The sequence below is a fragment of the Eucalyptus grandis genome, chromosome 7, assembly GCF_016545825.1.
Source record: "Eucalyptus grandis isolate ANBG69807.140 chromosome 7, ASM1654582v1, whole genome shotgun sequence".
NCBI classification, from domain to species: domain Eukaryota; kingdom Viridiplantae; phylum Streptophyta; class Magnoliopsida; order Myrtales; family Myrtaceae; genus Eucalyptus; species Eucalyptus grandis.
This window is the reverse complement of record NC_052618.1, coordinates 56,032,830-56,176,165: the sequence shown is the minus strand read 5'-3', so window position 1 is coordinate 56,176,165 and position 143,336 is coordinate 56,032,830. Positions and strand designations below refer to the sequence as shown.

At 38.7% G+C, this 143,336-nt stretch overlaps 8 protein-coding genes across 17 annotated transcripts; 4 read left to right on the top strand and 4 right to left on the bottom strand.

Annotated features, from left to right (window-relative positions):
* Positions 1-37,533: 37,533 nt before the first annotated feature.
* On the top strand, positions 37,534-42,640 carry LOC104454342 (mitochondrial substrate carrier family protein B). Of its 5 annotated transcripts, none has more exons than XR_727245.3 (9): positions 37,534-38,159; positions 39,263-39,439; positions 39,540-39,689; positions 40,418-40,519; positions 40,599-40,669; positions 40,794-40,861; positions 41,161-41,289; positions 41,399-41,462; positions 42,132-42,269. XR_727245.3 is itself a non-coding variant. In XM_010069160.3 (7 exons), exons 1-7 carry the CDS (start codon positions 37,926-37,928, stop codon positions 42,371-42,373), a joined length of 1,044 nt encoding a protein of 347 aa, XP_010067462.2. In that variant the 5' UTR covers positions 37,540-37,925; the 3' UTR covers positions 42,374-42,640. The 5 variants fall into 5 exon arrangements, 1 of the variants encoding a protein (XP_010067462.2); XR_005553083.1 differs by having other exon boundaries at positions 37,536-38,159; positions 41,185-41,289; XR_727244.3 differs by having other exon boundaries at positions 41,161-41,462.
* Positions 42,641-43,066: 426 nt separating this feature from the next.
* LOC104454341 (protein DA1-related 2) lies at positions 43,067-47,678 on the bottom strand. Of its 2 annotated transcripts, none has more exons than XM_010069159.3 (12): positions 47,430-47,678; positions 46,963-47,093; positions 46,701-46,791; positions 46,476-46,590; positions 45,873-45,993; positions 45,597-45,680; positions 44,999-45,118; positions 44,645-44,857; positions 44,510-44,572; positions 44,286-44,401; positions 43,650-43,708; positions 43,067-43,561 (listed from the first exon to the last, which is right to left on the bottom strand). In XM_010069159.3, exons 1-12 carry the CDS (start codon positions 47,644-47,646, stop codon positions 43,245-43,247), a joined length of 1,647 nt encoding a protein of 548 aa, XP_010067461.2. In that variant the 5' UTR covers positions 47,647-47,678; the 3' UTR covers positions 43,067-43,244. The 2 variants fall into 2 exon arrangements, with proteins under 2 accessions (XP_010067461.2, XP_010067460.2); XM_010069158.3 differs by having other exon boundaries at positions 46,963-47,117; positions 47,430-47,677.
* A 10,533-nt stretch (positions 47,679-58,211) lies between these two features.
* On the bottom strand, positions 58,212-59,841 carry LOC104455890. Its single transcript, XM_039317961.1, has 2 exons — positions 59,679-59,841; positions 58,212-59,587 (listed from the first exon to the last, which is right to left on the bottom strand). The coding sequence occupies exons 1-2, from the start codon at positions 59,839-59,841 to the stop codon at positions 58,212-58,214; spliced, it is 1,539 nt and encodes a 512-aa protein (XP_039173895.1).
* A 1,155-nt stretch (positions 59,842-60,996) lies between these two features.
* LOC104454340 (protein YIPF1 homolog) lies at positions 60,997-66,974 on the top strand. Of its 2 annotated transcripts, none has more exons than XM_039317289.1 (6): positions 60,997-61,050; positions 63,830-63,869; positions 63,979-64,062; positions 64,981-65,146; positions 65,357-65,630; positions 66,392-66,974. In XM_039317289.1, exons 1-6 carry the CDS (start codon positions 60,997-60,999, stop codon positions 66,581-66,583), a joined length of 810 nt encoding a protein of 269 aa, XP_039173223.1. In that variant the 3' UTR covers positions 66,584-66,974. The 2 variants fall into 2 exon arrangements, with proteins under 2 accessions (XP_039173223.1, XP_010067458.2); XM_010069156.2 differs by lacking the exon at positions 60,997-61,050 and adding an exon at positions 62,716-62,928.
* Positions 66,975-68,343: 1,369 nt separating this feature from the next.
* Positions 68,344-75,869, top strand: LOC104454339 (delta-1-pyrroline-5-carboxylate synthase). The gene is made up of 20 exons (XM_010069154.3): positions 68,344-68,514; positions 69,099-69,170; positions 69,268-69,371; positions 69,590-69,692; positions 69,826-69,987; positions 70,170-70,444; positions 70,787-70,937; positions 71,542-71,706; positions 71,814-71,891; positions 72,151-72,240; positions 72,868-72,954; positions 73,055-73,141; positions 73,241-73,337; positions 73,436-73,539; positions 73,841-73,916; positions 74,421-74,571; positions 74,680-74,748; positions 74,875-74,941; positions 75,033-75,103; positions 75,362-75,869. The coding sequence occupies exons 1-20, from the start codon at positions 68,407-68,409 to the stop codon at positions 75,441-75,443; spliced, it is 2,199 nt and encodes a 732-aa protein (XP_010067456.2). The 5' UTR covers positions 68,344-68,406; the 3' UTR covers positions 75,444-75,869.
* A 357-nt stretch (positions 75,870-76,226) lies between these two features.
* Positions 76,227-78,333, bottom strand: LOC104454337 (uncharacterized protein At2g39795, mitochondrial). Its single transcript, XM_010069153.3, has 3 exons — positions 77,967-78,333; positions 76,818-77,158; positions 76,227-76,686 (listed from the first exon to the last, which is right to left on the bottom strand). Exons 1-3 carry the CDS (start codon positions 78,225-78,227, stop codon positions 76,527-76,529), a joined length of 762 nt encoding a protein of 253 aa, XP_010067455.2. The 5' UTR covers positions 78,228-78,333; the 3' UTR covers positions 76,227-76,526.
* A 3,958-nt stretch (positions 78,334-82,291) lies between these two features.
* On the bottom strand, positions 82,292-86,098 carry LOC104454336 (mannose-1-phosphate guanylyltransferase 1). 4 transcript variants are annotated; one of them, XM_010069149.3, is made up of 5 exons: positions 85,812-86,098; positions 84,343-84,486; positions 83,777-83,839; positions 83,444-83,683; positions 82,292-83,322 (listed from the first exon to the last, which is right to left on the bottom strand). In XM_010069149.3, the coding sequence occupies exons 2-5, from the start codon at positions 84,451-84,453 to the stop codon at positions 82,651-82,653; spliced, it is 1,086 nt and encodes a 361-aa protein (XP_010067451.2). In that variant the 5' UTR covers positions 84,454-84,486; positions 85,812-86,098; the 3' UTR covers positions 82,292-82,650. The 4 variants fall into 4 exon arrangements, with proteins under 4 accessions (XP_010067451.2, XP_010067453.2, XP_039173105.1 ...); XM_010069151.3 differs by lacking the exon at positions 85,812-86,098 and adding an exon at positions 85,739-85,758 and having other exon boundaries at positions 82,651-83,322; XM_039317171.1 differs by lacking the exon at positions 85,812-86,098 and adding an exon at positions 85,391-85,544 and having other exon boundaries at positions 82,651-83,322.
* A 5,494-nt stretch (positions 86,099-91,592) lies between these two features.
* LOC104454335 (eukaryotic translation initiation factor 3 subunit G) lies at positions 91,593-93,372 on the top strand. The gene is made up of 2 exons (XM_010069148.3): positions 91,593-92,061; positions 92,595-93,372. The coding sequence occupies exons 1-2, from the start codon at positions 91,704-91,706 to the stop codon at positions 93,113-93,115; spliced, it is 879 nt and encodes a 292-aa protein (XP_010067450.2). The 5' UTR covers positions 91,593-91,703; the 3' UTR covers positions 93,116-93,372.
* The last annotated feature ends 49,964 nt before the right edge of the window (positions 93,373-143,336 follow it).

The window sequence follows — 143,336 nt, the reverse complement described above, 5'->3', positions numbered from 1 at the left end:
CGGAAATAGAGAGATTAAAGAATGGTTTGAAAAGGGAAGAGAGGAAAATAAACGATGGCCTGTTTCCGTGTTTCCGTGCAATGACAAGCTTTTAAGCATCAAGAAATTTCGAGTCGAGTGTCCAGAAAATGGGAAGAAGACGGCCAATACGTGGAAAAGAAACGCTAGTGACTAACTTTTCGTCGCTCTTCATGTCTTCTCCTCGGTGTTTTTTTTTTTTTTTTAATATAATTTTAAAAAAAATTTGTACGTGGTTTGTAAAATATGGGTTGAATAAAGAACTAGTTTTTCTTGAGGAGAGACCCTAAAATTAGATTATACAAACAATCCCTCAGAGAGCTCATCCTTAAAAGTTAATCATTTACTTAATAAACTTAAAAGATTTATAAATGCATGCTTATAAATGCATGTGCACCATTACATTTTTTCGATGTAGGACAAGATATACACGATTAATATTTAAAAAGGAAATTCATTTAGCTTTCTTAGAGAGAGAGAGAGAGAGCCTAAGGATTCTCTATTATATAAGATCCACGTACATTTAACCCTTAGTATTTATTATAAATTAAATTAGACACCAAAAAAAAATCCCTTTGAGAGCTCATCCTTAAAAACTAGTTATTTAGTTGGAAGGCTTCAAAGAGGTACACATCCCAATACATATCACTGACGTGATACAACTTATACGTGATATTTTGACATCATGTTTTAGAAGCACGAGACCCATCAAGATCTTCTCAAGTTTGCATTGGTAAACGCAATGACATGAGTTAAGTAAATACAATCTTTTGGAAACTCTAAAATGTTTTGCCTTTTCAATAATTAAAATCTCCTACTCCACCAAGAAACACTAATGGAGAAATCTTGTTCGCTCTTGATTTCTCCTCATTCACTAAATGAGAAAAGGCAAAAGAAAATTGTTGTTTGCGTGTTGTATATATTGATTTGTTTTGAAATGTAGAGTTTAATCAGAAACTAACGATACACTAATGGAGAAATTTTGTTCGCTCTTAATTTCTCTTCTTTCACTAAATGAGAAAAGGCAAAAGAAAATTGTCGTTTGTATAATGTATATATTGATCTGTTTTGAACTCTAGAGTTTAATGAGAAATTAACGATGCTGCATATTGTTCGTTAAAGACGTTGAAAATGTGTCTTCATACGGAGTTGATGACGGTAAAAATTTGGAGCGGTTCCCACTTCTCCTGGGCTCGTACGCATTACAACGATCATCATCACAAGGAGGCCAAATGCTTGAGATCACCCATTGCCGAGTGAATGAAAAAGGACAGATCTCTTTCGAAATGATCATATTACTAAGAAGGGAATGAAAGTCTTGAAATTATATTGATTTGTTTTGAACTCTAGAGTTTAATAAAAATAAAAATAAAAAGAGTTCTAGATCTTCTAGATAGGAGCCAGGCGTCCTCATCAAAAGGGAGGACAAAGCTACTAATTCATTTGGAAGTTCTAAGAATTCTCATGCCATGGAGGAGGCTATAGGGGAGAAATTCTACGAATTCAGTATATATTATCGACTAAATTTAGACCTTTAAAATGATAGGTTTCACATCAATTTCATCGGATGACGGTGCAAATTAAAGTTGATAAATATGTAATTAATTCATGAAAGCGTTACCCTACACGACATGGCAAGTGGCAACAGTTATGCATTGTCATGCATGATTATCTTCTTAGTTTCATGTTGTTTGCTTGATTTTGACACACATGTTTTTCTAGTTCATTGAGGTAACAGCTCTTGATCTGTGGTGCAGCATAAGTCCGATTTTGACCACAAATATTTTCACCTCTCATGGTAGAAAGTCATTCTCCATAATTTGTTTTTTCACGCGTTATCACCCATGATTCAAATGTCACTAAGCTTCCAGGTCGTTTTTCTTTTCGAAATGATGAAACTGCGTCACTTCTAATGAACGAAAATGTCAAGCTCTCGATACTTGCTGGTTTCTGAAGACCAGAATTTTTTTTTGCACGCGGATGATGCTTCTAGTGTCCCTTCAAGTATTCTTCTTGGAGAGTTGATAGTCATTATATTACGAAGAGATACATTTCATGTGTATTAGGAAATTCTAGTTTTTGTATGTTACACTTATTTGTGTTTCCATCTTGCAAATAAGGTATATTTCGTATAGGTAAAATTTTTAAATTGATACATCTATTTCCATGCCTTTATAATTATGAAAAAATTTAGATCATCACATTTACATTATTATAAGAGAATGATTCTATAGGGACTATTTTGGAAAGCCCTTGGGAAAAACAAGCATAAATTGAATGTCATATATGAATGCACAATGTAGAGTGACAAAGTTTATCGCAATTTTGTTTTTACATTTTTCAAAAAGAAACGGTGCTGGTAAATTTTTGAAATTGGTCAGAGCATAAAAAAATATTGGGCTTGTTTGTTTACAATTAAATTTAATGTAAAAAGTACTTTTATGCTTTTTCACCAGCACTTTAAAATATTGTCCAAGTTTCACAAAAGTATCAGAAGAGTTTATGTGAATTTACACGTCAACATTTGTCTATTGTGAAATTTCAAGTGTTTATGATCTAAAAGTAGTCAACGTGTATGCGCTACAAGATTTAGATTAAGCAAAATCCATATAGTGAAAGTCTATTCTAACACACTTGTTCACCTAATTACCGACCCTATTACGAAAAGGCTAACTAATTTTTACAGTATGCATATCACGAATTTTTCTTTTCTTTACCAACTTTTATTTACCTTTCATAATTACGCATTCAACCAATATATGAAAATACTAACTTTAATTCATATGCTTTATCAAATTTTCTCTGCTTAAGTTATTAATATGCTTCAAACTATCACCTCACATTTCATTTTTTTACTAATAATTTTTTTAACACTTACCAAAAAAAAAAATTCTTTAGAAAGTCATTCTTTATAATTCTTTTTATTCACATGCTATCACCCAAGATTGAATATTCTTGCTACATATTATTAAATCAAGAAGAGTCAACCTATATATGTCCACTTTAGATACTCTAAGTATAATATTTTTATTTATTTTAGTTTGGTATAGACGTCAGTGCTTGCCACACTTCCAAATGATTAACCATCTTTAAAAGGCAAACCTAAGTCACGAAAAACATTTTAAATTAGAGGACGTATTTCATAGTATTTTTACGTTGAATATTGCGAGACCACTTTCATGTGGAAGATTGTGCAGTCACTCTAAACTTCCAATTTATTTTGGTATACAGATATTTTATAATGCAAGTCGAGATCTCTCAACTGGTGTGGCCATCTAAATTGCGTAGAAAATTAGGAAACAACAACCACTACCTGAATTGCAGAGATTTGAAAATTAGGAAACAACAACCACCACCTGAATTGCAGAAAATCTAGGTCGAGGTCAAGATTTTACAGAGAAAGGCAGGAGAGAACAAAAGAAAATCAATAACCTAAAGTTTAAATTGAGAGGGTTATTTAAAAGATTTTAAAGATCGACCTTCACGAATGCGAATCAAAGGATGATTAAAGAACCATAAAAAAGAAAGAAAATGTAAAAATAGAGAATAAAGAATGATTTTAAAAGCGAAGCTAAGAAAATAAAGAATGACATTTTTCCATAAATGACGACCTTGAAAGCATCAAGAGATTGCCTGTCAAGTGCAAGAACATGGAAAGAATAAAATGAGCGGAGGAGAAGTATGAAGAACTTTTCTTGGCCCTTGATTACTACTCCTTCATGGGTTTACATTTCCTTTCGATTTTAAAAGTGTCGGTACAAGAATATAGGCTGAATTAAAAACTAGCTTTGTTTGAGAGAGAAATTAAGAGTTTATAAATTAAATTGTACGAATAATAATCTCTCAAAGAGCTCATCCTTAAATGCTAATAACTACCTTTCAAGACTTAAAATGGATATAAACCCATGCACATCATCATGGGGTACTACCGATATGAAACAATTTATATAGAATCTTAAAATATCACTTTTTTAAAGACCTTTTAGAGAGTAGATATTGATTCGTTAGGAACATGGGAAGAAGACGATGCGCAAAGGAGAGAGACTGGTGAAAAACTATCCCTCGCTCTTGATTTCACCTCCTCCACAGTTTTGTATTTCTATTCACTTTATGCATTATGGAAAAGTTTAATCCATTCATACGAAAAGATAGCTCTTTTTTATTTGTTATCCTTGAAAATAAGCTATTTAGTTCATAGAATTAGAAGATTTATAAATGTGCGCGCGTAGCATTGCTGAGAGATAATTTTATACAATCTTTTAACATTGCTTCTTAGAGACACTTTAGGGGTGAGATTTCGACTTTTGAATCTCGACTCTCCAACTTTGGTACGTGCAATGGGATGAGCCCAGTAAGCATGACCACTCGCCAGTTCCCTAAACGCTAAAATGGTTTTGACTTATCAAATATGAAAATCTTCAAGTCCACAAAGAAACGCTAGTGAAGAAGATTTCTTCGCTCTTCATTTGCCCTTCCTCATTTTTTTAATTCCTATTGAATTTATGCAGCTGGCAAAATCATTTGATTCAGAAAAAAAAGATTTCTCTCCTAATTATTATGACTAGTCAAAAGTCTCTAAAAAAAAAATGTATCGAAGCAAAAACTAGCTTTCTTGGAGAGAGCCTAAGAATTTTGTATTTTACAACACCCATTTTCCCCCTAAAAAATTATTTTGTACACACAATAATATCTAGGAGAGCTCATCCTTGAAAGCTAGTTATATTGTTAACAAACTTGAAAAGTTTATAAACTCGCACAGATCGTCACATATCACCGATGTGGGCCAGCTTATATATGATCTTTTAACATCACTTTTTGGAGGCACTTTACTGAGGAGATATCAACATTTTGATATCAAAATCTTCTCGAGTCTACAACATTAGTATGTATTATTGGCATGAGTCAAGGAACCATGGTTGGTTCCCAAAACCTTTAGTCGTTTTAGACTTATCAAGAATCAAAATCTCCTAGTTCACCAATAAACACTAGTGAAGCACTTTTCTTCGCTCTTCATTTGTCCTCCTCCATGTTTGTTAATTTATTTTCAATTTATGTAGGGGAAACTTTAATTCATTCACATAAAACAATAATCTTTCATTATGTTACTAAAGCTACGTTAACTTATTGGAAATTTCTTGAAGCTATTATGAAAATTCTAACTAATTTTTGCAGTATGCATATCACCAACTCTTTCTTATTTTTCACCAACTTTCATTTACGTTTCATAATTACGCTTTTAACCTATTATGAAATTATTAACTTTAATTCATATCATTCATCAACTTTTCTCTGCTTAAGTTATGAATAAGTTTTGGACTATCAACTTTCATTTCATTTTTTTACTAATAATTTTTTACACTTACCCAAAAAAAAAAAAAAAAAAATCTCATCTCATGTTAGAAAGTCTTTCTTTAAAATTCTTTAAATTTCTTGCTAGATAATACTAAATCTAGAAGATTCATCCTATATGTGTCCACTTAAGATACTCTTAAGTATAATGTTTTAGTTTGGTATAGACGTCGGCGCTTCCCACACTTCCCAATGGTTAATCACCACCTTCTAAATTAAGGGACTTAATTCATAAAAGTATAGGTTGAATATTGCCGGATCACTTTCATGAGGAAGATTGTGCAATCACTTTAAACTTCTATCTTATTGTAGTAGACATATATTTTATAATGCATTTCGAGACCTCTTAACCGGTGTCGCCATCTAATTAAGTAGGAAATTAGGCAACAACAAGCACCACCTAAATTGCAGAAGAATCTTGGTCGAAGTCAAGATTTTACAGATACAAGCAGGAGAGAACAAAAGAAAATCAATAACAAAAGCTTAAGTTAAGAGGGCTATCGAAAAGATTTTAAAGATCGACCTTCCCGCATGTGAATGAAAGGATTATTAAAGAATCGTAAAAAAGAAAAAAAAAAAAAGATGTAAAACTGGAGAAGAAGGAATGATTTTAAAAGGGAAGAGACGAAAAAAAAAGGAATGACATTTTTTTCCCTAAAGTAACGACCTTTTTTTTTTTTTTTGGTCGGTCTAAAATAACGACCTTGAAAGCATCAAGAAGTTTCCTTTCAAGTGCAAGAACATGAAGAGAACAAAATGAGTAGAGGAGAAGCATGAAGAACTTTTCTTGGCCCTTTATTTCTTCTCCTTCGTGTGTTTTCTATTCATTTTTTAAAGCCGCAGTAAAAGAATATTCCTTGAATTAAAGACTAGCTTTGTTCAAGAGAGAACTTAAGAGTTTATTAATTAAATTGTACACACAATAATCTCTGAGAGTTCATGTTTCAAAGTTAATAACTAGGTTTCAAGACTTAAAGACCTACAAACCCACGCAAAGCATCATGGGTTATTATTGAATATGGAACAATTTGTATAGAACTTTAAATATCACTTTTTAAAGGCCCTTTAGAGTGTAAATATTGATTTTTAGAAACATGGGAAGAAGACGATGCGCGGAGGAGAAAAACTGGTGAAGAACTATCCTTGGCTCTTGATTCCACCTCCTCCATATTTTTATATTCCTATTCACTTTATGTGTATGGAAAAATTTAATCCATTCCCATGCAAAAAAGAGTTTCTTTCATTTGTGGTCCACCAAGAAACGCTGGTCAAGAAGATTTCTTCGCTCTTCATTTGTGCTTCCTATTTTTTTTTTCTATTTGATATATTCCTATTTCTTTTCTATTTGATATATGTAGGTGGCAAAATAATTTCATTCATTAAAAAGAAATCTTTTTTACTATATTATATGACTACTTAAAAGTCTTGGTAGAAAAAAAAATATGTCCAAGCAAAAACTAGCTTTCTTGGAGAGAGAACCCATGGATTTTGTATTGTACAATGCTCCCTTTCCCTCCAATAAATTAAATTGTACGCACAATAATCCTTAGGAGAGCTCATCCTTGAAAGCTAGTTATTTTGTTGATAGACTTGAAAGGTTTATAAACTAGCACATACCATCACATATCACCGATGTGGGATAGCTTATATATACTCTTTTAACTTCACTTTTTAGAGGCACTCTAACGAGGAAATATCGACCCTTTGACATCAAAATCTTCTTGAGTCTGAAATATTGGTACGTGTTAATGGCATAAGTCAGTAACCATGGTCGGTTCCCAAAACCATAAATTTTATTTATTTATCAAGAATCAAAATCTTCTAGTCCACCAATAAACACTAGTGAAGCACTTTTCTTCGATCTTCTTTTGTCTTCCCCCATGATATTATAACTACGATAAAGTTTTGGCAGAAAAAATACTAATGGGCTCAGCTCAGCCCAAAACCCTATAAAATTTCGACCTTAACGACTCAGCCCACTTTCACTTGTTCCTCAACAGGTGTGCATGTGAGAGTAAGAAGGAAAAGAAGCAACCGGCGACGAAAACAAGAAAAAAGAGGAATGGAGAAAAGAGAGAGAAACTTTTGCCTACACGCTCCAAACGTCCCGACAAGCCGAATCAATTTCATTTTGTAACGACTAGTTAGAATTCAGGCTGTTTATTCATCTAATCAAAGTAATCTATGAAATTACTCCCTAAATCATGAGTTGTGTGAACTTTGAATTGCGAGGTTTGATTTAAAAGTTGTGAAGAGATGAAATTTTAAGAAATTGATAATTCATAACGTTTTGGAGCTATGAGATTCGACGAAAATCGATTCGAAATATGGTTTGAACGAAATGAATTTTGAAGTTTCGCATATAAGTTACATGGAATCGACAATATGCATAACGGACAAAGATAATTGTTCACTATAAACAAATTTTTTTCTTTAACCAATAGGAGTCGATTGGATAATGAATAAATTTAGTTTAATTTAATTATTCATTAGAATATTAATTTACTTGGATTTTGATATTGATTTTCGATTAATTGATAGGAATATCAGTTAATCAATTTGAGTAACTTTTGTAAGCTGGTTTTCAGCTTTCCAAGTGAATTTTTTTGTAAGGCAAGATTGATGAATCTGGGTTGAATGCGAGACCATGTCAAGAGAAACAAGAATGGAGTCAAATCAAGGATCAAGAATCAAAAGAGATGCTTCTCATCTTCTTTTTCTTTTCTTTCTTTAAAGGAGGTCTGGAGCTACTAATCATGCCGTAAAGGAGCAGAAACTCTTGGCTAAACCCCGGCCCGACACGTAGATGAATAGAAAGAGATGCTTCTGGACTAAACTCACGAAACAACCCTGACTTTTTGAATGAATCTTGGTTGAAGACAAGACTAGGTCAAGAACATCAAGAAAGAAGAAAATCGAGAAGAATTAAGAGAGGTGCTTCTTTTATCTTTTTTTTTTTATATATGAAAGAAAACACGTATTGGGAGTACCAACTACAGCAAAAGAAAGTACCAAATTATCATGCTCAAATGAATTCAACAGAAAACGAAATTTAACCATAAATTAACACTTCATTGAAGTATATTTATATTTTGAGTGGGTAGCTGTGATGGCGATGAATAGTTCAGAGCAATTATCAATTTGGTAAAACAACTATAAATTGGTAAAACAACTACCGGCATCAATAAGGCCAATTATCTAATTAGAATGCTCGAAAAATAAGAATGCTTATTAACTCGAGAAATATTTAAAATTGGCACACATCACACTCTTGGTTAATATGATGTACGATGTCAATTAATCTTATTATATCATATTCTTTAAATCATCCATCTCAATTATCCTCATTTTCTCATGCACGCCACACTAAACAATTTATCAACGTGCCTTAATTATAGGATGTGGTTGATAAAACCAGATGAGCGATTGTTGCCCGATGTATGCATCTCATTGTGCTAAAGAAAGGTGGGAAAAGTCTGTTCGCACTAAAGAACTTCTGGACTTGGGCTTGTTTTTGCTCTGGAATTTCGTTTCCTTCTCAAGCTGTGCACGTAAAATATTCAATTTACTGAGGAATGATATCTACTCGATTTATCTAACCACATCCTTCTTCTTTCACCATTTTTTTTCCTTCAACTTCCTCCAACACTAGATCCGATTAAATCCAGATGACTAGCCTAGACAACATTGTGGTGCAACTTTAGTTAAAAATAAATAAATTAAAATAGACATCCACGTGGATATCCACATTAGCTAGATTTTATCCTTGTCGTACACCAATTTTGTCAATTCGTAACTAATTTTTTCCATAAGCACGTGTAGGCCTCTGCATGCTTTACCCATATCATATTTTGGTGTCAACCAACCATTGTTCCGTGTCAACTAAGCTTAGTTGAATATGATGTTTAACCGACTAGATTATAAAGTTTTTTGAAAGTAAAAGAGCACAATTGAATAAATTCAAAGTGCATGTACTTGATTTGAAAATGCATGAAGGTATAGAGCCGATTACTAGAATCTATCTCAATAACAACACCGGGGGCTATTATTATTTGTAGGATAGTTCGAAGCTGCTTATTGATGGTACTTCAATTTAGCAAGTATCATAAATTATTTGCATCATTTTTAAAACCCTTTCATTTCATTTTTTTACTAATAATTTTTTACACTTACCCAAAAAAAAAAAAATCTCATCTCATGCAGAATGTCTTTCTTTAAAATTCTTTAAATTTCTTGCTAGATAATACTAAATCAAGAAGATTCATCCTATATGTGTCCACTTAAGATACTCTAAGTATAATGTTTTAGTTTGGTATAGACGTCGGCGCTTCCCACACTTCCCAGTGGTTAATCACCACCTTCTAAATTAAGGGACTTAATTCATAAAAGTGTAGGTTGAATATTGCCGAATCACTTTCATGAGGAAGATTGTGCAATCACTTTAAATTTCTATCTTATTGTAGTAGACATATATTTTATAATGCATTTCGAGACTTCAAACCTGGTGCCGCCATCTAATTAAGTAGGAAATTAGGCAACAACAAGCACCACCTAAATTGCAGAAGAATCTTGGTCGAAGTCAAAATTTTACAGATACAAGCAGGAGAGAACAAAAGAAAATCAATAACAAAAGCTTAAGTTAAGAGGGTTATCAAAAAGATTTTAAAGATCGACCTTCGCGCATGTGAATTAAAGGATTATTAAAGAAACGTAAAAAAAAAAAAAAAAAAAAAAGATGTAAAACTGAGAAGAAGGAATGATTTTAAAAGGGGAGAGAGGAATAAAAAAGGAATGACATTTTTCCTAAAATAACGACCTTGAAAGCATCAAGAAGTTTCCTTTCAAGTGCAAGAACATGAAGAGAACAAAATGAGTAGAGGAGAAGCATGAAGAACTTTTCTTGGCCCTTTATTTCTTCTCCTTCGTGTGTTTTCTATTCAATTTTAAAGCCGCTGTAAAAGAATATTCATTGAATTAAAGACTAGCTTTGTTCAAGAGAGAACTTAAGAGTTTATTAATTAAATTGTACACACAATAATCTCTTTGAGAGTTCATGTTTCAAAGTTAATAACTAGGTTTCAAGACTTAAAAGACCTACAAACCCACGCAAAGCATCATGGGTTATTATTGAATATGGAACAATTTGTATAGAACTTTAAATATCACTTTTTAAAGGCCCTTTAGAGAGTAAATACTGATTTTTAGAAACATGGGAAGAAGACGATGCGCAGAGGAGAAAACTGGTTAAGAACTATCCTTGTCTTTTGATTTCACCTCCTCCATGTTTTTATATTCCTATTCACTTTATGTGTACGGAAAAATTTAATCCATTCCCATGCAAAAAAGAGTTTCTTTCATTTGTGGTCCACCAAGAAACGTTGGTCAAGAAGATTTCTTCGCTCTTCATTTGTGCTTACAATTTTTTTTATTTCTATTTGATATATGTAGGTGGCAAAATAATTTCATTCACATAAAAAGAAATCTTTTTTACTATATTATATGACTAGTTAAAAGTCTTGGTAGAAAAAAAATAAGTCCAAGCAAAAACTAGCTTTCTTGGAGAGAGAACCCATGGATTTTGTTTTGTACAATGCCCACTTTCCCCCCAATAAATTAAATTGTACGCACGACAATCCTTAGGAGAGCTCATCCTTGAAAGCTAGTTATTTTGTTGATAGACTTGAAGGGTTTATAAACTAGCACATACCATCACATATCACCGATGTGGGATAGCTTATATATAATCTTTTAACATCACTTTTTAAAGGCACTCTAATGAGGAAATATCGACCCTTCGACATCAAAATCTTCTCGAGTCTGAAATATTGGTACGTGTTAATGGCATGAGTCAGTAATCATGGTCAGTTCCCAAAACCATAAATTTATTTAACTTATCAAGAATCAAAATCTCCTAGTCCACCAACAAACACTATTGAAGCACTTTTCTTCGCCCTTTTCTTCGCTCTTCTTTTGTCCTTCCCCTTGTTAATATAACTACGATAAAGTCTTGGTAGAAAATATAATAATGGGCTCACCTCAGCCCAAAACCCTATAAAATTTCGGCCTTAACGACTCAGCCCACTTTCACTTGTTCCTCACCACATGTGCATGCGAGAGTAAGAAGGAAAGGAAGCAACCGGCAAAGAAAACAAGAAAAAAAGAGGAATGGAGAAAAGAGAGAGAAATTTTTGCCTGCACACTCCGAACGTCCCGACAAGCCGAATCAATTTCATTTTGTAATGCCTTGTTAGAATTCAGGCTGTTTATTCATCTAATCAAAGTAATCTATGAAATTACTCCCTAAATCCGGAGTTGTGTGAACTTTGAATTGCAAGATTTCATTTAAAAGTTGTGAAGAGATGAAGTTTTGAGAAATTGATAGCTCAGAACGTTTCAGAGCTATGAGATTCGACGAAAATTGATTCCGAAATATGGTTTGAACGAAATAAATTTTTGAAGTTTCGCATGTAAGTTACATGTAATTGACAATATGCATAACGGACAAAGATAATTGTTCACTATAAACAAATTTCTTCTTTAACCAATAGGAGTCGATTGGATGATGAATAAATATAGTTTAATTTAATTATTTATTAGAATAGTGATTTACTTGGATTTTGATATTGATTTTCGATTAATTGATAGGAAGAGGAGTTAATTGATTCGAGTAACTTTTGTAAGCTGGTTTTCAGCTTTCCAAGTGAATCTTAGTTGAAGGCAAGTTTGATAAATATGGGTTCAATGCAAGACCATGTCAGGAGAAACAAGAAACGAGTCAAATCAAGGATCAAGGATCAAGAATCAAAAGAGATGCTTCTCATCTTCTTTTTCTTTTCTTTCTTTAAAGAAGGTCTGGAGGTACTAATCATGTCGTAAAGGAGGAAAAATTCTTGGCTAAACCCTGGCCCGACGCGTAGATGAATAGAAAGAGATGCTTCTGGACTAAACTCACGAAACAACCCTGACTTTTTGAATGAATCTTGGTTGAAGACAAAACTAGGTCAAGAACATCAAGAAAGAAGAAAAACCGAGAAGAATTAAGAGAGGTGCGTCTTTATCTTTTCCTTTTATATATAAAAGAAAACACGTATCGGGAGTACCAACTACGGCAAAAGAAAGTACCAAATTATCATGTTCAAAGGAATTCAACATAAAACTGTCATGAAATATCAAATTTTACCATAAATTAACATTTCATTGAAGATGTATACTTTGAATAGCTTAATTAAGTTTGAGAAATCAATTTTAATAAATAAGACAACTACCGGCATCAATAAGGCCAATTATCATTAGAATGCGGAAGATAAGAATGCTTATTAATGAAATATTTAAAATTGTCACACATCACATTCTCAGTTAATATTTATGATGTCAATTAATCTAATTATATCATATGTAAGTCATCCATCTCAATTATCCTCATTTTCTCAATGCGCCCAACACTATACAAATAATCAACGTGATTTAATCACAAATTATGGTTGATAAAACCGGATGAGTGATTGTTGCCCGATTGTTGCACCAAAATTTCTTTCCCTTCTCAAGTTGTGCAGTAAAAAATTCAGTGTACTGAGAAATGATGTCTACTCTCAGTTTATCTAGCCGCATCCTTCTTCTTTCAAAAAAAAATTTCCAAGTTCCTCCAGCACTAAATCCTATTAAATTTAGCTAACTAGGACAATCAATGTTATAGCGCAACTTTAATGAAAAAAATCCAATATAAACATCTACTTAGGTATCAAGGTAAAAACTAGCTAAAATAGAAAAAATATATATCCAAGCAAAAACTAGCTTTCTTGGAGAGAGAACCCATGGATTTTTATTGTACAATGCCCACCTTCCCCCAATAAATTTTTCACAATAATCCTTAGGAGAGCTCATCCTTGAAAGCTAGTTATTTTGTTGATAGACTTGAAAGGTTTATAAACTAGCACATACCATCACATATTGATGGGACTAGATATATATAATCTTTTTTATGAAAGTAAAAAAACACCCTTCAACATCAAAATCTTTCGAGTCTGAAATACATTTGTTAATGGCATTAATGAATATGGTCGGTTCCCAAAACCCTAAATTTTCTTTTAACTTATCAAGAATCAAAATCTCCTAGTCCACCAACAAACACTATTGAAGCACTTTTCTTCGATCCCTTTTCTTGGCTCTTCAATTTGTCCTCCCTTTTGTTATTATAACTACAAAGTCTTGGAAGAAAATATACTAATGGGCTCAGCTCAGCCCAAAACCCTATAAAATTTTGAATAACGAAAACTTTCACTTGTTCCTCACTAGGTGGATGAAATTAAGAAGGAAAAGAAGCAACCGGCAACGAAAACTTTTGAAAAAGAGGAATGGAGAAAAGAAGAAATTTTTGCACAATCACTCTAAATGTATGCTGAGATCTCTTAACTGGTGTCACCATCTAAATTGACTACAAAAATTAACCAACAACAACCACCACCACCTTAAATGCAGAATAACCATGATAGGAGTCAAGACTCTACAAGAAAAGCAGGAGAGAACAAAAACCAATAACCTAAAGTCTGAACTCCCAATTCCACGTTAGTAAATCAAGGGATGATAAAAGAACATGCGGAAATAGAGAGATTAAAGAATGGTTTGAAAAGGGAAGAGAGGAAAATAAACGATGGCCCGTTTCCGTGCTTCCGTGCAATGACAAGCTTTTAAGCATCAAGAAATTTCGAGTCAAATGTCCAGGAAATGGGAAGAAGACGGCCAATACAAGGAAAAGAAACCCTAGTGACTAACTTTTCGTCGCTCTTCATGTCTTCTCCTCCATGTTTTTTTTAATATAATTTTAAACAATTTTTGTACGTGGTTTGTAAAATATGGGTTGAATAAAGAACTAGTTTTTCTTGAGGAGAGACCCTAAAATTAGATTATAGAAACAATAATCCCTCGGAGAGCCCATCCTTAAAAGTTAATTATTTATTTAATAAACTTAAAAGATTTATAAATGCATGCACACCATTACATTTTATCGATGTAGGACAACATATACATGAGTAATATTTAAAAAAAAAAATCATTTAGCTTTAGAGAGAGAGAGAGAGAGAGAGAGAGAGAGAGAGAGAGAGAGAGCCTAAGGATTCTCTATTATATAAGATCCACGTAAACTTTACCCTTAGTATTTATTGTAAATTAAATTAGACACCAAAAAAAAAAATCCCTTTGAGAGCTCATCCTTAAAAACTAGTTATTTAGTTGGCAAGCTTAGAAGATTTAAAAAGGTACATCCCATTACATATCACCGACATTATAAAACTTATACGTGATCTTTTAACATCATTTTTTAGAAGCACGTGACTTGTCAAGATCTTCTCAAGTTTGCATTGGTAAACGCAATGACACGAGTTAAGTAAATACGATCTTTTGGAAACTCTAGAATGTTTTGCCTTTTCAATAATTAAAATCTCCTCCTCCACCAAGAAACACTAATGGAGAAATCTTGTTCGCTCTTGATTTCTCCTCATTCACTAAATGAGAAAAGACAAAAGAAAATTGTTGTTTGCATGCTGTATTTATTGATTTGTTTTGAACTCTAGAGTTTAATAAGAAACTAACGATACACTAATGGAGAAATCTTGCTCGCTCTTGATTTCTCCTCATTCACTAAATGAGAAAAGGCAAAAGAAAATTGTCGTTTGTATAATGTATTTATTGATTGGTTTTAAACTCTAGAGTTTAATGAGAAATTAACGATGCTGCATATTGTTCGTTAAAGACGTTCAAAATGTGTCTTCATACGTAGTTGATGACGGTAAAAATTTGGAGCGGTTCCCACTTCTCCTGGGCTCGTACGCATTACAACGATTATCATCACGAGGCCAAAATGCTTGAGATCACCCATTGCCGAATGAAGGAAAAAAGGACAGATCTCTTTCGAAATGATTATATTACTAAGAAGGGAACGAAACCCTTGAAATTATATTGATTTGTTTTGAACTCTAGAGTTTAATTAAAAAAAAAAAAAAAGAGTTCTAGATCTTCTAGATAGGAGCCAGGCGTCCTCATCAAAAGGGAGGACAAAGCTACTAATTCATTTGGAAGTTCTAAGAACTCTCATGCCGTGGAGGAGGATAGGGGAGAAATTCTACAAATTCAGTATAAATTATCCACTAAATTTAGACCTTTAAAATGATAGGTTTCACATCAATTTCATCGGATCTCGGTGCAAATTGAAGTTGGTAAATATGTAATGGATTCATGAAAGCGTTACCCTACACGACACGGCATGTGGCAATAGTTATGCATTGCCATGCATCATTATCTTCTTAGTTTCATGTTGTTTACTTGATTTTGACACACGTGTTTTTCTAGTTCATTCAGGTGACAGCTCTTGATCTGTGGTGCAGCATAAGTCCGATTTTGACCAAAAATATTTTCACCTCTCCTGCTATAAAGTCATTCTTCATAATTTGTTTTTCACGCGTTATCACCCAAGATTCAAATGTCACTAAGCTTCCAGGTTGTTTTTCTTTTTGAAATGATGAAACTGCGTCACTTCTAATGAACGAAAATGTCAAGCTCTCGATACTTTCTGGTTTCTGAAGACCAGAATTTTTTGCACGCGGATGATGCTTCTAGTGTCCCTTCAAGTATTCTTCTTGGAGAGTTGATAGCCATTATATTACGAAGAGATACATTTCATATGTGTATTAGGAAATTCTAGTTTTTGTATGTTACGCTTATTTGTGTTTCCATCTTGCAAATAAGGCATATTTCGTATAGGTAAAATTTTGAAATTGATACATTTATTTCCGTGCCTTTATAATTATGACAAAATTTAGATCGTCACGTTTACATTATTATAAGAGAATGATTCTATAGGGACTATTTTCGAAGGCCCTTGGGGAAAACAAGCATAAATTGAATGTCGTATATGAATGTACAATGTAGAGTGACAAAGTTTATCGCAATTTTGTTTTTACATTTTTCAAAAAGAAACGGTTGCTGGTAAATTTTTGAAATTGGTCAGAGCATAAAAAAATATTGGGCTTGTTTGTTTACAATTAAATTTAATGTAAAAAGTACTTTTATGCTTTCTCACCAGCACTTTAAAATATTGTCCAAGTTTCACAAAAGTATCAGAAGAGCTTATGTGAATTGACACGTCAATATTTGTGAAATTTCAATTTGTTTATGATCTAAAAGGAGTCAACGTGTATGCGTTGCAAGATTTAGATTAAGCAAAATGCATATAGTGAAAGTCTATTCTAACACACTTGCTCACCTAATTACCGACCCTATTACGAAAATGCTAACTGATTTTTACAGTATGCATATCACCAATTTTTCTTTTCTTCACCAAATTTTATTTACCTTTCATAATTACGCCTTGAACCAATAAATGAAAATACTAACTTTAATTCATATGATTTATCAAATTTTCTCTGCTTAAGTTATTAATAGGCTTCAAACTATCACCTCACATTTCATTTTTTTACTAATAATTTTTTAACACTTACCAAAAAAAAAAAAAAAAAATTCTTTAGAAAGTCATTCTTTATAATTCTTTTTATTCATATGCTATCACCCAAGATTGAATATTATTGCTACATATTATTAAATCAAGAAGAGTCATCCTATATATGTCCACTTTAGATACTCTAAGTATAATATTTTTATTTTTATTTTTAGTTTGGTACAGACGTCACTGCTTCCCACACTTCCAAATTATTAACCATCTTTAAAAGGCAAACCTAAATCACGAAAAACATTTTAAATTAAGGGACGAATTTCATAGAATTTTTACGTTGAATATTGCGAGACCACTTTCATGTGGAAGATTGTGCAGTCACTCTAAAGTTCCATTTTATTTTGGTATACAGATATTTTATAAGGCAAGTCGAGATCTCTCAACTGGTGTGGACATCTAAATTGAGTAGAAAATTAGGAAACAACAACCACTACCCGAATTGCAGAGATTTGAAAATTAGGAACCAACAACCACCACCTGAATTGCAGAAAAATCTAGGTCGAAGTCAAGATTTTACAGAGAAAGGCAGGAGAGAACAAAAGAAAATCAATAACCTAAAGTTTAAATTGAGAAGGTTATTTAAAAGATTTTAAAGATTGACCTTCATGAATGCGAATCGAAGGATGATTAAAGAACCATAAAAAAGAAAGAAAATGTAAAAATAGAGAATAAAGAATGATTTTAAAAGCAAAGCGAAGAAAATAAAGAATGACATTTTTCCATAAAATGACGACCTTGAAAGCATCAAGAAATTGCCTGTCAAGTGCAAGAACATGGAAAGAATAAAATGAGCGGAGAAGAAGTATGAAGAACTTTTCTTGGTCCTTGATTACAACTCCTTCGTGGATTTACATTTCTATTCAATTTTAAAAGCGTCGGTACAAGAATTTAGGCCGAATTAAAAAGCTAGCTTTGTTTGAGAGAGAACTTAAGAGTTTATAAATTAAATTGTACGAATAATAATCTCTCCAAGAGCTCATCCTTAAAAGCTAATAACTACCTTTCAAGACTTAAAACAGATATAAACCCATGCACATCGTCATGGGGTACTATCGATATGAAACAATTTATATAGAATCTTTTAATATCACTTTTTTAAAGGCCTTTTAGAGAGTAGATATCAATTTGTTAGGAACATGGGAAAAGACGATGCGTAGAGGAGAGAGTCACCATCCCTCGCTCTTGATTTCACCTCCTCCACAGTTTTGTATTTCTATTCACTTTATGCGTCATGGAAAAGTTTAATCCATTGGTACGAAAAGATAGCTCTTTTTTATTGGTTATCCTTGAAAATAAGCTATTTAGTTCGTAGAATTAGAAGATTTATAAATGTGCACGCTAGTGCACCTATCATTGCCATGAGATAATTTTATACAATCTTTTAACATCACTTCTTAGAGACACTTTAGGGGTGAGATTTCGACTTTTGAATCTCAACTCTGCAACTTTGGTACGTGCAATGGGATGAGCCTAGTAAGCATGGCCACTGGCCAGTTCCCTAAACGCGAAAAAGGTTTTGACTTATCAAATATGAAAATCTTCAAGTCCACAAAGAAACGCTAGTGAAGAAGATTTCTTCGCTCTTCATTTTCCCTTCCTCATTTTTTTAATTCCTATTCAATTTATGTAGCTGGCAAAATCATTTGATTCAGAAAAAAAGGTTTCTCCCCTATAATTGTATTATGACTAGTTAAAAGTCTCTACGAGCAAAATATGTATCGAAGCAATAACTAACTTTCTTGGAGAGAGCCTAAAGATCTTGTATTATACAACACCCACTTTCCCCCTAATAAATTATTTTGCACGCACAAAAATATCTAGGAGAGCTCATCCTTGAAAGCTAGTTATATTGTTAACAGACTTGAAAAGTTTATAAACTTGCACACATCGTCACATATACCAATGTGGGGCAGCTTATATATGATCTTTTAACATCACTTTTTGGAGGCACTTTGATGAGGAGATATTGACATTTTGATATCAAAATCTTCTCAAGTCTGCAGCATTAGTATGTGTTATTGGCATGAGTCAAGGAACCATGGTCGGTTCCCAAAACCTTTAGTCGTTTTAGACTTATGAAGAATCAAAATCTCCTAGTTCACCAACAAACACTAGTGAAGCACTTTTCTTCGCTCTTCATTTGTCCTCCCCCATGTTTGTTAATTTCTTTTCAATTTACGTTTCATTTACACTTTGAACCAATTATGAAATTATTAACTTTAATTCATATGATTCATCAACTTTTCTATGCTTAAGTTATGAGTAAGTTTTGGACTATCAACTTTCATTTCATTTTTTTACTAATAATTTTTTACACTTACCAAAAAGAAAAAATCTCATCTCATGTTAGAAAGTCATTCTTTAAAATTCTTGCTAGATAATACTAAATCTAGAAGATTCATCCTATATGTGTCCACTTAAGATACTCTTAAGTATAATGTTTTAGTTTGGTATAGACGTCGGCGCTTCCCACACTTCCCAATGGTTAATCACCACCTTCTAAATTAAGGGACTTAATTCATAAAAGTGTAGGTTGTATATTGCCGGATCACTTTCATGAGGAAGATTGTGCAATCACTTTAAACTTCTATCTTATTGTAGTAGACATATATTTTATCCTCTTAACTGGTGTCGCCATCTAATTAAGTAGGAAATCAGGCAACAACAAGCACCACCTAAATTGCAGAAGAATCTTGGTCGAAATCAAGATTTTGCAGAGAAAAGCAGGAGAGAACGAAAGAAAATCAATAACAAAAGCTTAAGTTAAGAGGGTTATCAAAAATATTTTAAAAATCGACCTTCACGCATGTGAATTAAAGGATTATTAAAGAAACGTAAAAGAAGAAAAAAAAAAAAAAAAAAGATGTAAACCTGGAGAAGAATGAATGATTTTAAAAGGGGATAGAGGGAAAAAAAGGAATGACATTTTTTTCTCTAAAATAATAACCTTGAAAGCATCAAGAAGTTTCCTTTCAAGTGCAAGAACATGAAGAGAACAAAATGAGTAGAGGAGAAGCACGAAGAACTTTTCTTGGCCCTTTATTTCTTCTCCTTCGTGTGTTTACATTTCTATTCAATTTTTAAAGCCGCGTTAAAAGAATATTCATTGAATTAAAGACTGGCTTTGTTCAAGAGAGAACTTAAGAGTTTATTAATTAAATTGTACACACAATAATCTCTTTGACAATTCATGTTTCAAAGTGAATAACTAGCTTTCAAGACTTAAAAGACCTACAAACCCACACACACCACCATGGGTTACTATTGAATATGAAACAATTTGTATGGAACTTTAAATATCACTTTTTAAAGGCCCTTTAGAGAGTAAATATCGATTTTTAGAAACATAGGAAGAAGACAATGCGCGGAGGAGAAAAACTGGTGAAGAACTATCATTGGCTCTTGATTTCACCTCCTCCATGTTTTTATATTCCTATTCACTTTATGTGTATGGAAAAATTTAATCCATTCCCATGCAAAAAAGTGTTTCTTTCATTTGTGGTCCACCAAGAATGCTGGTCAAGAAGATTTCTTCGCTCTTCATTTGTGCTTCCTTTTTTTTCTTAATTTCTATTTGATATATCTAGGTGGCAAAATAATTTCATTCCCATAAAAAGAAATCTTTTTACTATATTATATGACTAGTTAAAAGTCTTGGTAGAAAAAAAATAAGTCCAAGCAAAAACTAGCTTTCTTGGAGAGAGAACCCATGGATTTTGTATTGTACAATGCCCCCTTTCCCTCCAATAAATTAAATTGTACGCACAATAATCCTTAGGAGAGCTCATCCTTGAAAGCTAGTTATTTTGTTGATAGACTTGAAAGGTTTATAAACTAGCACATACCATCACATATCACCGATGTGGGATAGCTTATATATAATCTTTTAACTTCACTTTTAGAGGCACTCTAACGAGGAAATATCGACCCTTCGACATCAAAATCTTCTCGAGTCTAAAATATTGGTACGTGTTAATGGCATGAGTCAAGTAACCATGGTCGGTTCCCAAAACCATAAATTTTATTTAACTTATCAAGAATCAAAATCACCTAGTGCACCATCAAACACTGGTGAAGCACTTTTCTTCACTCTTCTTTTGTCCTGCCCCATGATATTATAACTACGATAAAGTCTTGGTAGAAAATATACTAATGGGCTTAGCTCAGCCCAAAACCCTATAAAATTTCGGCCTTAATGATTCAGCCCACTTTCACTTGTTCCTCACATGGTGTGCATGTGAGAGTAAGAAGGAAAAGAAGCAACCGGCAATGAAAACAAGAAAAAGAGGAATGGAGAAAAGAGAGAAATTTTTGCCTACACACTCCGAACGTCCCGACAAGCTGAATCAATTTCATTTTGTAACGCCTTGTTAGAATTCAGGCTGTTTATTCATCTAATCAAAGTAATCTATGAAATTACTCCCTAAATCATGAGTTGTGTGAACTTTGAATTGCAAGGTTTGATTTAAAAGTTGTGAAGAGATGAAGTTTTAAGAAATTGATAGTTCATAACGTTTTGGAGCTATGAGATTCAACGAAAATCGACTCCAAAATATGGTTTGAACTAAATGAAGTTTTTGAAGTTTCGTGTGTAAGTTACATGTAATCGACAATATGCATATCGGACAAAGATAATTGTTCACTATAAACAAATTTCTTCTTTAACCAATAGGAGTCGATTGGATGATGAATAAATATAGTTTAATTTAATTATTCATTAGAATATTAATTTACTTGGATTTTGATATTTATTTTCGATTAATTGATAGGAATATGAGTTAATTGATTCGAGTAACTTTTGTAAGCTGGTTTTCAGCTTTCCAAGTGAATCTTAGTTGAAGGCAAGTTTGATGAATCTTGGTTCAATGCAAGACCATGTCAAGAGAAACAAGAAAGGAGTCAAATCAAGGATCAAGAATCAAAAGAGATGCTTCTCATCTTCTTTTTCTTTTCTTCCTTTAAAAAGGTTTGGAGGTACTAATCATGCCCTAAAGGAGGAAAAATTCTTGGCTAAACCCTGGCCCGACGCGTAGATGAATAGAAAGAGATGCTTCTTGACTAAACTCACGAAATAACCCTGACTTTTTGAATGAATCTTGGTTGAAGACAAAACTAGGTCAAGAACATCAAGAAAGAATAAAAATCAAGAAGAATTAAGAGAGGTGCTTCTTTATCTTTTTTCTTTTATATATAAAGAAAACACATGTCGGGAGTACCAACTACGGCAAAAGAAAGTACCAAATTATCATGTTTAAAGGAATTCAACATAAAACAGTCATGAAATATCAAATTTTACCATAAATTAACATTTCATTGAAGTATATGTATACTTTGAATGGGTAGCTGTAATGGTGATGAATAGTTAGCAATTATCAAGTAAAACAATATAAATTGGTAAGACAACTACCAGCATCAATAAGGCCAATTATCTAATTAGAATGCTCGGAAGATAAGAATGCTTATTAACTTGAGAAATATTTAAAATCATCACACATCATATTTTCAGTTAATATCATGTATGATGTCAATTCATCTTATTATATCATATTGTGTAAATCATCCATCTCAATTATCCTCATTTTCTCAATGTACGTCACGATAAACAAATTATCGACGTGATTTAATTACAGGACGTGGTTGATAAAACCGGATGAGTGATTATTGCCCGATTGTTACACTAAAATTTCTTTCCCTTCTCAAGTTGTGCAAGTAAAAAATTCAGTGTACCGAGAAATGATGTCTACTCTTAGTTTATGTAGCCACATCCTTCTTCTTTCATAAAAAATTTTCCAAGTTCCTCCAGCACTAAATCATATTAAATTTACCTAACTAGCCCAAACAACGTTATGGTGCAACTTTAATGAAAAAAAAAATCCAATATAAACATCTACTTAGGTATCCACATTGACTAAATTTTATCCCCATCGTACTCTAATTTTATCAATTCATAACTAAATTTTTCCATACACACAAGTGGGCCTCTGCATGCTTTACCTACATCGTAGCCGACTGTCGTGTAAGTTCAGTTTAGTTGAATTTGACGTTTGAGGGACTAGATTATGAAGCTTTATGAAAGTAAAAGAACACAGTTAAATAAATTCAAAGCGCATGTAACTACATTTGAAAATGCGTGAACGTATAGAGATGGTTAGTAGAATTTATCTCAATAATAACACCCTGGCTATTATTAGTGGTAGCATACTTAATCCTACTTATCGATGGCTACTTCAATTTAGTGTGTCTCCTAATTATCTGCAAATCCCATTTGTAGTAGTGAAACATTCATGAACAAATTAATCACGAAAAACCTTTTAAATTAAGGGATGAAATTCATAGAAATTGTACTTGAATACTTTTGAATCATTTTCATGTGGAAGATTGCACAATCACTCTAAATGTATGCTGAGATCTCTTAACTGGTGTCACCATCTAATTGACTACAAAAATTAGCCAACAACAACCACCACCACCTTAAATGCAGAATAACCATGGTAGGAGTCAAGACTCTGTAAGGAAAAGCAGGAGAGAACCAAAACCAATAACCTAAAGTCTGAACTCCCAATTCCACGTTAGTAAATCAAGGGATGATAAAAGAACATGCGGAAATAGAGAGATTAAAGAATGGTTTGAAAAGGGAAGAGAGGAAAATAAACGATGGCCTGTTTCCGTGTTTCCGTGCAATGACAAGCTTTTAAGCATCAAGAAATTTCGAGTCGAGTGTCCAGAAAATGGGAAGAAGACGGCCAATACGTGGAAAAGAAACGCTAGTGACTAACTTTTCGTCGCTCTTCATGTCTTCTCCTCGGTGTTTTTTTTTTTTTTTTAATATAATTTTAAAAATTTTTGTACGTGGTTTGTAAAATATGGGTTGAATAAAGAACTAGTTTTTCTTGAGGAGAGACCCTAAAATTAGATTATACAAACAATAATCCCTCAGAGAGCTCATCCTTAAAAGTTAATCATTTACTTAATAAACTTAAAAGATTTATAAATGCATGCTTATAAATGCATGTGCACCATTACATTTTTTCGATGTAGGACAAGATATACACGATTAATATTTAAAAAAGGAAATTCATTTAGCTTTCTTAGAGAGAGAGAGAGAGCCTAAGGATTCTCTATTATATAAGATCCACGTACATTTAACCCTTAGTATTTATTATAAATTAAATTAGACACCAAAAAAAAAAATCCCTTTGAGAGCTCATCCTTAAAAACTAGTTATTTAGTTGGAAGGCTTCAAAGAGGTACACATCCCAATACATATCACTGACGTGATACAACTTATATGTAATATTTTGACATCATGTTTTAGAAGCACGAGACCCATCAAGATCTTCTCAAGTTTGCATTGGTAAACGCAATGACATGAGTTAAGTAAATACAATCTTTTGGAAACTCTAAAATGTTTTGCCTTTTCAATAATTAAAATCTCCTACTCCACCAAGAAACACTAATGGAGAAATCTTGTTCGCTCTTGATTTCTCCTCATTCACTAAATGAGAAAAGGCAAAAGAAAATTGTTGTTTGCGTGCTGTATATATTGATTTGTTTTGAAATGTAGAGTTTAATCAGAAACTAACGATACACTAATGGAGAAATTTTGTTCGCTCTTAATTTCTCTTCTTTCACTAAATGAGAAAAGGCAAAAGAAAATTGTCGTTTGTATAATGTAAATATTGATCTGTTTTGAACTCTAGAGTTTAATGAGAAATTAACGATGCTGCATATTGTTCGTTAAAGACGTTGAAAATGTGTCTTCATACGGAGTTGATGACGGTAAAAATTTGGAGCGGTTCCCACTTCTCCTGGGCTCGTACGCATTACAACGATCATCATCACAAGGAGGCCAAAATGCTTGAGATCACCCATTGCCGACTGAATGAAAAAGGACAGATCTCTTTCGAAATGATCATATTACTAAGAAGGGAATGAAAGTCTTGAAATTATATTGATTTGTTTTGAACTCTAGAGTTTAATAAAAATAAAAATAAAAAGAGTTCTAGATTCTCTAGATAGGAGCCAGGCGTCCTCATCAAAAGGGAGGACAAAGCTACTAATTCATTTGGAAGTTCTAAGAATTCTCATGCCATGGAGGAGGCTATAGGGGAGAAATTCTACGAATTCAGTATATATTATCGACTAAATTTAGACCTTTAAAATGATAGGTTTCACATCAATTTCATCGGATGACGGTGCAAATTAAAGTTGATAAATATGTAATTAATTCATGAAAGCGTTACCCTACACGACATGGCAAGTGGCAACAGTTATGCATTGTCATGCATGATTATCTTCTTAGTTTCATGTTGTTTGCTTGATTTTGACACACATGTTTTTCTAGTTCATTGAGGTAACAGCTCTTGATCTGTGGTGCAGCATAAGTCCGATTTTGACCAAAAATATTTTCACTTCTCATGGTAGAAAGTCATTCTTCATAATTTGTTTTTTCATGCGTTATCACCCAAGATTCAAATGTCACTAAGCTTCCAGGTTGTTTTTCTTTTCGAAATGATGAAACTGCGTCACTTCTAATGAACGAAAATGTCAAGCTCTCGATACTTTCTGGTTTCAGAAGACCAGAATTTTTTTGCACGCGGATGATGCTTCTAGTGTCCCTTCAAGTATTCTTCTTGGAGAGTTGATAGCCATTATATTACGAAGAGATACATTTCATATGTATATTAGGAAATTCTAGTTTTTATATGTTACGCTTATTTGTGTTTCCATCTTGCAAATAAGGCATATTTCGTATAGGTAAAAATTTTAAATTGATACATTTATTTCCATGCCTTTATAATTATGACAAAATTTAGATCATCACGTTTACATTATTATAAGAGAATGATTCTATAGGGACTATTTTGGAAAGCCCTTGGGAAAAACAAGCATAAATTGAATGTCATATATGAATGCACAATGTAGAGTGACAGAGTTTATCGCAATTTTGTTTTTACATTTTTCAAAAGGAAACGGTGCTGGTAAATTTTTGAAATTGGTCAGAGCATAAAAATATATTGGGCTTGTTTTTTTACAATTAAATTTAATGTAAAAAGTACTTTTATGCTTTTTCACCAGCACTTTAAAATATTGTCCAAGTTTCACAAAAGTATCAGAAGAGCTTATGTGAATTTACACGTCAATATTTGTCTATTGTGAAATTTCAACTGTTTATGATCTAAAAGTAGTCAACCTGTATGCGTTGCAAGATTTAGATTAAGCAAAATGCATATAGTGAAAGTCTATTCTAACACACTTGCTCACCTAATTACCGACCCTATTAAGAAAAGGCTAACTGATTTTTACAGTATGCATATCACGAATTTTTCTTTTCTTTACCAACTTTTATTTACCTTTCATAATTACGCATTGAACCAATATATGAAAATACTAACTTTAATTCATATGCTTTATCAAATTTTCTCTGCTTAAGTTATTAATATGCTTCAAACTATCACCTCACATTTCATTTTTTTACTAATAATTTTTTAACACTTACCAAAAAAAAAATTCTTTAGAAAGTCATTCTTTATAATTCTTTTTATTCACATGCTATCACCCAAGATTGAATATTCTTGCTACATATTATTAAATCAAGAAGAGTCAACCTATATATGTCCACTTTAGATACTCTAAGTATAATATTTTGATTTTTTTAGTTTGGTATAGACGTTAGTGCTTGCCACACTTCCAAATGATTAACCATCTTTAAAAGGCAAACCTAAGTCACGAAAAACATTTTAAATTAGAGGACGTATTTCATAGTATTTTTACGTTGAATATTGCGAGACCACTTTCATGTGGAAGATTGTGCAGTCACTCTAAACTTCCATTTTATTTTGGTGTACAGATATTTTATAATGCAAGTCGAGATCTCTCAACTGGTGTGGCCATCTAAATTGAGTAGAAAATTAGGAAACAACAACCACTACCCGAATTGCAGAGATTTGAAAATTAGGAAACAACAACCACCACCTGAATTGCAGAAAAATCTAGGTCGAGGTCAAGATTTTACAGAGAAAGGCAGGAGAGAACAAAAGAAAATCAATAACCTAAAGTTTAAATTGAGAGGGTTATTTAAAAGATTTTAAAGATCGACCTTCACGAATGCGAATCAAAGGATGATTAAAGAACCATAAAAAAAAGAAAGAAAATGTAAAAATAGAGAATAAAGAATGATTTTAAAAGCGAAGCTAAGAAAATAAAGAATGACATTTTTCCATAAAATGACGACCTTGAAAGCATCAAGAAATTGCCTGTCAAGTGCAAGAACATGGAAAGAATAAAATGAGCGGAGGAGAAGTATGAAGAACTTTTCTTGGCCCTTGATTACTACTCCTTCATGGGTTTACATTTCCTTTCGATTTTAAAAGTGTCGGTACAAGAATATAGGCTGAATTAAAAAGCTAGCTTTGTTTGAGAGGGAACTTAAGAGTTTATAAATTAAATTGTACGAATAATAATCTCTCAAAGAGCTCATCCTTAAAAGCTAATAACTACCTTTCAAGACTTAAAATGGATATAAACCCATGCACATCATCATGGGGTACTATCGATATGAAACAATTTATATAGAATCTTTAAATATCACTTTTTTAAAGACCTTTTAGAGAGTAGATATCGATTTGTTAGGAACATGGGAAGAAGACGATGCGCAGAGGAGAGAGACTGGTGAAAACTATCCCTCGCTCTTGATTTCACCTCCTCCACAGTTTTGTATTTCTATTCACTTTATGCATTATGGAAAAGTTTAATCCATTCATACGAAAAGATAGCTCTTTTTTATTTGTTATCCTTGAAAATAAGCTATTTAGTTCATAGAATTAGAAGATTTATAAATGTGCGTGCTAGTGCACATAGCATTTCTGAGAGATAATTTTATACAACCTTTTAACATTGCTTCTTAGAGACACTTTAGGGGTGAGATTTCGACTTTTGAATCTCGACTCTGCAACTTTGGTACGTGCAATGGGATGAGCCCAGTAAGCATGACCACTCGCTAGTTCCCTAAACACTAAAATGGTTTTGACTTATCAAATATCAAAATCTTCAAATCCACAAAGAAACGCTAGTGAAGAAGATTTCTTCGCTCTTCATTTGTCCTTCCTCATTTTTTTAGTTCCTATTCAATTTATGCAGCTGACAAAATCATTTGATTCAGAAAAAAAAGATTTCTCTCCTATAATTTTATTATGACTAGTCAAAAGTCTCTAAAAAAAAAATGTATCGAAGCAAAAACTAGCTTTCTTGGAGAGAGCCTAAGAATTTTGTATTTTACAACACCCATTTTCCCCCTAAAAAATTATTTTGTACACACAATAATATCTAGAAGAGCTCATCCTTGAAAGCTAGTTATATTGTTAACAGACTTGAAAAGTTTATAAACTCGCACACATCGTCACATATCACCGATGTGGGCCAGCTTATATATGATCTTTAAACATCACTTTTTGGAGGCACTTTGCTGAGGAGATATAGACATTTTGATATCAAAATCTTCTCGAGTCTACAACATTAGTATGTGTTATTGGCATGAGTCAAGGAACCATGGTCGGTTCCCAAAACCTTTAGTCATTTTAGACTTATCAAGAATCAAAATCTCCTAGTTCACCAACAAACACTAGTGAAGCACTTTTCTTCGCTCTTCATTTGTCCTCCTCCATGTTTGTTAATTTATTTTCAATTTATGTAGGGAAACTTTAATTCATTCACATAAAACAATAATCTTTCATTATGTTACTAAAGCTACATTAACTTATTGGCAATTTATTGAAGCTATTATGAAAATTCTAACTAATTTTTGCAGTATGCATATCACCAACTTTTTCTTATTTTTCACCAACTTTCATTTACGTTTCATAATTACGCTTTGAACCAATTATGAAATTATTAACTTTAATTCATATGATTCATCAACTTTTCTCTGCTTAAGTTATGAATAAGTTTTGGACTATCAACTTTCATTTCATTTTTTTACTAATAATTTTTTACACTTACCCAAAAAAAAAAAAAATCTCATCTCATGTTAGAAAGTCTTTCTTTAAAATTCTTTAAATTTCTTGCTAGATAATACTAAATCAAGAAGATTCATCCTATATGTGTCCACTTAAGATACTCTAAGTAAAATATTTTAGTTTGGTATAGACTCGGCGCCTCCCACACTTCACAATGGTTAATCACCACCTTCTAATTTAAGGGACTTAATTCATAAAAGTATAGGTTGAATATTGCCGGATCACTTTCATGAGGAAGATTGTGCAATCACTTTAAACTTCTATCTTATTGTAGTAGACATATATTTTATAATGCATTTCGAGACCTCTTAACTGGTGTCGCCATCTAATTAAGTAGGAAATTAGGCAACAACAAGAACCACCTAAATTGCAGAAGAATCTTGGTCGAAGTCAAGATTTTACAGATACAAGCAAGAGAGAACAAAAGAAAATCAATAACAAAAGCTTAAGTTAAGAGGGTTATCAAAAGATTTTAAAGATCGACATTCCCGTAAAACATGTGATGAAAGGATTATTAAAGAAACATCAAGAAGTTTCCTTTCAAGTGCAAAAAAAAAAAAAATGAGTAGAGGAGAAGCATGAAGAACTTTTCTTGGCCCTTTATTTCTCCTCCTTCGTGTGTTTACATTTCAATTCAATTTTTTAAAGCCGCAGTAAAAGGATATTCATTGAATTAATGACTAGCTTATAAAAGACTAGTTTTGTTCAAGAGAGAACTTAAAGAGTTTATTAATTAAATTGTACACACAATAATCTCTGAGAGTTCATGTTTCAAAGTTAATAACTAGCTTTCAAGACTTAAAAGACCTACAAACCCAAGCAAAGCATCATGGGTTATTATTGAAAATGAAACAATTTGTATAGAACTTTAAATATCACTTTTTAAAGGCCCTTTAGAGAGTAAATATTGATTTTTAGAAACATGGGAAGAAGACGATGCGCGGAGGAGAAAAACTGGTGAAGAACTATCCTTGGCTCTTGATTCCACCTCCTCCATATTTTTATATTCCTATTCACTTTATGTGTATGGAAAAATTTAATCCATTCCCATGCAAAAAAGAGTTTCTTTCATTTGTGGTCCACCAAGAAACGCTGGTCAAGAAGATTTCTTCGCTCTTCATTTGTGCTTCCTATTTTTTTCTATTTGATATATTCCTATTTCTTTTCTATTTGATATATGTAGGTGGCAAAATAATTTCATTCATTAAAAAGAAATCTTTTTACTATATTATATGACTAGTTAAAAGTCTTGGTAGAAAAAAAATAAGTCCAAGCAAAAACTAGCTTTCTTGGAGAGAGAACCCATGGATTTTGTTTTGTACAATGCCCACTTTCCCTCCAATAAATTAAATTGTACGCACAATAATCCTTAGGAGAGCTCATCCTTGAAAGCTAGTTATTTTGTTGATAGACTTGAAAGGTTTATAACTAGCACATACCATCACATATCACCGATGTGGGATAGCTTATATATAATCTTTTAACATCACTTTTTAGAGGCACTCTAACAAGGAAATATCGACCCTTCGACATCAAAATCTTCTCGAGTCTGAAATATTGGTACGTGTTAATGGCATGAGTCAGTAACCATGGTCGGTTCCCAAAACCATAAATTTTATTTATTTATCAAGAATCAAAATCTCCTAGTCCACCAATAAACACTAGAGAAGCAGTTTTCTTCGCTCTTCTTTTGTCCTCCCCATGGTATTATAACTACGATAAAGTCTTGGCAGAAAATATTCTAATGGGCTCACTTCAGCCCAAAACCCTATAAAATTTCGGCCTTAACGACTCAGCCCACTTTCACTTGTTCCTCAACAGGTGTGCATGTGAGAGTAAGAAGGAAAAGAAGCAACTGGCGACGAAAACAAGAAAAAGAGGAATGGAGCAAAAGAGAAAAATTTTTGCCTACACGCTCCAAACGTCCCGACAAGCCGAATCAATTTCATTTTGTAATGCCTTGTTAGAATTCAGGATGTTTATTCATCTAATCAAAGTAATCTATGAAATTACTCCCTAAATCATGAGTTGTGCGAACTTTGAATTGCGAGGTTTGATTTAAAAGTTGTGAAGAGATGAAATTTTAAGAAATTGGTAGTTCATAACGTTTTGGAGCTATGAGATTCGACAAAAATCAATTCCGAAATATGGTTTGAATGAAATGAATTTTTGAAGTTTCGTGTGTAAGTTACATGGAATCGACAATATGCACAACAGACAAAGATAATTGTTCACTATAAACAAATTTCTTCTTTAACCAATAGGAGTCAATTGGATGATGAATAAATATAGTTTAATTTAATTATTCATTAGAATATTAATTTACTTGGATTTTGATATTGATTTTCGATTAATTGATAGGAATATCAGTTAATCAATTTGAGTAACTTTTGTAAGCTGGTTTTCAGCTTTCCAAGTGAATTTTTTTGTAAGGCAAGATTGATGAATCTGGGTTGAATGCGAGACCATGTCAAGAGAAACAAGAATGGAGTCAAATCAAGGATCAAGAATCAAAAAAGATGCTTCTCATCTTCTTTTTCTTTTCTTTCTTTAAAGAAGGTCTGGAGGTACTAATCATGCCGTAAAGGAGGAGAAACTCTTGGCTGAACCCTGGCCCGACGCGTAGATGAATAGAAAGAGATGCTTCTAAACTCACGAAACAACCCTGACTTTTTGAATGAATCTTGGTTGAAGACAAGACTAGGTCAAGAACATCAAGAAAGAAGAAAAATCGAGAAGAATTAAGAGAGGTGCTTTTTTGATTTTTTTCTTTTATATATGAAAGAAAACACGTATTGGGAGTACCAACTACAGCAAAAGAAAGTACCAAATTATCATGCTCAAAGGAATTCAACAGAAAATGAAATTTAACCATAAATTAACACTTCATTGAAGTATATGTATATTTTGAGTGGGTAGCTGTGATGGCGATGAATAGTTCAGAGCAATTATCAATTTGGTAAAACAACTATAAATTGGTAAAACAACTACCGGCATCAATAAGGCCAATTATCTAATTAGAATGCTCGGAAAAAAGAATGCTTATTAACTCGAGAAATATTTAAAATTGGCACACATCACACTCTCGGTTAATATGATGTACGATGTCAATTAATCTTATTATATCATATTCTTTAAATCATCCATCTCAATTATCCTCATTTTCTCATGCATGCCACACTAAACAATTTATCAACGTGACTTAATTATAGGATGTGGTTGATAAAACCCGAATGAGCGATTGTTGCCCGATGTATGCATCTCATTGTGCTAAAGAAAGGTGGGAAAAGTCTGTTCGCACTAAAGAACTTCTGGACTTGGGCTTGTTTTTGCTCTGGAATTTCGTTTCCTTCTCAAGCTGTGCACGTAAAATATTCAATTTACTGAGGAATGATATCTACTCTCGATTTATCTAACCACATCCTTCTTCTTTCACCATTTTTTTTCCTTCAACTTCCTCCAACACTAGATCCGATTAAATCCAGATGACTAGCCTAGACAACATTGTGGTGCAACTTTAGTTAAAAAAAATAAATTAAAATAGACATCCACGTGGATATCCACATTAGCTAAATTTTATCCTTGTCGTACACCAATTTTGTCAATTCGTAACTAATTTTTCCATAAGCACGTGTAGGCCTCTGCATGCTTTACCCATATCATATTTTGGTGTCAACCAACCATTGTTCCGTGTCAACTAAGCTTAGTTGAATATGATGTTTAACGGACTAGATTATAAAGTTTTTGAAAGTAAAAGAGCACAATTGAATAAATTCAAAGTGCATGTACTTGATTTGAAAATGCATGAAGGTATAGAGCCGATTAGTAGAATCTATCTCAATAACAACACCGGGGGCTATTATTATTTGTAGGATAGTTCAAAGCTGCTTACTGATGGTACTTCAATTTAGCAAGTATCCTAAATTATTTGCATCATTTTTAAAACCCTTTCATTTCATTTTTTTACTAATAATTTTTTACACTTACCCCAAAAAAAAAAAATCTCATCTCATGTCAGAAAGTCTTTCTTTAAAATTCTTTAAATTTCTTGCTAGATAATACTAAATCAAGAAGATTCATCCTATATGTGTCCACTTAAGATACTCTAAGTATAATGTTTTAGTTTGGTATAGACGTCGGCGCTTCCCACACTTCCCAATGGTTAATCACCACCTTCTAAATTAAGGGACTTAATTCATAAAAGTGTAGGTTGAATATTGCCGGATCACTTTCATGAGGAAGACTGTGCAATCACTTTAAATTTCTATCTTATTGTAGTAGACATATATTTTATAATGCATTTCGAGACCTCGAAACTAGTGTCGCCATCTAATTAAGTAGGAAATTAGGCAACAACAAGAACCACCTAAATTGCAGAAGAATCTTGGTCGAAGTCAAGATTTTACAGATACAAGCAGGAGAGAACAAAAGAAAATCAATAACAAAAGCTTAAGTTAAGAGGGTTATCAAAAAGATTTTAAAGATCGACCTTCCCGCATGTGATGAAAGGATTATTAAAGAAACATAAAAAAGATGTAAAACTGGAGAAGAATGAATGATTTTAAAAGGGGAGAGAGGAAAAAAAATGGAATGACATTTTTTCCCTAAAATAACGACCTTGAAAGCATCAAGAAGTTTCCTTTCAAGTGCAAGAACATGAAGAGAACAAAATGAGTAGAGGAGAAGCATGAAGAACTTTTCTTGGCCCTTTATTTCTTCTCCTTCGTGTGTTTTCTATTCAATTTTTAAAGCCGCTGTAAAAGAATATTCATTGAATTAAAGACTAGCTTTGTTCAAGAGAGAACTTAAGAGTTTATTAATTAAATTGTACACACAATAATCTCTTTGAGAGTTCATGTTTCAAAGTTAATAACTAGGTTTCAAGACTTAAAAGACCTACAAACCCACGCAAAGCATCATGGGTTATTATTGAATATGGAACAATTTGTATAGAACTTTAAATATCACTTTTTAAAGGCCCTTTAGAGAGTAAATACTGATGTTTAGAAACATGGGAAGAAGACGATGCGCAGAGGAGAAAAACTGGTGAAGAACTATCCTTGTCTTTTGATTTCACCTCCTCCATGTTTTTATATTCTTATTCACTTTATGTGTATGGAAAAATTTAATCCATTCCCATGCAAAAAAAGAGTTTCTTTCATTTGTGGTCCACCAAGAAACGCTAGTCAAGAAGATTTCTTCGCTCTTCATTTGTGCTTCCTTTTTTTTTCTTAATTTCTATTTGATATATGTAGGTGGCAAAATAATTTCATTCACATAAAAAGAAATCTTTTTTACTATATTATATGACTAGTTAAAAGTCTTGGTAGAAAAAAATAAGTCCAAGCAAAAACTAGCTTTCTTGGAGAGAGAACCCATGGGTTTTGTATTGTACAATGCCCCTTTCCCTCCAATAAATTAAATTGTACGCACAATAATCCTTAGGAGAGCTCATCCTTGAAAGCTAGTTATTTTGTTGATAGACTTGAAAGGTTTATAAACTAGCACATACCATCACATATCACCGATGTGGGATAGCTTATATATAATCTTTTAACTTCACTTTTTAGAGGCACTCTAACGAGGAAATATCGACCCTTCGACATCAAAATCTTCTCGAGTCTGAAATATTGGTACGTGTTAAGGACATGAGTTAGTAATCATGGTCAGTTCCCAAAACCATAAATTTTATTTAACTTATCAAGAATCAAAATCTCCTAGTCCACTAACAAACACTATTGAAGCACTTTTCTTCGCCCTTTGCTTCGCTCTTCTTTTGTCCTTCCCCTTGTTATTATAACTACGATAAAGTCTTGGCAGAAAATATACTAATGGGCTCACCTCAGCCCAAAACCCTATAAAATTTCAACCTTAACGACTCAGCCCACTTTCACTTGTTCCTCACCAGGTGTGCATGCGAGAGTAAGAAGGAAAAGAAGCAACCGGCAACGAAAACAAGAAAAAAAGAGGAATGGAGAAAAGAGAGAGAAATTTTTGCCTACACACTCCGAACGTCCCGACAAGCCGAATCAATTTCAATTTGTAACACCTTGTTAGAATTCAAGCTATTTATTCATCTAATCAAAGTAATCTATGAAATTACTCCCTAAATCCGGAGTTGTGTGAACTTTGAATTGCAAGGTTTGATTTAAAAGTTGTAAAGAGATGAAGTTTTGAGAAATTGATAGTTCAGAACGTTTTGGAGCTATGAGATTCGACAAAAATCGATTCCAAAATATGGTTTGAACGAAATGAATTTTTGAAGTTTCACATGTAAGTTACATGTAATTGACAATATGCATAACGGACAAAGATAATTGTTCACTATAAACAAATTTCTTCTTTAACCAATAGGAGTCGATTGGATGATGAATAAATATAGTTTAATTTAATTATTCATTTGAATATTAATTTACTTGGATTTTGATATTGATTTTCAATTAATTGAGAGGAATATGAGTTAATTGATTCAAGTAACTTTTGTAAGCTGGTTTTCAGTTTCCAAGTGAATCTTAGTTGAAGGCAACATTGATGAATCTAGGTTGAATGCGAGACCATGTCAAGAGAAACAAGAAAGGAGTCAAATCAAGGATCAAGAATCAAAATAGATGCTTCTCATTTCTTTGCTTTCTTTAAAGAAGGTCTGGAGGTACTAATCATGCTGTAAAGGAGGAGAAATTCTTGACTAAACCCTGGCCCGACGCGTAGATAAATAGAAAGACTAAACTCACAAAACAACCCTGACTTTTTTAATGAATCTTGGTTGAAGACAAGACTAGGTCAAGAACATCAAGAAAGAAGACAAATCGATAAGAATTAAGAGAGGTGCTTCTTTATCATTTTCTCTTTATATATGAAAGAAAACACATGTTGGGAGTACCAACTACGGCAAAAGAAAGTACCAAATTATCATGTTCAAAGGAATTCAACAGAAAACAGTCATGAAATATGAAATTTAACCATAAATTAACACATATACTTTGAATGGGTAGCTGTAATGGCAATGAATATTTCAAAGCAATTATCAATTACGTAAAACAACTATAAATTAGTAAGACAATTACCGGCATCAATAAGGCCAATTATCTAATTAGAATGCTTGGAAGATAAGAATGCTTATTAACTCGGGAAATATTTAAAATTGTTACACATCACATTCTCGGTTAATATGATGTATGATGTCAATTAATCTAATTATATCATATTGTGTAAATCATCCATCTCAATTATCATCATTTCTCAATGCACACCACACTAAACAAATTATCGACGTGATTTAATTATAGGATGTGGTTGATAAAAACCGGATGAGCGATTGTTGCCCGATATCTTTTGCATCTCACTGTGCTAAAGAAAGGTGGGAAAAATCTGTTCTCACTAAAGAACTTGTGGGCTTGGGCTTGTTTTTGCTCCGGAATTTCGTTTCCTTCTCAAGTTGTGCCTGTAAAATATTCAATTTACTGAGAAATAATATCTACTCTCAATTTATCTAACCACATCCTTCTTCTTTCGCAATTTTTTTTGTCAAGTTCCTCCAACACTAGATCCGATTAAATCTAGATGACTAGCCTAGACAACATTGTGGTGCAACTTTAGTTTTTAAAAAAAGTTAAAATAAACATCCACTTGGATATCCACATTAGCTAAGTTTTATCCTCATCGTACTCCAATTTTGTCAATTCATAACTATTTTTTTCCATATGCACACGTAAGCCTCTGCATGCTTTACCCATATCATATTTCAATGTCAACCAACCGTCATGCCGTGTCAGCTAAGTTTAGTTGAATCCGATGTTTGAGGGACTAGATTATAAAGTTTTATGAAAGTAAAAGAGCACAATGGAATAAATTTAAAGTGCATGTACTTGATTTGAAAATGCATGAAGGTACAGAGACGATTAGTAAAATCTATCTCAATAACAACACCAGGGGCTATTATTACTTGTAGTATAGTTTGAAGCTGCTTATCAATGGTACTTCAATTTAGCAAGTCTCCTAAATTATCTGCATAATTTTTAAAACCCTTTTATCTTTTCGAAAAGGCCCTGAAGATGATTTTTTTTTTTTCTCTCTCGTACATTCTATTACTTGAAATAGAGTCCCGTCTATGAGTACTAGCCTTTGGATTTTGCTTATTTTTGTATATACGTGCCATATTTAAATTTTTATATTTCCATGCACACGTGAACCGTAAGGACTGTCGATGCTGACCACGGGTCATGTCAGTTCTCAGGTCCAGGCCCCCTGTCCTTGGGCCGGTCCGTGTCACGGCCTATCGAGGGCCCCTCCACTCCGGGGCTCGTCCGCCGTCCATCCGTCACACGTGGCGAGATGGCAGCTCACCGCATGCCCGCCCCTCCCAAAACGACGCCGCAGCGGATATTCCAAAACGAGCGCCATCAGATATTCCGTATTCGGCGACGGGACCCGCTCCAGCCCTTCCCGCCCCACCGCAAACACGCCAATCGCGACCGCCGAATCCCGCGACCGGGGGCGCCCCGCCCTCCAAAGTCCGCTCAACCGACGGCCGCGATGAGCCCGCGGAAGGCGCGCGAGTGGGGGCCCCCATGAGTCGGTTCGGCAAACTTTTCTTCGGCTCAAAAGTGACGCAAGCCCTAGACAGACACCCTCGCACGCCAAGTCGTTTTGACATTCTCTTCACATGCTCGAAAACGAGGACGGTGCCAAACCCAAAAACGACGATACGCCGACGTTCTACGACCGCGAGGTGAGGTGAGGTTCCATTCGTCTTCGCTCTCTCCGTCTTCGTTCAAACTACGCAGAGCACAAAAGGCAGAGGCGGAGCGAGCTCTGAAGGGAAAGCGAAGATTCCGAGGGGAGGGAAAATCCGTCGGAGTCGGCGGCGGAGGAATCCGCGAGGTTTTGGGGCGGGCGTCCTCGCCGGTGCCGGAGAGGCTGAGGTTTCGGTTTCGGTTTCGGTTCGGCGCGTCGTTCGCGGTTGCTTCGGCGTGAAGTCTCTCTGATTCTCCGGCCGCTTCGTCGGTGGATTGGGTTCGATTCGGGCGCGGAGGGAAGAGGAAGGGATGCAGACGGAGGCGAGGGTCGGGGTCGTGGTGGAAGGAGGTCAGAGAGGGATCGGCTCGGGGCACGGGAGCCTGGCGGCGGTGGACGGAGCCGCGCGGAAATGCTCGCAGAATCGCCAGCAGCAGCAGCCGTCGCAGATCGGGATGGTGTCGCAGCTGCTCGCCGGCGGCGTGGCCGGGGCCGTCAGTAAGACCTGCACGGCTCCCTTGGCGCGCCTCACCATACTCTTTCAGGTTGATCTTTCCCCACTTTAGAGTGATTTCCGGTCTTTCTTCTGGTTTGAGAACGTGGAAACGTGGTAGGCTTTTCCTGTTTTGGCCTGGACTCGTGTTTTTTAGCTGTAGTCGTGGACAGAAGGGGCTCGTTCGGTGTGCAGGTTTTGACGTGCCGGTGTGGATGCACCTTTGTATCGTTCTTTCAATTATGCTCTTCCTTCCAGGAGAAGGAGAAGAAGGGGCGCGGAGGATGGAATTTGTTTTGTGACATTGATTGCATTTTCCGTGTATATTTGCGTGAGGAGCAGCTAGTTATTCCTGCGGATCTTCAAGAAAGTTATTTTAGCCTTTTTTTCTTTGTGATTTTCAACTCTGAATGCTGAAAATACAGTTGATATGGTAATTAAGAAGGGCATGGACGATCTTGTTATTTTGACTTAGCTAGGCAATCCATGAGTTTTATCATTGAAAAATTGTGCTACCACTTTAGGTGTATATAGCACGTGTGTGAGTAGTGTTGATGCTGACTCCAGTACTTGGATTTGACCTTTAGTTGGATATATTTGATGCAGGAGTTTGTCGCTAAGGTTCTTCTGCTATAGGTCAGATTTATTCGGTCTACAGAGTACGGCAATTTAAATGGTTGGATTTTCTTTAGTGGTATGTGCTATCTAATGGGAAGTATGGATCAAGTTAGTTTGACTTGCATTGTTAGGCTGGAACCCAACGATGGTTAGTGAGGACTGTAGGACTATTCAGAGTTCCTATAAGGGGCATCAATTTTTTTACTGTGACTTATGAAGAAAACCAGGGCACTGATATATATATATATAATGGCTTGGACGTTGCAATAAAATTTAATACGTAAAACCTGTGACTTTTTACATCTTTACAATGCATATTGTATATTGAGAATTTCCCTGTGGGGCCCTCTTAATTTCTTTTTATGTATTTCATGGAGCTTGTGCTTTTGATTGTTCTGTGATTAGAGTGCAAATCAGCGCAACTGGAGTTGTGGGCATCTAGTTTATTGAGTAACATGCTATTTCTTGGACAGGTATTTGATTGCTGTAATTACCACCTATCGGCCAATCTGCTGATACTTTAATATGCATTTTTAGGTGCAAGGAATGCATTCTGATTTCGCAACTCTAAAGAAGGCCAGCATATGGCATGAGGCTTCAAGGATTGCTCGTGAAGAAGGATTTAGAGCTTTCTGGAAAGGGAATCTAGTCACAATTGCCCATCGCCTTCCTTATTCTTCTGTAAACTTTTATACTTATGAGCAGTACAAGAAGGTGCTTAACTAGACTTGCTGTTGAGCCGTATGGTCTCATTTGATTTTATTATTTAGGGGTTGTCTTATGCAGCTATTTGATTGATTGAACTATCTTTCAGTTGCTTCATATGATCCCAGGAGTGGAAAGTTATGGGAAAAATATGAGTACAGAGCCCTGCATACAATTTGTTAGCGGTGGTCTAGCAGGAATGACAGCTGCAACAGCTACATATCCCTTAGATCTTGTCAGAACACGTCTTGCGGCTCAGGTATTTCAGTAGACATTTGGTGTAAAGGCCAAGAGCTGAGTGGTTTCCTCTTTTTGTGTGCTTTTATCTAGAGGTTGATGGAGGCTTCATTTTTGCGGGTTTGATAATGCTGATGACATTCTCCTTATTTGGTTGTGCTACTCAATTCAAAATGCACTTAACATTAACCAGTTTCTCTATGTTTTTCCTTTTCTAATGTTTTGGTATTGTCATCAAATTGTTCTGAAGTCTATTTTCACTCGTGTTCTGAGGGAATATTGTTGCAGCTTTTTTGAAGAATTACATGTCTTTCATCCCTTCATTCCTTAGTAGTGAATTGTAGCTTCCAGTTCTTAAGTTAATCGAGATCTATTGTCTACAATCAAACCCTATCTGCCTATTGCATTATTCATCATTTCTTTGGTAGGAAAAAGACTCAAATTTGCATTAATCATCAGTTGCTAGTGACACTCACGTGCTTTAGTAGTGTTTCTACATGTGCAACTCAATTGGGCCACGTTTGGTTCTGTAGTTGTCTTTGAGCTTAGGATCTTGTGTGTTTTAGGAACTTCTCCTTTCTCTGTTGCATGTTCATTGAAACTTTTACTATGTTATGATTCTCAAATTGCTTTGATGGTTGTGAAGTTTTACTCTTAAAAATTGTGTGTTTGTCCCTATTTTGTAGAATGCAAAATTTATTGACCATGTGCTCAAACTGATTTATTGTCATTTCAATGACAAATTTGCAGACAAATGTTGTCTACTATAGAGGTATCTGGCATGCTTTAGGAACAATAAGCAGAGAAGAGGGCTTATTAGGACTTTACAAGGGACTTGGGCCGACTCTTTTGGTATGTGCTTAGCTTTTATTCTGCTCAGTGCTTAGGCCATAAAACTCGATTCTTGACTATTTGTTTATCATTGTTCCAGACTGTGTGCCCCAGCATAGCTATAAGTTTTTCTGTGTATGAGACCTTGAGATCTTCTTGGCAGTCACATAGGTGAGCCTGAGCACTTTGCCTGTTTACTTTGATGTTGTCTGATTTCCTTTCACGACACCAGTAGTTGCATGAAATTTCTTTTTTATTTTCACATGCTAAATGAGCTTTCTAACAATTCAACCAGGCCTCATGATTCCTACGCTGCTGTTAGCCTGGCTTGTGGCAGTCTTTCTGGTATTGCATCTTCAACAGGTGAGTAATCCATATGACTAGAATATTGCATACTTATGGATCGTATATAAGAGCTGCTTCCTGAAGCGTGTATTGCAGTTCCTTTCTATTTTTCCAGAATGATTCTCATCATACTAAATTATATGGTTCCGAGTTATAGGGATTGCTGAGTTTCGTTTGGTTATGGGTCAAATGACCGCTTCTAGCGACACCCTTCTACAGAAAATGTAGTGACTATTCATAGATCTTATATCCTTCACAGTTTGCTCATCTTCAGATTACATAGTTTTAACATAAAACTGAGTAGTTAATTCGTGTAGCTTTTTGTCATGCTTTTGATGCAGAGACAGGTTGTGGTCCAAGCTCTGCACTAAGTTTCTAACCTGACTGACTCATAGAACCAGAGAGCCAGAGTGCCGTTGTTTTTTATCTGGCATTTGTGGATTTTAGTAAGAAAACAAGAAATTATATCCTGTCTTTCATCTAACTGTGTTCTATATGAAAACCTGTGATTAACCTCCATCACTCCAACATTTCCCGGGTTAATCATCTCCCAAGATGCAGTCGGTTCCATGATTTTGGTTGTTATGCAGTCCTCCAAGTGAGAGGTTTCCTCAGTGAGGTATGCTTCTCACTTAGGCTTGCTGAAACAGTTGATTAATGGATTATGGAATCCTTCTAGCATCACCATGTATCTCTGAGTTGTAATATGACTTATTGGGAATGATAGAAATTTCCTTTCATTTAATTTGCTACATTCAGCTGTCTCTGGAAGTGCTATTTGTGTACTTGGTGATGTCCTGCTGAGATCCTGTAGTTAATAGATAGATGAATCACAAAAAATAAGATGAGAAAGACTAGTGATTCTAGTTTGATAGAGAAGATATGCGCCACAAGGTGTGGACTGCACATATGTAAGTTTGTACTTCATCTTCCTGTTTATATACTGGTTAGGCATCCACCCGATGAGTAAGTTTCACCACCTAATCCATTGTGATGTGAATCGTTCTCATGGGTTGCCTTGTTCCATTTGAGGAAAGATAAAAATTGTTGAGATGAAGAGTTTACTTTGAAAGCTAATAATAGGGGCCAAACTGTGTAGGGAAACGATGTCATTGGAACATGTCGGATGGACATTAACATTTGAAATTTGGAAAGTCATTCCCATGTTATTGCAGTTTGCTTACTCATTGGCGATTCCTATATGTATTACTAATTCAATTTCAGGGGTTGATTTGAGCTTAAAATAGATCTGATCTTGACAAAAGTTTTGTGCTGTTATAATCTGCAGTGACATTCCCATTGGATCTTGTGAGGAGACGGAAGCAGTTGGAAGGAGCAGGAGGCCGAGCTCGGATATATCAGACTGGAATATTCGGTACACTTAAACACATAGTCCGGAATGAGGGATTTCGTGGCTTGTACAGGGGCATCCTTCCTGAATACTACAAGGTGGTTCCAGGCATAGGCATATGCTTCATGACCTATGAAACGCTGAGAAGGCTTCTTGTGGACATTGCTTCTAATTTGTAGTGTCACTGCAATTTCCTGGATGCCATTGACCGAGGGGGAAGCAGGAGGTGGATCGAAGGGGCATGGTGCTGTTTCCACTCTTTCCACATTGGCTTAGGGTGATTTTTTTCAATGAGTTTCCTTATGGCAGTTCCATGTACCGTGAGCTGCTGTTTGGAGCTATTTATCTTTGTATAGTATAGGTGCAACATGTTACACGTCTTTAATTGCCAGCATCAAGAAAGTCACAAATATGCTACCTCAATGGAAAAGTCATTTCTTTGTTCAGCTCTCTCTCTCTCTCTCTCTCTCTCTCTCTTTCACGGTCTGAAGGGCTGAGATTGTGCATTCTTGTGTATTTTGGGCTTTGTGATAATGCACTGACATTCGGTCCGAAGATTATTCCACCGACGGAAGAAGAGCAAGTCCTCCACGAGTGCCATTAGCGAGACTCCTCATCGTGAACCAATGATATGATGACTTTCGTCTTATATATTGTGCAGATCCACTTCCCTTTTTGGGTTAGTCGCATTCATTTGGGTTTACATATGACATCATCTTCAGTTTAAATTTCGTTTTAGACCGATGCAATGCATGAAAAAACATTCACTGACAAGATGAGAAAAATCAATGAAACTTGCCACTCATTTGAGTTTTATGCCTGAAACTGCCGTTCATGTTCCGGTTACCATTTCTCAAGTCAGAAGCCAAAACTGAATATGAAACCAGATAATAAATATTATTAGCATCGTAAACTTGCATCTTTGAGAACCCCACAAAAATTAAGGGGGGCGTTTACAATTTGCCATGGTCCACTCGAATCTCAGAAGCTAAAAGCATTTCCAATTCACGTAAGCAAATTGGAGAGGCGCATTGTGGGTGACGAATGCTTTCACGAGGGAAAAAGACCGGTGTATCTAATGTGGTCCAGAGTACGTCGCAGACCGTACTTATTGACTGCTTTATTGGCAGCCCTGAAACCTCCTCCATATACTGGGGAAGCGTCGTTGGCAATTTGATGCATGAAAAACTCGCCAAGTTTCTTTTCAACCTCAGACGTACCACCTTTCTTGGAAGGTGTAGAAGATGAGGAAGCTGCTGATGTAGATGGCGCGCTTCTGTTTGCAGGCATGACTTCTGATTCGAGCCACATGTAAGATAACAGTTGACATATACCTTCTTCTACCTCAGTAGTAAGATCGCGGTAACCTGCGAATGTAAGTTTAAAAGTTCAAGATCAGCCCCATTTGGAAATGCAACCAACGGAAGATGATGCTGCAGGGTAGAAAGTGTTGACCTTTAAGGCGTAACCATCCGTGCATTAACTCATGCGCAAGAATAGCACCGGTTAGCAACCTACAATCAGCAACAAGCAGACAGATTTCCAAAACATAAGACAAAATCAAGGTGATGTGCATCAAGTCTTTAGCATCCATAACTTTCTTTCGCAAGTAAGCGTTTTCCTTTCTGCATCCTCCATTTTTAGTGAGATCTCGGCTAGTAAAGCCTAAGATAAATACATTTGCAGATACATGTCGACTTTTTTTTATATTCTAGCTATGTGCGAGGTGGTTTTTTAGTACAACAAGAGAAGCCTTCAGAATCCTGTTTTGTCTCCAAAAAAGTCCTTTCCTTGAAAAAAATGCATCCATTGATCTATACAAGAAATTTCATTAGCATAAGACCATTTTTTTGAAGCTCTATGTTGGAAAAGTCTCTGTCACAGATCGATGGGACTTCCTAACAGCCATGCATTGGAAAAGTTCAGACCGTCTACTTAGGAAGACCTGTCAAATATGCAGTTGTTTGTCAACTCATCCTTAAGAAGTCTTTCTAACCTACAAATTTTTAAAACATGTATATGAAGAGCTACTGCGTACTTAATAAATATATTCAGTACTCTGTGAAACAAGAGCTTTTCAGTCACACTTACCTTGGTAGACCATAAACAACAAGAATGGCTGTAACTTCGCATTTCCTTGTCAATTTCTGGGGTTGAGTTTTCATTCCAACAAGCCTGTGGCCTCCAAGTCTGGGCCTTCTGTGAACCTGAATACGAAAGCAATGAAATGAGTGTAAAATTGAACAAGTAAATCTTGCTCGAGGATTTACTCTGGATTTCCTGAAAGCAAAATCAGTAGATGTCCAATATCATACACTGGACACAGTTTGCTCCTCGGAAAGACATAAACCTCTTGTCTCAGGCATGTGGTGGTGGCCCTGCAGAAAAACTAGCATCAGGAATGGTGCGCCAACTTTGAAAGAAAACCCAAATCTCATACCATGTCTTACATTTTTTTCCCCAACAATAGCCTCATTAAGTGCTTGTCTTTCAACCAAAAGCATTGGAATTTGCTGATCCAATTTCATGTTCATTCCTTCATAGTAGTCTCTGATTGCATGATAAAGTGGTTGACAGTCACCAGTGTCCATGATAGCAGATTCCATGCACTCTAGGCATGAACTTCGTCCATCTTCCAAAGATATGTATGTTGTGTTCCATGACTGAGTAGGTAAAAGAAATATCGAAAGAAAGAAAACAAAAAAATGAGTACAGTTGCTTCAACACATTTAAAATATACAATCCCCAAGATTGTGGGAACAAAACATGGCATTGCATTTACTTGTGCTAGCCTAGACCACTACCTCCAAACGCTCGCAACTACAACATCGAGCTGTGTTGTCATGCTCATGCGACGGACAGTACTTCTGGGACCAGAAAGGATGGCATCTATACTCAATCAAACCAACTCCATTTGTTGGGATCTGTGAAATGAAATAGAAGCTTACAATAGAATCAAAAGGTAAAAGACTTAAGTTACATTAATGCCGTACTCTCTTGAAATTGCATAAACATAATAGACAAGAACAACTTGGACTCAGCTTCTCTCACTTCAGTAGCATGCATTTTTAACAAATCCCAGGTCTACACACTGAAGGCTCAATGAGCAATATATTTTTGAATGAGACCACTCATTACAATTTCACGATGTCTTTCAAAAGTTACAAGCAGTCTCTTCATATCGTAGAGCAGTTCGACTTGAACTACTTCAGTGATGAGTAGGACTTTTATTAGCTTGCAACATGACCACACAGGGGAAGTCAGCATTGTGCCTAAAAGTACAGCTATTGCAGTGATGTAACACTTGAAAAGCAGTAAGTGTCATAGGCTTAGTAACAATATCTTTATGAAATGTAAAAACAGCAAATATTTGTCAGGTAAGATGTGGTTGATTGTCCTTACAAATTGATGGCAAACTTCACATTTTGGATGTGTCAACTCCTTGAAGCAAGACTGGTGATAAGGATCCTTTCCTGATAAGGAAAACTTCGATCGACAGAAAAAAGGACTAGTAAGAGCTACCAGATAGAAGTTTCAGAATAAGACATATTCATGTCAAAGTAGACAGTGCCAGACTGACAAAATATTATTCACATGTATTGTAGACTGCAAACAGCTTGAAGGTAAAATCATAAATAAAAAGAGGTAAGAAAAGATATTTCAAGAGGAACGACTTACCTCATATTCTTGAATGGGGTACCTGCAAGCACGACAGAGAAAGCATTCCGGATGGAAGAAAGTTCCCATACATCCCAAATAGTTGCCATAGCCTATTTGACGGTTGCAGCCACTACATACTCTGTGCCGGTAGAACAAAGTCAATTCATGAAATGGAACAAAGTCAATTCATGAAATGGTCTCGCGACATTTCAAGTCCATAGGACAATAGTGCACAATATCTGCAGAAATTAATTTTTTAAATCTTTGTAACAGAACAAACTTGAGGCTCTCTGTCCCTAAAGACAACTTGGTTAAAGTCGATAATGACATAATGTTCTGGTTTACCGAAATCAATTTTCATGTTCTACTTTGGCAAATCCAACATCTGTTGTCGATCAGAATCAATGAAGTAAGACCCTCGGGACACCAAGCACACTGAAAATTTTCTTCTAGTTCACAAAAACCAATAATCGGAGTAAGATCAGACTTGGTCAGCACTCTAGTCAATTTTGGAAAATTTGCCAACCCGGGCAAGAAAAAGCCTTTGGATACTTTTAGACAGCAATCTTGGAATGTTTGTTGACCTCAGTCTATCAAAAACGCACTTTTGACTGCAATTACCTATATCCTCCTCTTGGATAAGATTGCGTAGGTTGGTGAGGAGGGTATGAAGGTGCATTTAGATTATCATTAAGCTCCCTATCAACGTTTTCATCGTCTGCCCGCCATCTACTCCCTGGCAAATTCACGACATGGTTAGATGCTACTTTTTGGAGGGGGAGGGGGAGGGGGAGAGAGAGAGAATTATTTAATAGCCTCGGACCAAAATATGAAGGTCAAACCTACCAGTTTGCCGCCTCAGATCATCTTCAGCCAAAGAAAGTGCAATTGCCCTGTCAAGCTCCTCTTTTTCCTTGTCACTTCTAGAGCGATCATCCTGATGATGTCGTCAACAATAAGAAAGGGGTTACTGAATTCAAAAACGAAATACGGTGAAGAACTTCACAGCATTTGAGAAAGCCAGTTGGTGGTAAATGGTGAGTAATGTACGGGTGAATATTTTCCCAATAGACAGTGGCAATGATGACAAGAGCAACAGGGAGTTTACCACTGATCTAGCAGGCGCGTGCCAAACCATGTTTTCGTCGCCTAGATACTGTGGATAACGACGAGCCCCTCCTCGCCCAGATCCACTCTTAAAGAGTTTCCCCAGCCATTTCATAAAACGTGACTTTCTCTCTGCGTACGAAGACACAAAGTCCCCTGCTTAACATAAAAAACCCGTCCAGTAAACCCCCGTCTATGAATAAAAGATATTGCGATTATACACAATAGTATAAAAGAATAGTTTTAACTCGTGTCATCTAGCTAGCAAGTAGCTACAGAGAACCCACATAAGAGCTGAAAAAATAGTAAGGGAAAGAAACGTAGTCCAAACTCCAAAGCCCATGTAAGGGATGAAAAACATAAAACCCACGTGAGCCGATCGATCAAAATTAAAACATTTCATCGAACAAGTAAGCGGCGACGATAATTCGACCGTGGAGTACCAAGAACAGGGGCCATGCTGCGTACCGTAAATACAGGGCTGAGAAAGATGGTTGACGCTCGAAGAAGAAGGAGGAGCCATGTCGCTGGGAAATGCGCAATATGTACAGAGAGCCGCCGGAGTATGAACAGAGCAGGGGCGAAAAGGAGGGTGGGGGAGGCGGAAAAGGGGAACAGGGCGGGTGGCGGAGGGGGAGAGAACAAAAGAACGGAAGGGAAAGGGAAGAGAATGGGGATGGAGCATCGTTAAAGAAAGAAAGACCAGGGAATAGGCGCCGAGAGAAAAGATAAAGGAGAAGGAATCTTTTTTTTTTTTTTTTTTTTGGTTTTCCGGGGGGTAGAGACAGGGAATTGGGTAGCAGAGAGAGGTGTGAACGAGATGGGCTGGCGAACTTCTTTCTGTGTGATCTTTGCTTTTCCCTCTGGGAGGAGCGTGGCGGGAGATTCTTGGCTTGAGGAAAGCGATCAAGAAAGTAGCAGAAAGATGTCGGCCGGCAAGAATCTCGAAGGAGGGAAGGGAGAGGCTGGAAAGCAACGGCGGTCGACAGGGAATCCGGAAGAGAATTGTCCGATCGACGACAGGGAGAGAGGAATGACCGAATGAATGATGTGGAAATGCGTGGAACGGAGGTGGAGAGGAATATCTTTGGCCTTCGCCATCGCTTTTCTTGCCTTTCTTGCCTTTCTTGCCTTTCTTGCTTTCCAGGGGTTTATCGAGTTTTGAAAAAAAAACGGAACTTTTGCCGCGGAATTTCAGGAGCTTAGGCTGGCGTTGGTTCTTTTCTATATCCTATTGCGATGAAGGAATAATGGGGTATGGACGACATTCGATTGATCTTGATTTTCATTTACCTTGATTTGGATTCTCCTATAATGCTTAATCATGGCCCGGCTTATCTAGATGCTCATCTGTGTTTTCCATTATTATTATTATTATTATCATTATTGTTGTTATGACGTCAGGGAATTTCGTAGTATGATAGATGTGCCATGCGAAGTCATCGCTTGTCGGGTCTAGTTGGCTAGGACATTTTAGATGCGTTGCCTTGAGACTAAGAGCGATGGATATCGATTTTATTCGAAAGTGAACGGGAGGAATATGTTGCGTGTCTTTTTGCTTTTATGCCGAAATTTAGATGTCATTTGGATTTCAAAAATCTGTGAGAAAAAAGGTGTACGTGAGCCTACGGTGTTTAGAGTTCTAAAAAGTTTTGAGAGTTTTGAATTTTTTTTTTTTAAAGGAAAAAAGGCCATCAAAATCTTTAAACTATGCACAACATGACACATTTACCCCAAACTTGTTTAAACTTTTTTCTTGTGACACTAAAAATCCCTAACCTATATCCGTCTAACTTATTTAAATGTGCCACGTGAGTATAAAGTTTGAATTTTTAGCGTAATAAAAAAATATTTTTGAGTAAATGTGTCACACAAATATAAATTTACGGATTCATATGTCATTTAAAAAAAAATATTTGAGTAATTGTGTCGCATAAATATGAATTTGGATTTTTTGTGTTACAAAAAAAACCTTGGCATACATGTGTCGTGATCAACATAATTTATATTTTTTTGTAACTTTTTCCCTCTAAAAAAATCAAAGTATTTGACTTGGAATATCTAGATAAAGTAAAAAGTAAAAGGTAAAACTAAATTTGAAACAGGACTTTGAGGGTTTGTACAATCCTAGTCTTTTTACTAAAGTTTTTGAATCGATAGTCCCTTTGACTTTTATTTCCAAGTCAAGAAGACTATTATCATTTTTAACAAGTGTTAAAACCTTGTACGAGTGCCTTCTACTTTCGTTGCTTTTACTTTTCATGAAGCTCGCGGCTCTCGCCACTTGACTTTATTTGATCCAAGTCAAGCCAAACCTTTTAAATATTAATATGAAATATCGTGTATTGCATCTTGTATATTCTTAAATAGCTTTTAATACTTAGATTTTAAAGGGAAAATTCATTATTAAAAATAATAAATATTTCGCCGGAATTTAATCAACAGCGAAATATCTTCCGCAAAAAGACGTTTTTCGGCTTTTGATGAGAAGAGACGGGTTTTGTGACGTCTCTGGACAAGAAATATCCAAGCGGACTAGAAATAACTACAAAACCTCACTTTGAGGTTCAATCTGAATTGTATGTATAAACCGTACCAGAATTCAATTGACAATAAAGCTTAAAAGGACAACCACTTCCACAACAATACACCTACTTGAATAATGCTGAAATTGAATCAACGACAGAGTTTGAGAACGTACAAAATTGAATTGATAGCGAAACACCTAGGATAGAGATATAAGTTGAAATTTAATGCTTGACGTGAATCGGAAAGCTAGAGCTAGGAAAAATAAAGTGTAATGCATGAAAGTAAAGATAATTAAGAGATTACATTTTGATTGTTGATGATGTTTTTCTGAAGAGAACGATATGGTTATTTAAAACCTACAATTGACAGTTACTAACGGAAGTTATGAACAGAGGCTACAAGTAGTTACTACAAACAAATGACTTCCTAGTGATTACAAAAGGTTACAAAGAGAAGTCACAAACGATTATCACAATGAAACAACTTCAAGTGGTTATGAGAAGTTACAAAAGGAGGTTACAGACATAAGTTATGAATGGTTACCGAATGGTTATGACGGTTGGAGTTCACGATTTCTTCGAATCCATTATTGTGATGATTGTATTTGAGATTGTCAACTCCACTTTCATTGATTCCTTCATGTTGTTGATCACATTTCAATAATAACTAAAATTAGACATTTTTTGTGCAAACATATACCCTTTCAAAAGAGTTGAATGATTTCATCAATTATTTGATTCTTTTAAATTAGGAAATCAATAGTCATCACGTGCCCTATTGTCATCAACAAATCGCCATAATCACTACCACTAGAGTTAACTTGAACATGATTAATCAAATTGGCTCCATTGACAGGTATGACCTTATAGGTTTGAGCTACGCCAATAGTTTTAGCCTTTTGTAAAATCCCTATCACCGGTGGGGGTCGTACAATTTGTCCCATAGAACCAAAAGTAACTTGAGTAGTAATACATGAAGAAACATACCTAGAAAATACAAGATTATGAGGACTCGCTGGCAATTGAATAGAATGACTCGATGTTCCTAGCCCGTTCATCACTTCATGGAAGGTATTGATGATTATTGGCTTGATCACGTCGACAAAATATTTTATCATCTAGTTAATCAATTCATTATTGTGCCGTTCTAATAACTATCGCATGGCGGCCAACATTATAAGGCTCAGCTCTAATTGCCTTCTCTGCTCATTGGTATGTTATCTTGGGATATCAACATCTCCACCTTGTTCTTGCTCCGCCATCAATTGTGTAGTCGATGACTCAAAATGTCCCATCTTATTATTACCAGGTTGTGATGAAAGGTTTTCACCGCCAATATTATCAAGATCAACTTGATTCCTTGTTCTTGCCATTGTATCTCCTCAAATCAACCACAGTGGTCCCACCAAGCGTGCCAAATGTTATGTCGAAATTTAATCAACAATGAAATATCTTTCTCCGAAAGATGTTTTTTGACTTTTGATGAGAGGAGACGGATTTTGTGGCGACTTCAAACAAAAAATATCCAAGCGGACAAGAAATAACTGCAAACCTTCATTTTGAGCTTCGAACCGAACTATACGTACAAATTGTGTAGGAATTCAATTGACGACAAAGCTTGAAAGTACATCCACTTCCACAACAATGCATGTACTTGAACTATGCCAGAATTGAACCGACTACAAAGCTTGAGAATGTGCAAAAATGTAACGCTAGAATTGAATCGATGGTAAAACACCTAGAATAGAGATACATGTTGGAATTTAATCGACAATGTGTTATTAGGATAGAGATATGTGTCGGAATTTAATCGACTATGCAAATCAAAGAGTTACAGCTTAGGAAAAATAAAGTGCAATGCTTGAAAGTAAAGATAATTGTTTTTCCGAGGGGTACAATATCGTTATTTAAAGTGTACAATTGACAGTTACAAATAGAGGTTGTGAACATAGGTTACAAACAGTTACTACAAATAAATAACTTCCTAACGATTACAAGAGGTTATAAAAGAAAAGTTACTAAAAGAGGTTACCAATGGTTACTACGAAGAAATAACTTCCTAGTAGTTATGAGAAGTTACAAAAGCAGGATACAAACATAAGTTATCAACAACTTATCAACGATTACCGAATGGTTATTGATAGTTGCATAAACTCCACTATATTGACAGCTTCTTCGACTTCATTATCATGATGGTTGTATTCAAGACTGTTGACTCCACTTTCATCGATTCCTTCATATTGTCGATCACATATCAATAATAACTAAAAAGTTGACATTTTTTGGTGCAAACAATAAGTAATTTTTTTTATTACTTCAAAGCACAAACCTAGCAAGTTTCCTCCTCTGAAAATTATTGAAGTTTGCTTATTTAGCGTTGCTGTCTTTTTCGATGCTGATCAGGAGCCACCCCGAGTCGATTTTCACGCAATAAAGTAAATCAACTTTTTCGGTCGAACGGCGAAACGAGAGCTAGCCATCCATGCAAGAACAAATGATGGGCACCAAAAGAAGAAAATGTCGAATTTCATGATTCTCGAGACATAAATTCTAAATTTCTTTTGTCACTTCCCTACTGATGAATCTGAACACGGCTACAATCGACATCACTTTCGTCTACAGCGAAGAGAGCTCCGACATGAAGGGAAGAGAATTGTCCGATCGACGCAAAAGGGAGAGAGAAAACGGATGATGTGGAAATGCGTGGGATGGAGGTGGAGGGGAATATTTTTTGCCTTCGCCTTCACTTTTCTTGCGGGTGTTTTCTTTCTTTCTTGCTTTCCAGGGGTTTATGAAATTCTGAAAAAAATGGAACTTTTGCCGCGGAATTTCAGGAGCTTAGGTTGGCGTTGGTCCTTTTATTTATTCTATTGCAATGAAGGGATGATGGGGGATAGATGACATCGATTCGTTCGATTAATCTCGATTCTCATTTGGCTTGCGATAGATTCTCCTAGAATGATTGATCGTGGCCTGACTTATCTAGATGCCCGTTTCCATTTCTTGATTATCATTATTAGTATCATGTCAGGGAATTTCGTAGTGTGATGGAGGTGCAACACGTTGTCGTCGCTCATTGGGTCAATTTAGCTAGGATGTCTGAAACGCGTTGCCTTGAGGCTAAGAGCAGTGGAGATTGATTCTATTCGAAACTGAACATCAAATTTGTGCAACGAGAGAAATTGACATTTGCCTTTTTGCTTTTAAGCCGCAATTTAAGATGCTATTTGAATTTCGAATATCTATGAAAAAAGGTATACTTGAGCCCACGATGTCAAGTGCTCTAAAAGTTTAAAGAGTTTCAGGTTTAAAAAAAAGGAAAAAAGGCCATCAAAAATCATAAACTATATACAATGTGACATATTAACTTTGAATTTGTTCAAACTTTTTTCTCGTGATACCAAAAATCTTAAACTTTCATGCATGTGACCTATTCAAATGTGGGTTTTCAATGTCACAAAAAAAAATTTAGATAAAAAAAATAGATGAAAATTCTAGTGTCATAAAAAAGCTTAAAGTAATTATGTCACACGGATACATATTTGGATTTTTTTGTATTACAAAAAAAGCTTAGCATGCATGTGTCATGATGAGCATAGTTTATTATTTTTTTATGCCTTTTTTCCTCTAAAAAATCAAAGTATTTGACTTGGAATATCTAGATTAAGTAAAAAGCAAAAGATATTTAAACAAGGATTTGCGCAATCCTTAAGAGTCTTTTTTACTAAAGTTTTATGACAATAGAGGGATAGTCCTTTGACTTTTATTTCGAAGTCAAGAAAACTCTTATAATTTTTTAAATAGTATTAAAACTTTGTATGAGTACTATTTTTGTTTTTACTTTTCATAAAGCTCGCGGCTCTCACCACTTGACTTTATTTAATCCAAATCAAACCAAACCTTTTGAATATTAATATGAAAAATACCGTGCATGACATTTTCTTTTTAAAAAAAAAAAGTTAAAAGTTTTTTAATACTTATTCATCATTAGAAACGATAAGTAATTTTTTTAATTACTTCAAAGCACAAGCCTGGCAAGTTTCCTCCTCTGAAAATGATTGAAGTTGCCTAGTTAGCATTGCTGTCTTTTTCGATGCTAATCGATATCACATCAAGTCGATTTTCACGCAATAGAATAAATCAACTTTCTTGGTCGAACCGCCAAATGAGAGCTAGCCACCCATCTAAGAATAAATGATCGGCACCAAAAAAGAAATATGTTGCACTTGGTAATTCTGAACACGTAATTTCTAAATTCTTCTATCACTTTCCAATAAATAGATATGAAAACTTTACAATTGACATCACTTTTATGAATAATAAAGACAGCTGTGACATGACTTATCAATGAAAATATTTTTTTTTCCTTCTCGAGTGAACTGAAAGAGGGGGGGATAAATTTTAATTTTTTTTTGGAAAACCTCGGTTTCTAACTTTGACATTTCCAAAAAAGAAAAAATTCATGCTACCTCAAATGCCAATTGAGAATCAAATTATGTTTCCCACTTGCTCAATCGTTGCTAAATTATTTTATTCACCGAATAGCTGCTGCTCCCACTTTTACACGTCATCAACAAATTCTTTTCGACATTTCCTTTTCAGCCCTTCTTATTTTTCTCTCTCTCTATTTTTGGCGTCCAAGCAACGCTGTAATTGTCACTATAGTCAGATTCAAAAGAGCCCATTACGTATTATAGGGACACCAATAATAACACACATATTATATATATATATACTGAAAATATAACGAGTTTTTCTATATTTATGTAGCATGATTATCCTTTGCTCGTCACCTAATTTATAGGATGAGCCCATAGGAAACATAATAATAGTGTTGTTGTTGTTGTTATCATCATAATAACGTAAGAGATTTTCTTTGCTGGGGGAGACAGATGTCGGGAATCTAAAAAGGCGAAATCCAAGTTGTAGGGAAATGAAAAGTGATCAGATGGCTGATCTGTGTAAAGAGAGATTTATTCCATGCTACAACTCACTCTCTCATTCACCTAAAGGCATCCCAAAGCTGGCCATCCCAGTAGATTTTTAGCCTCTTACCATGTGCAAGGAGAAAAAAGAAAGACAATTTTTACTCCTTTTTTCTTTTTTTTTTATTTCTCCTTTTTCAATCTTTAAATTTCACACAATCAAGAGGCATAAGTATGGAGATTCGACTACTTAGAGATGTAGCAGTCTATAATTTTTACTCCTTTTTTTATTTTATTTTATGTTTTTGCTCCTTTTTCAATCTTTAAATTTAACACAATCAAGAGGCATAAATAGGGAGATTCGACTACTTAGAGGTGTAGCAATCTACACGCAATTGGTGAGATTCGAACGTCGAACGAATGATTCCTAAATTCTAACCTCCTCATCAACTTCGTTAACCTTGAAAGGTTCATCATCCATTTTTCTTTTTTTTTTATTTTTTTATTTTTTTTGCTCTAATGAACTTGAATGTGTCGGTGAAACACAGAACATGTCCTCGCAAACGACGTATTGGATTGTCCAGTAAAAGAGCCTGCTCCCTTTCTCATTGCTCTTTGGGGAATGCGATATGCTTGTAGGGAGGGGGGTGCGCACTTCAGAATGTCCGAGGAGATGAAGCAGCCGAGGTATTGAAAAACTGGTCCAAACACCATCTGACCACTTAAATTAATAAATAAATAAAAATTTATGTCATGTGTATTTATATTGCCTGTCAAATTATGACGGTTTGCTGTTGAACGGAACTATTGTTTGGCAAAGCTATTTCGGTTGTGGAATTCCAAGCTAGCACCACGATATCAGGCCCAAGGTCATGAAGCCAGGGCCCGTTGGGCCTGGACGGGCCGGGCCGGGCCTGACTAGGCTCATCTTAGAGTCTATGGATACAAAGAATTATTTATGCCCGTTGCGATAGTGTTGCTAAAGCCTGGCATGGAGAAAGCCCAAGCCCAAGATTTAGTGGACTCGAGTCCCGAACCGGGCTTGACAAGTAATATAAAAAGAACGAAAAAGTGAAAAAAGGAACTTTCTTAAAGCCGGCCGAAAGAGCGGGGGAAAGATAGATTTAGGGGTGAAATCGAGCCAAGCCACTAGCAAGTAATTAGGGCTCGGCTGGCCTTATTTCGAACCAAGCTTGGGCCGGAGCTGCTCGAGTGTGTCGTCCTCGTGAGTTTGAGCCCATCAATACTTTGTTCGACACATCTATGAGCCTAACCGAGCTTTCATTATATTTTTTTACGAAGGATATTTTCTACTTGCAGAATCGACAAAGAAGCTGTTAAGATCACATATTTGATACCCGTACGCATGTATGTAGGGAAAAAAATGTTTGAGCTTATTGAACTTGAGCTTGAGTTCACATGCAACTCTATCATTATCAAAATGAGCTCAAGCCTATAGTTCGGACAGATTCCTTTTACGTGAAATCCTTATTCTTTCGCAAATGCATGTTAAGAACGTAATTTCTGTCGTAGCATGACGATGTCTATTCTGCAGAAAGCGCTTGAGATTGCGAGGGGAGTTGATTCACGAAGCAGTTTCAGCACCAGATCCAACTTTCCTTTTAGCTTTCGACTTCAACGATATTCAATCCCAAGATGGAAGCTCTATTTCAGTTCTTTCAACTGCTTCGTTTGACAGATCCACGACAGACTATTCTTCTGAACAAAAGAGAAAAGCCTACCAAGAAAAGATCGGAAGAGAGAGGTTCAATGAAAGGCACTATCCTCGCTTGGTTTTCCTTCTGCGTATTCTGTTCCGGATCAAAATAAACATCGATGTTCTTTTCTTCTCAATTCAGGTTTTCAGAATTTAGGTTCGGTTATTAAGTCTGGAGGACCTGCAAATAGCGGTAGAGCTATCGTCATTGGTGACACGATTCATCAGCTGAAGAAGCCACTTGCAGGAGCGGAGAAGCTCAAGAAAAAGAATGAATCGTTAACTACAGTTCAATCTGAAGGTTACTTGTACATAGTTACCCTATAGTCTTCATGTCTCTGCGTAGCTTTTTAAAATATCCTTTTAAATTCCCTTTTGGTTATGCACAACTAAGAGCAAGTGATGGAACGATGCTTCGCTTTCTGAGGTGTGTGTAGCCTTCAAGTGGTGCAACTCCTGTTAATTGGCAAAGTTCGTAACAAAACCAGCTGAAGAGACAAAACTCATGGAAGAGAAGCGAAAGGTTAAAGTAGAGAGAGAGACAGGATCGAGCATTAAAACCAGGCTGCACCCTCTAATCATCCAATGCAATGCTGATGTGCTGATGTGCTGATAATGCAGCCTTTCCTCTAGATAGATTTCAAGACCACGTCTCCAGCCTCCTGCTGCGCAAGTTCAATCTACATGGCAGTAGATTGTGTTTTTGCTTTGGTATCAAGTCTCGAAGGCGCGCATAGACTAAAGTCCAAGTTTACATACATTTGCGTGCAAAGTCGACATCATCTTATGGCGTTAAAAGTGTTAACCCGGAAGATGGAATAGAATCTGTAAATACATGGGATTGCTATGAATACGTTGAGGGATTTGGCCGGTTCTGTCATTGTCTAGCGCACTGAGATTTTGACAAGGCGAAAGAGGCCGTTTCTATCTAATTAGAGTTGACTTTTAGCTTGAGAACGAGGGCTATGCAGTCGATCTCCACAAGGCTAGTTACAACCTTCTTCATATTATTGAGAAGAGATCAGGATATTCTTGAATATTTCAATCTGCGCTATTAAATTATTCACTGTGTCTTTGACAAGCAAGGAACCTGTAACTGCAGTGGAGCATACTGAAATGTTCGAAAGGCCATCCAGTGGGCATTATCTTTTCAAAAGGCAGGTTCAAAACTCCTTAAACTAATCAGAATGATCAATTGAGGATGCAATTAAGAAAGAATAAACTAAAATGGGTGCAGCTATGTATCAGTATCCTTTAACATTAAATACGCAGATCTGTGGTAATCGGCTGGAGGATTCAACATTCATTTCAGGGTCAAGCCAACGAAGTTGCAAAGCCGACTGTGTTGAGTTAACAAATTAGTTGGTTTATAGTGCCATCGTCGTTGTAGATGATCGTCCTTCTTAAACTTGAAACTAAACTTCGACCATCTTTTTTAAACTCGAAGCTAACTTGTTGAGATCGTAAATAACAAGATTGACTTAAGGTCCAGAGAGAATTGTTGAGTCCATACAAACGAGCAAAAATGAATACAGGTTCTTTGGCTGGACAGAATCCACATGACGGTATTTATTGCGCACCGACGATTCTGAGGAGTCCTATGTTTCTCGTTTTAAGGAAATTTCATCTCTCGAATGAGGAATACGCACGACAAGATTCATCAAGACTTTCATATTGAGGTCATGAAAAACAGTGGAATACCAAGACAGCTATACATACAATGAAAGCCAACTTTTAGCAGAAGAAATAAGGGAGCCGATTATTGCCTTTGCTGTGATCATAGCCATGATCGAGTAAATCCTATTCTGGTTGTGGATGCCGCTCGTGGACATGGATGCTCCGACGTTGACTGGCATGGCGCCGCAGATAGGTGGATAGACGAAAGGTTGATATGGATAAAAGTAAGGAGGAGAAGCAGACGGAACTCCCCGACATAACCATACCGCCTGCGATGATACAAATAGACGCCGGAGCAGGCCCGATCTGGCTACCTTCCACCGGCTCTTGGAACGCGCACGACAAGCAACATGCACAATCAAATGGATTACAAGACAGCAATACATACAATCAAAGCCAACTTTTAGCTGGAGAAATTCCCAGTAAAGTAGTTGATGGTAGCCTTCACCGCGGTCTCGGCCAGGAATGAGTAAATCTTCTTCCGGCGGCTGCCGTGATGATGCGGAGACCCCGGACCAGTCCCGGTCCGGCTACCCTGCGCTGGCTCTTGGAAGGCGCACTTCAGATGGACGTCGACGGGGAACCCATTGCAGTGGCTTGTGTACCGCCAGGAATCGCACACCTGCTGACAGACCGCGCATTTACGGGGCTCGCCACGACTGAGTGTGAGGAGTTGGTGGGGGTGCATGGCGTGCTCCACCGTCGCTGGCAGGTCCGTGCACAGCGGGTGGATGTTGAACCCGCACGGCTCGCACCTGTAGTACAGGCCGCGAACCTCCTCGCGGCAGAGGTCGCAGACCCTACCGAGGGACAGGCAGACGAGGTCGAGCGGGTGGCTGGGGTGGAGGTGGGAGGAGAGAGTGGCGGGGCACGTGGCGCAGCGTTCGTGGAGGTCGAAGTCGCAGCCGGAGCAACGGTAATGCCTTCCTTGGCCGAGGGCGTTGCAACCATCGCACTTGAACTCCCGGTTGATGTAGATGTCAAGGAGAGGGTGGGGATGCAAGCCGTGGTTTAACGTCCTGGAAGCTTGCGGTGGAATCGCCAGCAGGTCCGTGCACAGCGGGTGGATGTCGAACCCGCACGGCTCGCACCTGTAGTACAGGCCGCGAACCTCCTCGCGGCAGAGGTCGCAGACCCTACCGAGGGACAGGCAGACGAGGTCGAGCGGGTGGCTCGGGTGGAGGTGGGAGGAGAGAGTGGCGGGGCACGTGGCGCAGCGTTCGTGGAGGTCGAAGTCGCAGCCAGAGCAACGGTAACGCCTTCCTTGGCCGAGGGTGTTGCAACCATCGCACCCGAACTTCTGGTTGATGTAGATCTCTAGGAGAGGGTGGGGATGCGAGCCATGGTTCAACGTCCTGGAAGCTTGCGGTGGAATCGCCAGCAGGTCCGTGCACAGCGGGTGGATGTCGAACCCGCACGGCTCGCACCTGTAGTACAGGCCGCGAACCTCCTCGCGGCAGAGGTCGCAGACCCTACCGAGGGACAGGCAGACGAGGTCGAGCGGGTGGCTCGGGTGGAGGTGGGAGGAGAGAGTGAGGGGGCACGTGGCGCAGCGTTCGTGGAGGTCGAAGTCGCAGCCGGAGCAACGGTAACGCCTTCCTTGGCCGAGGGTGTTGCAACCATTGCACCTGAACTCCCGGTTGTTGGAGATCTCTTTTAAGCCGTGGTCCAACGTCCTGAAGCTTGAGGGGTCGTCGATGTCGCCATGCTCTCTCTCTCTCTCTAACTCTCTCTCTCTTCCCTCCGAGAAAATCTTGCCTGCAGCCTGTTTCTTGAATACTGATCAGAAACTTAGGGATCACGATAACGGGAATGACGATGGACGAAGGCCTCCATCTCATTTTTTATTATTTTAAGCTGTTCCTCTGACCTTGCGACGGCGACGGATAAGACTGCGTCAACCTCTGCTCAGGTTCGCTGCCGACAATATTTTCTGATTGAATAATAATAGTTTGGTAATAGCAGAGCAATGTATAAAGCCGGTGTAGGGCTGGTTGGCTCTTATTAAGTGACGAAGATCTGCTGTCTTCCATTCTAGTATCGTGGCTCGGTGCTCCAGATGGGTAACATTTAGTTGTCTGACTTTGGATTGGGATACATAAGATGAGTAGAGAAAAAATAAATTATTCTTCGGATATGGGAGGATTATAGAAAATCCTTAATATGTTTGGTGCAATATAAGATAAGATTAAGAACCTTAGAAAATCACACTCATACAATCAATCTCGTGTGAAATTTTCATTTTTCATTTAGTTTTTTTAAGTTTATTTTGATCACTTAAATATGTGGATCTCAAATTCACGAGCCTTATTAGCATTAGGCTTGCAAAACATATCAAAATGGGTTATAGGCCTATTTCTTAATTTATATTTGATGAATTAGGTTGTCATGGTTAATTACATTCAATAAATGAGTTTACCATTTTAAACTCATTTATTGTAAAACCCAAGATAATATGGGTGTTAAGTGACTCCACAATTTACTTAAACCCAACCCACTTCTATAATTTCTCTTTACTCTATCTCACCCTCTCTATATCTCATCCTCACTATGCTCTCACTTTATTTTGCATATAAATTTTCCTAAAATTGGGTTAGATCTGGGTTGGGTTTAGTTGGGCTCTATTCTTGGCTCAGCCGAACAGATTGAGTCGATCCAAACCGTTGACTTGTCCCTTTGTTCCCTATTTCTACTCTACTCTATCTCAATTCGGTTGAACAGATTGAATCGATCCAGACCGTTGACTTGTTAAATTGCTAAAGGGAGAGAGATGAGGATTTAAACTTCATCTTATTCACAAAACCAACTTCTTTTTACAAAAGACAAAATACATAACGTAAAACACACCATAACTACCCATGTTCCCCATAAAGCACTTGCCCCCACTAACACCTAAAAACTAGGATAATCAACACAATGACTTTTTAATCTAATAACTAAAAACCAAATCAAACATGTGAAAAAGCCCAAATAAACTGTTATATTAACATGACTTGTCTCTTGTTCCTATTCCCGGTCCTGCGCCGGTCCTCTCTCTCTCTCTCTCTCTCTGTGTGAGAGTCCTTGGTCGTTGCTTCGGACCCAAGTTATGGGGCTCCTTCTTCGCCTGATCGAATGAGTAGTCGGGGGCAGGAGCGCCCTTCCTTCTTCACCGATCTTCTCGCAGCCGTCTCTTCTCCCTCCCTCGCATGGAAGATTCCTACACGGGCCTCCCCACCAGCCACCTGCTGGGCTCCGTCCCTGTACGGTCTTCCTTTTCGCTCGGCTTCTCTCCTCATTTTGTTTATCGATGAAGTTAATCGGTGAATGTACACGTGCGATCTTGCTTGTTGGTATTGCTGAGTTTCTCTCTTGCAATCATTTGATTGCATTGCCCGGCGAATGAAGACGGAAGTAGTGTATTGCTCTTGGGTTCTTACTATAGTTTTTGGTTGAAATGGGAATGAACTAGCTAGAGCCCTTGTGCTCGCTCGCAATGTAAGTTCGTGCGGCGGAGAAGTATTTTCGAGGAGAGGGGAGGATCTTTTGCCTTTTTCTGTTGGGGTTCCGTCCGTATTTTGAATCTTTAGTCAGCTGGACTTGTATTGTTTTTTATTGCTATTTTCGTTTTACCCTCAACTATATGGATCCTCAAATTCATTTGCCTTGTTAGCATTAGGCCTACCACTAGAGTTGTCAAAATGGGTTATATACCCATTTCTTAACTCCTATTTGATGAAATTTATTGTCATATGAGCTAGTCACATTCAATAGACAAGTCATAAATAAGTTTTAAATTATAGAACTTAAAATAATATGGATGTTAAATAGGTCAACAACTTACTTAGAACCTAATATATCTATCTAGCCCTCATTCTATTTTGCCATCGCTTACTCTGTGATCTCACCTCATTTTGCATATAAATTTTCTTAAGATTAGGTTATATATGGAAGTGTTTTAAAAATATGAGTTGGGTTGAGTATGAGTTACTAGTTTCGTATTATATGAAAATAGTTCAAAAACATTTATATAAGTCGATTTGAGTTAGGGGTGTTCAACCAAACTAATTCTACTCGAGAATCCACCAAATCACTTGAAAAATAGGATGGGAATAGGTTCCAAATTTTTGGAATTGGTCCAATAATAGGTTTTGAGTGAATATCCACCCAAGAATATAATTGAAGTACCCTATTTTAGAATCGGTTTTTATAAGTAAAAAGGCCAAAACTTTTAATTTCTTTTTTCCCTAAATTCTAACATCATCACTCCATGATCCTTTAACCTTTTTGGAACTCCTTGCCAATTTTTCATCTTTCCCTAAATTTTTATACATGAATGGGGAATGGATATTTCATTATTTATGTTTTATATTACTTGTTTGAACTTTTTATCATTTATAATTATACATGACTACATATTTATCTTTTGATTTTTTTTTTTTTTTGTAGATAGGGATTTCTGCTTTACTCATAACCTCATACAATTTTGTTGTAAAAGATAAACAAAAAATAAAACAAGTTCTTAGGTAAAACCCTCGAACCGTATTGCAAAAATAAGGTAGGTTCTAGACAAATGTGGTAGGTTTTAGGGTCAAAAAACTAGAACTACTTTTAATAGGATAAGTTTTAGATTCACTTTGAAATCGATCATCTCTAATTTGAGTCAAACTAGTTCCAATCCGGCTCACTCGTTGGACAGGCCTATATCTTACAACAAAGATCCTTCTCCTGCCCAATGGCCCTCGGTTGGATTAAAAACTACAATCTCCGGGTTGGGTTGAGGCAGGCTCGATTCTCGGTCCGGTCGAACAGCTTAAGCCGGTCCAAACCGTTGACTCGTCCCCTGTTCCCGCGCCGGCCCGGTCACGCTCTCTCTCTCTCTCCCTGTCTCTCTTTTGGAGTCATCGGTCGTTGCTTCGGAACTACGTTCTAGGGCTCGTTCTTCCAGAAACGATCGGGCAAAAAAAAAAAGAGGGAAGAAAAAATCCCCCCCAAATCCCTCATCGTTCATCGCCCGATGGCTCTCCTCTTCGCCTGATCGACCGAGCTACTCGCGCAGGAGCGCCCTTCCTTGTTCTTCGATCCGCATGGAGGATTCCTACAGCGGCCTCCCCACCAGCCACCTGCTGGGCTCCGTCCCTGTACGGTCCTCCCTCTTCGCTTCGGTCTTCTCCTCATTTTTTGCTTTATCGATGAAGTTAATCGGTGAACGTGCGGGTGCGATCTTGCTCGTTGGTTATTGCTGGTTTTTTCTCTCTCTTTGCGATCGTCTGGTTGCATTGCCCCCTGGCGAATGAAGACGGAAGTAGTGTATTGCCCCTTTTGTTCACTTTTAACGAGGAAAGAGTGGGTTTTTAACTTAGTCCCTGGTTGAAATGGGAATGAACTAGTTAGGGCCCTCGCCCTCGCTCGCAATGTAAGTTCTTGCGGCGGGGAAGATCTTTTGCTTTTTCTGTCGGTGTAGCGCCCGTGTTTTGAATCTTTAATTAGCTGGACTTAATGGGGATCAACGGTGAGCTGCCGTCCTGTTTGCTTCTCGATCTTGCTGAGGGAGGTCCGGTAGCTTGCATCTGTTTACTTGGGTATGAATAGAATATAATGGTCTTTGATGGGGAGTACCGTGAATGGCCTTTTGTTGAATTGCATGAGCAACTCCTCTTAGTTAGCTTGTCCAATCCACATGAGGTACATTTGCTCTGGTAGGGTAATCGATTGGTTTGCATCTGTCTCTGGTGCCATTTGCATCTTGTCCGTAAGGAAGGATAGTTCCAATTCGGGATGTTACGAGGATAAATGAACCGGTCATGACTCCATTTGCTCACTCTGACAAATTTGTATTGCTCATTCTGGCAGCGATACGAGATGGCCTGTTATTTATAGGGGGAGATTTACTCTCACCTTCTCCGTATCTTGTGAAAACAGACTTTTTCTTTATGTGCTGTCACTTAATCTGTTCATTCTTCCTTCTTTGGATTTGTGATTTTTACCATTTTGATCTTATTAACCCACTTCTTCACTTTTCTATCCACCTTCAATATGCAGGCTGTCGTTGATGATGGAAAAAGTTCACCTCGCTATGAAGGTAGGAGATTTAAATACTGAAATCGTTTGAGCCAAGCAAATGTCATCTATTCTACTCATGACAGTCTTACATGAATATCATTTGTTGTTCTGTTGTGATCTTTTTGCAGCACCAGAAGCAAATATGCAGACTTTTCCTCCAAATAATAGAGGAGACAAAGGGCGTGGCTATCAATCTCTTGCGGGTCCAAGTGGTATGGCGAGGCTATCAGTATTCTTGTATTTTACATTTCGGATGTTCACCTTACGAAATGTTCGGAGACTACTATCCAGCATTTACCTTTCTTGCAGACTTGAGGTTTGATTGTTTAACTTTAGATATGGATGTGAGATGAGTTAGTCACACCATTCCTCTGAACTGTTTGCCAAAGTTGAATTAATTATGCGACCACTGAATCATAGACTTACATTTCTTTCCATGGTTAGTACATTATGATCATCGTTATTATGTCAATCCTTTTTGTCAGTCTGACTTGAAGAATGCCAATTGTGAACTGTCTTTTTATTTTCTTATTCTTAATTGACTTATTAGTGGTTGTTGCCAAAAATAAAGTCAATACTGTGAGATTTCTCTTAGCTTCACTCATCTTGAATGGCATAAAGACAAATTTTCTGTATCTGCTGGCCAATGTGATAGTTTAATCCCTGTCCAGGTTCTTTTGCCCTTGTCACTATAGCTTCTCTCGCTGTTTACAATCATTTTGTACATAAGGTATCGCTTAGTTCACATGAGACAAAAGAAGAAAAGTTTGATATCACAGGTTTGTGGATTGTGTCCATGGTGCATGCAACATGACCCCAGTTCCTGGGAGCTACTTTTCAGTGACCCATGTAAGTTTAGTCTCATCTTCTTGATGAGAAGGAAAGTTTATGGGATTGAGTTGGTACTCATCCTAATATTATTAGAGTGGAGGATTTATCTTGCAATTTGCCTTTTCTTGTCTGGGATTCATCAATTTGACATCCTCTGATTACTGCCAGAATGTTTGTCTAGCTATGGGTTGAACACATATGTGTTAACTTCGCTACTCTGATCTCCTTTTGATATCAGTAACGAGTTCTCTTTCTATCAACAGCTGATATTAGCAATGTCTTATCAACTTTTCTTGCAGAGACGTTTGAACAACAACCCGCAAGCAACTGGAGAGGAGTCTTTAACATCTCATCCTATACACAATATTTCAACATTGATACAGATATAGTTTTAAACAGATTGCTGGCTTCGTTGTTCCCTACTGGTGGGGATTTTTTCAGCAAGATCGATGCAAATCCAGATCTGTGAGTCCTTCCCAATTGTTGTTTATCTTGTCTTTATTTTTTCATTAGTTTCAATCTACAATGCCATGCATTGTGGAAAATTAACTGCTGTGCAGTATCTTGATTTGTTGAAATCTGAAAATTCTGTCTATTTCATGCTTTCATTAATTACCCTGGGAATCGTTTGGATGAGTACCTAACAGCAGGTTGTTAAATTCTTTTATTGGTTAGATATGGGCCCATCTGGATCTCCACTACATTGATATTTGTGATCGCTGCCCTTGGAAACTGTGCTACCTACCTCATGGAAAAGAATTCTGACGCAAGTACCTCATGGAGCTTTGATGTTGGTTATGTAAATCTTGCGGTTTGGTCAATTTATGGTTATGCAATTGTGGTTCCGCTAGGATTCTACTTCTTGCTCAAGTATCTGGAATCGAATGCCAGCCTCATTGGGTTTTGGTGCATGTGGGGATACTCACTCTTCATCTTTATTCCAAGCTCTGTAAGTGTCTATTTATATGCTGTTCAATGGAACATCCATCAATCTCTCCCAGCAGCTTTTCTCTAACATCTCGATTCCTTTGAAACATTTTTGTGTGATATTTTTGCTGCAATCTGCTAAAGTTAGGACTTATATTACTGCTATAGAAAATTAGACACCTTTCGGAACTCATTTGATATTCTTGATGAATTTTCCAAAGCTTATATAGAGAAGAACGTGTTCTCCTCATGTAAGATATCTATCGTTTGACTTTCTATTTTATTTTATAATCTCGGCAGTTATTCTTCCTGTTTCACACATCCCTATTCCATTGCTTTGACTGGGATATCCAAGCCATTACTTGTATACATCTGTTCTTAATGAGGAATGGGAGCCTTGGCGCAATGGTAAATTTGTCGCCATGTGACCAGGTCACGGGTCGTGGAAACAGCCTCTTGTAAAAATTTCAAGTTAAGGCTGCATATTCCTTGGACCCAAAGTGATATGACCCTTCCTTGGATCCTGCGTACTGTGGGATCTTCCTGCTATGGGTGCCCTTTTTTCTTCATGAGACGTATTGACTGTTCTGACCATATTGATGGTTTCTGCACCTTTGGTGCCCTCTTGAAGTTTTTTACCAAACGATAGCTAAATGTTATTTGCTCTGTGTAGCCTGAACATATGTAAACCCTTGACGGTTGTCTATGCTAGTACATAGATTTGAATATTCAACATGTCATCTGGTTAAGTTATCTAACACAAGAAATATCTTTTGCTTCCAGCTTCTTTTGTTGATTCCGCTTGAGGTTCTCCGTTGGTTCATCATACTCCTGGTTGGTGGGGCCTCGGCTTGCTTTGTTGCTTCGAACCTCAGGTCATATGCGGGAGGGAGCGAACTTACAATCATAGTGGTAGCTGCGTTTTTACTGCAAATGGCTCTAGCAATTTTCTTCAAGGTCTGGTTCTTCCCATGAAGACCCAGAGAGATATTTCTCAAGGATCAGATCCCATCTACTTCGACTTTTGTCTCTTGCGACATTTGATCCGCCGTCTAGCTGACTGGATCTCAATCAGCGACGAGTCTCTTTGGGTTGCCAGGTCATTTAAGGAGTGGCATTGTATTGTATGGACGATCTTGCTGCATTGAATCCGAGAGGATGAAATGTGTGAGGACAAACCTTTAATACTCCCACGGAGATCGGGCTTTGTATTATATTTTCTGTTGTTTCTCATCAGCTATTAGGGTGATGGTTTTGGCAAAATGAAAAAGAGACGTGGCCGGCCTGATATGACTCCCGCTTCGAGTGCCGGATCATTGCATGTGGAAGTCAGGTTTTTAAATACGGAACTGCCATGGTACCAACATGCAGAGTGGACTCAAATAAATCATGTGTCGGGGGTCAGCTTTTCCTCGGACTTTGGCTCTGAGCAGAGTACATGTACATGGTGGGGCAAAATGTTCGGCTTGGACGGGCAAAAAATGGACACGTCGCATGCGAAGTTTGCGAACTGTTCTGGGTCTTTAGTCTGGTTTGGATTTCAGTTTTGGTGAAAATTATACGAAGATGACACGTTGTATTTCACGTGGTGTTGGTAACTTGGCAATCGGCAAGGGACGCGTCCTGTCTCACGGGTTTATAGAAAGCGGAGACCGACCTTTTTAAAATTCACTTTGTTTCTATCAAATTGGACGTATCAGTGCAATGAACCTGAGAAGCACATGCGTTCTACTTCAGATGCAATTTGATTGGATGATGGGGCTTTGTTAGGTCTCCATCGATGCCAGTTTCATTGGAATCGTACCGACCCTTTTATTTTATTTATAAAAGAAAAAATGATGCATTTTTATGTGATGATTATCCAGAAACTAGATCGGAACCGTGATGAGGGGTTAGGAGTTGAAAATCCAGGGGGCAATGAGTGTTAACTTAAATAAAGAAGTGGGGGCTAATGAAAATGACTGGTGACTAAATACTAGGTAGTCACGTTAGGTAGTCACGTCTGTCTGGCTAGGCTATTCTTTTTAGGAGTAGTCAAATAATTGGGCCGATACCAATCATTAATCGCGTGAAGAAGAGCAAACTAAATATGTTTTTCAGCAAACGAGGGGTCGAGATTCTGAAAATCCTTATTATTGCCATATTGACTATGATATTTTAAACTTTCGTCGTTCGAAATCGCATGACGAAAATGAATTCGCGGATCACTGTGAGCCCCATAAAATCAACAAAGGGAACGTAAAGTAACCACCGCCTGATTAAGTAAAAGATCATCCCCGGATCGTGCCGGGGTCAAAAAGCTGATCCCCTCAAATTCGTTCCACCGTCGTCATTTCCGCTCGAATTTCGCCCGCCCGCCCGCCCACCACGCCCCCTTCAGCCCCCTCCCTCCTCCGCCACCGGTGGTGCGCCCGCTAACAAGTCAAAAAGGGGGGCACGTGCACGCGCGGGGGAGGTCCGTCGCTTTTCGCCCTTGGCCCGGATCTCGTAAACCAGGGTCAGGTTCAGGTGAAATCGCATTTAGATTTCGTTGGCGGTTACGTGGCGAGTTGTCATTGCGCGTCCCGCGGGGATCGGATCGGCGGGGTTTCGGCGTTCGATCGGTTTCGGGCCCCCTCTTTTTTTTGTTTTTTTTTTAACCCGACGCAGCGCGCGCGAGAGAGAGAGAGAGAGAGAGAGAGACGTGTCCGTCTTCGTCAGCCGTCGATAAAAACCCTATAATTTCCCTCCCTTCCATCCCCACCCTACTACTGCCATCCCCCTCCCTCCCCCACCTCCCCGTACCTCCCCTGCAGCAGATGCCGGTTCGTACGACAGGGACGACGCCGCGACTCGCCGAGCACGGGACGCCGAGCATGGACTCCACTCGCGCCTTCATCGGGGACGTCAAGCGCCTCGTCATCAAGGTTCGTCCTCCTCCTCCTCCGCCGCCGCCGCCGCCTAATGGCTTTGCGATGCTCGGGAATAAGCTCCGTTTTTTTTTTTTTTTTTTTCGGTTTCGGTTTCTCTGGGAAGTCGCGTTTTCTTGCTCCCTGGAGTGTCCGGGTGGCGGCTGATTCGTCGGCGGGCGAAGCCCGATTCGTCGGGCTTCTTCGGCGAGGCGATTGATTGAATGCTGACTCTCTCATTTCGGTTTCGTTTCGTTTTCTTCGTGCGCGGTGGAAAGCCGGACGTGGCGGGAAATGATCCGTCGCTGCTGACGGGAGGAAGTTTTTGTTTGGTTCATTCTCGGTTTCGTTGCCTTTTCAGGAGCCCGTCGATGGCAAATGTAGATGTCAAGATAACTTTTTCCGGCATCAACTTTTTGCTTTTTGCATCTTCTTTTTTTTTTTTTGTAATTTCGGGGCCGTGGTTCGTTAATTTCGGGAAATGATCCTTCGCCGAGCTTTTAACCTCGTTTTTGTACGACTTAGATGTCTCTGTCTCTTTCGAGAAAGTGATTCGATGATTGATCGCGCTTTAATCTCTTGTTTTGTTCCGATCGTGGCAGGTTGGCACTGCGGTCGTTACCCGATCTGATGGGCGATTGGCCCTTGGAAGGCTAGGGGCGCTGTGCGAACAGGTACGCCGTTGACGTCACGGATGATTTGTGCAGTATGTTTTCCTCGCCTGGTTGAGAAAGATTTTGGGCCGCATAGTAATCCGCCATTCCTGAGCAGATTAAAGAACTGAACTTGCAAGGATTCGAGGTTATTCTGGTCACCTCCGGTGCTGTTGGCCTTGGCCGCCAGAGGCTTAGGTACCGTAAGCTAGTGAATAGCAGGTTTGTGTCGCAACCCGTACCGCATTTGATCTTTTGGCCATTCGGGCTGTTTTTTCACTTACACTTCTTATTGGAGAACTAGGAATTAATTAATGAATTTTGCTTCCATCTGCTTCAAACTTTGTTCGAATTGCATATTTTTGAACAAATTATATGGGACTTCCATTCTTCTATAGCCGTTAAAGGTTCTTACGGCGGGCGCTTGATTTGTGTTACAGCTTCGCTGATCTCCAGAAGCCACAGAATGAACTTGATGGGAAGGCTTGTGCAGCTGTTGGGCAGAGTAGTCTTATGGCCTTGTATGATACCTTATTCAGCCAGGTAATTGAATAATTCTCTATGTTCGACTTATACGGGTTTTCTTATGCTCTGTTTGAGCACATGTCTAATTGGTTTTGCTACCATTTCCCTTGGGTCTTGTGGATTAAGATGCTCTATGTCCTTTCTTGTGCAGTTGGATGTTACATCAGCTCAGCTTCTTGTCACAGATCATGACTTCAAGAGTATCGAATTCAGGAAGCAACTGAGTGAGACCGTGCAATCGCTGTTGTCCCTGACAGTTGTTCCTATATTTAATGAAAATGATGCAGTCAGTACGAGGAAAGCTCCATATGAGGTATGGTCCTTTGCTTTGGTACTTTGTAAATGTTGAGTTCATAGATGAATGCCTTTTTTTTCTTTTGTTAATTTCCTAGCCTTGGTGAACAAATGAAGAGAGTTCATCGAGCATCATTATTGTTGGAATTAAATTTTGCAAATTCCTCGTAAATTTTTTTTTGACATATATTCTTTTTGCAGGATTCGTCTGGCATTTTCTGGGACAATGACAGCTTGGCAGCACTGCTTGCGTTGGAGCTCAAAGCCGATCTTCTTATATTACTAAGTGATGTCGAGGGTCTTTATAGTGGCCCACCTAGTGATCCGAAGTCCAGATTAATTCGCACGTACATAGAAAAGCATCAAGGTGAAATCACCTTTGGAGATAAATCTCGTGTAGGGAGAGGTGGTATGACTGCGAAAGTTAATGCTGCTTTTAACGCAGCAAAAGCTGGCATCCCTGTGGTCATTACCAGGTATGTCAATCTGGTTTTATCTGCATGCTTGTCTTATTTCTTCGAGATAAAATCTCTTTATTGCGTTGGACACTATTGGTAAGATGCACAATGATCTGCATGATGCTGTGTAGTGCTTTGAACAGAGTCTTTCTTGATTGGTAGGAGAAATTAAGGTCACAAAATTTTGAACACTCTCAGTATGAACCCCTTTTATACTCTATGTGTCATTTGGTAAACCCTGCATTGTGGTTAAGCAATATGCAGGTCTCGGAATTTGATCAATTTACTAAAAGATAGTGGGCCTGTAATTAATTAGTACTCACCAAGTTGTGTAATGACCTACTTTTGTTTTTTCCATAGTGGGTATGCTCCTGAAAATATCCTTAAGGTTCTTCAAGGAGAGGATATTGGTACTCTCTTTCATCGGGATGCACATTTGTGGGCACGAAGCAGAGACGTCACTGCAAGGGAAATGGCTGTTGCAGCCAGGGAGAGTTCACGGAACCTTCAGGTGGAATCCTCAGTTTTGTGGTTTAGATTGTGTGTGATTGTTTTGCTTAATACCTTCTTTTCAAGTTGATATAACTTTCTACATTTAGGAGTTCTTTGTCTCTACATAGCCCATAGGATTTAACAAATTCTAGAATTTTCTGTCTAGCAGCTATTGGTTTGTTGAAGATGTCATGTCGTAGATATGTCTCCTAGCTGCCTGAAAGGTTGTAACTAATTCGCAGAACAGAACCACTGAAAGATCTGGTCTATACAGTTATTTCTTTAGTGCTTCATTCTCTTGACTTTTTATTCAAATGAGGGGTACATTCTTCTAGTTGCAGCTTGCAGGGGAAGATGTTGGGTCTTGAATATTTTTTTTCTTCATGGACAGTTCCAAGGGGGCTGGTGTCCATACCAGCTAGACACTAGCTCCCCAAGGTCCAAAAATTTGTAATATCATATGCTTACTAAGTTAATATAATAATTTAATGAGTCTTCGATCTCAATCTCCCGAAAGATAAGCTTTGGTGCATTTCACTGCAGAGTTTAAACTCTTAGACTGGGTTTTTCCTTGCCAGGATCATATTGTTTAATAATTTGCTAATGCTCTATTTGTTTTAAAGGCCTTGTCATCTGAGGATAGGAGTAAAATCCTGCTTGACATAGCCGATGCGCTCGAAGCAAATCAGGAACAGATAATGAAGGAGAATGAAGCTGATGTTGCTGCTGCAGAACAGGCAGGATATGAAAGATCTTTGCTTGCTCGGTTGGCTCTGAAGCCTGGAAAGGTTGGAGATCTGAGTATCTAATTAATCTTCACACCCAATAAGAAGTTGCCTGAACACTTCACTTTTCTTTTTTCCTTTTTTTTCCTTTTTCTTTTTCCTGAATGCAGATAACAAATCTTGCCAATTCTATTCGTGTACTTGCAAAAATGGAAGAACCAATTGGGCGTGTTTTGAAGAGAACGGAGGTAAAAGAAGGGATCTTAAGCATTTGTTGATTGGACTTCTTTTATTCTCTAACATACTAGTGCATGCATCAACCTCTTTTTAGAGTTATTTTTATGTTAAACAAGATCTCTACTATCGAGAATATCATCAACATAATGATTATGGAGTTGGAATGGGAATAATGGTTATTGACCTACTAGAAAAATAGGTCGTCTTCATGAGAAATGCTGGTGATTTTCTATAACTTCTCTCATTCTTTTATATTGATGCTGCATCCAGCTGGCTGATGGGCTTATCCTAGAGAAAACATCATCTCCTTTGGGCGTCCTGCTGATTGTTTTTGAGTCTCGACCTGATGCTCTAGTTCAGGTAATTGCTTCTTTCACTTTTTCATGGACTGCTTTTCGGCAATTTATCAGGATCTTTATCTCTTGGGAGGGCTGAAGTGTGGGTCTAACCTAGGCTGCAAGAGTGGGCACATTGTCTTAAGCATCTATATCTTGTATATGTTACTTTGATTTTTGAAACACTGGGGCAATTTAAACTATCTCGTGGAAAATGGTCCAACCTTAGTAGGCAGTGCACAGTGATACTCTTGTGCAACATAAAAGCTTGCTTGACCTCAGGTACTTAGTGTGTCCTTGTGGCATATGGATCATTGACTATCTATGCTTCTAAAATGAGTGGCAATTGCAAGAAGATTTGTTTTGAAATGGGTTGAAAATCCAGTGAAGCTTGGATATGCATTTTGAAAGTTGACATAGATATACAGCTTACGAACAAGCGCAAGTATTGCTTTTACTTGTTAGGTTGGTTATGTGTGTGTCTTTTTCTTTGCAATATTTAGGAGTCTGATTTTATTTCTTGGTATCACAAAGTAGGGATGCAGTTAAGAGTTCATACTTAATGGTTTTTATTATGGAACTGAGCTATGACTTAAGCTAATAATGTGTACGAAGAGTTGTCATTTTTTTAAATTTTTTAATATTGTGACAGATAGCTTCATTAGCTGTTCGAAGTGGGAATGGGCTACTCTTGAAAGGGGGTAAAGAGGCCAAGCGATCAAATGCCATTTTGCACAAGGTTCAATCCCTATAAGCTTCTTGATTGAATTTTATTTTGATAGAGTCTGGTCAGCAATGAAATTACTGCATCATGTTCTCATATTCTCTCAAATCATAAGGTCATTACCGATGCTATTCCAGACAGCATTGGTGGGAGACTAATTGGACTTGTAACTTCGAGAGATGAGATACCAGATTTGCTTAAGGTCAGTAAATATGAGTAAGGAAGATCTATCTAATCTCTTGGTGTCTATTATCATGATCAGTTAGGGAAATCAAGTCTCTGAGGAATTATTGTGTATCAGCTTGATGATGTTATTGATCTCGTAATACCAAGGGGGAGTAACAGGCTGGTTTCCCAAATCAAGGAATCAACTAAAATACCTGTCCTTGGACATTCCGGTGAGAAAGAACCCCATGCTAATTTTATATATCTCATCTCTTACAAGAAGAATGTGATTGTTGACCTGTTGCATCTAATCACACTGTTTGTTTGCTAGATGGAATATGCCATGTTTATGTTGACAAGTCTGCGAACATGGAAATGGCAAACCGCATCATTATTGATGCAAAGGTGGATTATCCAGCAGCCTGCAATGCAATGGTATGTAGCATATGTTTATCTCTTATTTTTATTTAAAATCCTGGAAGGGATTGCTGACTTGCAATGATTTTTTCGGTTACTCTATCATTCTGTGATCCTTATTATATCTGTTTGGAAAGATATAGCCCAAGTTACTGTAGATATTGAGAAAATTACTGCAATTGAGAAGGGTAATGTTACAGGATACTATTGGGTGATTTTTTCTTTTGTCAGGTGATTGTAGAAGTACTGCATTATATACGTCTTTTCTTGCTATGGACGGTGGACTTTGGCTTATGTCTTAGTGCTTTCTCACTTCCAGGAAACACTTCTCCTTCATAAAGATTTGGTGCCAGCTGATGGACTTAACGCAATCGTGTTTGCACTTCGGAACAAAGGTACTGTATATGTATTATACCATCTGAAGATATAAGATAAATCTTGTGGAAGTCTTGACATGGAATTAGGATGATGATTTTGTTGATAAGTCCCCACTTATTACTTGAGCGGAAAGGTTGTGTAATTAAGGCTTGAAAATTAAGAAAATTTACAAATGTTAGGCATGGAATCGTCCTGGTTTTATAGGGTGAATTCACCTTTTTCAGTGCTTGTCTTGCAGGAGTGACTGAAAGGTTTCACATTTCAAGACAGCTAACTTTGGGCTCATTGTTTTTGGATTTTGTTTTCTCATCTCCAAATGCAAAAGAAATTGGTCATTCTTGTCTTATCATTGCGCGGCTAGAAAACGAAAGTAGTTGCAGTATGCAAATGCCATTCTAGCAACTCGGTGACCGATGCTAGTACAGACAGCTATTAGCCAGCACTGAAGCATATTTAGTGTGCATTCCCTCATTACAGTATGCATATTGAAATCTCTGATGCAATTGCTTAATCTTTTGCAGGTGTTACTTTATACGGTGGACCAAAAGTGAGCTCCTTGCTGAATATCCCACAGGCAGAGTCCTTTCATCATGAGTACACTTCAATGGCATGCACCATCGAAATTGTAGATGATGTTCAAGAAGCCATTGATCACATTCATCAACATGGAAGGTACTTAGCTATCTCTAAATTTAAAATTTTGGGTGGGGAGCCTGCCAAAAACCAGGATAATATAGTGGGAGCTGGCCAAGAAACTGACCATTGCCCTCCTTTTGCCAGTGCACACACTGATTGCATCATAGCAGAAGACGACGAAGTTGTGGAAACCTTCCTACAACAAATCGACAGGTATGTTTTCCTTGGAACTTTAAACTCTAGGGTAGCACAACTTTCTGAAGACGCCAATCATATACTTCATATTGATTCGGAAAACATATTCTGCCATTGCTGATATGTCCTGCACATATGCTACAGTGCTGCTGTTTTTCACAACGCCAGCACGAGATTCTGTGACGGAGCACGATTTGGATTGGGTGCAGAGGTACTAATCTTTTTTTCTATCAATTTTGAACTGTAATCAATTGGATCATGAATATTTTCTGCTGAAGAGCACTTTCAAATGGCCTCGATAGGTTGGGATAAGTACGAGTAGAATCCATGCTCGGGGTCCAGTTGGAGTTGAAGGATTGCTAACCACAAGATGGTAGGATTCTGGACTAGTTCTTTCAGTTCTGGTCATCTGTAACAAGAAGAGGAACCAACTCATTTAAAACATTCCTTAATAAGTGTGCATCCATTGATAATGAATATACAGATACTTAAACTACAAGTATGTTCATAAATGAGACATAGCAAGTTACCAACCATGCGGCAATGCCAATATAATGCCGGATGGCAGTGCTTTTGTTTCAGGTATTCTTGTTTCACATGAGCGGTTGAATTGCCTTCTCTTTAATTGCAGGATTCTCAGAGGGCATGGACAAGTGGTGGATGGCGATAAGGGGGTCAGTTACACCCACAGAGACCTCCCCATCCAGTCATAAACTGCTTCCAGTGGGGTGCAGCTGTTGCTGCTGCTTCTTATAATTTATTCACCCCCATGAAGGGGGGCAGGCAAGTGCAGCTGGTTTGTAGATGCCGCTGTCGTTGTAGAGTGTAGTTCAGAGTTACACTTGGTAACCAAGCTATCGAGAGAAGAGGAATTGTTTCTCCTCTGTCGATTCTAGAGTTCTCTTGTTTACCAAGCTATCCAGAGAAGAAGAATTGTTCTGCCTCTGTCGATTCTGGTCTTGGCAGTTGCAGCATTTTTATTTACCATATGTTACTGCAAGTATTCTGGAGTCTTATTATGGATGATTTTTTCTTCCTCGAGATTTGTGGTTAGTTATTGCGGTTGGTACTTCCCCTTCTTCTCTAATCGCAGCAAGGCTTGTGCTTTGGTGCCAAGTCTTGCTTCTTCGTTTTGTTAATTCCATTCTTCTTTCGTTTCTTTGTTCCTTCTTCCTCCTATTTTACACGCATAAGCAACGGCGAAACAGGAATCGCATCCTGCTTTCCTGAACGTCTCTGAAGTCACCTGCTTCTCCAAGGCGTATGGATGGCTTGCAAAGCCAAAGAAAATACGATTGTAGTCTTGCCAACTACAGCGCTCAACTTTCGTTCTCTGTACTCTCTCAGTGGATTTGATCTCCTGTTTCCTCACCAGCTGCGGATTTGCAAACTCAGGATTTCTGCGCCGGCAATTTCCAAGCATATGGTTAAGCAACTTTGATTTGATGTGAATAAAACACTTTTCCTCGATGGAAATTCACAAAAACAAATTTCTATGATTGGCAATAGTGCACCTGGGCACTTCTATTTACTGTAATTGGCAGCTAGTCATAATAAACAACCAAATGTCTACATATCGACCAGCGGCATTTAAAAAAAACAAGTGCATTGACAAATTAGAGTTGTCATTTTATCAATAATTTCAGCTCTCTCGATTATAGATGTTCCCTTCAAGCACTGGACAATGCTTAGTAAGTTTACATTCAGGCGGAATAAGCTGTTGCAGTGGAGGATATCTCGAACCAAAACTGAAGACTGAAAAACCCTAACAAGTGCAGACGCCTCCTCCAACAAAATTATGCCTCAACAAACTTCTTGAGGTTCTTCAACCACATCAAATACTCTCTGCTGTCTTTGTTGATCATATATTCATGCAAGAAATTAGTCGTGCTGGGCTTGATTCCTCTAATCTCCAAATACTTGTGGAATGCTTTCTGCAGGTTCTCATCCAAATCCCTGGAAAATAGGGAAAGCACAAGAGAATGTAATAATTAGGTCAATTGGACGTGTATGACGGTAATAAGGCCGATGACGAACTGCATCTTCCATAGGAGGGAAAAAGAAAACCGAAAACAAAAAGAGCTTACTGGAAATCAGGCCCTTCATAAGCAATTTGGTCTTCCGCGTTTTCTGCATTCTTAACGGCCAAGCTGTCAATTACGATTTCATCGGGGTAAGCAGTGCAGCAGAATTCAACAAACTGCCCATTTCCCTTGGCAACGCTCACAACCAGAGGAATGCTCGACTGACTAGCCTTCTCATCGTCATCATCCTGGTTGTCATCACCATCGTCTTCTCCAGTTACAAGATCAGGCATGCTGACTTCAACTTTGATCTCTTCACCCTGATATTCCCTTGACAGGGTAATGGTTTGAAATCCAGGCTTGTCTTCAATTTCAAAGGGGAATCCACCTGGTGCGTCTTCAACCTATAAACCACATCATCATAAGTTCAAATGAAAAGGTGAATCTCCCCTAAGTGACACTTCATATCATCGTAGTTCTTATATAAATTGTATTTTGCGTAGAACCACAAAAGATAGGATTGGTAGGTCACCCGGTGCGGATGGGGAGTTTCTCAACAAGAGGAAACTCAAAATTAGTATAGCTAGTTTTTCTCCCAGAGCAGGCTAAGCACATTCTACACAGTTTCGCATAACCACAACAGGAGCCAAAGCATATTTAATGGCATGATCCTTAATGGAAAATTAACAGCCACTTAGGTTTAGGAACTTGTCTCTTCCTTAAGCTAGGTTTACTCTTCTGCAAACAAAGAAGGTTTCATCATTTGCCTAAAAGAATTCCATCCTTTTTTCTCTGCCCCGTTCTCAGCTACTGTTTAACTAGACGACACAAATTTCTCCATGAACCTCTCTCTCTCTCTCTTTCTTTTTTTCCGCAATGATCCCAAAGTAACAGGTTTGGTACACATATCTGGACGGAAAAACCTCAGCTACATTTGCACCTACAAAGTTCATTTGATAATAAACGGGCCTAGCGACAGAATCAAGGCTGCGGCAGCTCATGCCGAACAATGAATTTACGTGTTCGTCAGCATATGTTAATTTATCCCGCCAAAACTAGATTAAGCAGCCTGCTATGGCGAAATGATCTTCATTCCTATCAGAATCACATCGAATGCGCCGACAATTTTTCTTCCTACCTCACACTTCCTAGAGAAGCAAACACCGCTCAAGAGGCATAATCAAGCGACGACATAAGGGATCGTCAGCTCACCCGGTCGTGGTCGTCGGCCTCCTCGGCGCACTGGATCTCCGACTCGAGGACGCGGAGGAGGCTCTCGTCGGAGCCCGGCCTCTTCGTGGAGTAGCCGCGCGGGGGCGGGAGCGGGCCGCGGCGAGGCTCGCCGGCGACGATCCTCGACTGGTTGAGGGCGGCGAAGACGGCGGAGTGGCAGCTCCGCCGGCTCCGGAGGGCGCGGGCCGCGAGGGGCGCGAGGGAGGAGGCCGATCGGCGGAGGATGGAAGAGAAGGCCATTTCTCAGGAGTTGCAGAAGAGAGAGAGAGAGAAGGTTTAAGGGGTTTCTAGGGTTTAAGGAGGGGAGAGGGGACCGACAGAAGTGAAGGAGGATGTAGGGTTTTAGAACAGGTTCGGTGATGAAGGAAGAGTCGAGTCGTGAAAGTCGAAGCCGGTCCATACGGCGCGTCGTATTTCGCTGGGGGGGCTGGGCTGCTAAGTGGGCCCACTGAGGCCCATTTAAAATAGTTATTGGGCCTTGTCTATCAATTATTCTGGCACGTTAAGAATGCAAATAACAATCATTCTCACCACAAATTAATTTCTAGAACAGAAACAAACTTTTCAATTTCTATTATTGGATGAGTTTTTGAGTAAATATACGAGTTTGGTAATGACACAAAATTTCTATTCTCAAAATAAAGATTCATTAAATTTCTCCCTCTCAAGTCAACTAGTGGCAAGCAACAACAGGGGGCTATGGTGGGTGGGCAGCTGACTAATAAAGAGGACGAGTAATGATTTTTTTTTTTTTTTCCATTTTCATTCCAGAATTAGAAAAGTAGAAATTTTTACTTCTCATTTCTATTTCAAATCTATTTATGCACTAAAAAATTGTTTTAAAAATAGAAAAATGAAAATGCTTTACCAAATAAATTTCTATTGCAAACTAAATTTATAGAACATAAATAGAATGATTATTATGTGTGCCCTAACAGTATGCGGGCTCTTTCAGAATGGAAACAACTTGTCTACTTTTTTTCTAAAATAAATTTCAAATAAAGGCTTAAAGTGAAACCGTTTTCTTTATAAAAAAAATGATGAAGCAAATCTTCGTTAGCTAGCCTAGGGTGCATTTGGAAACCATTGTTTACGGGAACAGTTTTTGCTCAAAAATTATTTTTTTAATTTTGTTCCTAGAAACAATTTCTAGTTTTTACGGTAACCATTGTTTGGTAACGTACAAAATTTCTATTGATAAGATAAAAATGTATTTGATAGGATTCTTAAATTTTTTTTTTTTTTATTTTTTTTCTTTTTCTTCCTCCTTCTTTGTCGGTGATTAGCCGAGTAAGGTTTAACAAGCTAATCGAGGCTTGCTTGGCCACCGCAAGGCTTGGCCTCACCCAGATCTAGCAAGGTCGAGCCTCACGATGGCGAGGCGAGGCTCTCATTGCCAGCTCCCTTGGCCACTGTAAGATTTGCTGGGCCGAGCCTCACGATGGCTAGGTGAGCCTTCAATGAGCTCGCCGAATCTTGCCCAACCACTCAACCACCACCACCGATGGCGGCGGCGGCGCGGTGGCAGCGGCCCGTAGTGGCCGCCTTCAGAAACGGACACTCTCGAGCCTTCGAGTCGTGTCGACACGTGTCCGACACGCTCCGACACGTCACACGCGGTTAATGAGTGTCGAAAAATCCGACACATGGTCAACTCTCTCCGACAGCGAGTCCAGAATTCCGACACGTGATTCCGACACGCACGGGGTCAATTTTAAAAATTTCTAATACTTGAGGGGTCAAAATATAAATATACAAAAAAGAAGTAATAAAAGAAGTAATAAAATTGCTATAAATATACACGCACGGGGTTAATTTTTTTTTTCAGTTTTTTTTTATAATTGTTTTTGTTTTTTTAAAAGTCTTTTACTATGAAAGAACTAATAAAAAATGCTATATATGATAAATAAATAAATATAAAAATATCAATTCAGCATTTTTCTTTAAACAATGTTTTTTTCCTCTAAGTTTTATGTATTATTGTAACAAATTAAAATAATGAATGATATTATTTAATATTTTTCGTGTAAATTAATTCTAGGCTATTTTTATTATTATTTATTTATGTATTTATATATTTAATATATAACGTGTCGGAACGTGTCGAAATTCTCTCTTTTTAAGAAATGACGTGTCGGCGTGTCGTGTCGTGTCGTGTCGCGTGTCGCGTGTCCGTGTCGGTGCTACATAGGTGGCCAGTGACCCACTACAAGGAAGAAGAATAAGAAGAGAGAAGGATAAAAGAAAAAAAAATAAGAAAAATAGACTTGATTCTATAAATTATTTTCGAGAACAAGAAGTTAGTAGTTACTTCTTGATTATGTTTCAAATTTATTTTTGGAAAAAAACGGATTTTTGTTTTGTTTTGGGGAATAAAAGAATATAATCAATTGTTTTCTGAGTGTTACTAAACATGCCCTCACTTGTGCAGATCTGTCGGCAAAAAGAAAAATGAAAATTCATATGATGGGTGGACTCTCTCTTTGCAAACGAGGAGTGCTTAATATAATCAAAGGTGGTTTTAGGGCTTACAAAAATAGCTTTTAGGGTACTTGTGATCAACGTCTCTCTCTTTCTTCAACGGAAAATGCATGCATGATTCATCACAATAAGCGGCATTGAGAGCCCGCATGATTCATCCACAAACGATCTCCTTTTTCACGCTTTAGTTGGCAGTTGCCGTTTGAGATGGTTGTCCTGATCTTAGGGTTTTGCTACTTTAGAGACAAAAAAATAAAAATTAATCGATTAATTTATAAAAATAAACCGATTTTTAAATCCGACATTATTGATTTTAGCACGTGCAAGATCTGATCGAGACAGACCTGAGCTGGACTGATAAGCGCTGGAGTGGCTGCCGATGGCTTCAATTATAGGACCCAGAAGTTTTCAATGAATTTCAGCTCCATTTGTCCTTTTCAGTTTCCTTTTCTTTATAATTAAAATTTATTAATCTGCTTCTTTTGTTTCTTTGCGATGATTATAGTTGAAATTTCACGTCACAAAAGAGTAGGCCTGGCCAGGCTGGCTTTTTTTTATTTTTATTTTTTTCTTTTCTCTCTCTCACCCTTTTTGTTAATTTCCAATAGGGTATATGCTGCTTTATTAAATAGCGAAAACCATTTCTTTATTTGAGGATAACATGCATGGATCACGCGGATCTTTTCGCCCCCTCATCTTGACATCCTTACACAAGCGACGTTTTATTCCCTCCGAGTTTAATAGAATTAGTCGAAGAATCAACGCAAATAATTAGGTATGAATCTTAAATAAACCATCCCAAAACAAGAGCTGTACAACGATCTTCACGTGTACAGAGAATGCGCTTTATTCACATACTTTTATAAAGTGTTCATGGTTTCATGCCGGCTTCTGTATTGAAAATTATTCCGTATTAGTCCTTGATCATTGCATGTATTGAAAGTACCAGAAGCATATTGATGAAATCACTGTCAATCGGAGAACCATCCCGGTGATTTGTTGGCAGCCAAGCCCCTTTTCTGAAAAGGACATGATGAATCTAGATGGTCTTGAATTTAGACAACCAACAGCGCGACGACTTTAAAGTTTCGACACGTGCTTCTCTTATGATTCCATTCGAGGCACGAAACGCCGAGGTGCAACTGTATATATAGCAATAAACAATACTCACAGCCCACAGCTTGACAGCCAAACGTATTGATTCGGAATAAACCGAACTCCTGCACCACCTTACCGACACCGTAAGCCATTAGGCTCGTGCATCATATGCTCGGTCGGCTGTCTCTCGAACGAGAAGAGAAGAGGGGAAAATGGTCACAGTTGTCGATCCAACAGTGCATTAAAGACACATTAAAATGCGTGCAAAGAAAGCTACAAGCAAGCATCCATTGCCAACCCAATCAAATCAGTACCCCCAAGCTGATACTGTAAAGTTTCCCTTTGTTCTGTACAAAGGGTGCATGTAGAAACTGCCTGAGATCTGTGGATTGTCGCTCATGAATCGTGTTGAACAAGCTCCGGCCCAAGCAGCCTTGAGAAGCAAGCGAAGTAGCAGTCATTCTGATTTCTGAACTGTCCATCCAAAGCATAAAAATAATCAAAGATCTTAGTGCAACTCATGACTCTCATTAGTGACTTTTTCTTCATTGGAATTTGGGCCCCATGCACGTGCCACAATTCACGCAGCCAACACATGGTCTGAGTCTGAAACCCTGTGGGGCCAATAAAGAGAGCTGCTTTACAGAGCACTCACACCGATGGCTACAAGGAAAAGGGCATTTGTAGGAATGGAGAATCCAGCAAAGAAAATACACGCAGTCTTCCCCTGCACAGCTCGGCACAAAAGGCCAGAGCGACCAACCCATGATTAAACTTTTATTTCTATACATGTTCTAGAGATTACAAAGCTCACACCAATCATAAATTTATGCTCTTACACTTCACAAGACACTGACTCTCCAACATACATGAACTTCCAATATCACTCCATTCCCAAGTTGAAGCAAGCGACCAACACACTTGGGCAAGAGAAAGGGAAATGGAAAAAAAAAAATGAACCGACAAAGAAAAGAACAAAACACCTTCCTTTCTTTTTTATTCCTGTTCTTTTTCCATGTCTGAACTTGGATAGAATACAGACCCTAAGCATATGCTCTACTTTACTTGCCTGAAAATCTTACTGTCACATGACGATCTCTGGTTTCAAAATGCTAGACTTGATCTCCTTGTGCGGTAGGACGACGCCTCCATTGCTATAGATTTCATCTCCAACATGGACATCTTCCCCCAATATAGTCATATTTTCCACCCGAGCCCACTGCCCAACTGTCGAGTGCCATCCTATGATGCTGCTAGAAATGCAAGCATGCTTCTTGATGCGGACTCCGCGCATGACTGTGCAGCGAGATAATCTAACTCCCGATTCAACCACACAGCCTGGACCAATTGCCACATCAGGACCAATTAGACACCCCTCACCAATCTTAGCGGTCTCGTCTACCAAGACGTTGCCGACAATGTGAGGTCCAGTTGCCAATTTCTCTGATGACTTCTTTCTGATCGAGTCAAGATAGAGTCTCAGCCCTGTGATGTAATCCCTCGGCTGTCCAATGTCCATCCAGAACCCAGGTAAGACCATTGCGAAGAGCTGCTTCTCGGCCGCAATCTTGGGGAAAACTTCCTTCTCAATGGAAGTAGGCCTCAGCTGGATCCGATCAAGGACCGATGGGTTCAGCAAGTATATCCCAGCGTTAATTTTGTTGCCAACAAAGATTTTTGGCTTTTCCACAAATTTCTCAACTTGACCAGTTGACTCTTCCATGATCACCACGCCATACTTTGATGGCTCATCCACCTGCACGATAAAGGACAGATTTTTGGGTTCTTGTCCGCGTGCACATAATCTTCAGCTTTAAATTCCTCCGCTCAAAGGAAAAGGCATAAATGAATGAGGGATGACTGAGTAGGACATTTACCTTTGTTACCATTATAGAGGCCTCTCCTCCATGGGCTTTGTGGAATTGAATCATTTCTTTGAGTGGGTACTCGCTTATCACATCGCTGTTGAGAACAAAAAACGGCTCACCAGAATCATCCAGCAGCTTGTCCCTTGCCAGAGCAAGAGGACCAGCAGTTCCGAGAGGCTCAGTCTCTTGTGAGCATGTGATCTTAATCCCAAGCTTGGCCTCAAAGCCTTTCAAGAAGTTCAGCATAATCTGAAAATTTAGAGAGCATACCAAATCATCGAACTAAACATACACCACTCACTTGATAAGTGTCACAGACAAACATATTGTTGAAACATTCACCTCTGGTTGGTAATTGATAGCCAAAACCACTTCATTCACTCCAATGGCCTTGAGTGCCTCTATCTGTACATTCCAGAGAGGAATAAGCTTTAGTGCATGACAGAAAGCAGCCATAAAGGACCAACACAATTAAGGACGTAGATTCTTTCATCAAGAAATGAGTATCGTCATCTGAAAAATAAAGTGATTCAACTTCTGAAACAGTCCAACCAAAAAAAGAAAAAATGAGAAAACTTCTAAAACAGAGTTTGAACTATCCAAAAAACCTATGATCAGCCGTCTCTCCTAAAAAGCCAGGTATCCATAAGATGCTATATCTTACTCGGTAGAGAAAAAGCAGCTCAATGATCTAGCAAATCATCCAAAAATATGGTAGATATAGCTAAAACTGGTCAGTGGCCAATAATGAATTTACAATAGCATTGCTGTCTTACATTTACTCACAGACTGAATCCATCTCACGGGTAAATTCACAACCAAGATAAAGTTATCTTTAAGGATGGAAGAGCAAACATGATTAGACAGCATCAGAATAGGATCTCAAACAAAAGGATCTGAAACAATACCTGATGCAGGATCATTGGTTTGTTAGCAAAGTCAACAAGTGGCTTGGGGACACTAAGCGTGAGAGGCCTCAGCCGAGTCCCAAATCCACCAACAAGAATTAAAGCCTTCATGATGATGATGATGATGATGTTGTCCCTAGGTTCCTGTAAGTTACAAATTCTGTATCTCAGATTCGACTCGAGGTAGAAGACCGGTGTCTGCGATCTTGTATATATTTATAGGCAGTAGATCAATTGCACGCCCTTCCTCATATACTGACGTGAAGGAAGAAACGGCTCTAAATAAACTCCTAGTTAGGATCAGTAAAATTATGAGGCAATGTCAACAAGCAGGTGCTCAGCAACAAGTGTTTCTAAAGCTGTAAAACAATGCCAGATGCAAATAAAAACAACACCAATCTATCGAGTCACCGATAAAACACCAGAGAATATGGATTAAAGAAATGGCATAAGATTCACGCAAGCACACAGCTTACATCACCCCATTTAAAGTGCGAAAAAAAAGCACACTGGTAGTAGGAAACAAATTCCAGCTGCAACACAGCCTGGAGTTATATATGAGAGAAACTGCTGAGTTTGTCTACAATCAAATGCTGACGGCAATTCGCGGTTACAAGCCAACACTCAAAAATGAAGAATATACCTCAAATGGAAAACAAAACAATAACATGTTAAATAGTTTGATACTACGAAGTCCTGCAATCACTACCTTCAGACATGATCGACAAAGCTCGTGTTAAGCAAAAACCCATAAGACTGCGTGCGTAATTCTAAGCCTAAGACAAAATCACCTGAAATAAACAAGAACTATAGGGACTCAACGGGAGGAATGAAAGGAATTATTTTCATTCAGAAGTTGACCCATGTATGCGAAACGGATGAGGCTACATATCGACAAAAAGGGAGCGCTCACACACCCCAGCAGCTGGATCGGAGTCCCGTCTTCAAGAATTAGCAGCAAATAAGAGCAGATCTAACCCAAATAAAAATAAATAAATAAATAAAGCTTTTTTTTTTTGGGGGGGCAGCTATTAGAGCTGGAATGCACCTAAAAGGGCCGTCTCAAATGAAGGAAGGAGGATACACAGACGTGATCTATGAATTACTCACAGCACCGACACTTCTTTAAAGCTGAAAACGAAAGATGCAGAAAGAGAAAACGAAAAAGAAAAGAAAAGAGAAGGAGGGGTTAGAAAAAATGTCAATCGGAAGCCAAGACAGACAACGGAGGGAGCAGTTCCAAGATAAGCCAACGTGTATGTGGGGACACAGCTTCAAAGTACAAACCTTTCCTCCCGCAGGAACGCCAATCAAAGAAGAAGAAGAAGCAAGCGAAGAAAATCTCAACCCAAACCCAACCCTGAACCCGAACCCGAACCCAAAAATTAAGCATTACCCAAAAGCGTTAGATTCCCGCAGAGGGCGAAGCAACGACCCTCGGCGAAAATCAGTCACATTTCCATCGATACCTGGAAATTCCAACCCGGATCCGGACGACGGAGAGGCCGCAAAACCCGAGCCGGAAGCGGAGTCGGCGCTCGGCGAGCTGTGCCCCCTCACAGGAGGATCAGCGGCGAAGGAAGAGGAGATGGGGAGAGCGAGGAGAGAGGATGCAATTGGGGGAGAGAGAGAAAGAGATGGATGGGGGGTATTTATACGTGCGCGGACTCCATTAACGGACACTCAAAGCTCCTCCTGGGGCGTCCCCGCGGAGGCCGAAAACGAAAATAAAAACAAGAATTCGGAAACTGCGAAGGTTTTTTGTCCTTTTGTGTGGTCGAAGGATATCCGGGAGCCCGGGGGGTGGTTTCCTGGTTGTTTCAGTTTTTGGCTGCTTCGAGAGGCGAGGCTAGGGGCAAAATTGTACTTTGGTAATTGTGGGCGTAAAAAAAAGGGCAAAAAAAAAATTATTGAGGTTTTTGATAATTTATTTATTTTTGGGTGGAAAATGTGTGGACTTTTTTTATTGGGGGTTGGGGGGGGTGGGGGGGAAGGTTGGTTGATGATTGGAGGATATGATTTGATCTTGGTTTAGGTAATTTATTTTATTCTCAAATGAAATAATTCAAACCTTGCATGAAAGTCCGCAAAGATCATTTAATACAGAATAGCTTTTATGGTCACCATTCAACTTGAGTACAATAAGTTTTTTTATCCATTTCTCATTTGAGATCTAATTGGAATAATTGAGAATTTAAGTGTAACCATCCAAAAACTATACTCGATAATCCACGCATTGCATGGGTAGGATACTAGTGTTATTAAATATTTGGGAATTTTGTTAATAAGATCTATAAATCATAGAAAAACCAATAAAAGAGAGTTTCAAAAAAAATTGGGCTGTTTACGGATTCAACTATTATATTATTCTTAGAATATGTAAATTTCCTTATCTGTTAGTCATGATTTTCAGTGGATCCTTTTTTTATCACAACTCAACAAAATCTCTTATCATCCGTTATTATTTGTTGTCCTACAATGGCTATTGTTATTTTTATTCACAATTCAATGGGTGATCTTGGATCATGTCATCCGCATTTGAAAATTATTGGATTTCAAAAGGAAAAAAAAGATATAAAACTACAAAAGATTGTAAAAACGCCATTTTAGTATAGCTGGGATTTCAAATTTATTTATTTCAAGATTTCTCGTTCAAGATAAGATGCATTTCCAAAGTAAGAACTACTACTGTACATGGACAACAGAAACAGCGAATGAGTCATATTCAAATATAGAGTCATGATATATCTTGAAATATAAGAATCAATCGAGCAAAGATCGAGAAATAAAATATTTCGAACATGAGAAACTATTAAAGATGATGCATGATCTCTATATATTTTCTCCTTGAATGATGATATTTAGGAAAGGTGAAAAGAAGGAACAATGTAAAAATAAATATGAGTGGAACGAGAAAATTTTAAAAAGTCATGGAAAAATCATCCAAGAGGCCACCATTCATCCCCAATTCATTATAAATAAAAATTAAGCGAATAAGACATTATAAAAATTGCATTATATGATGGGAGCCACATCACATGCAACTTCGCACCAAGCTATAGTACAAAATAGGACCAAGCTATAGTACAAAATAGGAAGCCTTCAGGAATTGTTTCCCACGGGGATAAAAAGCGAAGGAGCATATTCCTCCTATGTATTCCTTTGTCGAGCCACCTAACTTGAGTTTCTTCTATTTTTGGCCAGAATTTAAGAAACCCTAAAGTTAGAAAAATGCTGATTTTGGATCCAAGTTGACTTTGATAATGCATTAGGTTAAAACTTGACCATATGGCGATTCGAGATCAAGACCATCTTCTCATCATGAAGCATTCAAACCAGGACCCTAGAAGAAACAGGATGCTCCAACTATCCACCGAGCCAACAACACCGTCGATGATGCTTAGGTTAATCGCTACTTCTCCATGTATTTAATGTGCAATGCATGTGAAGAAGATGACCCGTGAATTGTTTGCGTCTAGGACATCATGTGAATCAGGGTCACCACTTGCACGCGGGATTTGGCTTGAGATGTCGTGGATCCCCAACCTACATTGCGATCGAACTTATCAATTTCGCCAATCATCCCAAGACAATGAATTGAAGGTTGCTCCGCTTTTTTTTTTTTTATTGGAAGAAAAGAGGAGGATAGCACCTTGGATTCTAGAGAGAGAGAGAGAGAAGAAAAAAAAAAAACCCATCAAGAAAAGGCTCTTGATCTGCCTCCGATTCCAGCGGCGGATCATTGACCGCTGGCAAAGAGAGAATCAGATCTGGGTCTCGAACATGCCACCTTAAATAAATATCAAATTTGACTCTCGATTTCTCTTTTCTTTCCTTGCTTTTCTGGTTATCCGCATGCAAACATGTGCCTCTATTACGGCTTCTCCCCTTTTTTTATTGGTTTATATTTATTTATTTGTTGGAGATGAGAAACGGGCAATGGAAAGAATTAGGTATATTTTAGGTCAAAACCCAGCACGGGACCGTGTTGAGATGGTCTTTGCTTGGGAATTAGGTGCCGGAGAAGGGTAAGCATAGATCTGGTGGGGGTTTCTCTACTCGTAGATACCTTCATGCGAATAGCCCAACATAAGAATGGGCGTTGACTTTCTTCGGGTTGTCCCCTTTGACCTCGTAGCAAGTAATGGCTATGTTTGGTTAAGATCCTCTTTTTAAGGCATAGGGCGGCTTAAGGTTAGAATATTCTCGTAGTGCCAACGTATAGTACCCGAAGTTATGCCATGGTTTTCCTTTTTCCTTTTCTTCTTGGGTAAGGACTGCCACTCCCAAGTCTATAGAAATCGACTATAAGGTTCTACATCGAAAGATGTATATGTGGAGGATATGGAACTGGAACCCTCCCAGCCCACCAACTCGAATTCTTTTATGATTAGGATCTCAAGTTGGAGCCGTTGATGCCGATCGTGCAAGTTTTGTGGCTGTAAAGGGAAGGGTCGCAATGCAATGGCCCAGATCAGCAAAACGGAAAAGGATGTGTTATCTGCGGAGAGAAGCTTTGGGAGGTCCTCTCTCTCTCTCTCTCTCGTTGGCATATCTTGAGGTGCACAATTCACTAATACTTTGCGGCAAATACGAGGCATGAGATCTGGGAGGAGGGGACGGGGACGGGGAAGGGGGACCGACAAGTTGAAACCTGGATTAGGGGGTGATTATATTATAGGCATAACTTAGGTAGCCGCGGTCGTGGTACAAGTCTCGTGCCGAAAGACTGGTTTTCTAAACTATATTCGGAAGCTTATCGTCCTACCCCCAAGATCCGATTCTTCATGTTAGGAACGTGCGCAGGAACGAACTACCCACCGGAGAAAAATCCGTTCAAAAGGAAAACTCTTACCTGACCAGCTTTGCCCCCTTCTGTTGCTGAGCTCTGGAGAGACCGCGGGAGCGCCTGTTTGACTCTATGCGGCTGGACAAAGGAAATTCGGTCAATCTCCGACGAGTATCGCCGGAATTGAAAATTGGTTCCCACATAGACTTACCCCCCGGTGCACTCTGGCTGGTGTAAACGGCGCGAAATTGCTTCATGCTCCAGTCGCAGAGATCGAATTTGAGCACGATTTGGTCGACGCTGACTGCTCCTGGGTGAAATGATATCTGGGGCGAGCTCCGTCACAGGGATGTGCCGCGACAGTTCCGGCCGGCTAGTTGTCAGGGTTCGCCGAGGAGGAGCGAGCCCGTCCGTCCGTTCTTGCAGCTGAAACACTAGCAGGCTAGCAGTCGAGACTCGAGAGAGCAACTTCGGTGTTGACTCTGACGCGCGAGGACTGGGGGCTTTCCTTTGATCTGGGCTTGGAGATGAACTTCAGATGGCTTATCTGTGGTTGATACGTTGAATGGCTTATCAGAAAGCCCATGGACCATCCGGAATATTGTTAAACCCATTTTGAAGGTGCCTCGACGGTTTATAGACCAAGTGAAGCTACTCAAGTGGCGAATTGGATCGTAAATGTCCATTAAAAAGATCCCTTTCCCCTAATTGGCTTACTAAAAGACCCCTACCTATTTGGGAATCACTCTATTCAAATACTCATTAGCTTTTGTTCTCATTTTGTGACTAGTTAAATGGATATCGACTCGTTACAACAAAAAACACTTGATCACAAGAGCTTAATTTTCTACATATAGTAATCACCCACTTCCCAAATTACATGCGTTCTGGTGGACATAAAACAATTTGAAAATATTGTCATAGGTTAAATGCTGGAAAATTATATAAAAATCATAAACATTATAATTGCGCCTATTTAATTATAAACCTTTTAATAATTTACCAATTTAATCCTAAAATTTTTGGCAATTTTCCAATATAGTCATTCTAACCGAATATTCAAATAATATGTTTAAGTAAATTAGCAAATTTTCAAAAGGTTTATGAATAAATTGGCAAATCGTCAAAAAGTTTATGATCAAATCGGCACAATCTAAAGGTTTATGATTGGAATGATTGTCGTACAATAAGTTTGAGACTTTTTTAACAATTATCTCGTGCCAGCACACAAGTGAATGAAATTTGATAAAGTGAGAGTTTAATAAATTCGTGTCTAGTTTGCTAGCGCTAAAACTCCATTGAGTTTGAGATGTGATTGGTCAGTTTCATCAGGTTTGAGTATGCTGATTCACTACCTTTCTTGCTCATATTAGATATAAAGCATGTGAGTTTACCAGAAAAAAATAATTCATTATCGATGGTTGCTTTTTTCGCTACTTAAGACAAGGGTCAATAGAGATGCCACCGACACAATAGTCAGTTTTGCGATGCAATGATTAGTCAACAAGTACTAATTGAGTGAAAAACCAAATGTCTATTCTTTACCAACTTTATATTTTGATGTATGTCCTTATGTACCATCTTTCGGTTCCAATCTGGTTTTCATTCAAATCAGAAAGAGAACAGTCAAAGGTCCTATGTATGTCTTAATAGCGATTTCGTGATTGCATTGACCAATGTGTTTATGACTCAATCATCAATTAACCCTTGATCTGCCGAGCAAGGACGAGCTACCTCTTCAGCTTGATTGGGACACACATATTACCCACATGGCTTGTCTATATGACGATTGTTTTTAAAGGGTATAACAAAATGGGGTCATATACAAATAGTTATCGGGAGTAGAGGTAGATTTTCAATTTACAAGTTAGATATTGTTCGTACAAATCACATTTCTTGCGTGTATATTGTTTCAAGTCAGGATCACTTACACAAGTCAAAATGTCGAATTTGATCATTTCATAGGATTTGCATAGTGTTCTACTGATTTTTGTGTAGCCAAGTTTCTGAACTTGTACCTTCGATTTGTTAGGACAAGGTGGAGCTTCATATTGTATAAATACACTCCTCCCGTTCTCCAATAATTTTCTTTTCTAAGGATGAGATTTGGATTATGTGTGCATTAGATAATTTTTGAAGTGGACATATACAGTGATCGTGAGAGGAAAGAACGCGTCACTTAAAAGTATTTAATTACAAAAAAGTAAATCGTAATGCAAATCTTTCATTTATTTCTTAATTTTATTTGTGTCGTGTCGTGTCATTCCATATCATAGAACAAAAGTTTTTATTGGGCCCGATAAGCCGGTCCGAGTCCATAAAGAGGGCCCGCATGCCCTGCCCGCCCGTCACAAAGCATTCCTCCACGACAAAGCCCAGACCCACCAGCCTCTACAGGCCCAAACACGTCATCTAGGCCCGCCCAAACGATGACTATATATCTCTTTTCCTGCTTGCCAGGTCCACTCCTAATTCTTTTCCTCTCCGATTTTCCTTCGTCCTCGCCACACGAAAACCCTAGAACCTCACCGTCGCCCCCGACCTCACACCCGACTCTCTCCATCGCAAGAGGATGGCGTTCGACAGGAACGGATCGGCGGCGCCGGCGAAGCCCAGCAAGCTCCGGTGGGGGGAGCTCGACGAGGACGACGGTGAGGATCTGGACTTCCTGCTGCCGCCTCGCCAGGTGATCGGCCCCGACGAGAACGGGATCAAGAAGGTGATCGAGTACAAGTTCAACGACGACGGCAACAAGGTCAAGATCACCACCACCACCCGGGTCAGGAAGCTCGCCAAGGCGCGGCTCAGCAAGAGCGCGGTGGAGCGCCGGAATTGGGCGAAGTTCGGAGACGCGGTGCACGAGGACGTCGGCGCCCGATTGACGATGGTGTCGACGGAGGAGATACTGCTCGAGAGGCCTAGGGCTCCTGGTATCGTCTTAGTCCTCTTTTTCTCTCTATCGCTGTGATTTTGGGTGCGTATATATAGATATGGATTTGTAGGTTGCAAGACTGTGGGATCGTTCTGTGGAGTTGATAAATTTAATTTGCATCTATAGTTGGTGCTCAGCATGTGGACACCCTAATTTTCTTCCATGGACATCTCTTTTGTAGTCATCCAATTGTTTTTGGAGGAGAAAGCGAATAGCTTGTCTTCCTGAATCTGTGCAATTATATCTTGATTAGTTGATCTTCTATCTTGGTTGAAATAGATCTCCCTGATCAGCTGATCTCCCAATCGGCTGCTGGAGAAAGCAATGTGGGAAATCTGAATAAATTGCATTTGCATTTCATTGTGAAGACGTATTTGTTCGATGCCTTTCCTGCTGATGAAATCTCTCAGTTTGATAAAGCTTTAAGTGGGAGTGAATTGGCAATCTCTAGTGCAATTGTTTTGGGAAGGAATCTTTATAGGTCCAACGTTGGTCAGTCTTTTATCTAATAGAAGGAGATCTTGATGACAGGTACTAAAGCTGAAGAATCAAAGGTAGCTGGGGATAACTTGGCTCAGCTTGGGAAAGGAGGTGCTGTTCTCATGGTTTGCAGGACTTGTGGAAAGAAGGGAGATCACTGGACATCGAGATGTCCGTACAAGGACCTTGCTCAACCAGTGGAGACCTTTGTTGATAAGCCAGCAGCAGCAGAGCCAACAAGCACAAAGGGAGCTTATGTGCCCCCGAGCATGAGAGCCGGGGCAGAGCGGACGGGGACAGAGATGAGGCGTAGGAATGAAGAGAATTCTGTCCGTGTAACTAATTTGTCAGAGGACACTCGGGAGCCTGATCTGCTTGAACTGTTCCGCACATTTGGCCCAGTTAGTCGTGTGTATGTTGCGATTGATCAGAAGACGGGTTTGAGCAGAGGTTTCGGCTTTGTCAACTTTGTAAACAAGGAGGATGCTGAGAGGGCGATCAGTAAGCTCAATGGATATGGCTATGATAACCTCATCCTTCGTGTTGAATGGGCAACACCCAGAGCCAACTAAAACGAAATATGTAAGGTGTTATCAATCCCAGCACAGCCCTAGTTGGCCCACCACCACTGCCGATGGTGGGTCTGGACCTTTTCTTCTTTGGGTGTATTGAAGAATTTATGGTATTTTAAAGTTAATGTTTCCATTCTCTTCTCTCTTGAGGAATTTGTTGCAAATATTGTTAGGGGAGTTAGAACTCAATTTTGTATTGCAATATGAAAGTAACCCTGCTGCTTAGGTAATATCAATTTTATTCTCATTCAAAGTTAGGACATTTCCCATTTTCTTGGGAACTTCTTGACCATTGCTTCCTGGACAAAAAGAAGTGAATGTCTTGTCTCATGAGGCTTATGGCTTTGGACATGATGTAATAGTCTTGTCCGAGCTCCGGCTTTGCAGTTGAGTGGGGTAGAGTTCATAGCATGGTATGCATGGCTTGTCTAATTTTGCTTCGTAAATTCAGTTTGCTTATTGTGGATTTAGATCCTCAGCTTAGCTGATGACCGTGTATAGTCGGAATAGATGGACCTCAGCTGGGTTGACAATGTAATGTATCAACACTTCCGTTTTAAGTGTGATTTCCCCACTCCGATCATTGTTACCTTTACGGCTCTGAATTTTGTTCAGCCATTATGTATGTTGCCATGTTTTAGCTCTTTTTCCTCGTCAAGATGGCCTGGATGTACTAATCTCAGTACTTCCGTCAAATCTGGAGCGATTTTTCTGAAAATCAGGTTAGTCTTGTGATCCTTCTATGCTCAGTTGGTTGGTCATGTGTATTAGCATCATCAGAATCCCGTGAAGGGGCTTTGATTTGTTGTTGTTGGATGCTTGCACTACCATAGAAGAAGAAACAGTTCACAGGATGATGAACTTGATCTACACTTTAGAGAGAGAGAGAGAGAGAGAGAGAGAGAGAGAGAGTGCCTGTAGAGAAGGTCAAACAACAGAAATATTTGATGCAGAATTTGTAATTTACTTGGAAATCCTTTTCATTTACACGGAAGTCTTTTTCATATTGCCAATTTGGAACTCGGCCCAAATTTACGTACTCCGGTTTCTGTCTTACAAGGAACCTTGTATCTGCATTGGTTCAATAAGCCAAGGTATATCTTGCTGAAAATGGACTGAGGGACTCCAGGACAGAGTAGTCTGCCCCAGATGGTGATACAAACTGGGTTCTTCGCTGGCGTTGCATGGTAGCTCCAGTACTGGGACTTCTAAAGAAACCTCGTCGCTTCTCCTACTTTAGGTCTCGCCTTAGGATCTGGATGCGCACAAGCATTACATTTGCTACTAATCAAAACAAGATCCCGTCATCATGAAGCGTCCCATTAGCTTCTAACCAGAACAAAGACCCCAGAACAAGTCCCCAGCGGCTCAGCACTGTGTCAAGGATGCCGTCGGACAGGTAAAGCCGCCGGACCCACTTAGCTAGTGGAAAATGGCATTCCACGTGCTGATAAGTCCTCTCGCAAGCGATCTTTAATATCACAACCACCAAGTTAAACATGTCAGACTCTTTCCTAGCCTTCCTATCTTCCACATATTCTAGTGCCAGATAACCATTTGTGGTTCGAGTCCTCTATCTGCAGTAGCCACTCCGAAATGACCAAGCTTTGTCCAATGGTGCATGAGCTCATATTATGTCAATGTGAAGTAGATGCTGCTGTAGGTTTGATAAAAGTAATAAGGGCCGATGCCAAGCCTAGAGCTATGTTGTACCGCACATTCCATGGAAGACTTTTTCGAACCCCGAAGAGATGATTTTCAAGTCTACTGTTACGCATATACTCATCCTATACAAGCAAAAATTCACGTTTCTCTTGACACCATCTGATAAATTGTACCAGGTTTCGATGTATCATGCGGCTGATAATCTTCACTTCATTAATGAGCACCTTCTTGGAATGTCTGGATTTTGCGAAGATTCTCTTGACAGCTACTTGAAGATCTATACGGCACAGCTTTCCTTTGTAACTTGTCCAGATGCTCCTTGGTCAAGACTCTGATCATTAGCAAAGCCATCAGTAGCGGCAAACGACTCCTGATAAGAGAACTTCATTGCAAAGGCTCCTTATCTCTCTATGAACGTCAATGGCAGTGCCCTGCTTTTGCTCGAGAATTATACATTTTCCTCTTCTCCACGAGCAAATGCAGTTGCAACCATTGATGGCAAGAGATATGCTGCAAGATCTGTCACAGAGTATGGGCAACCTGCAAATTTTGCAGTTTGACTGAGAGAGGGTTGGATTAGCCGATTGCCGATGTACAACGTTCAAGTCTGATCCCACGAATTGATGCTGTATGGTTGCTGATGGACGTCATAAGAAGCTGAAATCCCAATTACGATGGATTCAGGGATGTACTTTACGAGATCAATGAGGCACGAAAGCGAAAAGTTGTTTTTATAGTCGACCAAAGCTGTGTTGTCATCGAACGACCAAAACGTGCTGAGGCTCCCGGTAGTGGAATTGTAGGTCACCAAGATATTAACTGCTTTCTATTATGTAACTCAAGATGCCAACTACCACATGCCGGCGAGGAAAGTGAGTTGTTGCTGTCAATGTTCGGGTACAAAGGCTCGACTTCTGTATCTTCAAGCACGTCAAACTCGACAAATGCCATTCGGTTCTTTGTGCCATCATCCACCATGGTCTCGTGGAACAATCCTTAGTAGGCATGACCGGAGTTGCGTGGGCTTGTGAAGCCCACTGGAGTGAGGAAAAATGCCAAGCCATCCTGAATTTTCGTGGGACTAAATCTTTCGACAGTGAAAGAGAATCACGTCGAGAAATCTACTTCCCTTCCTATAAAAGAATCGCAAATATACCCTGGTTTGGAATATTGGAGGCGATCTACACTACTAGTTATGTGACTGTCAGTTACAGTGAGATTGACGATGCTCTCTATTGGATCCTGGCATGCCCTCCAAAGAGTTTGTCCTTGACATCGCTATCGAAGCCAGGTATATTGAAGTGAAGAGGTCTAACGATAAGGCAGTAGCAAATAATGGGAAAAAGAAACCAATGGAGACCATTGCCCAAAGATCCCGTAGTGTCCATCGTTTTACTTGGCTTGTAAGTGGTGTCTGGACAAAGTTTGCAGCTTGAACTGAACTGTTCCACTGGCAAATTACAACTTGCCTAGGATTTTGAAAAGACCATTACCATTGTCATAGCAAGCAAGTGCATATAAATGATAAAGAGCATCATTTGAGATTCAGCTCCTATATGTTCTCGGTCTAGCTGTGGTATCTCATTGAGACGGTTCTTTGAGGTACCCTGCCCTTCACGGCCTATTCCGAACTGGAAAAATGAAAGGAACTCTTTAGCCAGTTTCATTTGTCAAAGATTGTGAGGGGATGAATGACCTTTCTTTATACTAGTCCAAGCATGGACGAACAACATGATCTGTAACTTAAGAAAATGTATGGCAGTAATCAAGGAACCTTTGCCGTGACTGGGGATCGGTCTGAATGTGACCGAGATTGATCGACGGTGATAGGGCACCGACCGTCAGCAGCAAGCTATCAATAAGACGTAAATGGGAATCGACGATGGCGGTGCTTATTTAACTCTACGATTTCAACCCATTGTCACGACCTCTTTTTTTCCGTCTAGGGGAAAAGGAATAAGGTTTAGGGGTATTTGTCTAAAGGGGCGGACCAATGGTCCTGGATTAGGCGCGGGCTCTCCCAAGACCATACCTCGCGTGATGTTGGATTTCATATTTCAATTCTTAACAACCTAAATATTTCTAGGAGTCGCCACTAGCCTATTGGGGTCGGCTATAAACCAATCGAGACACGGGAGTGTTGTCTCGATTTCTACGCAACCAGAGATTTCTAGGAACGGGGACTTGTTTACGCCAATATTTCTATTAGCGCCCTTGCGGTACCACTAACTTGAAAAAGTTGTTTATCTAAATGGCCACACAATCTTGATTACCAATTATAATCTTTATGAAATCACTAAGTGTCAATGCAAATGTTTTTGTAGGTTTTTTTTTAATCTCTAGACTAATCCTAACATAATTTAGAAAAAATAAATTTACACTCAAATTATTGAAAAGCGGTGCGGTAAATAACATCCAAGAAATTGAAATAACTTGAAAGTAATGCGGAAAAGAAAGACCCGATACAAGTCGGGCAAATAATATTATATGGCCTTGTTATCACGCCCCGGGACAGGACCCCCCCGTGAGCAAAATGAGAATTTAAATATGCATGAAATTACTCTAATTAATTTTAATCTACGCAAAATAGATTATTTACAAAAATGGTTATAAAATACCAAAATATGATTAAATTAAGAAAATGTCCTTTTAAAATTAGGAAAATTTCCTAGATGTCATTTTTGCCTTAATTTGATGCCATTTGTCACTTTTATATTTTTTGAAATTTTTGGATTTTTGGATTTATTTATTTATTTTTTATTTTTTAAAAATAAAAATAATAATTTCCTAAACCGATATATGCTAACATTGAACAACACAGCACATGAATATCACAATAATCGAGCTCAAATCGATCGTTTTAAGATTAAAACTTGGTTTGCGCATTTCGTCGAACACTTGGCTTGCATCAAATCACCCCAAACCAGCTTCCTTGGGCCATGTTTTCGGCCTTCAATCTCAACCCATAAGCAATCTCATGTGGAACTAAAACATTAAGGTTATACTACCACATGCAAAGGGTAAGATTAGACAAAAATCATAGCCTAAAATACACGAAAACCAAGTTGAAATCGTCATCAAATATGCGGGTTTAAGCTGATTTTGCAAATCTGGGTTTGAACCCAAGTAAAGCAAACAGGTTGCATGCCCATATTCAAGCCCTGACACTCATCACATACGAGATCTAAGGGAAACATTACTTGATCCGAGTGAAAGTAGGTAACATGAGCTTTCAAATGCAACAAACATCATAGAGAATGACCAACCGAACACATCAAAATAACCTCTCCAAGAAGCGCACATGCAAAGTCCACACTAACCAGCCATGAATCAATGTGGATAAGTTTGTTTTTTGGCTAAAGTTTTAGACGATCTCGTAGTTCACACAGGAATTTAAAGACCAAACCAAGCTGACCTATGCATCATTTGTACTCCTACATGACATTTATCAAGTTCATGAAGATAGAAAACACATGCAAAGGGGAGTAGTGTCACGCCCCGAACCTCGAGCGTGCCAACATCCAACCATGGTCATGCAAATGCGACATTCCCAGGTAGTGTTGCCGACCCCATTCATTTTATTATTGCACAAGCGGAACGTATTATAAAACCCCTGACCATGAAATACGGGATAGAAAAGCGGGAAGCAAAACCACAACATAACACTTTCATGATCTAACAGAATTACAAACAGAGGTCTACGGTCAAAAGTCTACAAAAGACCGGCTCTCAAAAAGGAACTGTCCTATGACCTACAAGTCGGACACGTTCTCCAATCCTTATGACTTCACCTCTGCAACTCCTCAAGGCCAACCAAAGTTATCTGCCCGCTCCGTCCACCATGGACCTGAAATTGTAATCTCCAAACCGGGATGAGACAATATCTCAGCAAGTTCAACCCCCTAAACCCTTATTAGAAAGAAAATATGCCCCGGGTGGCCTAGCCACATTACACAGAAGACTTACCTCGCATTAGTCTTCATCTGCAGGTTAGCACAATTTATATAATTCAACCACGTGCAATTATGATAACCAAACGACTGAGGCACAATCACATTATCAGATCAATTCAACCACTTGGATCGTCTCAGCGATCAATCGACTCGGCCGATTACATGTCATTCTAGCAAATCAATCATTGCCTCCAATTACGACCCGATAGGAAGGTTTAACAACCAGTGGCAATCACGGCTCCACTCGGCACGACCTTTAATTAGGTGGTAGATCTCGGCCCGATGGGCACGACCTCTAATAGGGGGTAATTCACGGCCCCACTTGGGCACAACCTTTATCATGTGGCTAATCACGGCCTCACTAGGCACAACCTTTAATAGGTGGTTAATCACGGCCTCACTGGGCACGACCTCTAATAGGTGGTTAATCATGGCCCTGCTGGGCACGACCTCTAATAGATGGTTAATCACGGCCAATTTCTCATCAATTTTCACACTTGGAATTTTATAAAGAATCCCCATTTATCGCAATCACACTCAATTTGCCACAACCAATCATCAAACTCAAATTCTAAATGCACAGTGGCGATCAGCACGAAATTCTAAGAAAATAAGGTCCCGACGAAATTTTCTAAATTTAATAAATAATTAAATTTATTCCGAAAATTAATTAAATAATAATATCCATATTTTTCGTAATCCACATTCAATTTATAATATCCAACTATCAATTTCAAAATCCGAATACACAGCAGCGATCGGCACGAAATTCTGAGCAATCGGGGTCAAAAATAATTTTTCAGTTTTTTTAAATAATATTATTTTAATAATTTCGTAATATAATATATTATTAAAAATTCCAGAATTTCGAAACATTTAAGTAAATAAAAAATAAAACCCTATTATGTCCCATCAAGGTTTATTATTAAATAAACTCTCTTAGCTTTTAATTAAACATGCTTTAGATTAAACAAACATCTTAATCTAAATCACAATTAAATAAGCTAAACTAACCACCTAAGCTTGCTTAACTTAGACTAAGCACACTTAGGGCATCATTAACCGTCTAATCAAGATTTAGTGAGCTAAACTCACCGGATTAGCGAGCCGAGTGGACCAAAACGATGAGGACGACGCGATGATCGACTTTTCTCAAGGCAGGCCAAGCATCCGGGCTCGGAAGGCAGCCAAAACGGGCCAAAACCGGGCTGCCATACCCATTTTTTGCAGTTGCTGTTCACGGGCGGAGGAGGGCCAAACGGCGGTTGGTTCGGGTCGGAATGGGCAGAGGAACGGCGGAGGAAGGAGGCGGTAGCTCGGACGGTGGCACATGGTGGTCAGGCGGGCCTCCGGCGGCCTTGACGACGACGAACGGGCGGCTGGACGGTGGAGGGACGACGGCTGGGTGGTGGACGAAGCAAGGACGGGAGGGGCGGAGCAGCTCACATGCGGCGACGGCGACTGGCGGAGGCGTGCGACGGCTCCGGGCGACGTGCGGCTCCTCCTCTGCAATTTCTGGGTTTGAAAAGCACCAGCAAGAGGAAGAAGAAGCCGTTCGAACAACAACAGGAGGGGAGAGAGGAAGGTGGAGGGCGCGCGGCCAGGGCGGAGCAACGACGGCGTGTGGCGGTGGTGAACGGCGGAGGCGTGCGGCTTCTCCGGCTTCGCTGGTTGCTGGGTTTCGAAGAAGCAAGGAGAGATGGAGAGGGAGGGTCGACGGGAGAGAGGAAGAAGAGAGGGAGGAGAGAGAAGGAGGGGGCCATTTCTTTTTTTTTTTTTTCTTTTTCTCTTTCTTTAATCCAACAAAAGGGTCATGCTCCACTAACTTCAAATCCCCCATAACAATCTTCAATGGGTCCAATTCCATCCTCCGCCGTGGCATGAATTCTTGTACAACAATTTCTTCCATTCCACTTGATTCTCTTCCAATTGAATCAAATTGAAGTCCATAAAATTAATCCAATGTCACCACACTTCAATTCACATCTTCACTTGTCCATAGAACCAACTTAAGCCCCAAAAGCACAACCAAAAGCGGGCCTACTAATTTCTCGAGCCAAATTAGCCATTTTCTGATTATCTTGCTGAAAAACTCGACTTACATGAAAAATCTTCCGAAGATGAGTTAATATTCCTAAAATGATTTGTGACACACCCAGAATTCTAATTTCTGAATTCGATCTCAATTCCACAGTTAATTTCACTTTGGCATGATACTAGAGCGGCCCAACCTACCGGGTAGCCTTTAGAAATTTTCATGCATTTGACCTGTGGTTGATCATCTCAAGCCACAATGTACATCTTTGAAACATTGGCGAATTTCGATGGTCGGGGTAATCTTAAGGTTTCAAATACGGACACAGGGTATCCAATCGATAGAAAAGTCGGTCCAGTGCCGATCGACAAGAATTGTGCGATCTGGTGGAATCACCCACACCTGATCACATGCCTCTGTCGAGTTTACCTATCTCCGATTTCTAATCGATTTTTAATTGTGTCGCAATGACCCTTGCAGATTAGCTCGGTCGAAAGATCGCTTCCTGGTCAAATTCTCAAGTCTGATGCATTAGAATTTCTTAACGGCTTCACCTGATAGACTAGTTTTCACATGAGTGGCCGACTCAAGGAAAAGAACTATATGCGTGCCAACGAAATGCCCGTCTCAATTTATTGAAAATAGAATTGGAAAATCGGGATGTCACAAGTAGCAAGTCAAACATGTATGGCTCTTGAAGAGGCTTCAAACACTTGGAAAAATTTCAGCCTCAAAAATCAGATTTCTGGGCTGGTCTTCCTCTTTAATTTTCATGGTTAAAACATGCTCAAACTCGATCATAAATACATCTAGGATGCTTACCTTGCTTCCTAGTTTCTTTTGCAAATGACTCTTGGCCAAGGAAACCGAGAAATTGTCCTTTGGAAGCACGTGGAAGTTGGTCCCTTCAAACTGGAAAATGAGATTTGCAGAGAAAAATTGACAAGAAGGTTTTTGTTGACCTCTAAAATTAGACTTTAGGACCTCTTTTGTTGGACAATTTAACACCAAAACAAACTATATGTATTCTCGTTTGGGGTGAAGGTCAAGCTTTTCCTCATTTGTCTCTCAATTTTCTCAAAAACACTCGCCTTCCCTCACCCATGACTAACCGGGCTCAACACCCAAGAAATTTTTTTGGACTTTCTTGGCCCGCTAGGAGGGTACTGTTTCGGGGGGCTTTAGTAGACCTTACCGAACTCCATTTTGGACGTGAGACCTATGGATAGAAAGATATTTAAGTGAAGTTTCACTCTCTAGTTAAAGTTTTTGGCTAATTTTGGCTGCAAATTTGCAAAAATTTCCCTTTTCTCTCTGGAGGTTGATCTGGAATTTCTGGGTTTGCTTTTCTGGAGTTGCTTCTGAGGGCCTCTTTGGGGGACGACCGTGAGCTCTCTCCTCTCCCTCTCGTCTCCTCTCTCTCATCCCTCGAAAGACCTTGCTTCAGTGATATTATCCCCTCAATTTTAGGATTTTTGGTCTATATTTTGTCCACCTACCAAGCCTGTCAACAGAGCTACTTCACCCACTCTCTGACTTAGTCAATTTTTCCACTTCTGCAGCTGTTGAGTGTTCGAAATTGGTGCGATTTTCCCGTGCCTTCGGTAGCTTATCTCTGACCAATGTTTGTCCACTTGCAGTAACAATGATGGTCTTCCATTATGTGCAGATAACAGGCTGGTTGAGCAGCTGAGGAGGATATGGTGGGGCCACCAAGTTGCTTACTCAGCAACTCCGAATTAAGACTTACTCGTCGGTTGGGTTTTGATAACTAGTTTGAGTGCTTTAATCCATCAATTTGGCTGCGGTTTTTGATCAATTAGCAAGTACATGTATAGTAGTTTAAGATCTTGACCAGATTTTGCAATTGTGCCGACCCAATTTTGCAAGAAAGTCCCTCAAAGTTAGCCATTTTCTTATATGAAAATACCCAATTCAAGGCAAATTTGGTCATTTTGGCCCAATCTGATTGATCGACTCGGCCCAAGTTCAATTTCAACTTAATTGGTGACCAAGATGCTGATTTAAGGGTTCGGGCGAAATTTTGCGAAATTTGCGAATTGGTCCCTCAACTTTTGAAAATTGCATTTTGGCCCCAACTTGCCATTTTAATTCCAATCTGACCTCCTAGGCTTGGCTAGTCACATTTAGATTATTGGCTCCAACTTTCTTCTTCTTCTTTTTTTTTTAAAGGAAAAACACATTCCATTAAAAAAAAAACCTATACTAAACACCTAGATAATCTATATGCAAAAATTTGACATGAAATATTTTTGTGGAAAAACAAGTTCCCATTTTTTCGAAAATGATTTTTTTTGGCAAAAATTTAGGTGTCAACACCCATATCTTTCTATCTCGAAATCTTAAGGTGTATAGCCATCATCAATTGATCTCCAAATTAAGGGTACTCATGAAAAGAAAAGAAACACTCGTATCCCTCAATTCGGGCAACTGTGCAGTTAAAAAACGAAAGAGAAAATGCTAGAGCGTAAGTCAAGGCTGCTCATGATAACTGGGGCAGCAGATTTATTCCTTAATCTGGATTCTTGAATGTGATTTGCTTATTCAAAGATCATTACACTGAGTCAGGTTATTTAGTAAATCGATTTGACAAACACGAGCACTAAAAAGAGGAATATCTCAATCTTTCCGGAAGTCCAAAAAAGATGGTGTGCGAAAGTGCTTTCAAAGAACACGCAAGAAATAACAGAACTTTGACCTTATAGCTTAAACCTGCCTTTTGGGTTGTGCCTATTGAGGTCTTTCCAAGAACCTGTTATTACATTGACAATGATAGTTAAGTCCAGTTAAAGAATTGAGGGAAAATGTCAATGGCGGTACCGATGCGTCTTACTAGAGATGTCAACATCCAAGGTGGAAATCAAATGAGTTAATAGCGGTATTGGTGCGTCTTGCTAGAGATGTCAACATTATCTTGCTAGAGACGTCAACATCCAAGGTGGATATCAAGTAACGCTATTCGGCAACACAATTTTGCCCCAAATTAAGAAATTGGGTTCATTTTGCTCCATAACCAGACCCCTAAAGCAGTTGAAAAATGTGTAGATGTGGTTCAATCCTTCAACCTTTCCAGCTGAAGATGGGTACCATACAAAGGAGGGACATTCTATTTGCGGCCACTGTCTTAGGAAAGCACCAAAGAAAGATCAAAACGACTGAGTTTATTTGTTTTTTTTAGTAAGAATGTCCTTGTCCAACAACTTCAGCAAAAACTGCAAAGAAGCTGTCAACCTAGGCATGTTCAATGAGTCAAAATATGATCTGACCCAAAAAAAAAAAAAAGAGTTAAAATATGCTTTTATAAATATCTGTGTACGGTGGCAGATTTTTTTTTTTTTTTTTTTTTTTTTGAGCAACGGTGGCAGATTCAAGGCATTACACTTTGACCTTATAGCTTAAACGTGCCTTTTGGGCTGTGTCTATTGAGGTATTTCCAAGAACTTATTATTACATTGACAACAATAGTTAAGTCCATTTAAAGAATTGAGGAAAAATGTCAATGGCGGTACCAATGTGTCTTGCTAGAAATGCCAACATCCAAGGTAGAAATCAAATGAGTCAATAGCAGTACCGATGCGTCTTGCTAGAGATGTCAACATCCAAGGTGGATATCAAATGACGCTATTCGGCAATACAATTTTGCCCCAAATTGAGAAATTGGGTTCATTTTGCACCATAATCAGACCCTTAAAGCAGTTGAAAAAGGTGTACACGTGGTTCAATCCTTCAACCTTTCCAATTGAAGATGGGCACCATGCGGACGAGGGACATTTTATTTTCGGCCACTGTCTTAGGAAAGCATCAAAGAAAGATCAAAACGACCGAGTTTATTTGTTTTTAGTAAGAATGTCCTTGTCCAACAACTTCAGCAGAAAAGAAGCTGTCAACCTAGGCATGTTCAATGGGTCAAAATCTGCTTTTATAAATATCTGTGTATAGTGGTAGATTCATGGCGTTACACTTTGACCTTATAGCTTAAACGTGCCTTTTGGGCTGTGCCTATTGAGGTCTTTCCAAGAACCTGTTATTACATTGACAATGATAGTTAAGTCCATTTAAAGAATTGAGGAAAAATGTCAATGGCGGTATTGATGCATCTTGCTAGGGATGTCAACATCCAAGGTGGAAATCAAATAAGTCAATAGCGGTACTGGTGCGTCTTGCTAGAGTTGTCAACATTATCTTGCTAGAGACGTCAACATCCAAGGTGGATATCAAATGACGCTATTCGGCAACACATTTTTGCCAAAAATTGAGAAATTGGGTTCATTTTGCTCCATAACTAGACCCCTAAAGCAGTTGAAAAATGTGTAGACGCGGTTCAATCCTTCAACCTTTCCGGCTGAAGATGGGTACCATGCGGAGGAGGAACATTATATTTGCGGCCACTGTCTTAGGAAAGCACCAAAGAAAGATCAAAACGACTGAGTTTATTTGTTTTCTAGTAAGAATGCCCTTGTCCAACAACTTCAGCAGAAATTGCAAAGAAGCTGTGGACCTAGGCATGTTCAACGGGTCAAAATCTGCTTTTATAAATATCTGTGTACAGTGGCGGATTCAAGGCGTTACACTTTGACCTTATAGCTTAAACATGCCTTTTGGGTTGTGCCTATTGAGGTATTTCCAAGAACTTGTTATTACATTGACAACAATAGTTAAGTACATTTAAAGAATTGAGGAAAAATGTCAATGGCAGTACCAATGCGTCTTGCTAGAGATGTCAACATCCAAGGTGGATATCAAAGGACGCTATTCAGCAATACAATTTTGCCCTAAATTGAGAAATTGGGTTCATTTTGCTCCATAATAAAACCCTTAAAGCAGTTGAAAAAGGTGTACACGTGGTTCAATCCTTCAACCTTTCCAATTGAAGATGGGTACCATGCGGAGGGGGACATTCTATTTGCGGCCACTGTCTTAGGAAAGCGTCAAAGAAAGATTAAAATGACCGAGTTTATTTGTTTTTAGTAAGAATGTCCTTGTCCAACAACTTCAGCAAAAATTGCAAAGAAGCTATCGACCTAGCCATGTTCAACGGGTCAAAATCTGCTTTTATAAATATCTGTGTACAGTGGATGATTCATGGCGTTACACTTTGACCCTTATAGCTTAAACGTGCCCTTTTGGGTTGTGCCTATTGAGGTCTTTCCAAGAACCTGTTATTACATTGACAATGATAGTTAAGTCCATTTAAAGAATTGAGGGAAAATGTCAATGGCGGTACCGATGCGTCTTACTAGAGATGTCAACATCCAAGGTGGAAATCAAATGAGTTAATAGCGGTATTGGTGCGTCTTGCTAGAGATGTCAACATTATCTTGCTAGAGACGTCAACATCCAAGGTGGATATCAAGTAACGCTATTCGGCAACACAATTTTGCCCCAAATTAAGAAATTGGGTTCATTTTGCGTGACATCCTGATTTTCAAGTTTGATTTTGATGAAATGAAATTAGGTTTTCATTGACGCGCCTATAGTGTTTTTCTTTGAGTTGACCACTCATGAGATAACTAGTCTATCGGGTGAAGCTGTTAAGGAAGTTAAACGCAATAGACTTGAGAATTCGACCAGCAATCGACTGCCCGATCGTGTTAATCTGCAAGGACCCTTACAGCACAGTTAAAAATCGATTAGAGACCAGAGATAGGTCGATTCGACTAAGTCATGTGATGGAGTAATCACACTTAATTGCAAAATTCTCGTCGAACGGCATTAGACCGATTGTTCTGTCGTTTTGGTACTCTGTGTCCGTATTTGAAACATTGAAATTTTCACGACAATCGAGAGTCGCCAATGTGTCGAAGAAGGACGTTGTGGCTTGAAAATAATTGATCACGGGTCAATTGTACTAAAAATTTCTAAAAGCTACCTGGTAGGTTAGGTCACGCTGAAATCGCGTTAGATTGAAATTAACTGCGAAATTTAACTCGATTTCAGAAATTAAAAGTTCTGTCGTGTCACGATCCATTTTAGGAACGTCGACTTATCATCCGAAGAATTTTTGGAGATTCCGGGATTTTTACGGAAAATCGATTCGGACGATTTGAAAAACGAATGGAAATTCGGACGGGCTCAATTAAAGGAAATTATGACTTCCGGACCGAGCTACTTGATGATAGGACGGTGTGGAAATTTTGTGGGCTTTTTTTTTTCAGTAAAATTAGACGTCGGTTTGGAGAATTTGGTGAATAAATTGAAGCCAAAGTTGAGTAAATTCGGAGCTGAGGAGGAGGGCTGGATTTTAGCATCAAAATTTGGATTATTGTGGGATTATTAGGTTAGAAAGTATTACGGGGGACAAGCTTTTAATGGGTTTCTTGACTTTTGGCCCCCCCATCCATGGCTTCTCCAGCAAGATTGTCCAGCTACCCCTTCTTCGTGCGCCTCATCTTCACCAACGACTCCATCAATTTCTGCTTCACTTTCATTCTCCTTTATTTCCTTCGACAAACCTGCAGCTCCACCGCTTCTCTTCTCTGCAACTTTAGTCTTCTTTTTCATTTTTTTTCCTCTCCACCGAGAATCCCTCCCCCACTCCACCAACTACTTCTCATTCGGCCACGTTTTCTCTCAGTCAAACCTGCGAAGCCCGAACCTGCTGCTTCTTCTTTGCTGCCACGAATCCAACGCCTGCAGCTTCATCTTCTTGCAGGTATTGCCTTCGAAGACACCTGCCGCCCCACCATTTTGTGCCTTTTCTTTGCTCGGTCAAATTCCCTAGCAGGAGCCTCAAGTGTTGACCACATCTCTGCAGCTCGCCCGTCTCTACGAAGCTTCGTAGCCGCGCAAGTTCAGCCGCGGAATTCCAGCTCCTTCGGTCTTGAACCGTGGGCTGCCTTGGTCGATTTCAGCCGGTCCGAGCTCCTGTTGGCCTCGCAGTGAGCCCGAGTCTCAGCCACCGTTGCGCCGCCGTCGCTGTGAGCCGATTTTCATGCTAACCGGTGAGTTCGTGTTCTAATCCCTAATTAGTAGGCTAATGACACTTAGATGTAGATTAGTTAGCTAATTAGTGGGTTAGTTTAATTAAGCTTAGGATGGTTTAGTTAGATTAAGTATATAGTTAGATATTTAGTTAGTTTAATTAGAATAGTTAGGTGGATTTAGTTAGGAATTAGTTAGTTTATTTAATTAGTGTAATTAGATTTAATTAGATAGAATGGTTAAATTTAATTGTTAGTTAGATTAATTAGTCTGGTTAGTTTAGGTTAAGTTAATTAAGTGCTTTTATTTATTTATTTTGTAATTTATTTAATTGCCGGTAGTTTATTTAATTATTAAATATTTTTCGGAAATTAGACCGGAATAGTCGGTGACTGGAACTTCATCGATTGCAATGGTGTGTTCAGTTTATGCAATTGGATGTTAATTTGTGCAAATTGAGTGCTGATTGGAATTTTTAGTATTTAATTCCAAAAATTGTGAATTTCGGTATTTATTCAGAAAATCCCGGGTGTCAGATTTTAACACTAAAAATAGTTTTATATACTATATAAAAAAGTGTGATTTTAAATTGGAAGTTATGAATTTTTCTGGGTCCAATCTGATCGTGTACCCACACATGACTATTTTACCATGTATTTTTAATACGAAGAAAATAGGCCAAGATTACTATTTTAATTGAGGCATTTGAGTGCAATGCACAGTGTCCTGAGCCGAGATTGATTGGTCGTGTGTTGGTTAAGAGAACCCGTCTCGAGCAATTATGCCGGACATTACTAAATCCCTTTTTGGGTTACCAATGCATTAGGGTAGCGGGTCGCAATAGATTCTGGGCCTATGCTCCTTCGGGAAAGCCGTCAATGAGACGTAGTTGTGCTCAATGGGAAAGAGACGATGCCTGGCTACGCCAGTATACAGCCGAACATGGGAGTCGGTTGTGCCTTGAGGGGCTTAATTAACAATTGGAACGCATGATTGTTTGAGATTGATACGCTTGATTATGAGACAAAACTATGTAGCATGGCATGGGACGTGTCATAACGGTTTGGCCTTATAATCGGGACCCTTGTGATTAATTGAGTTGATGAGGCATTCCAATTATTTGAGTATGAATGTTGTGTATATCTATGATGTGAATTGTGCTGACATGCAGGAAGGAACTGAGGCGAGGTAAGTCCTCTGTGTTAATTGTGTGATTGTGTGGTTAGGATGCTTCTAGGTGTATTTCCCTCATAATTGGGGCTTAGAGTGTGAACTCACCGAGATTTATATCTCACCCCGTCGCGGGCTTAAATTTTCAGGACCGTAGGGTGGAAGACCTAGAGCCGAGCTAAGGCGACCTAAAGTGTAGGTCAGATAGGACAGCTTCTTTTTGAGGGTCAATCTTTTGAAATCTTTTTGGGTATAGGCTTTTGTACATGACTCAATATGTTTATAAAATCATGGTTGTTTGTGAATGTGTTGTCCTGCTTTTCTATCCCGAGATGGTTACTGTCAGGGGATTTATTATTCGCTTCCGCATGTGCAATAAAATGAAAGGGTCGGCGACTCGTCTTGGGAAGTTGCAAAATTTTATCGACCACAGAGGGATGGGCACGCGCTTGAGGATCAGGGCGTGACATCCCCATCTAGTGGTATTAGAACAGGTTAGTGTTGGAGTGATAAGGTGCGATGAGTTCTTAGGATAGTTAGTAGGAATGACCTCTATTTTATGTTGATGCATGTGATTGATAGTTGATTGGTAGCTTGTTTGTGGGATCACTCAGTTTCTAGTTATGTATGGAATTGGGAACATGTTTTGTAGAAAGTCTGCATTATGAGTGATCAGGAGCAGATGACTCCTAGAAGGCGTACCACTAGACCTGTTGCCTGGGGTAGAACGTTGACATGGGTTGGTGCCCGAGGAGGTCGTGGCCGAGGTAGAACGCTAGTTCAGGCCAACGTAAGTGAGAGAGTACCGCTACAGGTTGGTACTAGTGTAGCAGCACCGAGTGATCCTAGGTTCGATAGGATCGTTCAGGCGCTAGTGACTCTTAGGAACTTGTAGGCCAGCAAGCATAGGAACAAGCCGCTGCTGTCACTACCGCTGCCAGTGCATTAACCGATGTTGATGCTGCCCGTGCTGAGTCCTAATCTGGAGTGGTGATAGGGGAGCAAGTTATCGCACCTGAGTCGGGATCCAGTTCCAGTAGAAATGGCAGTTGATTGGGGAAAAGGCCAATGTTAGAAAAAGGGTATCCTATTCCACCCAACCAGAAGAGTAGGGCTGGAAAGCCAACGCCCAACTCGAATGATGTGTGGCATGTTTGTAGGAAAAGACATGGATCGGCCTCGTGTTTGGGGAGCACCAGTTCTATTTGTGAAAAAAAAAGATGGTTTGTTGCGCCTGTGCATCGACTATTGACAACTCAACCAAGTGACGATCAAGAACAAGTATCCATTGCCGATGATCGATGACTTGTTTGATTAGCTACAAGAAGCGTCGATATTTTCTAAAATAGACTTGAGGACAGGATATCATCAGTTGAGGGTCAGGAAAGAGGACATTCCAAAGTCAGCATTTCATATTCGATACGGCCATTATGAATTCACTATAATGCCGTTTGGATTGATGAACGCTCCAGCTGCTTTCATGGATTTGATGAACCGAGTTTTCAAGGAATATTTGAATTAGTTTGTAATCATGTTCATCGACGATATCCTGGTGTACTCTAGAAGTCCAGAGGAGCATGAAGGGCATTTGAGATTGGTACTGCAGACACTGAGGAATCATGGATTGTACACCAAGTTTAGCAAGTGCGAGTTTTGGTTGACTCGTGTTGCTTTTCTAGGTCACGTGATTTCAAGTGAAGGAATTTCCGCGGACCTGACCAAGATCGAAGCGGTTATCAACTGGCCAAGACCGACTACAGTGACAGAGATCTGAAGTTTTCTGGGTTTAGCAGGGTACTACAGATAGTTTGTGGAAGGATTTTTAGCCTTAGTGTCGCCGTTGACTTGATTTTTGAAGAAGGAAGAGAAGTTTGTCTGGACATATAAGTGCAAGTGTAATTTCCAAGAGCTTAAGGAAAAGCTGACTACCGCACCCGTGTTAACGATACCATTTGGTCCTGGAGAATACGCGATCTATAGTGATGCGTCGTTTAGAGGATTGGGTTGTGTGTTAATGCAACATGGTAGGGTTGTTGCATACGCGGTCCGTTAGTTGAGACCTCACGAGCTGAATTATCCGACACATGACTTTGAACTCGCAGCGATTATTTTCTCTCTAAAGATTTGGAGACATTACTTGTGTGGAGAAAGATTCTAGTTCTTCACTGACCATCAAAGGCTCAAGTATTTATTCTCTCAGAAGGAGTTGATATGAGATAGCGTCGTTGGATGGAACTCTTGAAGGAATATGATTGTGATATCTTATATCATCCTAGGAAATGCGAATAAAGTCGTAGATGCGCTGAGTCGGAAGTCTTCAATTGCACAGATGGTGCTCAGGGAATGGACTTTGATCGAGAATGCTAGAGATTTGGTTTTCAAGTTTAAGATAGGCCACCTCTTGAATCTTATGGCCACCCTTAGAATTGAGCCGGTAGTGCAGATCATGATCAAGATGCTTCAGCTGATAAATCCAGAGATTCAGAAGATTCTGCAAGAAGATGCCGATAAGAGAAAACCTGACTTTCAGATTTCTGATGATGGAACACTGAGGTGTCGAGGACGATTGTGTGTACCTGACGATGCAGAGCTTAGAGAAGAGATCTTATCAGAAGCTCATCGTAGCAGTTACAGCATTCATCTTGACAGTATGAAGATGTATTAGAATCTGCGTCAACATTATTTGTGGTCCGATATGAAGGCGGATATCGTTAAGCATGTTGCCAAGTGTCTGACGTGTTAGCAAGTGAAGGCACAACATTGTAAGCCAGGGGGATTTCTGCAACCTCTCGAGATTCCCGAATGGAAATGGGAACACATCACGATGGATTTTGTGACGGGCTTACCAAGGAGTCAGAGAGGTAATGATTCTATTTGGGTAGTGGTCGACACACTAACGAAGTCGGCTCACTTCATTGCAGTACGAAAGGAGCTTGATTTGGATAGGCATGTAGAGTTGTACGTGCGTCAGATAGTTTGTCTGCATGGAGTGCTAGTGATGATTGCATCAGACTGAGACCTGAGGTTTACAGCTGCCTTCTGGAAAAGTTTGCAGAGTACTTTGGGTACGAAGCTACAGTACAATACGGCATATCATCCTTAGATGGATGGTTAATTGGAGAGGACGATTCAAACCCTCGAAGACATGCTGCGAGCTTGCGTGTCGGATATCAAGAGAAGCTGGGAGGAACAACTTCACCTTGTTGAGTTCGCCTATAACAACAGCTACTAGCAGAGCATTCAGATGGCTCCTTTCAAAGCATCGTATGGCAGGGTGTGTAGAACGCTAGTGTGTTGGGATGAAGTCGGGGAACGGAAAATCATAGGCCCAGAGTTAGTCCAACAGTCAGTGGATGCAATTGCCGTCATCATAGACAAATTGAAGATCGCTTAGAGCCATCAGAAAAGCTACGTCGATAAGTGTTGAAGGTCATTGGAATTTCAAGTTGGTGATCACGTCTTTCTTAAGGTGTCACTAATGAGGGGTACCTCACGCTTTGACAAGAAAGGAAAGCTGAGTCTAAGGTATGTAGGTCCATTTGAGATTCTTAAAAGAATCGGGATCCTAGCGTATTGTCTTGCATTACCACCGAGATTGGCGCAAGTGCATCATGTCTTTCACGTGTTGATGTTGAGGAAGTATGAGCCTGACTCGACCCACGTGCTTAATTTTGAAGAATTGGATGTGGATGACAGAGTGTCGTACGATGAAAGTTCGGTTCAGATTGTGGATCGCAAGGAGCAGGTCCTACGCACCAAGGCCATTCCGTTGGTCAAAGTGGTCTCGCAACACCACGACACTAAAAGAGCAACTTGGGAAACTGAAGACTCGATGAAACGACTGTACCCCCACCTTTTTATTTAACACTTGTATGGTTTAAATTTCGAGAACGAAATTTTTATAAGAGGGGAAAAGTTGTGACATCCTGATTTTCAAGTCATATTTCGATGAGATGAAATGGGCTTTTCATCGACGCGCCTATAGTTCTTTTCTCTGAGTTGGCCACTTACAAGATAACTAGTCTATCGGGTGAAGCCGTTAAGGAATTTAAACGCAATAGACTTGAGAACTCGACCCGGAATCGACTGCCCGACAGTGTTAATTTGCAAGGACCCTTACGGCACAGTTAAAAATCGATTAGAGATCGGAGATATGTTGATTCAATTGAGTCATGTGATGGAGTGTGGGATTGCAAAATTCTCGTCAAACGGCACTAGATCGATTTTTCTGCCGTTTTGGTACCTCGTGTCCGTATTTGAAATCTCGAGATTTTCACGACAACCGAGAGTTGCCAATACGTCAATGATGTATGTTGTGGCTCGAAAATCATCAACCATGGGTCAATTGCATTAAAAATTTCTAAAAGCTACCCGGTAGGTTAGATCACGCCGAAATCGCGTCAGATTGAAATTAATCGCGAAATTTAACTCGATTTCAGAAATTGAAAGTTCTGTCATGTCACGATTCATTTTAGGAACATCGACTCATCCTTCGAAGAATTTTCGGAGATTCCGAGATTTTTACTAAAAATCGATTCGGACGATTCAGAAAACGAATGGAAATTTGGACGGGCTCAAATGAAGGAAATTCTGACTTTCGGACCGAGCTACTTGATGACAGATTAGTGTGGCAATTTTGTGGGCTTTTTCTTCAGTAAAATTGGCCATCGATTTGGAGAATTTGGTGAATAAATTAAAGCCAAAGTTGTAAATTTGGAGTTGAGGAGGAGGGCTAGATTTTAGCATCAAAATTTGGATTAAAAATTCCCAGTAAAATAATTGTGCGTTGTCACATATTTAAATCGAATCAATAAGCGTGGTACACTCTCATTTCAAAATCCCACAATTTCATATAGTATATAAAAATTCGGTGTCCAAAACTAACATCCGGTATTTTTCTAATTAAATACCCATAAAATCAAATTTTACAATAATAATTGCCAATCACTATCAAGCACTCAATTTCACATATAAATGCAACCACGACGATCGGTGTAAAATTCTAATAAACGGTTATCCCGTCACAATTTACGCTAATTTTAATTAATTAAATAAATAACAATTGATTAAATAAATCTAATTTAATTAACCGAACCATGGTTAATTAAACTAACCCTAGTTAACTAACTAACCTAGGGTAGTAACCTAACTATACTAACCACCTAACTAAACTAGTCTAGGTAACTAACCAACCTAACTAACTTAGTTACTCTAACTAGATTAACACTAATCCTAATTAAGGCTAAACTAACTTACTAAGTGCAATTAACTTCATAATCCGAGATTAGGGCGTTAACTTACATGATTAGCATGGCGGCGCGAAGGCGGTGAGATCCCGCAAGTACAGCATCACCAACGAAGGCCCGGATGAGGCTGAAAATAGCCCAGCAAGCTCACGGCTTGCTGCTGGTTTCGATACTGAGCTGAGCTAGTCAGGCTCGGTTGAGGCGGGTTGGCTGGCGGGTGGCTGGCGGAGCTGGCTGGTGGCGTGAACAGGGATAGACGGTGGCGGCTGTTGGGCTCGGGATGAGCTGAGGCGGTTCGGCGTTGGGGTTGGGCTAAACGAATGCTGGACATAGGTGGACGGAGGGCTGGCGAGCTAGAGGTGGTTGAGTGGGTGGCAGGGCTGGCGGTCGGAGCTGGAGGTGAGCTGGACGACACGGACACGGACCGACGGGTGAGGGACGGCTGGAATGGGTGGCTGGTGTGGTGGTGCAGGGCGTGAGGCAGCAAGGAAAATTGAAGTGAAGGAGAAGGAATGAGGAAGAAGAAGGCAGGAGTTGTTCTGCAAGGGGTGGGGCGCTCGCATGGAGGAAACACAAGGGGGGAAGAGAGAGGCTAAGAAGGTCAAGGCTTTGGCCAATTGGAAGCCTAAGCAAAATATCAACTACTTGAAGGCCATGCCACCAAAGTCTTCAGCCAGAAAAGTCAAAGGGTCCTCCAATGGCAATTTTTCCTCCCTATCTTCACCAAATAAAGCCTTTTTGGAGGCCAAATTACCAAGGGAAGCAGCCCATACGAATTTCTTCACTTTTCCTTTTTGCCAAAATTGATTTTCTGCAAAAATCCCGGACTCGACGGAATTTCTTCGAAAGATGAGACGGTGTCCTAAAAATAAATCGTGACACGCTCGAACATCTGATTCTTAAAATCGAATTCAATTTCGTGGTTAAAATCGACCGGACGTGATTTTAGTGCGATCTAACTTACTGGGTAGCTTTTAGAGATTTTAGCGCGTTTGACCCATGGTCGATAATTTTCGATCCATGTTTGTGCATCTTCGACTCATAGGCGACTCTCGGTTGTCGTAAAAATTGCAAGGTTTCAATTACGTGCACCGAGTACAATTTCGATAGAAAATCGGATTAGTGTCGTTCGACACGAATTTCGCAATCATGTGGAATCACCCGCAATTTAATTACGTGATTTCGTCGAATCGACCTATATCCGATCACAATTCAATTATAACGGTGTTGTATTGACCCTTGCTGATTATCACGGTTGAGCAATTGATTTCCGATTGAATTCTCGAGTTTGCCGTGTTTATATTCCTTAACGGCTTTGATAGAGCTAGTAAGAGCACCTAGAGGGGGGTGAATAGGTGATCAAAGACGTTTTTGCAAATATTAACAAATTAATTCAACTTTTAAGAATGATAGACTGAAGATGTAAAAGACTATAAACAGTTATATAAAGCTAAAGAGATTAGGGATAGAGAATCAAAACACAAGGTTTATAGTGGTTCGGCTTAGATCAAGCCTACGTCCACTCTTCCGCACTGACAACCCACCAGTTGGATTTCACTATGAATCAAAAGAGATATTACAACTTCACGCTCTTGATTCCACAGTGTAGAACTTCTACTACACTTCCTCAAGGTCTCACAAGTATTCAAACTCTCTTTTGAGTATAATTTGAGCTCAACAAATGAAATAGCAAAGAACTAGAAGCTTCAGACTTTGGAATTCTTCTTTCACGCACACCCTCGAATAACTTGAGTGTTTTACTTATATACTCCTTCATGCCTTCATAACCGTTGGCACTTTCCAAAGGAGTTCTTCCAATCAACCCGTTGGACAGAATCAATTAGGAAGATCTCGAGTTTTTTAAGGAATGTGATTATAGCCCACCAATCCTGCTCGCCCATACAATCAGGATCTAGGTTTTCATAAGTAGAACCTTCAAAATATACTTCGCCAATCAATCAATCTAATTATTCGAATTACTATTAATACGAATAATTGATCTCGAGATGCCATCTCCAGCTGTGAGATCTTCTTCAACCATACGAATCAAATCCTTAAAAATATACTCGCATTTGGATAAGTCTTCTTCAATGGATAATACTTTTCTTCATCGGTTTGGAAACTGTCAATGAGGGCAGACCTTAGATTTTGAGTTTGGAGGTCTTTAGATTTTGACGATAGAGTCTGCAAGCCTTCAAACGTTTTGTCAACTTCAAAACAAATAGGGAAGTTTTCTCCAACAGGCTTCACCTAATAAGTTAGTTAACTCGTGAGTGATCAGCTTAGAGAAAAAGAACCATAGGCGCGTCGACGAAATGCCATTTCATATAATCGAGACAGGGTCGAGATTCAAGATGTCACGATTTTGCTCCATAACCAGACCCCTAAAACAGTTGAAAAATTTGTAAACACGGTTCAATCCTTCAACCTTTCTAGCTGAAGATGGGTACCATGCGGAGGAGGGACATTCTATTTGCGGCCACTATCGTGGGAAAGCGCCAAAGAAAGATCAAAACGACCGAGTTGATATGTTTTTTTAAGTAAGAATGTCCTTGTCCAACAACTTTAGTAGATATTGCAAAGAAGTTGTTGACCTAGGCATGTTCAATAGGTCAAAATCCACGTTTATAAATATCTAGTTCATTATAAAGCTGTTGGGGAGAACCTGAGGATACAATTCATCACAAAACTAAACTCAATCCAAGATCAATTTCTCCCCAAATACCAAATCAACCGAAATTCTCTTAACCCTCAGCAACAACTAGCAATATATAACCTCACAATATGCGAAATGCTAAGTAGATAAAGTAAATAACGACAAGAAGAATTTAACATGGAAAAACCAATGTGGGAAAAATCACGAACCGCCCAAGAACTTTCACTAATTATCAAAAATAGTAGGATACACAAAGTATTCTTCTCTAGCACACACTAGAGGCTCAACATCAATATTACAACCATAATTTCTCACCATATAAGTGGATAAACAAATTCAAAGAAAGAAAACCCTAACCGCAATTGGAGAATTTAGAGGATATCAATGAGGGGACCTATGCTTAGAACTAGGGAAAGCTAAGTAAGTTTCTACAGGTATGCCTTTCTACAATGGGTGAACCTCTATTCAAGCCTTTTAGTGACAGCCTTTTAGTAGCAAATTACCTAGAGATTTAGTTTGGAGCATAGAGACACTCAATGATGCCAAGATGATAATATTTCTAACTAACTAAACTGTATTTCTTAGAGGATCCTTGAACAAAACTAATCAACTCATAGCCCTCGGTCTCATGAACAACATACTCAAATTTGAGCCAATTCCGTCAACGTTTGGCCTTTGAATCGGGACTTCAAAGTTGTGCCCCTTTTTCTTCTCTTCTTCTCCATGCTCTTGGCTAACTCCCTCGGTGGGGCACTCTCTTCTTCTCTCTCCTCAGGTCTTGTACAAAGCAACAACCCCACTTTTGTTCTTTTTTGACTTTTTGACTTTTCCTTGTTTTATTTATTTACATATTGGCTGGACCCCACAAATGAGGCGGACCCAGCCAACAAAAGCACACCATCCGCCTTATGTAGGAAGATCTTTCATGCCCGCTTTTCTTCTACAAGAGTCAAGCTTCATCACGGGCAATGCCTTGGTCATCATATTGGATCTATTGTTGTTGGTGGACTTTTCAAATAGGAAAACTTTTCTTCTAACTTTTCTTGAATCTAATGATATTTCATATCAACATGCTTCAATTTTGAATGCAATACTGGATTTTTGCTAAGATAGATAGCACTCATGCTATTAGAACAAACTTTTTTTTGCTTTAAGCCCAACTTTTGTAGGAATTTTTGCATCCACAAGATCTAATAGCTTAAACTCTTAGAACAATTGGTAGTGGTCACACAAAATCTTACATGGTATTAGAGTGAGATGTCCTAATTTCAAATTTTTCCAAGCCCCTATTTACCCTAATTATATATTTCCACATTTAGGCTTAGGCCAAAGTTCAGCCTATGTGTGAGGGGGAGTGTTAGAGTAATTAAATATTAAACCACACTTTTGTCTAATAACTTAAGCTTTTAGAACAATTTGCGGTGGTTCACAAAATCTTACACCTAGGGCTCTTTAACGGGAGCACGCTTGATTCTGGGCCTCAGAGCCAAATTGTGTTTGTCGAGTTTGATACTTATGTGAACTCTTTTGATCCTGCAATGCAGCACATAGGAATCAACAGAAACTCACTCTCATCCCCTTTTAATGCCCATTGGGATGTTGGCTCACACAACCGTAGTGCTATTAATGTTTTGGTGACCCATAATCCTACCAGCGAGAGTCTTACTCTATCCTGGTCGTTTGATGGTGAGCCAGTTTCTCCGCATAAGCAAATGTCCTCACTTTCTTGCAAGATTAGTCTTACCCAAGTTCTTCCTGAATCAGTAGTAATTGGATTCTCAGCTGCAACAGGCGAATATATGGAAAGACATAGCATCCATTCATGGGAGTTTACTTCAAACTTGGTCATTGAACATCCCGTATCGATGGATACATCATAAAGGAGGGTAAACTCTAAGATGTATAGGATTATAACATTTATCACTGCTCCCGTTGCATGTCTCTTGCTGGTCATTTCAGCAGGTTCTTCCTTATTTATGATCAAGACGAGGAAAAAATTGTCAGTATCGATGGATACATCACAAAGAGATGGTAGCGTTGCCACTGAAATTCTCTCGTCCAAGAGTTGCTTGTTACTACAAGTGGCTTCAATAGGTGACGGCGCGCTCAGGGAGGAAAGAGAGAGAGAGCGCAAAGCAGAGGTTGCGAAGAGTGAGGGAAAAACCCGAGCGTGAATGAAGGGATTTTTTTTCTGTCTCCGTAAGGGAGAAGCAATTTCAATGGGGTGAGAGAAAGGAGAGAGAGGGTATGCCATAAAATTCTGAAAAATCTTCCGTAGGGGCCCGAATTGACATGTGCCAATCGCTGAGCAATTTCATGTATACCCCACGTACCTAATAAACTCACCCAATATTTTCTCCCACGAGCGAGCACAACCCGGTCACAACCATTGATAGCAAGAGAAGTGTAGCAAGAACCGTCACAAAGTATGATCAACCTGTTCGACGGAGAGAGGTTTGTTGTTTGAAGGAAATTTCCACGAATTAATGCCGCCGTGTCTTGCTGAAGGATGTCATAAGAAGCTGAAAAGGACAATTTATAGGGACGTACACTTCATGAGACTAATGCTTCTAATCAAAACAAGACCTCCACGGCTCATCAGCTAAGTCAATGATGCTATCTGACAGGTACAGCTGCCGACCCCACTTAACAAGTGGAAAATGGTATGCCACGACCTGATAAGTCCTCCCGCAAATCTCCATAATCACAGCCACGAAGCAGACCATGGCAGACTCTTTTCTAACCTTCCCATCGTTCACATATTTCGGTGCCAGATAAGTAACCCCGTTTCCCTACCGCATGGGTCATTTGAGTCCCCCATCTGCAGTCGACGGGCTTAGCCATTCCGATAGAGCCGATATTTGTCCTATAATTTTGCACCCGCTTTCTACCATGATGTAGATAGATTGCGACGACACTTGATGTTGTTTCGCCCACCCAACGAAGCATCCTCGTTTCTGAACTTGTACAAAATTGCAAAGAGTAAGCATGCTATTCGATGGTTATGTAATATCGTATAAGCATGATAATTAATTATATACAAGACCATCGTTATCAGCAAGGTCCATGATCCTAATTATGAGATTATAATGCTGAGGTATGCTATATCTTAAGTAATATTCAAACCAGTGAACTAGTGTAGTGTGAAGTCGCTTAAAACTCGTTTAAACCCGCTAGGATTCATCTATGTATGATCTTGACAGCCAAGAACAGTGCTCTTGGTCATCATTTCAATACAATTATCGACGGAGTCAGACCACGTGGACTATATGATGCATTGAAACTCCTGTTAACTGCGAATTTTTTCCTCCTTACAGGCGTTAACCGAAGCCCTCAACCATGTTAACCACGCACCTTGGTGTTTTCTGGTCTTCATTCTCTATCCTTTCAATTGCTTATCTATTCTATTCTTTGCTACATAGTTATCCCTTACGCCACGCCACTTTCCTTCAACATTACTTGCTTCGAGCCTGAGTCGAATGACATAACCTTTCAAGGTGATGCCAGGATTTTATATGGTGCCATCGATCTCACTAGGATTGAATACATGTTTTTATAGATAGGTCGCCTTCAGTACTCCAAGCCTGTGTACATATGGGATGCTCTACAGAAAGACATGTCGACACATTTCTCGTTCGCTATTGCTATGAATTCCACCACCTATAGCGATGGCTTTGTTTTTCCTTGCTCCTGTCGGCTTCACAATCCCAGCCAACTCTGCCTGCGGATTTCTAGGATTGTTACATACTAGCGTGGCCCACAATGCACCGCAAAACCAAATTGTACCAGTCAAGTTCAACACCTATCTAAACTCTGTCGGAAATCTTATGTGGCAATTTTTTTATTTATTAATTTTGCTTGCCTATATAGCTCGCCGGAGAGCTAACTCAACAACGAAATGCAAAAACGACGTCATTTTGGCACATACTTAAATTTTAATATAAAAATTAATTAAATTAAATTATAAAAAATTAAAACTTTTTTAAAAAAGAGGAGGAAGATAGTTGTAGGCGGCTAAGGGCTGTGCCCTCGCCGCCGCTGCTGTCGCCGGGAGGGGCCGATGACCCCAGGCGACCAAAGGCGAGGGCCTGTGAGTCCTCCCCAAGATCTGGCGAGGGCTGTACAAGCCTGTACAAAGTTCCTGGCCAGGGCTGTACAAAGTTTACTCTTTGCAATTTTGTAAACTTTCGGAATATATTTTTATTTCCTTCACAAGCCTGTACAAAGTTTTAACAAAATTGATTCTACTTTTGAAAATGACTTCTAAGCCACACTCATCAAGAAACAAAGTCTGTTAATATGATAAAGTCCCTTTCAGAAGAACTTATGTAAGTGGCAATGTAACCATGCACACAGGATTTCAGGGAGAGCTACTTATGAGCTCAAGTTTCCCAGACGACCAATAACGTCGTGTTCTTTCCCTTCAAGTGTGGCGTTTGCTGCTCAATCAATGATAAGATCTAAAGTGTCCTTCAATATTGAGGCAGAACAGCAAATTTGACACATTTGGTTCATTCATCTGGCTAATTCTGTGTGCTCCCAACTAATGCGCAAGTAGCTAGGTTATTTGAATACGCTGACACTGGTACATACAAATTTAGTGTGTGTATGTGTGTGTGTGTGTCTATTTATATATCTTGCTTGATGAATTTTGCCAGAGAAAAAGCTGAAGTCTTTCATCTTCGTCAAGAGGAAGGGCACTTCAATGACAATTGAAAGAGAATAATGAAGTAGGAGAAGGGGGATGGGGGAGGCTGGACCTTCACTTGTACGTTTAACATCTGAAGTTGCTTCCAGATGAAACGTAGGCAACCATCAAGAAGATTAGTCAATGTAGAAACTGAAAACGCCAAGTAACCAAGCATCTTGCATCCTCTTCCTACTATGTCGTAGATAGATCGCGATGACACTTGATGTTGTGTCGCACAGCCAATGAAGTATCCTCGTTGCTGAACTTCTACAAGAAATGCAAGAAGTAAGCATGCTATTCGATAGATATGTAATATCATATAAACATGATAACGCATTATATTCAAGACCATAATTAACAGCAAGGTCCATGAAATTGTGGTACAGCGACTTGATTATCAGATTATAGTGCTGAGGTATGCTGTATCTTAAGTAAAATTCAAACCATAGGTTTGGACCAGTGAACTCATCTGTAGCGTGAAGTCACTCAAAACTTATTTAAATCTGCTAGGATCCTCTATATTTCGATTACTTTTAGCATGGATGGATGTTTTTAGCATGTCAGTATGCATCCAACGCTGATTGAATTCTGTCTTGGTCAGTTTATGAGGCATCAGTTATGACCGAGTCAAGCAGCCAAAAGAACTTAAAAGTTAGGCTCTTTATGTTTCCAGATAGTGAGGTTTGACCCAGATGCATGTAGTTAAAGATTTATTCACTACAAAATATACTTTTGTGCATTCTGTCCAAAAAGGTACCGCTAGTGCTAAAGTCGAGAACAAGCAGTAAACCTACTGCAGAAAAACTGTCTTCTGAAAGTAAGCACGTCTATCTAGAGTTTCTGTATTATAGATGTGGAGACATAAACTTTAGGATTGCGAAGGGCTCCATATCTGTGCCTAGAGACAAGTACAACAACCACGCATGATCAACAAAAATAAACTACGCATAACCATTCGTCTATGTTACCTGGTTCTGCAGAATTAACTGTCTACTATTTCGGCCGTTGAAATACTCATGATATGCTCGATTTCTTCAGCAAATTCTTTCATGGAAGGACGGTTCTGCCTCCGTTCCTCCAAGCATCCCACAGCAAGAAACCCGAGCGCCTTCATGGAGACATAAGGACCAATAACATGATCTGTCTATTACATTTTAAAATTGTCCGAAAAGACTCAAAACTTTTTCACATTTGCTAATTAAGTCCATCTGATCATTTTATGCCAGAAATTGTTAATGTAGACACCAGTCATCCGTGTGGTCATACTGATGTGGGCATTTTCAAAAATATTTTAATACTTTTTGTAATTTTAATTTTCCTTTTCTTTCTCTTTTTTTCCTTCTCTTCTTCTTTCTCTAGTTAGTTGCTAGGTCTTAGTCAAGGCTCGCCTTCCCAGTGGCCGACGGGGGCAAGCTTTGCCCATGGTCAACCTCACCGGCCTTCGCCTCTAATCAGTTGTCAAGACTTGGCGATCGGCTAGAGGAGGAAAAAGGGAAGGGAAAAAAAAAGAGAAAGAAAGGAAAAAATAAATATTAAAATATTATTCTAAATTGTCTATGTTAAGGTAGGCCGTGCTAGGTAGGGCGGCCGGTGTTCACGTAAGCAGTTTTCAACCAAATTGCCTAAATGGACTCAATTGGAAAAAAAAAAGATGAAAAAGTTTATAACTTAATCGACATAATTAAAAGATTTATGACTGAATTGTCAAAGTGTAATGAATTTAAGACTTTTTATCCTCCACGGATGTGAATGGGGATCAATGACGTTTTCTACTTATTTAACTCTTTGATTTCAACCGTCAGATCTCTCTATCTCGATATCTTAAATATATTTCCGTTATCAATTAATATCCAATTTCAAATCACCCATGAAAAAAACAAAAGAAAATCAAACACTCATATCCCTTAATTCAAGGGTCCATACAGTAAAAATGGATAGAACAATGCGAGAGCAAAGTCAAGGTTGATTTATTAAGGGTGCGTTTGGTAACCATTTTATTCTTGTGAACCATTTCTGCTCAGAAATAATTTTTCTAATTCTATTCCTTAGACAAATTTTTTAGCATTTGAACACATTTGCTAATTGCATAAAATATCTATTCTTGGAATAGATAAAGAATAGGAGCACGTTTGATCCTACCCTCAAATTTGTTTGTGATGTGGAATTTCTTTTAATTTTTAATAATTTTTTGAGATTTTTCTTTTCTTTTTTCCTACCCTTTTTCTTTCTCCTCTAGCCGACGACCTTGCCCGCCTTGAGGGAGCCTCGTCGAGGGCTGACGAGGTTGACCTCGCCATGGTTGGGCAAGGTCACTGGACCTCATCTTTGGCTGATGACCGGGCTCGATGTTGAGCCCCATGACTAGCTAGAGGAGGAAGAAGAAGAAAAGAAAAAAATAATATGGCTCGATTCTAGAATTGTTCTCTAGAACAAATGAATAATTTTTTTTTCACTTATTGATTTTGTTGCAAATCTATTCCCTAGTTACTAATCTATTCCCGATAATTAAAAAATTAGCTGACGATACTTAACAGATTTTTTTTTTTTTTGAATCAAAGAACAAAAAAATAGAAATAGTTAAGAATTGGTTGGTTATCAAACAAGCCTTATGTGGGGGCAGCAGCTTTTTTTTGGATTCTTTGATCTACTTATTCAAAAACCCAAGTACACGATATGTCACATTATTTAGTAAACTAATTTTAGAACCATTGGTACTAAAAAGTGGAATATCTCACTCCATCTAGAAGCCCAAACAAGAAGGTGCGCGGCAGTGCTTCAAGAGAAGCACTTTCACAGTTAGTCAAAAGTTAACCACGCCAAACAAGCAACACTTTATGTGCCTTTCGGGTTGAGCCTTGTGAGGACTTTCCGAGTTGACAACGACAATTAGGTCCATCATCTAATGCACTTCCTTCCAAAAATTGGTGGAAATTGTCATTGACGATGTTATAACTTTTTTACGGCATTCACCTTGGTGCCATGCCTTTTGAAGAGATCAATTAAATACCACAACTTTTAAAAATCCACCATTCAAGTGACATCGATTACTTGTGTTGCTAAAAAATTGTATGTTATATTATGTTATAATAGAATATCTGATACGTCTTGCCAGAATGTTAACATTCAAGATATAAATCAAATGACATTGTTTGGCAATGCAAATTTGCCCCAAATCGAGAAATTATGTTCTATTTGCTCCATAAATCAAACCCCAAGACCAAAGTTCTTGTGAGGACTTTCCGAGAACCTATTATTACATTGACAACAACAATTAGGTCCATCATCTAATGCACTTCCCTCCAGAAACTGGTGGAAGTTGTCATTGACGGTGCTATAGCTTCTTTTTTATGGTATTTACCTTGGTGCCATACCTTTTAAAGAGATCAATTAAGTATCACCACTTTTAAAAATCGACCATTCAAGTGACATCGACTACTTGTGCTGTCAAAAAATTCTATGTCATATTATTTTAGAATAGAATATCTAATATGTCTTGCCAAAGATGTTAACATTCAAAATATAAATCAAATGACGTTGTTTGGCAATGCAAATTCACCCCAAATCAAGAAATTATGTTCTATTTGCTCCATAAGTCAGACCCTAAAACCAAAGTTCCTGTGAGGACTTTCCGGAAATCTATTATTACAATGACAACAACAATTAAGTCCATCATCTAATGCACTTCCTTCCAAAAATTGGTTGAAATTGTCATTAACGGTGCTATAGCTTCTTTTTTACGGCATTCACCTTGACGGCAGTGCTTGCTGGTCAACTATAGTTAATGTTTTCATTCTCTTTCTCTCTTGAGGAACTTGTTGCAAATACTGCTAAGGGAGTGAGAACTGAATTTTGTATTGCAATATTAAATTAACCCTGCCGCTCAGATAATGATCAATTTCAAGCTAATTCGAAGTTAGGACATTTCCCTTTTTAATGGAAACTTCTTTTCCTTTGCTTCCTGGGCAAAACGAAGTGAATGTCTCGTCTCACGAGCTATAAAGCTTTGGATAGTCTTGTCTGAGCTCCAGCTTTGCTATTTGAGGCGGTAGAGGTTAAAGCATGGTATGCCTGGTGTATCTAATGTTGCTTCTGATATAGACCCTATGCTTAGCCAATGACTATGTATGGTCGGAATGGACCTGAGCTCGCTCCTCAATTTAATGTATCAGCCCGAGCCGCTTAAGTGTGATCTTCCACTTCTCCAGCTCTGAAATTTCGTACAGCCGGTATCTATGTCGCCATGTTTTAGTGCTTTCTCCTCATCAAGAGGGTGTGGATGTCGTAATGTTGGGGCACTAAATCGTTTAATGGTGAAAGAGAATCGGGTTGAGAAATCTACTTTCCTTCACGCGGAAGAATCCATGCTATACACGGGTTTGGAATACTACAGGGGTGATGCAGTAGCGAAGAAAGGGGAAAATGGATCAGAACCCCAAGATTTCGTACCGTACGTCGGTTTACTTGGTTTGTAAGTGCTGTCTAGACAAAGTCTGCCGCTTTCACTGCACTGTTTCGTTGGCAGATCACAACCCGCTTAGGATTTTCGAAAGACCACAAACATTGTCAGTGCCAATAAGTGCATGTAAATGATGCGGCGTCATTTGAGCCACAATTCCTATCTTAGTGAAATATATAGTTGGTCTAGTTAGGATTTATCATTCAGATAGTTCCTTCCACGCCCTTCTGAGACCTATTCCAAACTGGAAAAAGAATGCCTTCGCCGGTTTCATATGTCAAGATCTTGAGAGGATGACTGACCTAGAATTTCTTTGTACGAGTCCTGGTATTTTAACGTGGTATTTGAGAAGATATTTTGTCACGAAGACATAAGGACGAATAACATGATCTGTTTATTAGATTTTAAAATTGTCCAAAAGACTTAAACCTATTGCATTTTTGTCAATACAATCTTATACCTTTCAATTTTATCAATTGAGTCATAAACTTCTTCACATTTTGCTAATTAAGTCAATCTGATCAATTTTTGCTAGAAATTATTGATGTGGACACGAGTCGTCCTACGTGGCACAGTCATGTTGATGTGGGCATTTTCAATAATATTTTAATACTTTTTCAATTTTTATTTTATTTTTCCTTTTTTTTCCTTCTCTTCTTCTTTCTCTAGCCAATTGTTGGGCCTCGGGCAAGGCTCACCCTTGCCAGTGGCTGACCGGGGCAAGCTTTATCCATGGTCAACCTTGTTGGAGAAAACTCCCTTATTATTTTGAAATTGACAAAACGTTTCCATTAGTTTAGTCTGAAGGTTTCCAGACTCAAGTGTTAAAGTCTGAAGGTTTCCAGACTCAAGTGTTAAAGTCTGAAGATCTCCAGACTCTGTCATCAAAGTCTGAAGACCGCTAGACTCAAGACTCAAAGTTTGCCCTCACTGACAGCTTCCAGACCGAAGATTGAAGACTTAAACAAATGTGAGTTTATCTTTAAGGATTCGGTTTGTATAATTTTGGAAGACCTTATGGCTGGAGATAGCATCTACTTGATTAATTATTGGATCAAATCCGATATGCAAATCTTTTGGATGGCGAAGTATATTTGGAATGTTCTACTTATGGAAACCAATATCCTGATTGTATGGGCGAGCATGATTGATAGGCTATCATCACATTCCTTAAAGGACTCGATATCTCCTTAATTGATTCTGTCCAATGGGAAGATTGGAAGAACTCATTTGGAAAGTGCCAACGGTCGTAAAGGCATGGAGGAGTATTTAAGGATGATTTTTCGGTTGTTCGAGAGAGTGTGCATGAAAGAAAAATTCTCAAAGTCTGAATCTTTCTAGTTCTTTGCTATTTCAATCGTTGAGCTTTACTTGTATTCAAAAGAGAGAGCAAACACTTGTGAGACTTTGAAGAAGTGTAGTAGAGTCTCTACATTGTAAAGTCGAGGATGTAAGACTGTAACATCTCTTTTAATCCTTAGTGAAATCCAGCTAGTGGGCTGTTAGCGCAGGAGAGTAAACGTAGGCTTGATTTAAGCCAAACCACTATAAACACTGTGTTTCTATTCTCTTTTCCTTAAACTCCTTATTTCAATTCACAGCTTCATATAATTGTTTACTATTGTTTACGTTGCTAGCAAATTATTCTGAAGTTTCGTAAAAATTTCTTTATCACCTATTTATCCCCCTCTAGGTAATCTTACTAGCCATTTCAATTGGTATTAGAGCTCGTGTGCTCATTTTATTGAATTGTTTTTACTTCTGAGCTAAAGATCTATGGTTAGTATTTTGGCTCCAGATTTGGTTGAAGGCCAAAGCAATATCAGACCTCCTTACTTTGATGGAAAAGAATATAATGTTTGGAAAAATAAGATGAAGACATTCCTAAGATCGAAAGATCCCCTGGAATGGGATGTGGTAGAAAAAGGGAATCATTTCTAAAGCTGCATCAGTCTCAAAAAGAGGAAAAGAAGTTGTAGATGCTGGCGAAATGGCACAAGAAGAAATAACCAAGAGACAAGCTCTTGATGCTAAAGCAATCTACTCTTTATACTATGCTTTATCTCCTACTGAATATAACAGAATATCATCTTGTGAAACAGCCAAAGAAGTCTAGGATAGGTTGCATGTTACCTACGAAGGAACTGATCGAGTTAAAGAAACAAAAATCAATATCTTACTCGGATAGTATGAAGCATTCAAGATGAAACCAGGAGAATCCATTACTGACATGTTTAGTCGTTTCACATAAATTGCTGTGTGGACTATCTAAAGATTTGAATCATGTGAAGACTTCAATAAGAGAAACCCAAAGGATCATGCCTTTTACAGTTGATGAACTTGTAGGCACACTTCAGTCATACGAAGTGGAGCAACTTAATGAGGAAGAAGATCCCAAATGTAAAAAGTCAATTGCTTTAAAATCTAACAATGATTATGATGATACAGATTCTGAAGATGACATGGATGATGAAGAGCTAGTACTCATGATAAGGAGATTCAGGAAACTGAATAGAAATGGAAGAAGATTTAACTGGAAGAAGCAAGGCTCTCAAAAATTCCAGAACAAATCAACTGAGGATGACGAGGTCAACAAAGATGTGGTCTATTTTGAATGTAAGAAAAAAAGACACATCAGACCTAACTGCTCTCTGTTGAAGAAAAAAGAAAGCAAGAACTGAGAAATTCAAGAATGCTCTCAAAGCAGAGACATGGAGTGATACAGAATGTGAGGAAAGTGATGAAGAGTACGCCAACATATGTTTAATAGCAAACTCAGAATTAGACTCAGACTTTGAAATAGATTCAGATTCAGACTCAGACAGTGAAATCGAGGTTAGTAATTTAAAAATTCATGCTAAAGTCTCGAAGTACATAGATGAATTTTGTCTTAGTCTCAAAACCTCTCTTAAAAGGATCTCTGAGCTAAAAAGGGAAAATTCCAAATTGAAGCAATAGGAAATCTCTTGGAAAGAAAATTTTGAAAATCTAGATAAAATTTTTGTTGTCTTAAAAGAAAATGCAGACTCTATTTCAAAAGAAAACACATTCTTGAAAGAGGATATTTCAATTATTACAAAAATGTTTTCAATAGGATCTGAAAAGTTGAAAAAGATTCTTTCAATTCAAAAACCGTATTTCAACAAATCTGGTTTGGGTATAACACCATAAACTATTCCTTTAATTGATTTTCCAAAAGTAAAGGAAAGAATCAAACAAAGATCTACAATTTTTTTTTTTACAGAAATCATTTTCAAAAAGTTTTTGTAAAACTTGTTGGCCGAAGTGCTCTCAAATGTTCAAAGTGTAATAGTTCAGAACATTTTGAGAAAGAATGTCCTATGGTTTGGAGACCTGTTAAGAAGGAATGTGCAAAGACTGTATATTGCACTAACTCCCTTGGACCCAAGAAAATATGAGTACCAAAGAAAACTTGAGTTCTTTTTATAATTGCAGGTTACTATCAAGAAAAGGATAAAGTGGTATTTGGATAGTGGTTGCTCGAGACACATGACAGGAGATCCAAATTGTTTTATAAAGCTTATGCAAATAAAAGGAGGAAAAGTTTCTTTTGGTGGAAATAGCAAATGAAGAATTATTGGATGTGGAACTGTAAAAATTGGAAGTCTCACAATCAATAATATCTCCTTGGTGGAAGGTTTGAATTACAATCTACTCAGCATCAATCAATTGTGTGACACTGGATTCAAAATTAACTTCCAAGAAGGCATTTGTTCGGGAACTAGTAAGGATTTATCTCAATCTTTCATTGGACGAAGACATGAGAATATCTATCTTCTGGATATAAAACTAGAAAGCTCTCAGTGTCTAATATCTATTCAAGATGAAGCAAACATCTGGCATAGAAAACTTGGCCATGTCAACATTAAGCAAATTGCCAAGATCTCATCCAAGAAGCTTGTTTGTAGACTGCCTAACTTGACGTATAAAAAATGTGACTTATGCATATCATGTGTTTTGGGAAAATAAGTTAGAAGTTCTTTCAAACTTATAAACAAAGTTTCTACTAATCGAGTATTGCAGCTTTTGCATTTGGATCTCTTTGGACCAACCAGAACTCAAAGTATTGGTGGAAAGAGATACTGCCTAGTAATCGTGGATGATTATTCTCGCTTTATATGGGTATACTTCTTGACAAGTAAGTCTGAAACATTCTCTTGCTTTTCAAAATTTGTAAAGAATATTCAGAATGAAAAATGATATGCTATTTCGAGTATTAGGACAGATCATGGAGGTGAGTTTAAAAACCAAGATTTTGCAAAATTTTGTGATGACTCTGGTTTTCAGCATGTTTTCTCTTCTTTATATACTCCTGAACAAAGTGAAGTTGTGGAAAGAAAGAATAGATCTTTACAGGAAATGGCTAGAACACTCTTAATTAAAAGTAATATTTCTACTCGTTTTTGGGCTGAAGCAGTTTCTACAGCTTGTTATATTATTAACAGAGTATTCTTAAGGCCTATTTTGGATAAAATTCCTTATGAGTTATTCAAAGAAAAGAAGCCAATTGTTTCTTATTTCCATATGTTTGGTTGCAAGTGTTTTATTTTAAAGAATGCAAATGATTGAACTGGTAAGTTTGAAGAAAGAACAGACGAAGGAATTTTTCTTGGCTATTCAACCTCAAGCAAAGCCTACAGAGTATTCAACAAGAAGAATAAGTCTGTGGAAGAATCTATGAATGTCAAGTTTCAAGACTCAATGCAGAATCAAATGAATCAAGCTCAACTTAAAGAATTTGAATCTACTCCAAATCCTACAAAGTCTACTTCCCCCGAAGTGGCTTAGACTCCTGAAGTTCAACAACAAGATGAACTGGAAGATTCAACTGAAACAGAGGATCAGTAGACTCATAAACCAACCAGCAATTGGAAGCATAAGTCAAGTCATCCCAAGGAACTCATCATTGGCAACATCGATGAAGGAATTCGCACCAGATCCAAAAGGCGTGAAGAGTCTAGTGCTTTAGCACTTGTTTCTGAAATTGAACCCAAAACTGTAGAAGAAGCCTTGGCTGGGGAAAGTTGGATTGAAGCTATGCAAGAAGAGCTCAGACAGTTCAGCATTAATGATGTTTGGGAACTTATTCCTAAACCTAAAGGTAAGTCTATTATTGGAATTAAATGGGTTTTCAAGAACAAGATGGACGAGAAAGGAAAAATGGTTAGGAACAAAGCAAGACTCGTAACCAAAGGATATACGCAAGAGGAAGGGATAGACTATGATGAGACATATGCACTAGTAGTGAGGTTAGAAGCAATTAGATTATTATTTGCTTTTGCTTGCTATAAAAATTTCAGGTTATTCCAAATGGACGTAAAAAGTGCATTCCTAAATGGATTTGTCCAATAAGAAGTCTATGTAAAACAACCACTTGGTTTTGAAGATCCAAGAAAGCCAGACTCAGTTTTCAGACTAAAAAAGGCTCTTTATGGATTAAAGCAGGTACCTCGGGCTTGGTATGACAGGTTAAGTAAATTTCTAATTCAAAATGGTTTTGATAAAGGTAAAGTAGATACTACCTTGTTCATTAAGAGAGGAGGTAAAGATTTTCTACTCGTTCAAACCTATGTTGATGATATCATTTTCGGATCACCTAATGAAAATCTGTGCAAGAAGTTTTCTAAGTCTATGCAGGATGAATTCGAGATGAGCATGATGGGTGAATTAACCTTCTTTCTCGGATTACAAGTCAAACAATTGAAGAAGGGAATTTTCATTCACCAAGAGAAATATGCGAAAGATCTCATCAAGAAGTTTAGTTTGGAAAATTGCAAAAAGACTGAGATACCAATGTCAAGTTCTTCAAAGCTGAATAAAGATGAAGAAGGAAATAGTGTAGACTAGAAGCTATACAGGAAAATAATTGGTTCACTTCTTTACCTTACTGTATCTAGACCTAATATTTTGTTTAGTATTTGCATTTGTGCTAGGTTCCAATCAAATCCCAAAGAATCTCACTTAACTGCTGCAAAGCGCATCATCAAATACATTGCAACAACTCCAAAGCTAGGACTGTGGTATCCAAAAGAATGAGGCTTTACTCTTCTTGGATATTCAGATGCAGACTTAGCAGGTTGCAAAGTGGACGGAAAGAGTACTTCTGGTACATGTCAATTGCTTGGAAACAAGTTGGTATCATGGTTTTCAAGAAAACAAAGTACTGTAACTCTTTCAACAGCTGAAGCAGAATATGTAGCTCTTGGAAGTTGCTATTCTCAAATTTTGTGGATTCGACAACAGATAAGAGACTTTGGAATTGAAGAATCATGCACTGAGATCAAATGTGACAACACCAGCGCAATAAAACTCACAAAGAATCCAATTATGCATTCAAGGGCAAAGCATATAGAGATTCGACATCACTTTATTAGAGATCATGTTCAAAATGGAGAAGTTATGATTCAGTTCATTGACTCAAAGAATCAACTGGCAGACATATTTACAAAGCCATTGGAGAAATGTCTATTTGAGTCTATTTGCACCAGACTGAACATCACATCTTTTATTGAGTAAAGTTTGGAAGTGTTCAAGACTTAGAGGTAAAGTCTGAAGGTATTCAAACTCAAAATGACTAAGAGTTACGACTGTAAGTTATTTTGGTACTAGCAATTTAATTTTTGGATAAAAATTTTAAAAGGTACGATTACTTTTTGAATTGCTACTTTCTTATTTTATTATCTTTTCGTTTTTAAAATTATGATAGTTTTTCATTTTCAAAAAGGTAGTTATTCATTTTCAAAAAGGCAGTTTTATTTTTTCTTTATGACGATTCGTTTACCCCGCTTCATTTGCTTTATATACTGTTGAGATTATTCTTCTTCGTTTTCACTCTCAAACCCTAGAATACAAAAATCACACTTGCTCTCACTTTCTCTTTAGTTTATTTCAAAAGTTTTCACCTTTCTTGCCGATCGAGTTTGAGATTTCTCCCATAAAGTGACAATGTCTTCAAGAAAGTCTTCCAGAATCGCAAGTAGGAGACCACGGCATATGCCTGAGGTCCTACGCACTTTGATTTGACCGAAGAAGAAGACTCTTCTCATCAGCAGCGACCAAGTCAGCATCAACCTTCTCAACAGTGTCAGTCTCATCCACCGTCTCAACCAGAAGAAGAAATAATTGAAGAAATTGAACATGTAAGAACGTTAACACCTAAAGTTGCTTTCAAACTTTATTCTAAGTTGAAAGAAGGAGGTACTGCTATGTCTTTGATCGATGAGTATCTGAGAGAGAGAGGCTACAAGAATAAAACTCTATTCTTGCGCGATATGGAGAAGATGTACATTGTAGAAAAAAGGTCGGCTAGAAAGACTTTTGCTAACTTTCCTAGTCACTCATATTATCGCACATTTAATCAGCCAGAAGGTAAGGACGATGATGAATGAATGTTCACACATTTCTAGCCTTGGATAGGAGTGGCTGTAAATGTTGGTGGTGATGGAGCGAGTTTATTCCGGTCTAAGGACCACAAGAAGGTTTATTTAAAACTGATGAAAAGAGGGGTTATGAACCCTAAAAGCATTGATTTTGATTTTTTTGATTTTGTGCAAGTAAATTTGAGGGAGAAGTTTGCACTTCTTCAATTGGAGCATTTTTGTTTTGAGTCTACAATTACTTATCCAGAACTCACAGCCTACTTCTATTCGAATCTATCCTTTTTGGATGCAAATAGATTCTCTTTCACAGTTAGGGGTAAGGAGTTTTTGGTGGATATGGACACTTTGGTTGACTTGATTGGGGTGGAAAGAGCATGTTTCCAACCAATCAGTATGTCCATCGCTCACACTACACTGGCATTGGTAAAAGACAGGTTTGCTGAAGGCAAAATCTCCTACTCTAGGATGAATGCCTCCAACATCTTGCTGCATAAAATTGTAATCAACTGCATCCGTCCAAAATCAACATCCAAGACTGATGTGTCTCGTTCTGAAGCAAAGTTGATGTATGCCATCAATACTGGCTACAAATTCTCTCTGCCTCACACCATCCTGTTTCACATGTACAGGATAGTGTTGAAAGACAAGGGATAACTCCCTCATTTTGCTCTTATCACGAGTCTTTTCAGACATTTCAAAATTCATATTCCTGCACCTTTGTGTTTGACAAGCATTACTGTGGCATCCGGAAATTTCGACGACTCTTAAATATGCAACGGCCATGAGCAATTGGCGGGAGTATCGTCGGTACCACATTTGGCCTAGTTTCATCGCCACTCGATGTCCCGAAATATTTACTTTTGGAGAAAAAGAAATTCGTCTTTGAATGGCCATATGAACAATCTCACCAACGGCCATGTTATTTTATCTCTTGGACCGAACCTTCTATGTACATTGTTGCGACCCCATGCAGCCTTGCCGATTTCTTTCTCCATGCAAGAGTTTCAGTCACATACTTGTACATGAAATGGACTGAATAGGAAGAGATTAGTTAATTCCCATGGAAACCATGAAACCGAAATGCCCATGCATTTACCGAAATCTTAGGATTTAATTTTGGAGGGGTTGGACCATGTAGTAAGGCACCGCACGACCCCAACTTCACTGGCCCGATTAACCCATCACCTCTCCCTTAATTGTCGACAAAGCCAGTCAACAATCCTTGAAACTTCTCCAACTTTGTTGACCGAGAGAAGCCCAGCAACAGCCACGTTGCTTCTCCTTCGGTGGCCAGCGTATGGAGGAGGAACCAAGCAAGGGAGAGCCACGCCCTCCACAGTTGTCTTCGGTCTTGGAAGCCACCACATCTCCCATGCAATTGAGTCTCAAAGTCAACAAATGAAGGAACAAAACTCTCGGACAAGTGAGGAGGAGAGAGAAGGAACTGAATTAGAATTGAGCAAGGAGAGAAATTGAGAGTGAGCGGGTGAGCGAGTGAGAGAGAGAGAGAGAGAGTTCGAGCGAGAGAAGTAGGCGTGCGAGTGTGAGCCGTGAGGAAGGAAGAGAAGGACCGCCTTCTGCCGTGCTCGAGCTGCCGCCGTCGATGCCGCTTGTCTTTGTCGCCGTTGAGCCGTACCGTTGAACCGAACCCCTAGCCATTGAACCATAGGATTTGAGGCAAGTGAAATTCCATTAACCTATATCATGTTATGCTGTTGTTTTCTAGTGGAGTGCAATAGACTTGGAGATGTTTGGGTTGTGGATGTTGGATGCTGGATTTTGAATGAGTAGAAGTAGTTCTCTTTGAATTAGTAAACTGTTTCGTAGAAAACAGCATGACCTTTGAGGATTTCGTGAATTTTCTGAAATTATCTAGTTAGAATTGGACTTCAAACCCTTAAAAAAAGTTGTAGGAAACATCCTTAGGAATAACATATCAAAATTTGAGAATAAATGGACTAGGTTTGGTTAGTAAAACGATTTTCTCTGTAAATGTTAAATCTGAAAGCTATTACAGAATGTTAGTAAAGAATATAGCAATTACTGCTCTTAATAAATTGAGATATAGACTTAGATTTCTTCACAGAATATGTTAATCTATGTCTCTTCTATAACATACTAAAATTTCGTAACATTTCGATAAGATTAGATATATTTTCTGTGTCTGTGATCGAAACTGCTAAATTTGTCCCAAAGGTAAATGCATCTTGAGTTGTTGTTTGACATGATGATATTGGCATTCAGCATATCATGCAATATTAAGATTTGATGAAGACTCAAGGGACATCTTGTCATTGCATTGAAAAGTGTTTTTGAAAATTAAGATGTTAATTGTTACCGTTGGACCCTCGGGTCAACGATGCCCCGGGAGTCGGAATGCCCAAAGGATTGAATGAGTCAATGCCTTGTGGATGCCTGGGGACCCTAGTGCCTCAGAGGTTTTCCCCGGGAGCATCGGGATGCCTGGTGGTATGTCGGTACGTAATTTCGGAGGTTAGGGGTAACCATGTCTATGGTGCGCCCCAGTAATTCCTCGTGACGCTAGGTGGGGTGCGAGATGCCCAGAGATGTGACGCAATGCTCTGGATGCCCAGTGGCCTTGTGGCCAGATGCCGGAGGCTTTCGCGACGCCAGGTTGGGTGCGAAATCTCAGAAGGACACAAACATTGGTCCTTTGGGGGGGTAAAACTGTTTGAATGATTAAAACTGATGATTATATTAAGTGTGAGTGTGGTCTAGTTATGAGACTAAATTGTATGGCATGGAATGAGACGTATCATAACAGTTTGGTGCTATGATCGGGACTTGTGTGACTAGACACGATGCATCTTATTTGTTGGAACTGCACTGGTCATTGCATTGAAGAGTTACATGGTTTAGATGCATACTCATTCATTGATGACCCGTCTTGTCTATCTTGCATAAAATTGGACTGTGATAGCTTGCATAATATAGTTTAATGGATCTTTTGCTGTTGAGTGGTTGTACTCACCCCGTTTGGGGACTAACATTTTAGACTAGAAGATATGCCTTTGCTACCAGTCACCCCCGGCACATTCTATGGTATACCGGTTGACCTTGAGTGTGAGTGTACGGAGCACCACCATCATGAGATACGAGGGTTGGTTTTTGTTTGAATGAGGATACTATCATGTTTGACATTGGTCCTCCCGCCGGCCTAGTGCTCCAGGAGTTTCTGACTGTGTTCATCCGCCGTGATGGGAGTATGCTGGAGCCGTTGCCGCCGCCGCCAGCTAATGGATCGGACTGGGTGTGACCGAGAGTGATGGTCAGCAGATGAAGCATTTTTGGACTGCCGATATTGACTGATGGGCCTATGTACACGATTGTTGTAGAGTCGAGTACTTTTTCAAAATAGCCGAGTTTAGAAAGATCTTGGCATTTTGATGTACCGACCCGTGATATCCATCAAGTTATATAAATAAAAGTATTCGGCTTTAACTTATAAAATGCTTAGTTGGTGTGCATTGTTTTTGAATATGGGATATGGAGATGTTGGATATGCTTCCGTTATATAAACTGCGCAGGGACCTATAGAAAGAATATAAACCCCTAGGATTCATGGATTTGTTAAATTTCTATGGTATCAGAGTAATAGACCTTCAGGTCAATAGAAAGCAAAGGCGAGAGGTATCTGTGGCAACTCCAATGGATCGGGGGTCGTTCAGGGGGGTGCCACAATTACTCCAATGGTGATTGGATTTAAAATGGTTACCAAGATGCGTCTGAAAGAGCTTATAAGGTGTTAAAGCGCATGAAGGAGAAGTCTCCCGTCAAGGCGAAACAAGACTCTACAGCGGCCAAAAGGAAAGGCAAGGAGCTCATGGATGCTCCAGTAAAAAAGAAGAGAACTCTCATCTTGCAGGATGAGGAAGATGAGGACGAGATGACTCTTTCAGCCTTAAGGAACTTGAAGAGTTTCGTCAGCTTTCAAGAGACAGATGAACGAGAGACTAGAGAGGAGATAGAGAAAAGAGATGAAGGAAGAAGAAGTGAAGAAGAAAAGAGAACATAAGAAGAGGAAGAGGAAGGAAGAAGAGAAGAAGAGGAAGAGGAAGGAAGAAGAGAAGAAGAGGAAGAAGAGGCTCGAGATGATTCCTTTGAGTCTACCTTGGTTGTATCCTTGTCAAGCAACTCAGAACAAGCAAGGAGTGGAACTGCTGGAATGAAAGGAAAAGAAAAACATCACTCCCTTGCTGAAGCAGAACAGGAAGAATAATTCACTTCTCCACCTAAAGGCACAAAAACAGAGGGAGCTGTTGAAAAACGAGGTATTTCTTCACCTATTATAACTAGTAATGTTAGTCGATCTGTAGCAGATCTAAAGGACGTGTATGCCTCTCACCATCCAGAACTAGACCTTGAGGCATTCACTCCTAGTCATAGTAGATGAACTATTGAAGAATCCTCCCATCTTAAGACTCCAGGAACAGATTCGGTTGGACCCAATGCTGTATTAGCACAATCAGCGGACTTTTCACGAATGATGGATATCCTATTGGATTTAAAGAAACATATGGTTTGGAGTATGAGATAAAAGATCTCAAAAAGGCCTTCTTAGCTACTTCAGTTTCGTTGCAAAAATAGTTACTCGCCCTGAAGAATCAAGTGCAAGATACTGTGAAGGGTGAAGATTTACAACAACTGAAGGAGACTCTTGGAAAGCTTGAGAAGACAGTGAGTTCTATGGGGGAATTCCAGCTTGTTCGCTTGCCAAAACAACCATGATTTTCACACCACTCTTTTCATTCAACTTTTTTTGCTTATTCTTCACTTTTGGCTGTTGACAAAAAGGGGGAGAAGCTGTGTAGATTTGTCTTTACTTTTATGATCTTTATCTTGATGACTTTTAGACTTTGGTATTTTTGTTTGGTTGTGGACTTTTGACTTTGGATCTTGACTGCTGCTTGACTATTATTGTGATTTGAATCTTTGATGCTTGCAATAACTTAGCCTGAGATACTGATTATGGATGAATAGTTATCTTGCAGGGTTAACACATTTTCCGTGATTGCAGAATTGATACTATCCAAGTCCTAATCAACTTATTTTTATTAGTTATCATGTATTGCTTAAGTTTTGTTTTGCAGGACAAATGTTTTCAAATCTGCAGGAAAGTTTTGTCACCATAAAAAATGGGGAGATTGTTGGAGAAAACTCCCTTATTGTTTTGAAGTTGACAAAACGTTTCCATTAGTCTAGTCTGAAGGCTTTCAAACTCAAGTGTTAAAGTCTGAAGATCTCCAGACTCTGTCGTCAAACTCTGAAGACCGTCATACTCAAGACTCAAAGTTTGCCCTCACTGATAGCTTCCAGATCGAAGATTGAAGACTTATTCAAATGTGAGTTTATTTTTAAAGATTCGGTTCGTATAATTTTGGAAGACCTTATAGCTGGAGATAGCATCTACTTGATTAATGATTGGATCAAATCTGATATGCAAATCTTTTGGATGGCGAAGTATACTTGGAAGGTTCTACTTATGGAAACCAAGATCCTGATTGTATGGGCAAGTAGGATTGATGGGCTATCATCACATTCCTTAAATGACTCGAGATCTTTTTAATTGATTCTGTCCAACGGGAAGATTGGAAGAACTCATTCAGAAAGTGCCAACGGTTGTAAAGGTATGGAAGAGTATTTAAGGATGATTTTTCGGTTGTTCGAGAGAGTGTGTATGAAAGAAAAATTTCAAAATCTGAATTTTTCTAGTTCTTTGCTATTTCAATCGTTGAGCTTTACTTGTACTCAAAAGAGAGAGCAAACACTTGTGAGACTTTGAAGAAGTGTAGTAGAGTCTCTACACTGTAAAGTCAAGGACGTAAGATTGTAACATCTCTTTTGATCCTTAGTGAAATCCAGTTAGTGGGCCGTCAGCGCGGGAGAATGGACGTAGGCTTGATCTAAGCTGAACCACTATAAACATTGTGTTTCTATTCTCTTTTCCCTAAACTCCTTATTTCAATTCACAGCTTCATATAATTGTTTACTACTGTTTACGTTGTTAGCAAATTATTCTGAAGTTTTATAAATTTTTTTTTATCACCTATTCACTCCCCTCTAGGTGATCTTACTAGCCCTTTCAAACCTCACCAGCCTTCGCCTCTAATCAGTTGTCAAGATTGGCAATCGCCTAGAGGAGGAAGGAGGGAAGAGGGAAAAAAAAGAAAGAGAAAGAAAGGAAAAAAAATTAAAATATTATTCTAAATTGTCTATTTCAAGGTCGGCTGTGTCATAAAGGGCGGCCCGTGTTTACGTAAGTGGTTTTCAGCGAAATTTGTCTGAATAGACTCCATTGGAAAAAGATGAAAAAGTTTGTAATTCAATTGACATAATTAAAAGGTTTATGATTGGATTATCAAAGTGTAATGGATTCAAAACTTTTTATCCCCCGCAGTCTATTTGAATGGGAATCAACCACATTGCTACTTATATAACTCTATGATTTCAACTGCCAGATCTCTCTATCTCGATATCTTGGGTATATTGCCGTTATCAATGAATATCCAATTTTCCCATGGGAAAAACAAAAGAAAGGAAAACACTCATATCCCTTAATTTGAGGGTCTGTACAGTAAAAATGGAAAGAGCAGTGCAAGAGCAAAGTTAAGGTTGATTTATTAAGGGTACGTTTGGTAACCATTCCGTTCCCGTAAATAATGCTTTGTCAGAAATAATTTTTTCTAATGTTGTTCCTTGAACGAGTTTTTGAGCTTCAAACATATTTGCTAACTGCAAAAAATATTTATTCTAGTAATAGAAAAAGAACAGAAATGTGTTTGATACCATTTTCAATTTTTTTTTAGTGCCGTGAAATTTCTTTTAATTTTTAATAATTTTCTAAGATTTTTCTTTTCTTTTCTTTTTTCCTTCTCTTCTTCTTCCTCCTCTAGCAAACCACCTGGCCAGCCTTGGAGGAGCCTGACCGGGAGCTAGTGAGGTTGACCTTGCTGTGGTTGGGCGAGGTTGTTGGACCTCATTTTTGGTCGATCACCGGCCATCACCGAGCTCAGCGACCGGCTAGAGCCAGATGAAAAAGGAAAGAAAAAAAATAATATGGTATGGCTTGATTCTAGAATTGTTTTCAAAAGCAAAGAAGTAACTTTTTTTTTCTACTTCTGACACAAAGACACTATGAGTGCCAAAACTTGGCACAAATAGACACTTAAGTGCCAAAATCAGAGCAAAATGGATCAGTTAAGTGGCAACGGCGAGAAAATCCGACCAAAATGATGACGTGGCAATTTTTTGGCAAGCTTAGTGCAAAACGACGTCGTTTTGCACGCTGATGTAGCTAAACAGTGGCAAAACGACGTCGTTTTGGTATTAACGTGGTAAATAATTAAATTAATATATATTTTTTTAAAGGGAGGAGGAAGAGGGAGGCAACCGACGGTTGAGAGCTCAGCCCTCGCCGCTGCCGCCATCACCAGAAATGTGGGGGAGGGTCGGCCGGGGCCGCTAAGTCTTGGCTAGGGGCCAGCGTGTCACGCCCCCATTCTCGAGCGCGTGCCCATCTCTTTCTGGTCGATAAAATTTCGCGACCTCCCAGGACGCGTCGCTGACCCTTTTTTTTATTGCACATGCGGAAGCAAATAATAAATCCCCTGATAGTAACCATCTCTGGATAGAAAAAATGGACAACAAATTCATAAACAAACATGCTTTTGTAAACACATTGAGTCATGTACAAAATATCAACAATCAAAAGACTTCCAAAGACAGTTCTCCAAAAAGAAGCTGACCTAACTAACCTACACTTCCGATCACCTCAGTTTGGCTCCGCGTCCTCCGCTCTATGGCCCTGAAAATTTAGCCCACGATGGGGTGAGATATAAATCTCAGCGAGTTCACCCTTTAAACCCCGATTAGGAGGAAAATACGCCTAGAAGCGTCATAATCACACAATCACACAACCATAGGGACTTACTTCGTCTCAGGTCCTCCCTACAGGTCAGTACAATTTATATGATAGATAACCACGAAAACATGAGCAGCAATTAAGCTCATCAATAGGAACGTCATACTCAATTATAACAAAGCACAAGGGTCCTAATTATAGGGTTAAATCGTTATGACACGTCCCATACCGTGCCACACAATTTTGTCCCATAATTCGGCGTGTTCAACTCAAATAATCACGCGTTCCTAGTTTTGATTTCGGCGTATAGCACGGTCTACTCTTTGTTCGGCAGTCTTTTGGCATTGCTAGGCTATGTCTCACACCATTGAGCACGGCTATATCTTTCCTAGACAACTTTCCCGAAGGAGCACGTGTCCAGAATCTACTGCGATCGGCTTCCCGTTGTCTAAGGGCGTCCCATATAGGAGTTACCGTCCAGCTTAATAGCCCAGGACGGGTTCTTTTAACCAACACATGATCACTTAATTATGGTCTAGGGCACCGTGCATTGCATGCAATTATCTCCATTAAAATGGTGAACTTGGCATATTTTTCGTATTAGAAATATATGGTAAAATAGTCGTGTGTGGGTACACGATCAACTCAACCCAGGTAAATTGATATCTTTTAATTTAAAATCCCACTGTTTCGGTGTTAAAAATCCGACTCCTAGGATTTTCTGAATAAATATTGAAATTCACAATTTTTGGAATAAAATATCAAAAATCCAATCAGCACTTAATTTGCATAAATTAACACTCAATTGCAGAAATTAACCACACCATTGCAATCAGCACGAAATTCCGGTCACCGGCTATCCCGGTCTAATTTTCAGAAAATATTTAATAATTAAATAATTACTAAAATTAATTAAATAATTCAATTTAAATACTAAAAATACTAACTTAGGCCGTAATCGCTAAATTAACCACCTCATTGGGCCGGGAAAAATCCCGAACTTGTCTAGATAAATAGCACATCCTATCTAGGCCTTAAGTAATTTAATCTAACCACTTAACATGCATAATTAACTAATTAAACCACTAATCTAATCTAACTAACCACATAATTCCTAATTAAATTAAACTAAACACCCATTAAATGTCATTAGTCTACTAAGAAGAGTTTAGTGTATAAACTCATCGGTTTAATGCAAAAACCGGTTCACCGCGATGGCAGCGCAACGGCAGCCAAAACCTGAATTTTCAGCGGCGCCAACGGACACTTGGATCGGGCCAAAAAGGCCTTGCAAACCCACAGCAAATGCTGGGCTTGGCTTTGGGCTTGGGTTGCGGCTGGGCTTGCTTCACGGGCCTCAGGATGGACTGAACTGTGGGCTTCAAAACTGGGCTGAATTGCGGGCTTCGTTGGACTGAAGATGGGCTGAGAAGAAGCAGCAAGGGCTGCTGTTGGCTGAACTGCTGCAGGCTTCAAGTGGCGTGCTTTGGTGGGCTGTGGGCTCCATGGAGATGGGCCCACGTCACTGAAACAGAGCTGCTTCGATGGATATGGACGAGCGGGCAGCAGTTTCAGTTGACTGGATTCGTGCGACGAAGGAGAGAAGACACGGACGTGGCAGGGAACGTGAATTCGGTGGAGCAAAGGCAGCTGGATTCGATGGGGAGCAGATGGGTGGCAGCAGCTTCGGAGGGGAGGAAGGGAGGTGGCCAGCTGGTGGAGGCGTTGGTAGAGAGATGAAGAAATTGAAGGAAACCGAGGCAAAGAAGGATTGGTGGCGCTGCAGGGTTGACTGAAATGGAGATGTGGACCACGATGGGGCAGCTTCGGACGAATGGCAGAGGGAGATTCGGTGGATGAAGATGGTGCGGCAGGCGTGAGAGAGAGAGAGGAACAACGAAGAGAGTGCTGCCTCGAAGGAACAAACGAAAGGGAGAAAAAGCAAAAATGAAAGTGAAGCAAGTAAGTCGGCAGCAAGGAGGGACGCAGTTGGATCCGCGAAGAGGATGGGAACGATTCAGCGTGCTCAGCAAGCTTGGAGGGCTTAAAGTCAAGAGTATTTGTCCATCCAATTAAATACTCATCCCCCCTTAATACTTTCTTGCTCATAATTCACAAATTACTCC

Bases quoted from the DNA above. Each gene is read 5' to 3' on its own strand.
- LOC104454337 (XM_010069153.3), bottom strand. From the start codon at position 78,227: ATGGCCTTCTCTTCCATCCTCCGCCGATCGGCCTCCTCCCTCGCGCCC. The intron at 77,159-77,966 runs GTGAGCTGACGA...TGTGGTTTATAG, and splicing joins AGGCCGACGACCACGACCGG to GTTGAAGACGCACCAGGTGG. The intron at 76,687-76,817 runs GTAAGCTCTTTT...CCTATTTTCCAG, and splicing joins TATGAAGGGCCTGATTTCCA to GGATTTGGATGAGAACCTGC.
- LOC104454336 (XM_010069149.3), bottom strand. From the start codon at position 84,453: ATGAAGGCTTTAATTCTTGTTGGTGGATTTGGGACTCGGCTGAGGCCT. The intron at 83,684-83,776 runs GTGAATGTTTCA...CTAAATTTTCAG, and splicing joins CTATCAATTACCAACCAGAG to ATTATGCTGAACTTCTTGAA. The intron at 83,323-83,443 runs GTAAATGTCCTA...TTTATCGTGCAG, and splicing joins CCTCTATAATGGTAACAAAG to GTGGATGAGCCATCAAAGTA.
- LOC104454342 (XM_010069160.3), top strand. From the start codon at position 37,926: ATGCAGACGGAGGCGAGGGTCGGGGTCGTGGTGGAAGGAGGTCAGAGA. The intron at 39,690-40,417 runs GTATTTCAGTAG...ACAAATTTGCAG, and splicing joins GAACACGTCTTGCGGCTCAG to ACAAATGTTGTCTACTATAG. The intron at 40,670-40,793 runs GTGAGCCTGAGC...CAATTCAACCAG, and splicing joins TCTTCTTGGCAGTCACATAG to GCCTCATGATTCCTACGCTG.
- LOC104455890 (XM_039317961.1), bottom strand. From the start codon at position 59,841: ATGGAAGACAGCAGATCTTCGTCACTTAATAAGAGCCAACCAGCCCTA. The intron at 59,588-59,678 runs GTCAGAGGAACA...GTTTCTGATCAG, and splicing joins TTATCCGTCGCCGTCGCAAG to TATTCAAGAAACAGGCTGCA.
- LOC104454335 (XM_010069148.3), top strand. From the start codon at position 91,704: ATGGCGTTCGACAGGAACGGATCGGCGGCGCCGGCGAAGCCCAGCAAG. The intron at 92,062-92,594 runs GTATCGTCTTAG...TCTTGATGACAG, and splicing joins CGAGAGGCCTAGGGCTCCTG to GTACTAAAGCTGAAGAATCA.
- LOC104454340 (XM_039317289.1), top strand. From the start codon at position 60,997: ATGGAAGATTCCTACACGGGCCTCCCCACCAGCCACCTGCTGGGCTCC. The intron at 61,051-63,829 runs GTACGGTCTTCC...TTCAATATGCAG, and splicing joins ACCTGCTGGGCTCCGTCCCT to GCTGTCGTTGATGATGGAAA. The intron at 65,147-65,356 runs GTGAGTCCTTCC...TTTATTGGTTAG, and splicing joins ATCGATGCAAATCCAGATCT to ATATGGGCCCATCTGGATCT.
- LOC104454339 (XM_010069154.3), top strand. From the start codon at position 68,407: ATGCCGGTTCGTACGACAGGGACGACGCCGCGACTCGCCGAGCACGGG. The intron at 74,572-74,679 runs GTACTTAGCTAT...TCCTTTTGCCAG, and splicing joins CACATTCATCAACATGGAAG to TGCACACACTGATTGCATCA. The intron at 75,104-75,361 runs GTAGGATTCTGG...CTTTAATTGCAG, and splicing joins GGATTGCTAACCACAAGATG to GATTCTCAGAGGGCATGGAC.
- LOC104454341 (XM_010069158.3), bottom strand. From the start codon at position 47,646: ATGCTCCATCCCCATTCTCTTCCCTTTCCCTTCCGTTCTTTTGTTCTC. The intron at 46,792-46,962 runs GTAAACTCCCTG...CGACATCATCAG, and splicing joins ACGCGCCTGCTAGATCAGTG to GATGATCGCTCTAGAAGTGA. The intron at 44,573-44,644 runs GTAAGACATGGT...GTTTTTCTGCAG, and splicing joins CTATTGTTGGGGAAAAAAAT to GGCCACCACCACATGCCTGA.